This window comes from Macadamia integrifolia, chromosome 8 (assembly GCF_013358625.1).
Source record: "Macadamia integrifolia cultivar HAES 741 chromosome 8, SCU_Mint_v3, whole genome shotgun sequence".
Lineage (NCBI taxonomy): Eukaryota > Viridiplantae > Streptophyta > Magnoliopsida > Proteales > Proteaceae > Macadamia > Macadamia integrifolia.
This window is the reverse complement of record NC_056564.1, coordinates 11,425,362-11,536,785: the sequence shown is the minus strand read 5'-3', so window position 1 is coordinate 11,536,785 and position 111,424 is coordinate 11,425,362. Positions and strand designations below refer to the sequence as shown.

Sequence of the window (111,424 nt, the reverse complement as noted above, 5' to 3'; positions counted from 1 at the left end):
AAAAAAAAAAAAGGTTTTGGTGAAACCTACATTAAATTTGGCCATCAGTAGTACATAGGAATGAATCAGATAATAAAATAGTCATTTTGGGGATGGCAAAGAAAACCCAACTGTTGTTGATGAATAGGAAAGACATGGCCCTGGAATGGTCATTAATCAAACTTTATAGTAAAATTCAATCATTTATTTTTGTTGGTATTTTTCTGGTATCACATTGATTTTTAATGTATCATCAGACCAACATAATTTCTTGTGCTCAATTCTAGGTTAAGTACCATGAGACTTGTACATAAAATTTGGACCAAATCTACCAATATTGGGTCTAATCTTCTTGACATTCCATGATCAGACAGACCACCAAAGCAGCTCCTATACATCAAGAGTTTTTGTGGAGAGTAGTGTGGAATTGGAAAGAGCAATGTACTTAGGGGATACAATCCAAGGCTCACCTATTGGCCACACTACCTCCAAACTAGAAGTCAGTTTTTCTCTAAGATAGCTAATATATTATTAGGATGGAAAGTTGTTATAATATATATGATCTCTGGTCTATTTAAGATCTTTATTTGATTTTTTTTTATCACCCATCAAAAAATATGGGAGAGGTTTTTCCACCCAACAATTTATGGAGGGGAGAGGAAGGGATGGAGGAATCTCCTATCCTATACCAACTATGATGTGGCAATTGGTTTCATCTAGTACGAGGCCTATATGGTCAGACAGGAAAGAGAGTACTAGTATGAAACCTGCATGGTTAGCTATGAGAGGACGTAGGAAAACATCATCACGTGCACAATCAACTTGAGAATCTTTTTCCCTAACAATATTATCTTAAGGGTTATAAGATAGGATGATTATCATTACACCCAAAAAGGAAGGGGAAAAAAAAAGGTTGTCCCCCAAACACCTCATTTGTCATCCTTAAAATAACAAAGGGGAAAATGTTTTATGTGAATGAATATCCATGCTCAAACGCATAGGGGATGAAATGACCATTTAACCCTCAAGAAATGGAAAATGATATTTATGTGGATGCTTCTTGTGTGTTCCCATTGATCCTCGTGCAAATATATATAGGAACCGCATTCCCCCATGGAGAACACTTTTCCGTAACAAAGAAGGTATTAATTAGTGCAAAACTCAATGGTCACAATATGAGAGGACGTAAGAGAACATCCCACATTATAATTAACATGGGAATATTCTTCCCTAACAATATTATAATATTTTATGAAACTAAATAAATAAAAAAGAAAAAAAAACTAAATAATAAATAGCTGGAGGTTTATAAGATTGGTTGAATATCTTTTACACCAAACTAGGAAAGAAAAAGTTGTTGATAACTTATATAATTAAAGAACACTTACTAGAAAATAATAATAATAATAATAATAATAATTATTGAGGTACTGATTAAGAATAATTAGTGGACTTTATTTTCTGGAGTGAGTAATCATGTTCGATTACATCAGGTTTGTCACCCATCCAATTCGTATCATGGTTCGAGCATAGATAGCAAAGGTATGGGTAGCATGATTTGATAACTTGGTATCAAGAATGAGATCGAAAACGATCAATATTGATTCGGATCACCTTGGATTGGATAAAAATATTTTAATTTTATGTTTAAAGTTACTTTTTTTTTACCATTTTACCCTTTGTTCATATCGATCTATTGTTATGGTATTGACCAAGAATCGAGATTGACCTAGGCCAATCTCAATCCGATTTAGCCAATACCAATTGATCCGATCCGATTCCTCATACCATGATGGGTAGAGGTCAAATGCACAAATTTTTTTAGAAAAAAAAAGTCTGAAATGTAGCATGACTTAGTACAAAGGAGGACAAAATGATTGTCCCGCTATCTGTGTTGAAAGGCAAAAATTTCATCATTGTTTATGCTTCTGTGTGTGCTCCCATTGACCCCTATGCATTATCGTCCTTTTTGTGCCACATAGAAGGTAATAGCTCAATTTATAGAGATTAAACCTTAAAAGAAAATACAATACTTCATAAACTTCATTCTATCATTCAACATGCATGACTCACATTTTTCATATTCCCTTCAGGGTTTGGATACCTTATTCCATCTGATTGCCTTAATTTAACATCATTTGCATAAACAATATGTTAGAACATCATTTCTACCAAAAGGAAGAAAATTACACTTTCAATCCCACAAACACTTTTATCTTCAGAGTTTTTATAAGTTCTAAATTCTTTCTCCATTTCATCATTTCATATATTGAGTTTCTCATTCTCAAGCTCCCATTTGTTATGTGTTTATTAAAATTTAGAAGTATTAGCAAAAATTAAAATTTAAAAGTAAAATTAAATAAATAATATAGAAATAAATTAGTGGGTGATAATCTTGAAAATAAAATAAAAATAATTACATAATTAGTGAAGAAATTACGAGAGCGGTGCATCTTCACGTAAGTAAATATACGTGAATGCATAGTTATTAAATTCAGATTCGGGAATTATTCGGATTAATTATTTTCATTAATTTAATGATCCGGTCAAAAAATAAGTCAAAAAAACGGAGATAATAAAATTCGAGTTCGGATTCGGATTCGAGAATTATTCGTTTACAAAAATAAAAAACGGATAAAAAAATTCGGATGTTATTTTTAATATTTGCAATACTTGTTTCATGCTAGCTATCCATTATCATATGTACGTAACATACAAATGATATAAAAATTAAAATTTTAAATTGAAGCTAAAAATATTATATCTAATCAAAAAATATTATACCTAATCATCTCTTTTTTCTTTTTTTTTTTCTAAACTCATTTCCTATTACTCAAATAATTGAATCAGAGAAAGAGAAAGTGAGAGGAGGGATTGAGCACAAATTCAACTAGACCCACATCACCCACCAAACATGTTCACCTTAAAGACTAGAGAGAGTAACAATTATATGACTTAGTCAAACCAAACTGGGGTGAAATATTTTATTATTATTATTATTATTTTTTTATACAAGTGTGAGAGATTACCTCAAGAAAGATAAACTTTGTCAGTTTTTGTTAAGAAAAAAGGGAAAAGTAACATTAGGATAATAAATGCATAATTATCACACTGTTTTCTAAAGGCCTATTGACTTATTCAAGATAATTTTTTTTTTATATGGGATAAAATTCGGTTCGATCGAATTATTCGTGAATTTAAAAAAAAATCTATAAAATTCAAGAATTTTTCAGAATTTTTTATTTGATTCGGATTCAGACCAAATTATTCGTAAAATTAGATAAAATTCTGTTTCGGCCAAATTATTCGCATTTAATTCGGAGAATTTAATAACTAGGGTCCCTAAACGTCCTTGATCCATGGATATGCCATCTACTAAATGAGGAGAGAGAAAATAGATATTATTATCCACAGACTAGTGACATTCATGTATGTGGAGATCCACCGGACTTAGAAACTACCAAGCCTAGGAATTAATTGAAGAAGTAGACAATACAAAGCCACATGAAAATAAGCCTTATATTAAATGATCTCTAGGCTCTGGCTAGTACTGTTCTGGTCTTCTGGGCTCCCCATACATGCATGCTTGCAGGTGGTGGTCGTTGTATGTATGAATATTGTAGTTAATATTCCAAACTACCCAAGAATGAATCTGAACGACGATGTGGAGTGGCCTTTGAATGTACGAATGTTGTAGCTAACATTAATTAATTCGTAACTACTACCTTTCATGAAATTGAATGACAAGTAGGGATATAAACATAGGAGTATAGGACAGGACTGGATCTGGATTCTATACACATCTATGTCTCCATCTCTGAATACCACTGTTTAATATGTCAGAAAGAGAGAGAGATTTTTTTTTTTTTTTTAATAATGAGAAATGTTACTTTGCATGAATGTACTTGGAATCATTTTATCTGAAGAAAAGAGAAGGGAGGGAGGAAGACCAGGGACCCAAAAAATCCTAATAACACACACCACTATTATATATATATATATATATATAAATATCTTTTTGCTAAAGGTGAGCAAATGAATATATTAACTATAAAGAACGAGTGAATACATAAAAATATCTTTTAGGTCTCTGATTCACCTTCGGTATAGTCATCAACAAAAGAGAGACCCAAAGTTTAGGGAAAAAAACAACTATATAAAATGATGACGAGGCATGTGATGAGAGTTCCAATCGAGCTCAATGTTCATAATGGAGGAGCAATATCCCAAACAAAGGAAACTCGAGTGGCGGCTGCGTGCTTGGCCAACTTATCCACTACAGAATTTATCTCTCGACCAGAAATTTTTTATCCAAATAACCTTTATAGAACCATCACTTTTGTTGGAAGTACCATGAAATTTCTTGAGAATTGATGCAACACACCACTGTTTGTGAGTCACAATCAATCAAGAGCTCGTCAATTCCCTTCTTAGATGCTAAATCAATCCTATAGGAAAAGGTTACAAATTCAGCCTTGAAATTGGCACCAAATCCTTCATAGATAACAAAACATCCAAAATGATTTAAACCATTGCGAATGATACCACTTGCTCCAAAGCAACCAAGATTCCCCAAGGAACAACCATTTATGTTGAGCTTGCTATAAGCAGTTGGAGGCATTCTCCATATTAACTCCTTAATTCAACTGAGGGGGAGGATTTATAGTGATAACATTTAGGGGGCGTTTGGTTCGAATTATCCATCGGATCAGATTTCAGGGATTCAAGATTCTTGACCTAACTCATATGGATGAGTTTCTTTGGGATAATTTTCTTCTGGTTAAAAAACTGTTTGGTTACCCTGATTCTGTTACTTGATTATGAGTGGAAAATTGTTTGGTTACCCTGATTCTGTCAGTTGATTCTGAGTGAAAAATTGTTTTGTTACTCTGATTCTGTCCATTGATTCTGAGTGAAAAACTGCTTGGTTACCTGTGAGTCTTTGAACCCATGTTCTGTTAGCTAAAAAAAAAACAAAAGCAAAAAGTAAAATTTGTTCCACATATGTACTTTATTTTTTATTTTTTTATTTTTCTTTTTTATAATAATATGTAAAAAAACAAGAGTGGCATTCGTGAACTATCAAATCCAAAAGTGTAGTAATTATGTCAAACACCAACATCACAAAGCCGAATACAACATAAACCAAGACTCTCAAAGGAGTCAACACCAATAGATGTCACCTTGAACAGCCCCAGTAAATGAAAAGAGTCTCTTCTAGCATCTTTTGCCAAAGAAACAGTAAGAAAGAATCCCCCGGCTGTATATAGCAAGAATACATGGTCTAGTACTATAATATTTGTGTCATGTATATGGAAAGATGTGGCCATTTCAATCATAGGACATGAACTGAATTAGTCACATGTTAGAATCTATCTAAAACCTAATTAAATCAAATATCCTCTCTTATACTGGTCATAACCTAATTTCTCAAAATTATATTTTATCATTTAAAATTTTTTTGTTTCTGGTTAATAAAATTTAATATGTGAAAAGGGAAGGTGATTGTACCTACCCAAAAATGTTCAGCATCCACCTTCGGAACCATAAGGTGGTAGATCTAAATATATACAGTTCTAGAGATTTTTTGTAGACCCACCAATCACAATTCCGATGACCATAAATAATAATAGAATTACCCATATAATTGTGTATTAAATTTCCATAGTGACTTTTTGTTTGCAACTAATAAAAGATAACAAAAACATAAAAAAAAAAGAAAAAAAATACAATGTTTGATTTGTTGTTTTTAAAATAAACTAAATTTTGTTTCGTAAGAGTTCGACAAAAGATTTCCTTCACCCCTAAATAATTCCTTTCTAATAATGATGATATGCCTCTATAACTAAAATTAGGTTTATCATTAACTCCCATACATTATTATTTAAGATCATAAAAACCTTTCCTTTCCCGTCTAATCAAAATGTTTAGATGCCCACGGTGAAGTGATAAAAGAAACTCAGAACTAAAAGTTGCTTTTCTTCTCCTATGATTGAAGTTCTCAATTTTATTTTATTTATTTATTTTTTTAAGTGCGGCCTGTGGTGGGTTTTCAGACTTTGATTGATCCCATCAAATAATTTATGAGTGTTTCCCAGGGTACTAAACTTATGGAAAGGAAAAACACAAAACTAAACAAGGAAAAAATAAAGATGAGTATTGAAGGTTATTGCCTTATTGGTGACTTTCTCTGCTAGATTGGTAGGTAACCATATGGATGAGTTGCCATCCTCCAAACTAATAAATACTTTGAAAGAAATTAACTCCTATTATAGCTTAATTGGAGACTTTAATCGAAGTGGGTCTTGTGATAATGAATGCTCACCAGAAAATATCATATGATAATTAATAATCTCAAAAGGAACCAATTTGGTTCATAGATGGGGTGCATGACTTGATTCCATTTGGTAATTATTTTTATTATATGACACCTCTTTTGTCCTTATACACCCCCCCCCCCACCAAAAAAAAAAAAAGGTTAACTATGGTAAATACCAAGCAAGAATCTTTATAGATCACAAGGCACGCAAAGAGGCAATATTTCAATGAATTTGTTAGTTGAAATACCACAATAATGAAGTATAACGGTTTACTACATGTTACATGGTAGTAATAAACCATGTGATAACAGTATCAGCCAAGCTTCTTATTCATACAATTTCAGTTTAAATTGAGTAGAGGAAATAACTTATTACAAAAGATATGTCATTTTGTATACTGTATTCATCACTATTTGATGGCATTTTTATAATTTTATTAAAATTTTGAAAGAGAATTTGAGTAACTTTCCTTGTTTAGTTTTAGACTAAAGATCATTCTCTAGTACCTAGCTACTAGAAACCCATTTAGTGTCTCTTGCACTTAACTAGAATTTTACAATTAGTACCATTAGTTATTAGAGGGCATTGCAATACAAATGTCATTCATTCTATTATGATTCAATACTAATCATCCAACTAATGATAATATTTTATGTAAACTACAGGTCGCAGGCGGCTTCTAAGAAGGGGAGGTATGAGTATGAGAAGCTTGCCATGGCTCAACTAACCCCAGCTTGAAGTCAATACATTTTCCCTCTCTCTCTCTCTCTCTCTCTCTCTCTCTCTATATATATATATATATATATATATATTACAGACAAGTCATGGTTCCTATAGGTCACAGGTCTGGAAGAAGACCAATGCCTCCATATAGCCATGTTGGTGACATATATTGCAGCTAGCTCAAGACATGGACAAGACCTGATCAAGAAGTACTTCATCTCATTAATGTGGTCTTTTAATATTTCATAACTGCTACTAAAGATATTTCATATTTAGTTGGTCCATGCTTGTGTTGACTCTGATTGCATTTAGAGAGAGAGAGAGAGAGAGAGAGAGAGAGAGAGAGAGAGGTGTTTTGACTTGGAAGGTAGTGGAAATTGAGTTAAATCAAATAGAAGGTGACGCACCTTGAAGAATAGGCTGCGTTTGGTTGTGAGGGAAATATGAAATGAATTGAATTTACTTTTTGAGTCGTTTGGTTGCAACAGAAGTGGAGTGAAATTAATTTACCATAGTTGTTTGGTTGGATGTAAAATTGATGTAAAATAGATATAAAATTTTAAAAAACTAATAATCCAACCGAACTCCTCAAAAGAGACGGGGGGTACTTTTCAATTCAGAAGCCACCCAGCTCCTCAAAATTTATATTGGTTATATGAATCAAGTCATTGAAGGTATGTATCAAATCAAACAAAATGTCATCAGATACTATGTTTTATCACTAATCAAGATAAACCATTTCATTCTATATATCAAATGAATGCAGCATAAATAAATATTTAAAATAATAAAAAAGATGATCTCAAAGAAAACGGTAATAGATCACAATTGATAACGACTGAAGGGCCCATTCCAAAAGTCCTTTAGTCAAAGCAAACCCAACAGGTCAGTAATGCTCCATTTAGCTCAAATCCAAAGTCTGTTGGTCAAAACAAACCCAATTGAGTCATGAGAGAGAGAAAAATTGTTGAGAGTCATGAGCGGGGTGAGAATCGCGAGAGTGGGAAAGAGATCGTGAGAGTAGGGTTTTTTTTTTTTTTTTTCCTTCCTATTTTGGTGGGAAAATAAAAAAGGAAATTTTAATGATTAAATGAATTTTTTTCACATGTAAAATATATTTCCCTTGCAATCAAATATCTAAATTTATTTTTTCTGGGAAAAAAATTCCACTTTACATAAAAAATTTGCATTCCCCTTACAACCAAACAAAGCCTAAGGGAAACTGTTAGAACAAACATCAAAGAAAACACAAGAAAAACAAAAAAGATTTACACAAGACATAAAGATTTAATGATGTTCATACACCAATGTAGTGTGTTACGTCCTTGAATCAAGAAGAAAGTGATTCATTATATCGGAAGAAGTTTACAATTAATAGAGATATCTCAAGAACACCTAAAATTGGGGCAAGAACACTGTCGAGAAACCCTCAAATGAAAAATCTCAAATCTCACAATACTTACTCAACCAGATGATAGTATATATATATACTTCTCCGAGTCAAATCGATATATTAGGTCGTGGCCAAATTTTATTGACATAGGTCAATCTCTCAAATGGGTCAAGAATTGAGTCAAATATAAAAAAAACTCTATGATCCGGCCCCTTTTTTTTCCCTTTGTGGAGGGGGATGTCTCTGTGTGTGTGGTGGGGGGGGGAAACCATGAAGTCTACTGTCAATTATATTTTGTCTTTAAATTTATGTAACTTTATCTTCTCCAATTAATGAAAGTTCCTAGGTAGGCACCACTTAAACCGTAACCTTCAAATATACATTTTTGCATTATATGGATATATGGCTCATAACTAGCTAAGGGTGCAACCAGGTTGGGATGGGCAGGGTTTTTCAAAACCTCAGCCCAAGTCTGTCGTAGACTGAGGTCGAACTGGGATATCTTAGGCCATGCCCATATCTGCTGAGCCCAGAGAAGTCCAGTCCAGCCCGAAAAGCCCAAGGTCGGACCAGGTTGGCCTTGTCTGACCTTGGCTACCCTTACATATCGATTGCATCTTCCCATTGTAACTCACCTTCGAAAATAGAATTAGGCCCCTTTTCTCTATTTGGCCAACCCCCAGACACCCCAGCGCAAGAGAGAGCGAGAGAGAGAGAGCATAAGGGATTTGAAAAGGTTTTGGGTTACCCATAAGGTTTCAATGCGGGCTTAGTCCAATCCCACCTGAAGCTAGGGATGTAAATAGCTCGGATACGGATTGAATTTGAATTGGATGTGTTTGGATCCGGATATTTTCTAATTGGATTCTGATACCCCTAAATGAATATGGATGTGGACCGAATTTGGATTTTCAACTATCTCTTTACTCTCAGACTTATGTAATCTGGACATTCCTTCCCCTCCCCCAATAAATATAATTTGCTCTTAATCCATCTTTTTAAGTTGTTTTAACTCTTTTTTAATTCTCTAGAACATGTTTAAACTTCAAGAACCCTTAAAATCATTAATTGATGATTTAATCGGATCGAATAATTATTTTTTGGATAATTCGGATTTTATTTTAGATACCCTTTAACCGAATACGAATACCCCTAAATGAATATAAAATGCAAATTCGGATTCAGATTTTGAGTATCCATTTACATCCTTACTGAAGCTATGTTTTTCAGCCAAAAATTGTTTGAAATAGGCTAGCAATGGAACCTTTAAATTAATACCATTTCGATCACGAAGAACACCACCAATTACAGTTGGCTTTCATAAGTATAAAATAAAAAATCAAAGTTGGGCAGGAACCCAGGCAATGTTTGAACATGCTTTGATGAACCCAGTTTAAATTCAATGGCACTCATTTAAAAATAAAATAAAATAAAATAAAAAATCATATATATGGAGGGGCTGAGTGGTCAAATCTAGTCCGAATTGATAAAATTGATCAAAACCGATCAGAAAAACTAAGAACGATCCAACTGATTTTTATTGGGCTGGTTTTGGATTAAGGTACGATGGAATCGATTGAAAATCAAACCACATCGAACTGATCAATAATCAAATCAAAATTGAATTGAATGAATCCATTGATTTCAATATTAATAATCTTTCCATCCACTTAGGGATATCAACACACTAAAACCTGAAATCCGATCAAACCCAACACAAGATCGATCGAGACCGATTTATTCCTTACGTGGGTAAGTCGCAATAAGCACGGCAGGCCCAACTAGGCCCGATTGAAGACCCTAAGTGGAGGGGTGGAATAAGAGGATGAAGCTGCCACGTTAGCCGATAGGGTCATAAGTCATAATTCCGACAGAAGTTATATTCTTGTTTTCCCACGGAATTAATCCAAACAAGTGAACAACTATGATTTTTCTGGATTTTATCATTTTATTCCAAATTATCTAACCCTTATTATACTTTTCTCACTCTTTCTCTTCAAACGGACAAAGGGGGCTTGTAATTTATCCAAAAGAAAAAAGCAGAGCTTGTTGCTCGAATTCACTCCCGCGCTTTATATTAACTCACAGTGTTCTTTGAGGGAAAGGGAGAAAGGCAAGAAGCAGAAGAGAGAAAGAGGGACAGAATCTCAAGGATGCCTGTTGCTCGACCAGAGCCTTCTGATGCTCGTGTCATCTCTCATGTCGACATGGATTGCTTCTACGTTCAAGGTCATCCTCCTTCTCTGCCATCTTTCTATTTAAGTGTTTTCCCCCTCAAATCCTTTTTTTTTTTGGGGTTGTTTTGGGGTTGGGATAGCTTCTATTGTTGATTTGGGACGCATTTGAGACACATTTTTACTAACCCATTTGATTTTCTCTATTTGATATCATATAGTGGTGCTTGATTTCCCTTTTTGCCATCAATTCTTTGGATGGGTTTTTCGAAAACTTGATCCTTTTTAACAAAGAATGATGAGAAATCTTACGATGCATCCTATCTACTGTGAGGCTTTGATCTCCATTTGAGGATCAAAGCAAGAATTTTGGCTTCCTAACACATCTAAGAAGGGTTCCTCTATATTTGTTCGCATTCCTGGTTCAAGAATTATTATTTCTTAGACGATCAATATCGTGTCTAAAGCAAGAATTTTGGCATCCTAACACATCTTAGAAGGATTCCTCTATAGTTGTTCGCATTCCTGGTTCAAATTGTGCCGTATAGTAGACACTCTTCTTGTCATTCGATAATTTATTTATTTATTTAATTATTTTTTTTGGGTGGGGGGGGGTGTGGTGGGGTAGGTGGTTGGGGCGGGGTGGGCGATGGAATAAGTTCCTATTTCTCCTCGCTTCCTTGACACAAATTTACAGAAAAGGGAGCACAGATAATGATAAGAAAGCTAATTTTTTTACATTTTTTCAGTCAACTTGGATTGAATGATTTGGAGTAATTGATTACAATGTCATCTTAGTTTCAAATACTGGTGGCAAATTGGCAGTGTCGGACTCTACCCTGAAAATATAAAAACAATTGTTGTGATTCGTGCATTTAAACTTAAGATTTCGATTGGTTTTCTTTGTAGGCAGCATACAGCATTGTGGTTGTTAAATATAGGTTTCTCAATTTGAAACAGTTGATTTCACTTTCAATTATTTGCCTTTTCCTCTCTGCTGTGTTAGCTTACTTCTTTATGTAGAAGACTTGGTGCGTATAAGCATACCTGTTTACATTTTAAGCCCTTAACTCTGTTTCTGATTATCAGTGAGTAAGCACTAATAAACACTTAATGATTTATTTATGTGGTTCGATCAGTTTGGACTGTATCTCATCTTATATATCCATGAAAGATGGAACCAAGCATTCTTAAGTTTACCACCCCCCCCCCCTCCTTTTTTTTCTTGACCTACTTGAGGATCTACAATTGCCCTTAACTCAGAAGGGGAGGAAGCAAATTGAAGATGTGACAAGCTTATATGCCAGACTGGGGACTCTACCACTGCTTAGATGCATCCCAAAGATCTAGAGTGTGAGACCAGTCCTTAAAATGCATCTTGGATATCAAAACATGTTCATAAATGGGTTAATTTTTTTTTTTTTTTAGATCGTTTGTTATATGGTGATAATACTTTTTATTCTATAGACTGTAGATACAGAAAAATAACTCTTAGCCCCTTCTTATACTAAATCATGCCAAATGACTAAAATATCCTTAAATGCATATCGTGTCACAAATACCCTTCCATGAGCCTGTATCTTACCTCATCATACATCTATCTTTGAATGCAAATAAGAAAAATACACCTGAAAATTGTATTTGGGATTATTAGGAATATTTTACCCCCTTTGTTTTTCTTTTGGTGATGTGGGTTGAACTTTAGATTTGGTCATTTTAATCTTGATTTCAAGTGATGCTTGTATGCCTGACTTGACTTACTGTATTAGCAATAAGCATGCCTAATTTTAATTGTCTCTTCAGTGTTGTAGTGCATTTAAAATGATGAAAGGGTCAGGTCAATATCAGTCTTATAGAATGATATACTCATTTTTCATTATATTTTAAAACGTAAGGATCCTTTAACCATATTTGATGTTCCCCTCTCCACCCTCGCTGAATTGTATCTTTAGATTATTTAAAATTGAAGGATTTACAGTACTCCAATAGCAGCTAACTACGGGCATGGTTTTCCTGCTTTGCATATATCATTTCTAGCCAAAGTTAGGTAATTTGAACCCTCCTAAGTCTAATGAATTCGATGACCGGTAGAGAAGTCAACAGAACAAGAGTACTAGTCTGATCCATAATTTGAATTTTGTGTTATGGTTCGCACACTGGTGGCTTTAAACACTGAAGAAATTATTCCTAGTACTTTTAATCTGTTTTGTGCATTAGTTTCATACTCCATAAGATTCTTCACTTCTATTTCACGGGGCAAATGGAAATTTATTTAGAGAAGAATTGGAATGGGAGGAGATGTTGTTAGTTGAGGAAGATTTTTAGTAGAGTCTGACAGATTATCTGCCTTATAAAGAAAGTTATCATTTTTCTAGAAATTCTTTTCGTACATTTTCTGCTTCTCATGTGGTACTTGTTGTAACCTTTCAAGTACTTGGATTAAGGTGGCAGGTTTTGAGCCTTTTTTTTTTTTTGGCAGTTGAACAAAGGAAACAACCAGAATTAAGGGGCTTGCCAACTGCTGTGGTACAGTACAACTCCTGGCAAGGTGGGGGTCTCATTGCTGTCAGCTATGAAGCTCGCAAATATGGAGTGAAGCGGTTAGTTGGATTTTGTCAAAATTTTTGGGTACCCTGATTTTGTTTTTTAATAGTTGGAATCTTTAAGGGCTGGTATAGGATTGTTATATGTGTACATTATTTTCAGTTCAATGCGAGGAGATGAGGCCAAGAAAGTTTGCCCACAAATTCATTTGGTTCAGGTCCCAGTTGCACGTGGTAAAGCTGACTTGAACTTGTACCGCAATGCAGGTTCTGAGGTTTGTGAAGCCTAAGTTACATGCTTTTGTAGATTTAAACTTGTATTATTTGTCTGTTCATGTACAAAATGTTGTTTATGGTGCATAGTGATTTAAACTGCAGGTAGTATCCATTCTTTCTAGGAAGGGAAGGTGTGAACGTGCATCAATTGATGAAGTGTATCTTGACCTTACTGATGCAGCTGAAACAATGCTCTCAGAAAATCCTCCAGAAATGTTGGAAGCAGTAGATGATGAGGTTCTTAAATCACATGTTTTGGGCCTTGATGAGGTAAGAGACAATTATAAACTCTCTCTCAAACACACAAGTAAGATTTTAATTATCTTCATGAGAATTTACACTTGAAATCCTGGATTGTGTGCTACATATCTTGTGATATCCTCATTGTGCTTTCACAACAAGAAGATTTATGCAGTTGGTATGGTGTTCAGGATGAAGGAAAAGAAGTCGAAAATGTGAGAGAGTGGTTCTGTAGGAGCAGTGCTGAACATCGGGATAAGTTATTAGCTTGTGGAGCCATTATTGTGGCAGATCTTCGTATGCAAGTTTTCAAGGAAACCCAGTTTACATGTTCTGCAGGCATTGCTCACAACAAGGTACCAATGATGATTCAATTGCTGTTCATTTCCTCCCAGAGTGCTAATATTGTGGATTTGAAGAAGGGAAAAGAGGGCATTAACTTTATAACTGTGTTGAACTCATCAGCTTATGGATATTGTGATTTACAGATGCTGGCAAAACTAGCAAGTGGCATGAATAAACCGGCACAACAAACTGTCGTTCCCTTATCATCTGTGGAAGGATTGCTAGCTTCCCTGCCTATAAAGAAAATGTAGGATCTTACAATGTACCTCTTTTTTGTTTCCCTTTTCTTTGCTTAATGAGTCACACCAATGTCCTTTTTCCTCTTTAACTCAATGAAACTGCTCTCAATTTGTCCTTCCATAATGCATGTATGTTTCTTATGCTTCAAAGTGGAATGGATTTGCAGGAAACAACTTGGAGGAAAGCTTGGAAACTCCTTACAAAGTGACCTTGGTGTGAACACTGTTAGTGATCTATTGCAATTTCCAGAGGAAAAGCTACAAGAGCGATATGGCATAAATACAGGGTCTTGATATATTTCCTTCATTTCATTTTGATTACTTAAGTGGGTTGGTAGATGTGGGTTATCAGTTACAATTATTAGTTACAAATGGCAATGTAATCCTATTTAATCCACCGTAATGAAGTAGAAGACATGTATTTGAATTCCCTTAATTCTCTCTTTGAGAGTGAGGTTGGCATCCTCCCAATTAGCCACCGATCCCTATTATCTCTCTTATGAGAATGAGGATGGCATCCTCCTAATTAGACAAACCATTATTTTCCTATTTTCTCTCCCCTATCTCCACTCCTAATTTTTCTTTTTCCCTATTTTCTCTCTCATCTACCATGCTCATAACATCAAGACCTTCATGAGGATTCATATTTAAGTTCAAAAGATTAAAATTTATGATTTTTAATTACCAGTAAAACTAGTGACCCAAAAGCTCTTTCAGTGGAAGCATCCACAATATGTTTGCAGTTTTCTGAATCACATGTTTGATTGATACTTTTGATTTTCTTTTCAGGACTTGGTTATGGAATATTTCCAGAGGCATCAGTGGGGATGAAGTCGAGGGTCGTATTCTTCCCAAGAGTCATGGTTGTGGGAAGAATTTTCCTGGTCCACAGGCTTTGAGGAAAATTACTTCTGTAAGCATGCTCTTCCCTAATAGATGGGTAACTCTTATCACATTTTAATTATAAGTCTATCTAACTTTCTATTTCAGTATGCAAACAATAGGGAGATAACTCTTATGGGATAACTCTTAAAGTTGCAGAATGCCAAAATAGAAACAAACAAGAATAAAAAGGAAGGAGGGAAGGAGAAGAAGAAGGGATAGATAAGGGTCTCTCACAGTACCTGCCTCTCACAGCAAAGAAAACTTAGCTTTCTATTTTTATTCAAACTCATAAATCGTTGTCCGTAGGATTCAGCCTCTCTCCTTTTATTTACAATAATCCAATTACATCTTAGAATAGCAACAACAACAACAACTCTGCCTTATCCCAACTAAATGGGGTCGGCTTCTTTCAGCTGTAATAATACAATCTTCCTGAAATACTTCAAAATAAAATCCTGATAATAATGGAAACTAACTAGATTGCCTTCCAATTACATAACTGAATAAATCCTAATAGAAACAAAGCTAATTGAAATCTATATAATAGAAAGCTAATTTATAGCAGCTGTAAGAGTTCTCCACGCAACAGCAACTGGTCTTCAAACTTACCTCCATAAAGCTGTCCACGTGGCCCACGAGATCTGGGATTTATTCTAACCATAAAAGACCCTTAATTTTAAACTAAAATTATAAAAATATGCATCCAATAATATAAAATGACTAAGCACTAACCCCAATCTAACGTGGCCCGTTAAATTGGCATAGAACTGAATCTCTGTCAGCTGACCTTTGGGCTAGACTTTGTGCATCAGTGGCTTAGATTAGATTGAGTTTAAGAGTATTGGTTTTATGGAAGTTGATTTCCTACGGTATTATGTGGGGATTGTGGAAGGAAAGAAATAGACAGATCTTTGATGATAAATCTAGGAGTTATCCAAGAATCATTTCCATTATTGGCTCATATATCATGTGATGAGGAATGGCATCAAAGGGGCTTAAATCTTGGAGGACTTTCCAAGTGGTGATCATTGGGTGCAGTCGTGCAGATTATTCATGACCTTCCATCTGAATGATAAGTTGTTCTTTTGCATCATTGCTGTATAGTTTGTCTTTCTTTTCTGTTTTTTAATATCATTAGGGGACAGTCCACCATCTTCTTATTCATTGCAATTACTTTGTGGTGGTATTGCTAGGTACTTTATAACTCCTGTGCATGTTTATGATAATCCTTAATTGATCGATGCACTATTGCATTTTGTTCTAAAGGAAAGAATTTGGAAACTTTCCCTTAATCAACAATTCATTTATGGCAATAGTGAGCTTTTGCATAGGGTGGTTCAAAACATTTAGAGATTTTACCTTTTTGGGGTTCGAATTTTGGGAAATATAGTGCCTTGTTTATCTAGCATTAGGGAGAAGCAGAAAATTTTTTTGCGTGTAGCCTTGCCCAATGGCCTTTTGTACAGAGTACTTGGCTGTACGGTATGGTTTGCCGCTTTTGTCTATTCTTTTGTATAGCGTTAGGGAGAAGTAGAAAAAGTTCCTACTTTTCAATGTCGCAGCCCACAGAGAACTAATAAAATCCGCAGTTTGGACTTGGCATTCTGTCCTTGATGAAATTCGTTATCTGAAATTTTTGGTAGAATTGGTGACCAATGTGTTCGATTCTTGTATTTCATTTAGTTCATTTGAGAAATAATTTACTTTTCAATTTTTTCGAGAAGTTGACAAGTTAGTCATGTTGTTCATCCAACCACCTAGTCTACATGCTCTTCATTCAGGTTCAACGCTGGCTAAATGATCTTTGTGAAGAACTAAGCGAACGGCTTCAATCTGACTTGGTTCAAAACAAGCGGGTTGCACACACTCTTACCTTGCATGCTCGGGCATACAAGGTATCTATATTGGATACCTCTCTTTCATGAACTTCTGCCTTGCATTCTGTGTTCATGCTAACTATATATTAACCTGCAGTCCAATGACTCAGATTCTCAGAGGAAATTCCCTTCAAAGTCATGTCCTTTAAGGTATGGCACTGCAAAAATCCAAGAAGATGCCCTTAAGCTATTCAACTCTGCACTACGTGATTTTTTGGGTTCACACAGAAGTGAAACCCTTGGAAATCAAAACAATGGATGGGGTGTAACAGCTCTTTCTGTATCTGCGAGCAAGATATTAGCTGCACCACCTGTAAGGTTTAGCTACTTGCTTACCATTTTCTGTAATTTTTCTTCGATTCCACACTTTATCTGCTAATTCTTAACTGTCTGTCTATTGCCACATTAAAGTATTGCATCATATACTGAGGTGTTTGTTTGTAATGAATGTACTTATCCCGATTCCCAAGTAGATCTGAAAGTCAGAGTTCTAGGTCATACTTTCTGGTTGAATGTTAAAAAGTTGGTTAACTTATTCAGAAAAGTACATGCTCACATGACTTTGAGAGAATATATTTCTTCTCTGTTCCTTTTTTTATTGTCCATCTGCATAAAATATTTCCGATTTTTCTGTATTCAGTCACCTATATGAGACTGTTATGTATGTTTACTCTTCATGCTGATATATAAAATTAGTTTTCTTCTTATTAAGAAGAATAGAAAAATAAAAGTGCATTATCCAACAGTTTATATACATGTGGCATATTCTGGCACATGGGGACATCGCTGAAAATGACAAATAGAAGGAAAATGACAAATAGAAGTATTCTTGTTTGATAGGATTCTCCTAATTGACTAGCTCTTCAACAAGGTCTTGAGGGCTAAGAAACTACTAACCGTGTAGACACATGACACAGAAATTTCAAAGTTTCATACTCTTGAAGGATGGAACTCATGAACAATATATGAAATGTGATAGATGCGGAGTAGATGAACACCAGTATCAGAAGAAAGTAAAAATATAACTGTTTGGTTTTATGAAGTCAGCATCTGATGGTAGTACTCCCCCCCCCCCCCCCCCTTTCTCTTTTTATAATATTGATAATAGTGCAGAGGAAAAAATCTCCCCTTGGTATTTGTGGACTAGGGAAAAGCTTTAAAGTTGAACAATAAAGTCCTAGTGTATTAAGGTGATTGCCTATGAATTCCTTTTGGAGGAAATCCAAAATCAGAGAAATTCTGGAATTGGTCATAGAATGTTTTTGTGAAAAATGCATCAAGTGTAAGGTACTTATGGTTTATAGCAATTGGGGAACAGATAGCATTTATCAGATTCATCTTTATCAGCATCTGTACTTACTCTCCTTTTTTTTTTTTGGGGGGGGGGGGGGTGTGGGGTGGGGGTGGACATTTGTGGAAGTTTGGGAGAAAAGACAGATCCGTAAATTGGGAATAGGTGTTTAAGCCAAAAGATGGGGGCTCAATATTTCAAAAGTAAAGGAAAAGAAAAACAAGCTGTTACTTGAAATGGTTGTGGAGTTCCTGTTGCTGTTGGAATGATCAGCACACTGCATCCCATTTACCACATCTGATCAGGAAGCCATCATCTGGCTTAATAAGAAGAATCAGCCCTTTGGATAGTCTATCATATTGGTTTGTCAATAATATTAAAAAATTGGTCTGTATAATACACTATATGGTGTCAATAGCTTGAGGAAATATACATGTTTCTATTCACCTGATCTAAGATCTGGTAGTGAGTAGTAAGTGCTTTTCTTTTCCTAGAAGAAGTTTTTCCTAGTTTTATAAAAATATAAAAATGGTGAAAGCAACAAAATGCAATGCTGACTATAAATGTGGGGAAATGGAAAATACAAACTGATTTCCATATATTTTATCTCATAATATACTGCATAATATTGTCATTACCATTTATTATTTAAACTTAATGATTATATTGAGAATATGTATATGAAAAAGGTAAAAGAAAAAAAAATAAATAAATAAATACAGACAACGCATCCTAAGTTGTTTCCATATTATTATGTGAACTCATAATTTAAGACGCATCTACGTTATCATGTGCAATTTATCTTAAATTCTCATAGGGCTTAGATCATTACAAATTAATTTGTATAAAAATTTAAACATTGAATACTGTTGTTTAGATCAGCTTATATTATGTTAATATATATTTGTATGCATCTGAACATGAAATCTACCCATGTTCCCCCTCCTTCAATATGTTAGTGAACCATACATCTAAATTTTTGCCAATAAATGAACTTTATTTTTTGCAATATTAATGTATTTTTCACTTGTTTAAGAAAGAAGAAAATAGTTAATCAAAAAAATTGGAGAGGCGGGGCGAGTGGATTTTAACCAAAAAAATTTGTCCATAGCAGATTTTAATTTAAATTTTGAAGTTTGGGCCTTCTGTTCAAAGTCCATTTTTTCATCAAAATCCATCAAATATGGTGGACAAATGGCATATTAGAAGTTTCATCTCTGTCGATGAAAATGAGTGAACAGACCCATATCTCAGTCATATATTTTTCTGTTTTCAATCAATCTGGTAAAATAGTCAATTCTATGGATTTTGACTTTGCCTTCTAGGGAAGAAACACATTTGACTAAATTTCGACAATTTCAATTAAAGCTTGAAACAATTTTCATCTGGGCAGCTGGAGAATAAATATGTATACATATATTTACATGTCATGGAGCACTTCCTTCTTAATATGTCAGAGTTTTTTTTTTTTTTCCAATAACTTCAATATTTGAGAATGGGATTTGTTTATTTTGGTTAACCAGTGTCCAAGATTTTTTTTGTTTGTGTTTAGTGGTAATTAAAGATTTTGATTGTTTCCCTACTTTGTTTTGCATGGATCCATGTAGCCAACCCTATTACGTTGTTTTTGTTTTAGAATATTCTTTGCAAATGATTGTGGCAGGGAACAGGTTCAATATTGAGGTTCTTTCACAGTTGTGAACCATCTTCGTCTTCATCAAAGCAGAATTTCAGTGAGATCATCCAAGATTCTGCACCATTGTCCCCCTCAGGTATTCTTTAGTTATACTTACATAAAATCTCTATTAATTCACTGTGCTGCTTTCTTTTCTCCTTGCCCTCCTTTTTTTCTCCATCAATTTATGGTCCTTTCCTGAGTTGGATCAAGGTTTGGTTGTGTTCAGGAAGTTTAAGCAGTTCAGGACTGAATCAAGCAGAGCCACAGAAAAGGTCTACAGCGGAAGAAACCCAAATCAACTGTGGAACCTCTACTTTGAATCAAGATGAACAGAAAAGGGAAAGTTCTAACTATAAGGTTGTTTAAAAATGGCATGCTTTGTGATTAGTTATATCTCTGTCTGCTGTGACTTTAATTCATCATGCTTCCTTTATTATACACCATCCTTCATTCTTATCATGTCAATGTGTTCTTTTTGGCTTTTATTCTGCATTTATTTGGCTATTATTAGAAGTTTTATCATGTTAAGATATTTCTTCATTATGTAGTGCAACTTTGGCGGAGAATGCAACATCATTACTATTATTCAATTATATCACCTTGTCTATGAACAAAAAGTATGTGACCAAAACTAATCTAGCAAATAGCACCTTGTCTCTTTTGTTTCATAAATACTTGTAAACTAGGTTTCTGTTGTTGTTTGTCTATGCATTTTCTCCTTAGAGGTTTTTAGGTGCTATAATTCCCATCCAGATGATATGGGCATGCAAGCTCTATAAACTACTATCTACCATTAAACTATTTTCAATGCTAAACATCAATTTTGCTGCTTTGGTTGAAACACAAATCATTTCTTCATGAATTATTATGTGTAAGTCCAATCATAATGAAACCTCAGATGATGCTTGTAAAATAGATTTCTCTTAGTTTTTCTGCTAATTCTTGTGGTAGGGAAGATGTTCGATTTTAGGATTCTTGAAGGGATCCAAACCTTCTTGCTCTTCATCAAAACATGAGGGTGCTGAGATAGCCCAAGAAGCTCTTCCTGTTCCACCCTCAGGTAATATCGTTGTGGCATTTTTCTTCTTTCTACCCTTACAATTCTTCCTTCCTAGATTGGCTTCCTTTTTTAGTTGGATTAACAGTTGTAGTTTCATTCAGGAATTGATTATTGTACAGAGCACAATCCAGGTCTGCCATTAAAAAGATCTCCCGAGGAAGAAAACATTGTCAGCCAACCAAGTTCGGATCACAGTCAACAGAGAAGGGAGATGTGGACCTACAGAGTTGATGAGATTGATCCCTCAGTGATTGATGAGTTGCCCCCGGAAATCCAGGAAGAAGTCCGAGGCTGGCTTCGGCCTCTTAAGCGAGCTAATCCTGTTAAACGAGGTTCTAGCATCACTAATTACTACTTACCTTCCAGAAAGAAGTAAAAAAGATTTATTGTTCAGAATATCCTCACTCTGTCTCATGACTCTCATCGAAAGGGAAAAATTGTATCTTCCAAAAACAGAGAAACTTTGTTGATTCTTGTTAATGACCTGGATGGTTATCTATGTAGAAACTAGTGTAGGTTCTAGCAACTACAATTTCTTTGAAACAAAGTCTGTATTCTATAAATTGGTATCTATAACACAATAAGGAATTGCTTCATCGACACTTACAGCTTGGGAGAAGGAATGCTTGACTGTCAGTGTTGCTATAGGGGATTCATTCAGTTGTAATGTAAGTAGTTATGTGGTGAAACAATGTTCTGGAAGATGCTTTTTAAATGTTTATATTAATGAGAATACATTCATCATTAACTGCTACTGAACTTTTGTTAATTGCTGAAGTTGGAGAAGCTAAGAAACTTATAATGGGCACCATAAAGATTATTTTTAGTCTCAGTTTGGATCTTTACAGTCTGAACTCTGAACTTCCAAGAATTGCTCCAGTTTTATTTTTAATCAAATAATATGGATAAACATCCTGGGAATTCTGGGGTTTATCACTATGTGGAGATTTCAAGCTGTTGGCATGCCCAACCCTCTCCCTTTCTTTTTTTAACGAATCGATAAAATTAAAGTTTAAAACAGACATAAGTTGCAAAATTCCCTAGAAGAGGTTAAAAAGGATAAAAGAATGGAGTATTATTAAAAGAAGGCAAAAGGTTATGTGCATGGCCTGGTGTCACTTTGACCATTAGATACACATAAAGCGACCTTGTGTAATACCAGATTTTGCCTCCTATTGAATGAAGGGTATCTGTGTACATACACGACCGTGTATGAAAACAAGAACCCTTACAGGAAAGAAAAATGCCAAAGAGTAAAAAAGTTGTGGGTGGAGTGGAGAGAGAAGATGGTGAGAGGGTAAACCAGGTGTATAAATATTATCAATTTTATGGATTTTTTTTTTTTTTTTGAGTACAAATTTTATGGATATGATCAGTTATGAAACCAACAGAGATGCTCAAAATAGCTTAGTGATCTTTGTAAGTTCATGAGGTTGCCACTTCGTGAGCTATTGGTGGACATTTGAATGAGGAGTTACTCCCACAAATCTCACTGGTCAAATTTCAACCTGAACTGAAAATGTCATATGGGTCAAAAGCTTGTTCAATGTTATAGATACAATAATACCACTAAAACCCTACTATTACATAATGGCGGTATGTGGCAATTTCGGAATTTTTGTATAGCAATGGACTATGCTTTGATCCCTTTAACATATTTACATTTGGATGAAATTTGACCAATAAGATGAGCGCCAAACTCTCTGTGCTTGGGGCCATGTCCACTATTTCCTCTATATGGTTATTGATAAATATTAAAGAGTTCGCCGCATTAAAACTACTTTTAGTATGAATTCTCGAAATAGATTCTGGGTCTAGAATGCATTTTGAAACCTAATCTTCTCTATTTTCTTGCTCGATAATGCACTCTAGGCTTATAATTTATTCCGAAAATGTATACTAAACACAGCCTAACTTTATCCATAAAATATTACTCTTAGCTCCAAAAATATGTTGTAAAATATTCATTTCTGCTGTTTATTATTTCATAACTTTTCACAAGTAAGCAACCAAAAAAGAACCTCTTAATAAGTAATACAACTTCATCTAGGATCTGTGGATTATAAGAGTACTCCACAGTGGCAGGAATTGCAACAATTTATGATGGATATCCATCAATCTTGTTTGAAACAACAAATAGCTAAATTTCTTAACTCTTAAGGCTTCTTTTGGCTTGCAGGAAAACTCTAAAAAAGACTTCTAAAAAAAAAATAAAAAAGAAGAAGTAAAGCGGGTACAAGGCTTGCTCCAGCAAGAGGCATATTCAAACAGGAAATGATCCATATATAGTGAAAGTAGGATAGCCATTGAGGTAGAAGGGGAGCCCTCTTTGAGTAGAAAGCAAGCAAAACAAAAGAGCCAAAAAACCAACACTTTATAAATTTTCTCCCATATCAAGCAAGCATATATGCCAAACAAAAATAATACAAAAACCCCCCTAACTCTCTCCCCACACACTTCCTTACATCTTTCCCCATTTATGGTTCTTCCTTAACACATGTGGGTTTGTCAAAGTAAAAAAGGAGAGATGGTGTGGATTAAGACTCATCTGAGATGCCAAATTAAAATTAAGATAAAGCCCACTTCACAGCCGACCCTCTTTGTTCCCTTTTTCTTTCCAGGCCACCAAAGCTTCCCTATATGTATCTCACAACTCCACAAGTCTAAGTTTGTGCTCTTGAGATAAGCCACAATAGATCAGAAGGGCTTACAAGAAAGCAGCTGAGCTGAATTGGGTATCACAGCTTCCATTAGAATTGGTTTCCATTCTATGGATCGTAGAAGAGATTGTAAGAGGTTGTGCATTCTACTTCTCTATTTCTCTATTGCAGCTACCCTCTTCACTCACTGTGGTAAGCAATTCCCTTTTTTTTTTTCTTTCCCTTCTTCATCCTTTAGATTCAGTTCAGTACTGGCTCAATGTTCATTTGGGTTCTAATGGATATGGGGAAGAGGTGGTGGTACTTGTTCTTATTATATGTTCTCTTCTGGGGCAGATGCAAGGAGATCAAAGCAACTGTTCAAGTTTAAAGGTACAACACTTCCAAGAAGTTCAAGTATCAAAGCCATAAAGAAGCTAAGATTATCAAATCACTTAAATGTAGATCCATCTTTAGGTTCCACTAATGCCCAACCATATGGTGTGATTTCACCTTTCACTTTGCTACCTTTTGAGTCCTCAGGCCCAATTCCATTGCCTGAAAGTACAACTCCTAATTGTTTATATCCCCCTCCTACAAGCACTACTCCAACTCCTGAAATCTATGAGCAACCACCCCCACCTCCCACTTCGGACCTCACACCCATTTTACCCAACCCAAGCCCACCTCCAGGCCCACCTATTACTGTGCTTAACCCACCCGAATGTTACCCGACTCCGAATCCACCAGAATCTGGGCTTAGCCCGCCTGAAATAGTGGTACCAAGCCCACCCGAATATTACCCGACTCCAATTCCACCGGAATCTGGGCTTAACCCGCCAGGAATAGTTGTACCGAATCCACCCGAATATGAACCTAGCCCCCCGGGTCTTGTTCCTAGCCCACCTGAGTATGTCCCAAGCCCCACGGTGTTTCTACCGCCTGTCGTGTACCCTCTGCCGAATGTGCCACCCCCTTCTTATACGGCACCGGTGAAACATCTGTGGTGTGTTGCTAAGCCAACGGTTCCTGACCCGATCATTCAAGAATCCATGGATTATGCTTGTGGGTCTGGAGCTGATTGTGGTTCAATTCAAGCTGATGGATCTTGTTTCCAACCTGATACATTATATGCCCATGCTTCCTATGCTTTCAACAGTTACTGGCAAAGAACCAAAGCCGCAGGAGGCACTTGCGACTTTGGAGGGACAGCCATACTGGTCACTATGGATCCAAGTAAGTTAAATGGACCACTGCCATTTTAACCCACAAGGATAGAGACTTTCCTTTTCTGTTTCTGAAAACTATTTTAAATTTTAAAAGTTGAAGGACAAGAAGGACCCAAAACTATTTCTACAAATTAATATTAAAACTGTTTCTTATATGCATGTAGCTTAAACAGGCAAGAGCCATACCCTGCTCCCAAACACAAAACAAAGAACCTTAAGTAGCAAGTAAAGTCACTTTGGCATAATCTAGAAAAAGTTATTCTTTTGGGTTTTTCTTAAATCTTTGGGGTGATTATATATAAGATAATGGGGGTCCAAATTTTCTAATAGATCATTGGAACTATGAAAAGATTTGTGTTTATGCTTATGAAAGTACATTATATTATAATTAACTAACCTCTTTGTTTCTTTATATTATCAACAGGTTATGATGGGTGCCATTTCATTTACTCTTGACTATGAACCTCTGGAAGCTATTATTAGGTTACAGCTTCTTTTAAAGATCAAATAAGGCAGTGTAAAGGAAATATCACTATTTTTTTGTCTTTTTCAAATCTTCTATAGAGACTTTAAACTTGAATTTTGCAATCAGAGATGATATAAAAATTATTTGTCAGAGAGGGTCTCATAAGGATTCAAATTCCTAGGGTTTTGGCTTAGGGATTGTGATTCAAAATTTTATTTTTTTCTTTCACTTACCTCTGCCTCTCTTCCATCAGATGTATAAACTGCATTGCAGTATCTCAATGTAGTACATACTTACAAAGTAATAAATTCAGGTAGACTAATCCTCTCTCTCTCTCTCTAAATAATAGTGGTTCATGAACTGCCAAATGGCAACATATGAATGGTTAAGGAGGATCCTGTGATAGAGGACCACACATCAATCTTTTTTATAAGATTTAAGATTCAAATGAGTAAGAGAAGTGGTCCAAAATTTACTCCAAGTTTCACAAACTTAAAAATGAAATGTAATAGGAGGAAATTTAAAAAAAAGGTGATTCTCCTCATCACAAACTTTCGGTTTGACTCTCCTCCAATTGTTAGATGGGTCCATGTCCGCTATTCATGGACCCAACAATATGAATGTTAGATTTTTTTTCCTTTTAAAGGAAAAAAATTGTGCAATGGTAGAGTGCGGATTCCAACATGTATCATCTCACATGATAAGATGTGGGGCTGTGGAGTCTGTACGGATACTCTCTCTCTCTCTCTCTCTCTCTCTCTCTCTCTCTCTCTACCTTCTCTGTAATGAGTGTGGCAGTGTGATGAGGATTGAGTGCCCAAGAACATCTGGACACACACCTCGAGGTCATCTCGAACAGTCGATACACACCGCACTGCCGAATTCACTGAGAGGATATATTCACCAGAGAGGGGTTTCTCATTTTTCTTTGTATTTTAATCAACTGAGATATTTGAGAGGAAGTTTAGGCTTTAACACTCAAAAAGCAGAGAGAGAGAGAGTGAGGGGGGGGGGGGGGGTATGTGGACATGTAGTTAGTAGATAGAGTCGCTACAAATATAACAAGACAAAGAATCTAAGAAAGGCCAAGCATGGGGTCAGAGATCCTGGATGCCTGTCCCAGATTCTATTAAATAAAATGGAATGGTGATTAGGTCACCTATAGGGACCAAGCAATGTAATTCCATCAATCACATGATAGGAAAAATTATATAGGGGGCATTTATGACAATATACAGAATATGTATGCATTATTACAGGAAGTTCCTTAGATGGCGAGTTCAAATTGTCTGCAACAGTAGTGAGGTGCAGTGAGCATCCAAGGCTGGGAAGGTCTGGCTGTGCACCCCTGCCGTTGGATGCTTACTGCAGTTTACCATCTCACTGCAGGCGACTTTAACACTTAGATAGCCCAGACAGATGGTACAGTCAAACTTAGGCCCAAGCTGCTTCATGTACTGGGTTATGAACTTCATATATAAGGATTGAAGTGTCCAAAACAGTACAAGACCCCAGAAAAGAATCACCTGATGCAAGTTGGGCCTATCCAATACTTTAGTGGGTCAAAAACCTGAAAGCTAAGCCCAGCAGAGCAGCTATGTAAATGAGGTGAAGTTTTCAATAAGATCTTCTCTTGCCTTGATCAAATGACTCCAAGCATCTAAAGCCTAAGCTTTCAATGAATCAGATATAGCTAGGTATTATCAGGATTAGACTCTTCTCTTCATAGGTCTTCACAGGAAGAGAAGATAGGATCATGGAATGTAAATGGACCACGTCATGACCAGGCCAAGTTGCGCAACAGACAGTGCCGACTGCCGACTGCGGTGTTGGTGTCGATGTGTAGATGCATTGGACAAATGTGTCACTCAATATGTTGGAAGTTTTTAGTAACTAAGTTAGGAAGCAAAGGAATGGATCAGCGTCACAACCAGACATTCTACTGGTCATTATCAATCAAATTTTCTTAATTTGAATACAATCTATTGCAATTTGCGAATATTACACATTAAGACTGTGTTTGATATGAATTCTGGGAATAGATTCTAGTTCTTGAATGCATTCTAAACCCAATTCTTCTCTATTTTCTTGCTTCATAATGTGTTTTAGGTCCATAATCTATTTCGAGAATGCATACTTAAGCAAACGTAGCCTAACTTTACCCCATAAAATATTACCCTTTAAATCCAAAAATAAGTTAATAAGGAAATATTCATTTCTGCTATTTATCATTTCATAACTTTTCCCAAGGAAAACAAAAAATCTTAATAGGTAATACAACTTCATTTATGATCTGTGGATTCTGAGGTAAAGGTTTAACTAAGATTGATCAAATGACCTCAAGCATCCTTAGACTAAGCTTTCAATGAATCAGGTAAGGATAATACCAGGATAAGACTCTTGTCTTCATAGATCTCCACAGGAAGAGTAGATAGGATCATGGATTTTTAATGGACCAGTTTCTGACCAGACCAAGCTGTGCAACAACTTGTGCTGTGTTGATGTTGATGTGTAGATGCATTTGACAAATGTGTCACTCACTATGTTGAAGTTTTTTCAGTAACAAAGTTAAGCAGGAAAATAATGGAGCTGCATAAAACGAGACATTTTACTGGTCACTATCAATCAAACCTTCTTCATTTGGATCCAACCTACAGCAATTTGCAAACCCTAAAGCAAGGCTATTAGCCCTCCCTAGGTTTCCATCAGTATCTCATGTTATGCCTCTGATTAGATTTCTTCATTTCTTGGTGTGAAAATGACTCCTTTTGGTCTCCTCCCTATAAGAGGTTAATCCAAAGGCTAAAGTGAGTACTTTCCTCTGAGTGAAATGAGGACTAAACTTATTATTAGGGTTTTTTTCATGAAGATTGGCCATGGAATTGAAAAAAATATCTTGTTTGGACCTAACTTGTCGGCAAATGCTTAAAAGTGAAATAATTGATATCCCAATAAACACACTAGTTTTGTAAAGTTAAGAATAGAGGAATATCATATCACATGATTTTATCCATGTTTTATACCCTTCAAATATTTTTCTTGAGATAAGCTTGCTCCTGTTCAAAATCAACTGCAAGGGAAAACCTCATGACTGAAGACTGATTACTTCTTGTCTTTAAAGAGAATGTGGAAGAAAGAGTATATGATTAGTGTTTGCATTGACTTGCCTTGAAGTGTAAAATTCTAATCCAAAAACTTGAACTATTAAGTGGAGAGACCCAACTAGTATATGAGACACCCAAAGTCCCAAAGTCTCAAGCATAACCGATGTAAGATTATTCTCAATACTCCTCCTAACGTGTAGCCAGAATGAGCATGCATGTGGAAAGACATGCAAGGTACGTCTTTCCGCATGTATATTCATTCTGACTATACATGAGACGGAGTATTGGAAATAATCCTACATTGATTAAGTTTGGAGCCTTGATGTCTGCATATACTAATTGGGACTCTCCACCTTACAATTTGAACTTTTGGATTAGAATCTAACACGAGGCCTAGTCACTAATACTAATATAGTTTGTTGAAGTTGAATATTGCTGATAGAAGGTTAAGCAACAATAACAGTGAAGCCACTGGTCTTTTTCATATGAACCCAATTATTTTGAATCTTTATTTTGAGCCCTACGACATTGATTGGCTCTATTTCACCATTTTAATGGCACTAATCTAACCCATCTAATCTGAGATAAATCATATTGATAATAACCCTTTAACCATTTTTTTTATTCCTTCATTCTAGATTGAAGCCTTTAAGTCTTTGATTCCCACTCTTAAATCTATTCTAACAAGAAAAGTTCCACCACTGGGATTTTGGGTTATCACAAAATAAATATACCAAACTAGGAAACACACATACAAGGACATGCATATCTAACATTCAAAAGATCAGGACTGATGACTTTGCTACAATGACATGTTACTGTCAATGCAAATGAAAACCCTTGAGTTTGCATTGAAAGGAATAATCTTTTCAAAAAGTAATCTGGTACACCAGCTCACTAGGAAACCTATACTATGTCCCATCTCCATGCAAAGAGACAATCATGATATTAATGTATATATATTCAAACTTCTAAGTACAGTCAATACTTCCAAGATGATGAGATGATAACAATCACCAAATCTAACAATTGTTCAGTGCAATTGGTTAGCTGTGGTGTGCAAAAATCCCATACTCACTAGGACGTCTCAAGTTCAAGTCTCTAGGTTGTTACCTACTTCCCTCCTTACCTACAAAAAAAAAAATAAAACAATCACCAAATCTATAGTAATAAATAACAAAATCTCACTCAAAACCATTGGATTGAAATCAAACTATTACCTCTACTCCCATTATAGAAATCCAAAGGTGCAAAAACTGAGACCATATATGTACAAGAAGAACTTTTGTATACTAAATCATAGCTCTATATCCCCGCAAATCAAGAAAGAGGAGATTGGATCCAGTGAAGAATCACTTTTAGGGTTCGTCGTTTTGTATGGTAAATAGTTGATGATAGCTAGAGAGAGAGAGAGAGTCACATGTACCGAAGGGCATATTCATTCATGATTCATGGGCTCACTCACGGGTTCAATAGTAGTAGTCACTACAAGTTAAAGAAAATTTAAAGAAAAGCGCGTTTCTATATTTGTCTCAATCACTACTATGCATATATGTGACTCTTCAGAACATTTTACCAAAAAAAAAAAAAACTCTTCAGAACTGTTCTCTGGAGTGGCATAAGTCAAATGAGCCAAGGCAAACGTGTCCATTTTACTACAAGGATCCCTTCCCCTCTCCCCCTTGTCTTTCTCTCTCTATAAAAGACTATATGTGACAATGGTTTCAGCATTCATTGCAAGAGATAGAAGGAGGTAGCCAGAGACTTGGTTCTTTCTCTCCAGCACAATGTAAAGAAATTACTTCCCCTAGCTCATCTTGTTTTTCTGAATCTTTTCTCCTTTTATTTGGGCTCTTCATTATAATGGGTAAGTTTGTATTGGCTAATCTCTTGATCTTTCTCTTGAATTTGGGAGCTATACTCTCATCTCTTGCTTGTCCTTACTGCCAATTCCCACCTCATCCTAAACCTCATCCAAAGCCTCCTCCTAAGCCAAAACCACATTGCCCTCCACCATCTGTGCCCGGCAAGCCTCCCAAACCTCCGGTGAGTCCACCCCATGGGCCTAAGCCACCATCACCACATAAACCTCCAAAGCCACCACATAAGCCTCCTGTCAGCCCACCTTATGTGCCTCCTAAGCCACCATCTAAGCCACCCCCTGGTGTAAGTCCACCTTATGTTCCTCCTAAGCCACCATCTAAGCCACCCCCAGGAGTTAGTCCACCTTATGTTCCTCCAAAGCCACCATCACCACATAAACCTCCAAAGCCACCACATAAGCCTCCTGTCAGCCCACCTTATGTGCCTCCAAAGCCACCATCTAAGCCACCCCCAGGAGTTAGTCCACCCTATGTTCCTCCAAAGCCACCATCTAAGCCACCCCCTGGTGTAAGTCCACCCTATGTTCCTCCAAAGCCACCATCTAAGCCACCCCCTGGTGTAAGTCCACCTTATGTTCCTCCATATGTTCCTCCAAAGCCACCATCTAAGCCACCCCCAGGTGTTAGTCCACCTTATGTTCCTCCTAAACCACCATCTAAGCCACCCCCTGGTGTAAGTCCACCTTATGTTCCTCCATATGTTCCTCCAAAGCCGCCATCTAAGCCACCCCCAGGTGTTAGTCCACCTTATGTTCCTCCTAAACCACCATCTAAGCCACCCCCAGGTGTTAGTCCACCTTATGTTCCTCCTAAACCACCATCTAAGCCACCCCCAGGTGTAAGTCCACCTTATGTTCCTCCAAAGCCACCATCTAAACCACCCCCAGGTGTTAGTCCACCTTATGTTCCTCCTAAGCCACCAACTAAGCCACCCCCAAGTGTAAGTCCACCTTATGTGCCTCATCCACCTCCCTATGTAACTCCACCATCTCCACCTTACGTGCCTCAACCACCTCCCTATGTAACACCACCATCCCCACCAACAGTACCTCAGCCACCTCCCTATATACCACCACCATCCCCACCAACAGTACCTCCTCAACCACCTCCCTATGTACCATCGCCGTCTCCAACGGTGCCGCCGCCGGGAGGAACTCCATGCCCACCTCCACCACCACCAGCACAACAAACATGCCCCATTGATACACTCAAGCTAGGTGCATGCGTGGATGTATTGGGTGGTCTAATTCACATTGGGATTGGAAGCAGTGCTAAGGATGCTTGTTGTCCAGTGCTTCAAGGTCTTGTTGACCTAGATGCTGCTGTGTGTCTTTGTACCACAATCAAGCTCAAGCTTCTCAACATCAATCTCATCATCCCAATTGCTCTTGAGGTACTCATCGATTGTGGCAAGACCCCACCTCCAGGATTCAAGTGTTCTGCATGAGCATCACTCCAATTAATTTCAGGTGATCGGGAAACATAAAAATGGCTTCCATGGATTACTATCTTAGTGACCCATTTCACTTGTGGTTGTGTCACCGGCATTGGAAGCATTCACGTGCAAAGGAATTAGTGTGTTGAGTGTTCTTTTTGAAGAAAAGGAGGAAATAAAAATGGCAGAATAAAGTGAATTTATATGCTGGTTTTGTTTTCTGTATCCTGTGGTAAATCAAATCGGTATACCACAGGGATATTAGGGTTTGATAAAAGAAACTGTCGCAATGTAGTGTGATTGGTGATGGTGACTTCTAGTTTGGTTTTTTTATTTTATTTTATTTTTTGTTTGATCAATGCTCTATATATATCATGATTGATCTTTGTTAATTATAGCATGTGGTATGATTAGTCTTTGTTTGTTCCTATTTATTAAAAAAAATCTGGGTTGAGATGTTGATCAATTATTTAAGGTTTTGGATGTATCTTAATATATATTTAGATTATCTCTATTTAATGCTTTAAGATTATGAGCTAGATCCCAAATGATAGTACTTTATAAGAACTAGAATTTCAGCAATGGTTTTTTTCTACCCATGGTTTTGAATTTTCTAGACCAGCAGTCAGCATGCATGGGCTGGCAAACACCACCTCGGCAACTCAAACTCTGTTGTGGGCCCACAACTTGCTCACTTCCATGTAATGCCATGGTATTATCTTGAGATATAGAAAAGTCATTTCAAATCTAGTAGTTTTGTCTTTGTTTTTTACCTTATTTTGTAATTAATTTTTTCCCTAGTAAATATAAGAAATCATCTTATTTTTTAATAAAAAAAAGATTTTTTAAATAAAAATTGTTTGATCTTATGGTCTTTGCATGGTGTTTGCATTGACACAAGGATATGTAAAATTAACCCTTTATCTCTTGTGAAATAAAAAATTAAAAAGAAAAATCTCATTCATCTTGATGCTCGTTCATTCTCATTGCCCCCACCTTAATGGAAGCAATTCACAGGTTTTCAACCAAATTTTAATACTATTTTTGTTATTTAATACTCAAATTTCAATCAATTTCAACCGAAATTTATATTTGATCAATTTAAACACAAAACTTATTGGTTATTGGATTTTCATTGGAAGTTTGGATTGGCTTCCACTATTTAATCTTAATTCATGTTAGTAACTATCTATAAAAAAAAATAAAAAAATAAGTAAATAAATGTGGAATGTTCTCTAAGCAAGTGGCATACATAGAAGCGCACCTTATAATAAGGTATGATGAAACAATTTTGTGGCAATAATGTCATTTCATATGAATGAAAGAGATAGAGAGAGAAAGCTTGAAAGCATTAGCATACTAGGGGTGTCAATGATCTGGCTCTTCTCCAACGACTGCATCTTCCAACCACCTTCCAATCATCCATCTAAGGGTTGGGAGGGCTTGGTCGCGCATTCCAACACTGGCCAACACTTAGGGATACGTGTTTAAGCACTCCCAACCATTGGATGGTCATTGAAGGATCATTGGTTTTGGAGAGATCTTTTTCCGTGTCAAGATAATCGATTTGGTTGGATTGATAATGGATGAAACCATTGCCGATCTAAAAGGGAAGGTTCAATTTTGGTCGTTTTCAGTTTTGGTCTGATTTGGAATCAGTTTATTTTGTTTTTCAGTTACTGTATGTTTACCATGTGTGTATGTGTGTGGGGAAAAATGTTTTTTTAATGATTTTTGGGCATAGTCTTATATCAATTTAAATTGATCGTTAGATACGATGCAATTTTGGCCAGTTCCATAACACCTCAAAATCAAAAGGGACTCAATTAGGGTTGGGTTTTTCGACTAAGTTTGATCAATTTGACACTCCTAAACATATTCTCTCAGAGACCCTATTTTCAAAAATAAAATTCCGTCAACTTAAAAATTATGGCAAAAAACTTATTTAACTAAAATTGGGAAAATAAGCTGCATCATTATTTTTTGCATTTTTTTGGTATATATATATATATATATTCAAAAAATTTAAATTTGATTATTTCACATAAATGTTTAAAAAATTGTACAAGATAATAAGACCTATTAAAAAATGATACAATTAAAATTCATATCTTAGAAGAAAATATATATAGTGCACGAGAATCCTACCATTTCAGGATCTAAGAAACATCATAATATACACAGCCTTACCCACTTCATGAAGAGATCTCATTAAATCTATTTTAATCAATTTATAATAATAATAATAATAATAATAATAATAATAATTAAAATAATAAGAAATAATTAAAATAAAATTACAATATCTTTATTCACCACTTAGAATACAGCTAGATCCACATAAACTAAAATAACTATTAAGTTGTTAATACCATGACAAAAGGGGAACAAAGATGTGAGAGAGACGGGTCCACAAAAATAATTGTGGGTGAAAAGCTTTGCCAGTACCGGACACATTTTGTGTCCATGAACCTGAAAGATGACAAAAGATGGCTCGTACATTTACAATATGATGATGAAAATTTCATTTGACTAAGTTCATGTTCTTGGAAAAAAAGGGTAATAGAAAAAGCATCCCGAGGCTCTACCAGCAGAGCTGGTTGTCACCTTCTGGTATATGTTTCAAGACTACAAAATCATTTTCCCTATATATTGTTATATAGTATGAACCTTCTTGCTGACCTTTTATCAATCACATGGCTTAGGCTCAGAAGTTTGTCCCTTTGAGGAGAAATAGTTGCCAATGGATGCTTATAAGAAATGATATTGCCATCTCCTGACAGATGGTGGATGAATAGTTTAGGAATACAGATGTGAAGCACAATGGTTTCATCCAATTTTTCCTCAACCCAAGACAAGTGGTTAGAACAAGAAAAAATAAATTAAAAGAGGTGGGGAGAGGGATGTTGCAAGCTGGTATATGAGAAACCAGTGGTAAAAAATAACTTGCTGGGAGAGGCATTGTTAGATGATGTGTAGGGGGCAGAACATTTATAATCTCAGATGGTGTATTTTTCGGATCAAAATCCTCTATTTTTCTCATCCCTGTTTTTCTTTGTTTTGCTACCTGTAGAACGCGACACGTGGACAATAAGGAGACCAACGATCAAGATTGGGTGAGGATTATTACATCCGGTGTGTTGGTCTTAAAGTTGTCCACGTGTCGCATTTTGCAGGTAGCAAAACAAGGAAAAACAGGGATGAGAAAAACAGAGGATTATTTTCCGTATTTTTCCATTATGGATGTAATTTTTTTTATTTTTTTTTTCAATTTAGGCAGTTGGGTACTTGGGATAACCGTATAACAATAAAGCTGTTCCATTCAGACCAAGTGGTTGAGGTTTTAAATCGAAAAAAAAGATCTTTCTACAAAATGAGGATGAAAGTGTATATTATGATCTTTCTTAGATCCCAGTGACGAAAATCACTAGACACACTCTTTAGGATTTGAGTATGGAGTTCAAATCTTTTGCAGTGTATTGTGAATGATAGTGAAGATTCAATAACTAAGAAGACCCTAACATATATCCCAGCCGTTGAATCCTTAACGCTGCTCACTGTCTCCCCTCATAAGATTTTTTTAGCTTTGGGTACAAATGTGCAAAAGAATTTCTAAAGGAGTATCTATAGTTAGTGTATTTTATGAGAGAAATTTTCCCAAAGACGAGATAGGGGACACTACTGGGTCCATTGGCGAAAAATATTTTGACAAACTGGCTGGCATTTTGACAGTACAATGACGATCATGGTGGGGGTCTCCTCTGAGATTGATCTGTCGGTGGAGGACGTTGAAAGCCAAAATACATTAGTGGGGCTTAATGCTATTCTTCTTTTATTTTTGGTAAAAGGGCTCAATGCTATTCCGGAATTTACCAAAGGAGTAAAGACCACAATCTGCCGGTCGTGCACTCCTGTTCTTAGACTCAGTGGCAGCAAAATAATCATCTCAAACCCCATGTTAGATGCCTTTATACACGTTTCCATTGGTTCTCATGCTGACTTAGACACCTTGATGCACGCTTCCATTGGCTCTCATACTGACACGGCCTTAAGATCATAGTTTAAAATATCTCTGACACGATACGATACCCTTCTGATACATATTTTAAATTTAACTGATTGATACGATAACCGATACCAATACTTTAATCATTGATCTTAAACATATATTAACGTAATACCCTATAATTCATATCTTAAATTTAACCAACCGATACTTTAAACCTTGGCCAAGACTACGAAGCGTTCTCTCTCCCTTTACCAAAATACCCTATTAAGTTGACATATTATTAGTGTACTGTGGACTACAACTAGATGCACAATAACAAGTCCTAGAGCAAGGTTGTGTTGATGACTTTACTTTTGGGGTTGGAGAACTACTAATCCCCCAGTTACTTGGCATAGTTTCATTGTTTGAAGGGTCATTAATTCCACCCTCCCTACCCAAGTTTTCCTTCAGCAGAGGTCAATTATTATTTCCAATTCTTGTCTTTGCTAAAACACAAGAAGTTTCTTGTCCAATAAAACCATACCATTCCTATGCACATTGCAGATATCTGGAGTGATAATGATCCAACAGCTGAAATCATGCTCTATTGACTTCACAATGCACAACTTTCTACAACATTTCTCAATACTTGATGGAATGAAATTACAAAAGGCAGTATGCAATAATTTCTAAGAGAAGATGAATAAAAACATCTTCACTTCAACAAATACAATTTGGCATGCATGAACTCATTCTTCTCCTTTCAATCAATGTATTGTTCATATTGGGTTACAAACCCTTGTGCAGTTGATGACTACCTGAACTTCAATTAAAAATAATAAAGGCAAAGAAAGGGGGGAGGGGAAAATTATTACTACTAATACTACTACGCCTTCAGCAGTATGAATACCAATAGGTAAAGAAACAGTAATGTGAAAGGGGAAAAAAAAAATACTCCTCAGATTATCGAATAAGAGCATGATCATGCAACTCTCAGCAGGATATCAAATGGCCCACAAGACCTTCAAGCAATAGTTTGAACAGCTCTGTCAAAGCTCTCTTCAGCAGACACCATACGTTTGACAAGAATGTGGTCAGGATGTGAAAGTTTCAATTGGCTGCAGAAATAAATTATTGCAATTAGTTATAAATAACCCACTAACAGCAACATAAGTTTCATTTGCTCCCAACATACAAATCCATTTAGTAAATCATTTCAAAGCATCCCCTTTTAAGCTCCACCACCTATGGCAAGTAAGCTCACCATTCTTACGATTCTCCGTAGTACAGCACATATCCATGACCACTAATCTATGTTGTGTGGCTAGGCTCGCCCCCTAGTATAACCTTATAGTCCTTGCATAACCTATCAGACCTTCCAATTTGCAAGAAATATATTTGGCTACCACGATGCCTATTTTTAAAGGTAACCAAATGCTCCTCTATTTCCAAAGTAAGTATTTAAAATAGATAGTTCATATGCCACAGAAAAAACTAAAACTAAGATCCCCCTCTTGAATCTTCTCTCCAAAATCATATCCTCCACGTATACCTTCATAGCCTCTACAATCTTTCCCAACATGTCCATTCAGATCACCCTCTATTATAATATTTTCTCCATGAATAAAACCTTGCACTAATCGATCTATGTGTTCCCAAAGTTGTAACTTACTACTTTCATCCAATCCCACTTGAGGTGTGTAAGCGCCTGTTATATTGACAGCCTCTTTCTCCAACACAAGTTTAATGGATATAATCCTATCTCCAATCTTTTCACATCCACCACATCATTACTTTTATCCCCCTACCAAAGTTTAAAGTTGTCTAACTCCTTAGCTTTTTTACCCTTCCATCTAGTCTCTTGAATATAGGCTATGTTAATGTTTATTCTAATCATAACATCTATCAATTCCAGACTCTTACCCATTAAAGATCCAATGATCCAAGATGCTAATCTAATCCTACACATTTGGACTAGCTTCTTTACCCGCACTAGTCCACGGTGCGAGAACTCTTGCATACTTGTCACCACAACCTGGCACATCACTTACAGGGGATTCCCTAGCTAACATTTTCTACCTGATCCATTATCAATAAAATTAATTAGTACCATGCTGAGAAGGCAAGCATACATAAGATTAGAATTGTTTGTTATTGTTAGTGCTGTTTTGTCCTTTTCCAAAAAATCTTGTGAATTTACCTTGTTGAGAGAGATTCTCATTGAATTACCATGCCCAACACTAATAGTTTCAGGCAAGAGCTAGTTTAAAAGTTACTGAGTTGAGATGGAATATGTTGATAGCTTACCTCAGAAAACGAGATGATTGCTTGCCAAGGTGAAGACAGCATACATAAAGGTTGGCCAGAGTTTCAGCATCCTTTGCATCCTGGAAAAATATTAATCACTGATTAATTTTACATTTTTTATAAGTAAATTTGTCGTTTCTGTAGCTTCCACCAAAAAATAAATAAATAAATAATACCTTGTTTAGTGCTTCTAGCAACAGGGTTTCAGCTTCATCAAAGTGTCCCATGTGCATGCAACAGACAGCCTTGCCATTCAGGACCAACGTGGTCATTGGAAACTTCTCAGAGAAATCTTGGAAGATCAAGTATGCTTCTTGTATCTTTGAACCACCCTGGAATAAAAAATAAAAAAAACAAGACATAAAGGTCATAAACAGGAAACTTATCTCATTTTCAAATACACCAATGCTAAAACTTGCATTTACCACTGCCAAATTCAGCCATGCATTTGCTAGTTGGGTTAGAGTGTGGTCCTCATCAATTTGTTGCATAATCTTTAGCTGTTTCTCTGCATGATCCGCTCTATGCATCTTAAGAAATATTTGAACATTCAGCGCATGCCTGCAAAAGATGAAGAAGCTTGTCAGTATCACATAGACTGTTGCATTTCTTTCACTAAATGGAAGAGAAAAAGAATGCAACTGAATCCAATAAAGAAACCAAGGCCCCGCACATTTAGAGAACAATACTGGAGTACTGAGCTCCCCAACAGCTATATTTGGCCAACTACATGTATCCTGCTCCACTATTCCACCTTACTTAGTGTCATATCTTCTGTTAAATCACATACAATCACATCCTTCCCACACTTCACAACATGGATTAAAGATCAATAAGTTTCTGTCAGATCTACAAAATTATTTTGATTTCAACAAGGTCCAAAGAATCCAGTGATTTCAGTTAACCAACTCACACACAAAAGTTAAGTTCTCACTTCAAACTAAGTTATTTTCATCCTTCAACTAGTCCTCTTAACAACTTCAACTTTGCTAGCAGTGTCACAGGTCTCCACTACACATGGCTCAATTATCTAGTTGACCATCTGTCCTATCAGCTGTCTGCTAGTCATAAGTTCCCTCAAATGCATCTTTTCTGATTTTATCTTTTCTAATCTTGCTACTTATCCATTTCAACATCCACTTCACATTTTGAAATGACAAGGAAGAGAATTTGGGTTTCGATGCATCACATTATACTGTTGAAATGACAAGGGAACTAGGATTTCAATGCATCACATTAGGCAAGGGGAGATCTAGTTTTATAGAACAAACAAAGAACTTATGAGGTGTTAAGTTTGTCTCGAATTCTTGACCCGTTTTGAAGATTGACCCGCTCCGACATATTTTGGTGGCAGCCCAACCCTCTGCTTCCATCACAGATCTAGCATGGGGGTGCAGGGGCGTAGCCCCCGTGGTATGGTTCAATCTGATCGACCGCGACCGGATGGGTCATCTCGCGACTCGGAATAGGGGTTTTGAGCTAGGGTTTCAGGAGGAGTTTTCTCGCCTCTGCTTGGGTGTAATCTTTCTTCTGCATAGTGAAACATCTTCTTCTTCGCCCGAGGACGTAGCACACCACACTGGTGTGTGAAACTCGTTAAATCTCTGTTTCGTGCAGATCTTTTGTCTATTTATTTTCGTATTTCTTAGTGTTTGATCTAACAAACTGGTATTAGAATGTTAGGTTACTTCGATCCATGTCTTCAATGAAATACGATATTGATAGTTTCGACGGCAACATCAGTTTTAGACTATAGCAGGTTTGAATGATGGTTGTTCTTACACAGCAGGATTTGAAGAAAACCCTATTTGGGAAAACCAAGAAACCTACAACTATGACCGATGATGATTGGAACAAGTTAGATGATAAAGCCCTTTTAGCTATTCAGTTGTGTCTTTCGAATGATGTTTTACAAGAAGTTTTCTTAGAGAAAATAGTTGCAGAGTTATAGATTAAGTTAGAGAATCTCTACATCACCAAATCCCTCACCAATAGGTTGAGATTGAAACAACAACTGTGTACCGTTCATATAGGTGAAGGTACTTCTATCAAATCTCACATATCTGAGTTTAATTCTATTGTTACTAATTTAAAAAGGATAAATGTTAAAATAGACGATGAAGATTTGGCTCTATTATTGTTATATTCTCTGCCTCCATCTCATAAGCATTTTAGGGATACCATGATTTATGGTAGAGAGACAATATCTGTTGAGGATGTCAAAACGAATTTGCAAAAAAAACAGAAGATTGATGATGAGTTGACGTCTATAAATAAATCTGATGGTGTTGGTTTGGTAGCTAGAGGGAGAACAAATGAAAGGGGTTCAGACGGTGACAAAAAGAAGGCTAAATCAAAATCTAAGCACAAGAATTTAACCTGCAATTACGGTAAGAAAAATGGACATATTAAATTTGAATGCTACAAGCTTTAAAATAAACAGAAAGCTGGTGGTGGTGCCCAAAATCAACAAAAGAGAGATGATTCTGCAGAAGCTAGTATTGCTAAAGATGAGGGTGAGTCCGATATGCTTTTGGTGACTGATGATAAAATTAGATCACAGGATGAATGGATTCTTGACTCTGGTTATTCATACCACATGTGTCCCAATCGTGAATGATTCTCCACATATGAATCAGTTCAAGGTGGAATTGTGTTGATGGGAAATAATGTCTCTTGTAGGTCTATTGGAATAGGAGCGATCAGGATCAAGATGTAAGATGGTATTGTCAGAACTTTGTCTAATGTCAAGCATATCCTTGATTTGAAGAAGAATCTCATCAATTTAGGCACGCTTGATTCAAATGGGTGCAAATATACAACTAAAGGTGGAGTCATGAAAATTAGCAAGGGTGTTCTCTTGTTAATGAAAGGAATTAAGATTAGCAGTTTGTATGTATTGCAGGGTACTACAGTCACAGGGTCTGTTGCAGTAGCTTCATCATCTATGTGTGAATCAGATGTCACAAATTTATGGCACATGAGGTTAGGTCATATGAGCGAAAGAGGGATGGCATCATTAAGTTAAAGGGGTTTGTTGTGTGGTCAGAGTATAAGAAAAATGGAATTCTGTGAGCATTGTGTGTTTGGGAAGCGGAGGAGAGTCAGTTTCAGTACTGCTATTCACACGACCAAGAGAACTTAGGACTACATTCATTTAGACTTATGGGGACCCTCCAGGGTTGCTTTAAAGGGGGCTGATGCAAAGTACTTGCTTACTTTTATTAATGATTTCTCTAGGAAGGTTTGGATCTATTTCTTGAAGCACAGAAATAAAGTATTTATCACTTTAAAACAGTGGAAGAATTTACTTGAAAAGCAGACTAAGAAACAAATTAAGAGGTTGAGAACCGATAATGGCCTAGAGTTCTGTGCAGATGAAATTAATGAGTTCTACAAAAATGAAGGTATTGCAAGACACTATACAGTTCATAGTTGTCACGGCGTCAAATCGATCCAAGGCGGTGGAGGGGTGGCTAATCGATTTGGCGATGAATTGCCTGTTATGGCGTTGCCATGACGGTCAAATCGTCCATGTGTCATTTTTTATTTTTCCTATTTTCTAAAGTTATTTAGTATGCTACTTTTTTATTTCCCCTATTTTCTAAAGTTATTTAGCATGCTACAAGCCTATAATATATACCCTATAACATATAAAACCAACATTAAGCAACATCAGATATCAAAAATCAACATAACCCTATCAAAATCACCCTGCAATTTACAAAAAATCGACCGCCTAGTGAATCAGGCGTGACTTGGCGTCCATGGCGTTGCCATGGCGACACCTATCAGCCAATGGTGACTGCCATTTGTGAGTCACGTAAATCGTAGCACTGCCATGAACTTCTTTTTCAGCCAGGACGCCAAATCGCCGCCTTGGCGACACCATGACAACTATGATACAGTTGTTAAAACACCCCAACAGAATGGAATGGCAAAACGTATGAATGGAACCTTGTTAGAAAAGGCAAGATGTGTGTTATCAAATGCAGGATTAGGCGAGGAGTTATGGGCAGAAGCAGTTAACACAGCAACCTTGTTGGTGAATCGATCTCTTTGCACAGCTATTGAGTGCAAGACTCTGGACTAAAATTTGGTCGGGTAAGCCTACAGACTACTCTAATTTAAAAGTATTTGGATGTCCTGCTTATGCACATGCGAATGAATAGAAGTTGGAACATACGGCTAAGAAATGCATTTTTCTTAGCTATACATTTGGAGTGAAAGGATACAGGTTGTGGTGTCCTGATCCAAAGTCTCCAAAATTTCTTATTAGTAGAGATGTTACTTTTGATGAATCTGCTATGTTGCATACCAGGAAAGAAGCTCTTGTTTATTGTGATGAAGGTCAAGAAAAATCTAGAGAGAATGTGGAGTTTGAAATTGGTGGTTCATCTTCAAACAAAGCACAATCTACTTCAGTTCAGCTGCCTACTTTTACTGAAGGAGATGATGCTTAAAAGAATCAAGAAAAAGAATGGTACAACTTTGCCAAGGATAGACCAAGGAGGAATATTAGACAACCACAAAAGTATGGGCGTGCTGAATTTGTTGCTTATACATTGTCTGTTACAGACACAATTGAAAATCGTGAGCCTACAACATATTCTGAAGTTGTTACTTCAGTTGATTCTACAAAATGGTTGGTTGCTATGAATAAAGAGATAGAATCTCTTCATAAAAATTCAACTTGGGAGCTTGTCAAGCCGAGAACAGGAAAAAAAATTGTTGGTTGCAAATGAGTCTTCAAGAAGAAGGAATCTGCTTCAGTTGTTGAAGATGCTAGGTACAAGGCACGTTTGGTTGCAAAGGGCTACAGCCAGGTACAAGGAATTGATTTTAATGATGTTTTCTCACCTGTTGTTAAACATAGTTCTATTAGTATCCTACTTGCTCTAGTTGCTATGCATGATTTGAAGTTAGAGCAACTTGATGTGAAAACAGCATTCTTGCATGGTGAACTAGAAGAATAGATTTATATGCATCAACCTGAAGAGTTTGTTATTGAAGGTAAGGAGGACCATGTATGCTTGTTGGAGAAGTCCCTATATGGTTTGAAACAGTCTCCTAGACAATGGTATAAAAGGTTTGATTCGGTTATGGCTAGTTTTGGATACTGCAGGTGTCAATATGACTGTTGTGTTTATTTCAGAAAGCTCTCTAATGGGTCATTCATATATTTGCTGCTTTATCTTGATGATATGTTGATTGCCACAAAAGACAGGAAAGAGGTCAACAGATTGAAGGAACAATTAAGTTCTGAATTTGAGATGAAAGATTTGGGGGCAGCAAGGAAGATCCTTCGTATGGAGATCAAGAGGGATAGAAAAACAGTGAAGCTGTGGCTATCTCAACAGAAGTACACTGAGAAGGAATTGAATTGTTTTGGCTTGAAGATGCCAAACCTGTAAGTACTCCTCTTGCATCTCATTTTAGACTTTCAGCTGCTCTATCACCTCAGACAGATGAAGAGGTGGAGTACATGTCACGTGTTCCATACTCTAGTGCAGTTGGCTCCATTATGTATGCTATGGTTCGCACTCGTCCTGACATTTCACAAGCTGTTAGTGTGGTGAGAAAATATTTGTCATGTCTAGGTAAAGTTCATTAGGAAGCAATGAAGTAGATATTTAGGTACTTGAAAGGGATCTCTGGTGTTTGTTTGGAGTTTGGGAGGAATGATGATAGTTTATCTGGTTATGTTGATTTAGATTATGCAGGTGATCTTGACAAGAGGAGGTCACTCACAGGCTATGTATTTACTCTTGGAGGAAGTACAGTTAGTTGGAAAACTACTTTACAGGTTACAGTTGCACTATCTACTACCGAAGTAGAGTATATGGCAGTGACTGAGGCAATTAAAGAAGCTATTTGGCTTAGAAGTTTGTTGGAAGAACTCAGCATGGATTATGGGATGACTGTTGTCCATTGTGATAGCCAGAGTGTTATTCACTTGACTAAAGATCCGACGTATCATAAGAGGACGAAGCACATTGATGTTCGGTATCATTTCATCAAAATGATAATTGCTCAAGGTAATATTCAAGAGTTGAACATTGGTACTGAAGACAATCCAGCTGATATATTGACCAAGCCTTTGTGTGTTGGTAAGTTCGAGCATTGCTTGAACTTACTTGGTGTTTGTTGTGTTTGAGTTCAGCCCTTTGGAGGGCTATTGGAGAAGATGAAGATTTTAGCTATTTGTTTGTTTGTCAGAGGAGAATTCAAGCTAAGGTGGAGATTTGTTAAGTTTGTCTCGAATTCTTGACCCGTTTTGAAGATTGACCCACTCCGACATATTTTGGTGGCGACCAGAATGGGAAGTTTTCTGAGATCTATGATGGAAGCAGAGGGGTTAGGGCAACCCGATGGGTCGACCTGCGACTCGGAGTATATAATGTACTGTTGTCTTGTTGAGCAAGTCATTGTATTTTGAGGGGGTTTTCGAGCTAGAGTTTCAGGGCGAGTTTGCTCACCGCTGCTTGGGTGTAATCTCTCTTCTGCATGGTGAAACATCTTCTTCTACACCCGAGGATGTAGCACGCCACACTGGTCTGTGAAGCTCGTTAAATCTCTGTGTTGTGCGAATCTTGTCTATTTATTTTCGTATTTCTTGGTGTTTGATCTAACATGAGGAATATACAGTTTTGGCAACAATTGCTGCAAACGAATTAAAAAATCTTCACTTGCATTAACAATGGGTAAAACTAGGGTTTAGAGATGAATTTGGAAAAATCTAAGGTGGGGCACCAATGGGACCTGTTAACAGAAAGGATGGGGAATTGATTTACACCTAAGGAGAAGAAGGGTTTTTTTTTTTTTCAAGGTTTAAGGAATGGTGCTGCTTCGCAGCATATTAACAAACCCACTGGTCATCATCAAACAATTACGTCGTTAATTTAACTAGATAAGGGTTTCGATGTATCACACTACGCAAAGGGAAGACCTATTCAACGGTGAAAATTTGTCAAAATATTTTTGTTTCTTGAAACATATTTTCCTGAAAATAAAAATTTTGTAAGCTGAATTCGCTTTCATAGGCCCATATAATTTGTTAGCCACATAATGCTTTGTTTTCTCATGAAAATGCAAGGACATTAGTATGAATAACTTATTAAATGCCAATATTTTAATTATGTGCAGAATAACTAATGTAGGTGAAAGGACACAATACGCTAGACACTAACAAAATATGGTGTGAAACCAAACTACACTAAGGATCCTTAAAGTTCCATTGAAAAATTCTTCGTATTTTCCTTATTTCCCCTTCCCTCCATTTCCCAAAATTTAACAAATTTCAACCATTTCGATGAAATATTTTGATTTCCACAGGTGTCGAAATGACCTATACTGTTAAAATCTCAAAACTTGGATCTAGTTTTGCAGCAAAAAAGAAAGAACTTATGAGGAATATACAATTTTTTACAACAAGAACTGCAAGAGAATTGAAAATCCTCACTTGCATTAATAAGGGGTACAACTGGGGTTTAGAGATGAATTTAGCCAAACGTAACTCAGGATACCTATGGGACTCGATGATAGAAAAGATGGGTACCTGATTAAGACCTAAGAAAAAAAAGTTAATTTTTCAAGGTTAAGAAATGGTGCTGCTTTGCAGCATATTTTAGTGAAACTACTGGACATTATCAAACAATGTACTTTGTTAATTATAACTGAAAAAGGTTTGTCACAGGATCATGTTGATGGATGAAAGAGAAAGATTTCGCCAATTGTACAGACTATAACTGCATACAAAGAAGAAACAAGTATACCCACCTCCCAACGAACAAGACCAACGGTCCCCAAAAGATAAAGTATATAGGAAAACTAGATGACTTATGACCCATAAAGTGCTCCATAGTTTCTACCTTCTGCTTTTCCCCACGCAGTGGAGGACTCGGAACAAGTAAGTTAAAGCTTTTATAATGATTCTAGAGGGAGCAAAGATGGAACAATGTCTCACTCCAGGTTGCTACCTTATGCTTTTCCTTACTCCAAGGGATTCTCAGAGCCCAGACATAACCCCTCAAGTTCTCATATACTCGTAGCTAGCTATATTGGCCTTATAAACTATAATTAGGAATTAGCTCAGTCCTGGAATATTTTCTTTTCTGGACAAGAACTAACACTCATGGTTAAAGGTCCAATAATAATCAAGCAATGCTTTACCCAACAGTTTAACTACCACATGCATTCCATATAACATTTAAACTATCTTTCATAATAAGAAAGGTATCAAAAACAGGATATCTCAACTTACTCTATTTGTTTACACCATTTCTTCCCAGCAGGCATCTGTAATAGACTTTACCTTCTATGGAGATTTATTTATAGAATACATAAACAAACGTTACTAATGGTCAATCCAATTCAAAGGAGATATGAAATAACAATTTAATCTGCTAAGCCGCACACAAGAAGTTTAATCATTGTCAAATGAAGCTTCATGCCTTGTTCTACCATAATTCTCATAAAGTACCAATAACTAAAGAATAAGAGCCGCTAATGATGTTTATGCACAAAAATCAGCTAATGATGTTGTGCCTGAAAATTATCTAATTGTATCAGAAATTCTAAGATAAAAAGGCAATGTAAGACTAACAGTTCCATAGTTCCACCAGCGTTAGTAAGCTTAAGAGCCTCATTGTAATCCTGCTCATGCATGTAAATGATCCCTGCAATCAGCCGTAAAACAGGGTTGCTTCCAATGGCTGGATCCTGTAACCACTCTTGGAGACCCGAAATTGAAGATTCCTGCACAATTATACCAACATTCATCATTCATCTTAATATAACGTAACGTAATCTCAGTGCCCGAGTCACATATCACACAACATGAGACGCCAATCAAGATTGCAACCACAAGCTATCCAGATTCAAAACCCACAAAACCTTGAATAAAAAGGGAACAGAACATCACACAAAAGGAAAACTTCAACATTCATCAGTAAAGGAGCGCGGCAGATCTGTGAGTGTTCGATAAATTACTTATGGAGTTAAAATTCAGGTAGATCCAGTTATTATAGTTAGATCTTAAACATCAGAAGGATCAGGAGCAAGAAAAACCAACCTTATTTTCTGGACCAGAGAGATAAAGGGCAAGCAATTTGACAGCTTGAAGAGGTGTGGGAGCCGAAGAATCGATCTCGTTGACCACAAGCTGCAAACATGAATGAGAAAGAAAAATTAAGAAGAAGAAGAAAGGTGGAAAAATTAAAAAGAAAGAAAAATCGAAAGTCATTGTTGGTTAAATAGAATGAAGTGAGGTATTGAGAGAAGCAAAAACCTGATAGCTTCCTAGGGCAATGTAAGATCTATAAACAAGGCAATCTCTCTCGATCGCATCTTCTGTAGAGAGATTGGGAACGTCGCTATTATTAATGGCGGCCTGGTAAGCTCCCAAGTAGAAGTTGTTGCGAAGGCTGAACAGATGATCTGGAGACGCCATGGCTACTTCTCTGCTAAGCTTTGTCGTGCGTTAGATCTCTCTCGCTCTCCCTCTCCCTCTCTCTCTCTCTCACACGGAAACAAAGAAGGGAGTCGGGAATTGAAATTATTTTGGGAAAATTACCCGATTACCCACTTTTGGTTTCACTTTACTAAATTCCCCAACTTGTGTTTCAGTTAACAACAATCTCCAAAATCAAGTTGAGGGTTACAAAAATATCCAAAACAGTAATTCTCCCTTAATTATGTTTTTTTTTTTTTTTATCATTTGACCCCCAACTTCTTGCACCCTACTTTCTCCAATATCCGATCACCTTTCCTGCAATTCTCACCCTACCTTCTCCTATCACAGTGTTCACTCAAATCGAAGAACAGTATAGCGGGTGCTAACAAAATTTTTTTTGATCAAATCCACTGGTTTCCCAAGAAATTCCTCCCACGAACAATTTCGTTTGATCAAATCCATGATAAGTCAAGTCAACAAACCAAAAACCCTAACACCCTTTTTCTTTTTTGATAGGCTTCTGGTGGCTTGCAGGTGTCTCTCTTAAAAGAACCTTATGCTTACTACACTCTAATGGCGGAAAAGTAGTAGTAGCAGAAGCAACAACTTCCACATTTGTAACAAAGCAAGTACTCTAATATTTGCTTAATTGAGATTCTCTAACATTCAGCAAAGCTGAAAGTTGTATATGCGTGATTAGTTGAATATATATAAATTTCCCTTATACTCAATGTTTCTCATTGATCTATTAATGAGTGTAGTTCTGTGTACTCTGTTTTTCTCGTTCTGTTTCATGTGCTCTGCAGATCTCTTGCTCCACAACCCTTTCAAGTTTCACCCCAGCTTCTTCTCTTTCAATGGAAGAAAAAGAAAACCCTAACACCCACAAAAGCAGAAACCTCAAGAAAACCCATCTTGTTGGACTCGTCAATGATCACTAAGAGACAATGGGTCGTGCCGACACCTACCAAGCCGAACACACTTTGAGATGGAAGTGAGTTCTGCTTACTTTGGTGGACTTTCCCATCAATTTTTGGAAGCCCCTTAAATGGGGCCTCAGCTAATAAAAAAAAAAAAAAAAGTTGTTCACTCCGATCACCAAGTCCATAGTCACACCCAACACTGGCAACCATCACATGCCAGCAGCCATGATCATGAAGGAAGGGCAAGAAAGATGGTGACGTATGGCGAAGGCCAGGGGAGGGCGAGGGGTACAGGGAAGGTGATCGGACATTGGAGAAGGTAGGGTGCAAGAAGTCGGGGTAAAATGGTAAAAAAATAAACATAACTGACTTAGAATCACTGTTCTAGGTATTTTTGTAAACCCAAACTTGATTTTGAAAATTTTTGTTAACTGAAACACAAGTTGGGCAATTTAGTAAAGTGAAACCCAAAAGTGGGTAATCAGGTAATTTTCCCAATTATTTTCCACTGGCCGTACAGGAGACGGTGCGAGTCGTGCAACCATGGGATTATGTATCGGTCAAAAAGGATCGACCATAATGAGTCCGATCAAGCCGTTTAATCTTTTTTTGCTTTTTTTTTTTGGTTGAATTTACCTTTCCAAATATCAATTCGGAAAAAGAACCTTGTTCTACTGCTGCAAGAAATGCCCAAAGATAGGCCATGCAAAAATGTTGGTCCTAGCCCAGGACACTAAAGATAGTGGTGCATCTCCTCTCATTGGTTCCGTGCGCTAGTGTTTCCTGTGTCAACCTGACAGAGTTCTTTCGCCCAAGGATTTGGGGAAAAGAACCTTGTCTTATTGGCGTAGGAAATACCCAGAGACAGGCCGCGTAAAAAGATGACACTACACATTTACAAAACTCTATAGGATTCACAACCTCTATACGGTTTTAGTATATTCCCCAAAGTACTCTCTCGTGTGCATTTGAAGCTTTGAAGGCTAAGGGTATTACCACTACAGTGACATTGAAAATTTAAAATGATCAAGTTTTCATCCACTCATTGCGGAAGTGGAATTCTTAATCTTCTTAATAAAATTATAGCAAAACCAAACATTCTTTTATGTTTTATCTCAATTTTAAGATTTATGGCCTCATTTTACTGATATTTTATTAGGGTTCCTGACCGACCGACCCACCCAATTATCAACATACCATGCTCGTCTTATCTAAGCTCGTTTAGCTAAAAGAACATTCACGATGCAGTCTTAGAAATTGACGAGCCCACCTAAACTTGACTAAGACTAGCCCGGCACGACTACTTGACACTGCCAGAGGGGGGAATAAGGTGGGATGGATAGAGGTTCAAACACAAGACTTCTGCATCGTATGCCAGACCTATAGCTGGCAGCGCCCATTGGGCTACAAGCTCATTCCCAATTGAGGATTATTATGAGGTGTAAGTTTGGCCCGAAGAGCTGGAATCAAGGTGGGAGAAACAAAAGAAAAATATCCTCCATAACTATAATGAACAACATCAAAGTATCATGAAAACAGTAGTAGGTCTAGAAACAATATATATAGGATTTCTACATATAAGAGTGAAAGATATATAATTGAGTTTTAAGAATCAGTCAAGGAAATCGTAGTCTGAGAAATTAGCATCAAACTCAGAACCAGGATAATGTTCCTGTTTGAATCCATAGAAATCATCATCTCCAAAATCACCGTCAAAGTAATCTTGGTGACGATGTGGATAACAAACCTCATCATCATCATCAGACAAACCGAGACATCCCATCCTGTCAACTATGGATGCACGTACATATCCACCATTACCATAGACTCTGTGTTCATCTTCATCTTCATCCTCAGACTCATCAGAAGGAGTTGCATCCTCAACTCCATCATGATCCTCATCGTAACCATGGTCGTCGCTATTGCCAAACTCGTTGCTGTATGCCTGTATGAATACTCTTCTTCATATCCAGAGGAAGAATCATCATAAACTTCTTCTGGTTCGGCCATTTCAGATCAAGCTAGGATCCTGGATTAAGTAGAAGATTGGATTTATCTGTTAATACTTTGGTATATATAAACCTTTTCAGAAGATGAAAAGCATGCATGCATGTACTCTTTACGATGAACAAACCATGGGAATGGAAACGGTATACCTTATAATTTAAGGGCTAGCAGCTAGCTAGCTTCGGAATTATCACTTGAATTTAATTTCCAGTATAGAAATTAAATTCAAATAACACAAATCACAATGCTGACTTTCCGTTTAACAATCAAAGTAAATAAAGACACAAGACAGGATATAAAAACAATTAAAATATTAGATAAAGGAAGAAATTATTGGACTGTAGGACCTTTTCATGTTTCATGCTCATATTTTAATAACACTTGAAGCCAAATTCTTATCTGGTATTAAATTTCTATATTTCAGCTAATTAATATTAGTGGGGGTTAAAAACAGCTCAACTACACTTGGACTCCACTCAAAATAAAAACCAATTAAAAGAAGAGAGAGATTAAGTGGGGTCTAAGTGTAAATCAAACACCGTGTGAGAATCATTCTCGTACGAGGACTTGATCCGCACTTCTCAAGCCCACCTTGAGCTCGGATAAGGCTCGGGATAAAATATTTCAACCGGTAGGTTGGTCTCGGTTGGAATTTTTGATTGGTTCCAGATTAGGCTAAGGTTTTAAACTGAGTCTAGCTCAATGTAAAAACGCAATCCTAAAACGATGCAGAAGATAATAGAAAAACAAAAACAGATAATGCACAGTGGTTTATGAGGTTCGGAAAGATTGCCTACGTCCTTGGTGGGATGAGATCCTGCTTCACTATCAATGGAAAATAGGGTTACAGAGCTCGTCCTTGCACCTCTTAATATTTCTTGCATTACAGAGAAAGAAACTCTCACTTCAAATATATAGCGAAAAACCTTAATCCAACTAATCCCACGCCCAGCTAACTGGCTAGCAAGACCATCATCTTGCTTGTCAAAACGCCTACACCAATACTTCTGGGATTAAACTGTGAAGAAATACAGGACATCGTACACAAACACTTAGCCTAGCCCAAATACAATAAATATTATATTAATATATACAATAACATATAGAGAATTGTTTGTAGCTCCTGTATTGAAGCGTGCATGGACGAATGAGATGGTGTGCATAAGTATCAACCACATAAAAAACCACCTTACCCTTTTGTGGTTGATCATGTTCTCTCATATTAGTGCAAGAGCCATAAGGATGGACAGAATTCCTTTATTAGGTCAGAGATATAATAACAATATGGATAATTTACCAAAAAAAAAAGATACAATACAGATTGATGCAAAAATAGGACCCTTCCTCACCCAGTGAAAATGATTGAAAACTATACTTTACCAGTTGGCGTTCCGTATTTGTAAAAATCTCAAAGTGCAATAGTTGTCAGAGACTTTTTTTTTTTCCTTAGGGTATTGAAAGATAAAATGTTCCTTCTAGCCTTATTGGATTGCCAACTTCAACCATCTGCTTAGGTCGTTTAAAAATATTAAAACAGTTAACCATTTTGAGAATGTCCAACAAAAATAAGGAAAAAGTTCTTAAGACCATTCTTCTGTTTTTTCTGTTGGAACATGTTGATTAGTTCTTCTTAGTCGGTCTAAATGGTTCCTTCAACGATTCCTAATCTTCTTGCTTGAGTCAATCCTTTAAGTACTCCACAGGCCTCTAATTTTTGTGCGCACCCTACATAAGCAGAAGATAATGATGCATAAATACATTCGTCATTAATAAGGAAAATAACTTATTCTCATCCTACTTTTCAAGTTGCAAAATCAAAACTGCCATCACAGAATACAAGGCAAGCATCTCTAGGTGTAAGCCCTTGGTAAACTGGCCATTGAAAAGGTATTGCGGTATTGGGTAGGTTCTCATTTGGTTGGTCTGATTGGAATCAGTTGAAGATCATACATTCATTTGTGATATTTGCTAAGGTAGCTATTGGGTTAAATGGTTTACCCTGCTTGACACAAGCATTCCAAGCTCTCCACATGAAATAAAAAATTATGGCAATAGGGAAAAGAAAAAAAATATTGTTTGGACTTTGGAGAATTTAGACAAGGAAATTATGTTTTTAAGCATATAAATAATAGAAAATCCTTTTCAGGTGTTCCATTCTTAATCCTAATGACCCCATTGCCCAAATTCTTTTGGCATAGTAACAAGAGAGGAATAATAAGTAACATTCGGTTTCCCTTTCATTGAAACAAAAAGGGACATAGATCGTTAATTATCATAAACAGGTCTTTGCAAGTTGAAATAATTTTCATAAAAAAAAAATTTTAAATTTAGGATGGGCTTGGATTTCCTTAATAGTTTCCACAAGGATGAGTTGGACGAGCAAGTAGATGAGGTCCATTATGCTAAAAGAAAATTTACCATTTCTTTTAGGATTCGACTTCTCTTCTGAATGTTTATCGTTCATATTGATCTATAACTATTTAGATGAGTATCACGTGTTCTGACGATAATTCAATATTTTTAAGAAAAGATACAGAGAACAAGACATAATCATTAAATCACTATTTAGACACGTAGTGTTACTCTAAATAGCCATGGGCAAAACATGAGCGATGGACACTTAAAAAAGAGCCGAATCCATCCGTTCGGGGGTGAGCTGTCTTGAGGGTAGGGAGAGACCCAAGTTGGAAAAACAGAAGGCTAAGCATTGTCTTAAGCACTTACCCTAATAGGCGCCGAAAACATGCCACGTGGATACCACTTCCATGCTTTACTCTTTCTAACAGAACACGAGCTGGCCTCGAGTCCTTTTGTCCTTTTTTAACTATAGACATTTGACAGCTATGGACCACGACCACTCGGTTTGCTTAGTCAGAGGATCTGGGACCCACACAATCTGGCGTGGCAGTAATTTTGAGGTCCCACACAAGGAATCCACATGTACTTCTGGAGCCGTTTTTTCTTACAGCGAGACTGTCGTGTGTGGAAAATGAATAGCACGAGATACCCATACGCACCCAGCACATTTTCATAATCCCGAAATGCCCACGTCTCAATGACTGCACTATCCTCTCTCCAAGGTAACGTTAAAGGGTGTTTTCGTAAAAAGATACTACCATCGCCCACTATTCCCATTATATAGCTCGTCCTCTCGAAATTTCAAATATCTAACTCCCTCTGTTCTCTGTGAGTCTGTGACACAGAGAGCTTGAAATAGCAAGTGATGATGGCGTCTGAGAAACAAAAAGATGAATTTAAGAGTTTCCAGAAGCTCAATGAAGAGCCGTCGGAGGAGGATCGTTGTGCAGTGGAAGAAGTGGCACTGGTTGTACCGGAAACGGATGATCCCTCTCGTCCGGTGATGACATTCCGAGCTTGGTTTCTGGGTGTTACTTCCTGTGTCATCCTCATATTTCTGAATACGTTCTTCATTTACCGAACGCAGCCTCTGTCGATATCTCCTATTTTGGTACAAATCGCTGTCCTGCCAATCGGGAAATTCATGGCGTCGACATTGCCCAACAGAGAATTTCAGGTATTAGGGAAAAGATTCAATTTGAATCCAGGGCCCTTCAATATGAAGGAGCATGTGATCATTACTATTTTTGCTAGCTGTGGGGTGTCTTATGGAGGTGGAGATGCCTACTCCGTCGGTGTCATTACGATTATGAAGGCTTACTACAAACAGAACTTGAGTTTCATATGTGCGCTTCTACTTGTCTTGACCACACAGGTTGGTAATGGTTATCTTCTTGGGTTTTTTTTTTTTTTTTTTTTTTTGTTTGGGGGGGGGGGGGGTTGTATGTGTAACCCCTTTCTTTTCATTGATTGGTTTGGATTTTGGATTCAAAGATTGAAATAAGTAGGTTTGGAATCGTGCAGGTAAAACTGTTTCCTTCATCTCTCTTCACCTAATCAAAATCTTATCAGTTCAAAATGAGCAGAGGACATAATACTATAGAAAGAGAAGAAATCTCTCTCTTTCTCTCTCTCTCTCTCTCTCTCTCTCTCTCTCTCTCTCTCTCTCTCTCTCTCTCTCTTAATTGCGTATAAGTTTTATGCTTTGGGTTTTAGGAATGTTTCCTTCTTTGGCAAAAAAAATTTGTGGTATACAATATGCTATATTGTGATGTTTCTCTTCTTCTACTAAATCCTCTGCTTTGCATTCATTCTGGGTTCTTTGTCTTTTATTTTCACTGATATGAATTCAACAAAGTAAACCGGGAACACAAGTTTAAAGTTTTTCTTGTTATCATTTTCTTTCTTCTCTAACATTATTTTCTTCGTACTATTTTGCAGCTTTTGGGGTATGGATGGGCTGGGATGCTTAGGAGATATTTGATAGATCCTGTTGAAATGTGGTGGCCTTCAAACCTTGCTCAAGTTTCTTTATTCAGGTATTTCTTTTACTTTTTTCCCACCCCTTCTCGACTCTACTGTTGGTGCGTCAGAATTTCTAAACGTGAAAAGTTGATACAAGTCATACAGCAGAATAATACTTTTCGGATTCAAACTTGAATGCTTGTTTCAATATAAGTTGTTTGGGAATTCAAAAATTTCCTTGTTTCAAAATGGAGGGCTTAAAAGGAAAGGTTCTGTAAACAACTGATGGTGCACATCTCCCCTTCCAACTTTGTGAAGAAGATGTGGACAGTCTTGCTTGGAGGGTCTAATATTCTGTCTCAGGACATTAAAGCATAAATAGCTATCCAGATACAAACACTAGATGAAATTGTCCGCTTACTTTGTTACTGGTTTCCTTGGATGTTGCAGAGCACTCCATGAGAAGGATTCTCCATCAAATGGTCTTACAAGGATGCGATTTTTCCTTATTTTCATGTTGGCGAGCTTTGTTTACTATGCTCTTCCTGGTTATCTATTCCCAATCTTGACTTTCTTCTCATGGGTTTGTTGGGTATGGCCTCATAACATCACTGCTCAGCAAATTGGTTCAGGGTACCACGGACTTGGAGTAGGCGCCTTCACCTTGGATTGGGCTGGGATCTCAGCTTACCATGGCAGTCCACTGGTGGCACCTTGGCATGCTATAATCAATGTTGGGATTGGATTCATCATGTTTATCTACATAATTGTCCCTTTATGTTACTGGAAATTCAACACCTTTGATGCCCGGAAGTACCCGATATTTTCGAATCAGCTCTTTACTTCTACTGGGCACACTTACGATACCACCAAGATCTTAACTCCACAGTATGATCTCAATGTTGCTGCCTATGAGAGTTATGGGAAGCTTTATCTCAGTCCTTTATTTGCTTTTTCACTTGCATCAGGATTTGCAAGATTTACAGCAACACTAGTTCACGTAGCCCTCTTCCATGGCAGGTAGACTGCTTTCTAAATTCCAATGCTGAACTTCAAATACTCATGAAACTTCAGTAGTTCTAAATTTCACTGATTGGGGTCTAAAATGCAGGGACATCTTGTTACAGAGCAAATCTGCCATGAAGAATGTGAAATTGGACATTCACGCGAAATTGATGAAGAATTACAAAGACGTCCCACAGTGGTGGTTTCTCACTCTGCTAGTTGGCAGTGTTCTGCTATCTCTCTTAACGTCTTTTGTATGGAAAACAGAGGTGCAGCTTTCATGGTGGGGGATGCTTTTCGCTTTCGTTTTTGCATGGATTGTTACCCTGCCAATAGGAATCATTCAAGCAACTACAAACCAGGTACTACATCCAAATTTCTGAATTCTTGGCAAGTTTGAACATGATTGAGGGAAAATAACCCAAGAGTAAGCATAAGGAGGATGGAAAGATTGCAAATTCAAATTTGGCCTAACAAAATTTTTTTTTCCATTTCTACTGAACAGCAACCTGGATATGACATCATAGCTCAATTCATTTTTGGATATATTCTACCTGGAAAGCCCATAGCAAACATGGTATTCAAGTTTTATGGGAGAATCAGCACCATTCATGCACTGTCATTCTTAGCTGATCTGAAACTTGGGCACTACATGAAAATTCCACCTAGGAGTATGTTCACAGCTCAGGTCTGCAACTCCACCTTTACTAAAGATACTCCCAATAGAAAACTAAAACTTCAATGACAGTTAAAATCTTTGGCAGTTGGCAGGGACTATAATATCTGGTGTAGTCAATCTCGCAGTTGGATGGTGGATGCTGGAGAACATTGAGAATATTTGTGATGTTGAACAACTCCATCCAGACAGTCCATGGACATGCCCAAAATTCCGAGTCACTTTCGATGCTTCTGTCATTTGGGGCTTAATTGGACCAAGGCGGCTATTTGGTCCTGGAGGCATGTACAGGAACTTGGTTTGGTTATTCCCCATTGGAGCTGTATTGCCTGTACCTGTTTGGCTACTAAGCAAAATGTTCCCTGAAAAGAAATGGATTCCATTGATCAATGTACCTGTCATCTTATATGGTTTTGCTGGAATGCCACCAGCAACCCCCACCAATATAGCTTCCTGGCTTATTACTGGAGCCTTCTTTAACTACTTCATCTTCAGATACCGGAAAGGGTGGTGGCAGAAATACAACTATGTTTTATCGGCTGCATTAGATGCTGGGACAGCATTCATGGGTGTTCTCTTGTTCTTTGCTCTACAGAATAAGGGCCAGAATTTGAAGTGGTGGGGGACTGAGATCGACCACTGTCCATTGGCTACATGCCCTACCGAACCTGGAGTTGCAGTTAAAGGATGCCCTATTTTTCAGTAGCAAGAGGGTGCATCTATGAAACGTTTGGAAGCTGAGAAATGATACAGTTGCTTAAGAGTGGAAGAAAAGAGATGTCCAAGCTCATTATCAAACATTTTTTGAACAAGTACTTTGCTAGAACTAGTACATACCAAGTTGTGACCCAGGTTTATAGGTTGTAGAGAGACATGTCATACACTATAACTGCAACTAGGAAGTACCATTATTCTTATTGTTCTCTCCCCCAACATATACCAATAAGTAGAGTTAAAGGTTTTCAATTATCCAATTGGCATCAACAAATGGGATTCAATTTTGTTTCTTCTCTAACAATTCTTTCTGAGTAAGTTTAAGCAGGGAATGTATGAAACCTTTCTGGGGTTCAATGGAATCACATCCCTCTCATTATTGGGAATGTGAGATAGTTGACGTGTCCACAGAAGGAAAGCATTTGAAGTTTTGAACTGTACAATTCTGGGTTTTAATGTGAGACTCTCTTCTTGGTCACTGCATCAATTAGTAACATGATTTTCTGCACCTAGTAAATGTATGTCAGTAGGGAATATATGAACGTTTCAACAGTACACTCATAGTTGCCAAGGTGTCGCCCTAGGTGTCTATGCGCTTTAGTGGCCTTGCGTCTAGACTGCCTTCAACGTCTTGGATCACCTTGACAACAAACTATGGTTCAGTGGCATCCATCTGTGTTTCTCCCAGCCAATGTTGATCAACTGAACTCAGAAGTTACCTAAGAAACCTTAATCAACTGAACTGAGGATAAGAATTCAATCCTGCAATATTTCTTAGGAGGAGTTTTCTCAATCTTCATCCATGAGTGTTATTGAATGCCATCCTGAGGTGTGGTACTACTGAAACATGCTTACCTCTCTGACTAGCAGCATAGCTTCTCTTCTCCCCTTTTATCTCTTTAATTTGGTTTATGGTACACCTTTGGCCAGGTGAAAGGCTGGATCATAAGTAGTAAATTTGTGTATTAAACATGTTTATACAGAAATTTTGAAAAATATTTTCCAATTTATATATCCCTAGGCTGTATGTTTGCTGCATTTTCTGCTACTACTTTTGCTGCATTTTTTCATTTTTAGGGTATACTTGTTTTTTGTAGCTATGTATATACATATTAGAAATTACGTCCCCCCCTCCCTCCCCTGTATTTTGTCAAAATTGTATGTAGATCCAAGGATTTGAAGAGATTATGCCCCTCTCCTAGCTTTGAGAGTGTTAATAATTTTAAACCTCAAAAGACTATATTACCCTTCATTGAAAAAAAAAAAAAAAAAAAAACTTAATTACATAGGAACAAAAGCTCGGATCAAAATCTTCTATAGTGAGCAGTGAGTGGCAGTGAAGATCCAACGGCTAAGAGGGCCTTGACATACACCCCAGCTGTTGTGCATGAAAGCCCTGTGGCGAGCACTCCTCAACCTCTTGCAAATCTCGGCAATCTCAGGTGGAAAAGAAAGCCTTACATCTCCGGTGAGCTGAACTTTCTTTGCCCAAATTCAGGAACTCCAACGCTATTTTCCCACTCTCTACAGTTGTTGGGATCTGCGAATCCAAATCGTATCTTTTTCACTGCAAGTCCAAATACCATTCAAATATATACTCTGTAATATGAAGGTCAAGGTTGGTTTACCTCATTCTATTCAAAATATACTCTGTAATGCATCATACTGGTCAAAATTGGTGTATGTCATTCTTTTTTCTTCCTTTGTTTAGGGATTGGCCTGGGTAGGTTCTTGAGGAGGCTCCATCAATGATGAGGAAACATGTTCCATCATCCATTTCTTCAATATGTACATATAAATCTTTATAAAGACAAGTTCCTAAAAGAAATTGAAAGAAAACCAATAGAATCCACAACTAGTTAGACAAGTCCAAGTTCCCATTTCTTGAAGTAACATAAAAGTCATCCTTTCCCGTTCACTTGCAAGTTGGAACCCATCTGACAAGTCTTCTTACAACATATCATATGCTCACTGTCACTAGAAATAAAAAAAAGCTCTTCAATTTTTGTCTTCATGGTTAGGTTTAATCAGAATCTTTCCTTGGACTTCCGAAGGCTTAACATATATAGTCAATCATCAATAATTCAGAAAAGAATCTATACACAGTAAAATTTAATAATTGATTAAAAAACATCAATAGCTCAGAGAAGATTCTATATAAAGATACTTCAATAAGACTTCACTTCAATCAGTTGCTTGCTTCCAATATATACTGATCAAAAACTGAAATTTTTGAAGATCAAATAGATCAAAATACTCTCTCATGGGTTCAGAAAATGGATTGGGCAAGGATGATATACAACAAAGGAGCTATTGGAGATGGAGCAAACAAGATTTCTTTCCTGAACAATCCTTTCAAAACTGGCACACCTATAGATCAGCACTCTCACAAACATGTTTTCGATTCAAGGACCGACTCATCAGCTGATCTGATGATGCCAATGAGGTTGGGGAGCTTCGAAGACAAAGTGAGAATGACATGAAAAGGTGCCTCAACTGGTGGGATCTCACATGGTTTGGGTTTGGTTCTGTCATTGGTGCTGGTATTTTTGTTCTAACAGGTCAAGAAGCCCATAACCATGATGGCCCTGCCATAGTACTGTCCTATGTTGCTTCAGGTCTTTCAGCAATGCTTTCTGTCTTCTGCTATACAGAATTTGCTGTAGAAATTCCGGTAGCCGGGGGATCGTTTGCTTACCTGAAAGTGGAATTAGGAGATTTTGTTACTTTCATAACTGCAGGAAACATACTCTTGGAGAGCATTGTTGGTAGTGCAGCTGTAGCCAGGTCTTGGACTTCTTATTTTGCAACACTTTTGAACCGTTCCTCCAACTCTTTACGGATACAAACACTTCAGCTCGCAAATAATTTCAATCTCTTGGACCCAATTGCAGTAGCAGTACTGATGATCTCCGCAACACTTGCAATGATAAGCACTAGGAAGACATCATTCTTCAATTGGATTGCATCAGCAATAAACACAGTGGTGATACTTTTTGTGATAATTGCAGGATTTATTCATGCCAACACTTCCAATTGACACCTTTCTTTCCATATGGGGCAAAAGGAGTCTTCCAAGCAGCTGCAATCGTGTACTTTTCCTATGGTGGATTCGATAACATTGCCACCGTGGCCGAAGAAACCAAAAACCCTCCGAGAGATGTTCCATTGGGTCTACTTGGATCCATGTCAATAATCACAGTAATTTACTGCTTGATGGCCTTGTCATTGAGTATGATGCAGAAGTATACAAATATAGACCCAAATGCAGCATACCCTGTTGCATTTCAGAGTGTGGGTATGAAATGGGCAAAGTATTTGGTAGCTCTAGGTGCACTCAAGGGAATGACTACTGTTCTCCTGGTGGGGGCACTTGGCCAGGCTCGCTATACTACTCACATTGCAAAGGATCACATGATCCCACCATGGTTTGCTCTTGTCCACCCAAAAACAGGTACACCCATCAATGCTACTCTCTTGATCACCATTTTAAGTGCATGTGTTGCTATCTTCTCCGGTTTAGATGTACTGTCAAGCTTGTTATCCATCAGCACACTCTTTGTTTTTGCGATGATGGCAATTGCACTCCTAGTGAGGAGATACTATGTGAGAGAAGTTACTCCTCAAAAAGACCTTTTGAAGCTGGTGGCCTTTCTGTTGATCATTATAGCTTCCTCAATTGGTACTTCAGCTTATTGGGGTTTAAGGTCTAATGGATGGCTTGGCTACACCATAACCATTCCATTCTGGTTTTTTGGGACGTTGGGACTTTCATTGCTTTTGCCTCAGCAGTGGATGCCCAAAGTCTGGGGAGTTCCTCTTGTTCCTTGGCTTCCGTCCTTGTCGATAGCAACAAACCTGTTCCTGATAGGTTCTCTCGGCTCCCAGGCTTTTGTGAGGTTCGGAGTCTGCACAATTGTAATGCTGGTTTACTATGTGTTATGACTTGGCTCACCAAATGGCAAGCTCTGATCCAACAAAGGTGGTGGAAAATAACAACACAGGAAATGAGGGAGCTTAATGCCAGAAGAATCTTGGAATTTCAACTAGCATGTTGGATGATACAGACTAAAGTATAGCAAATGTACCAAACCAGAAATTCTCTTGTAGTTCTGATAATAGCTAGGATACACAATTTTTACAAAATAAACTTTCATGTTTGGAAAGATTCAAGATCTAAATAGGTCATACTCATCTAATATGGAGGTTGGTGATATAATTGAAATGAAATAAAGGTGAGCATGCACCACACAGATCTTTGATTTCATCTAGATTTATGGCTAGAGGCCAAGTGACAGCATTGAGGAAAACAAAGCTAGATTTATTAAATCCGACACATAATTGTGCAGGGGATGACAGTGTTCTAGTCCATGAAAAGAAGTGTTTTTTTTTTTTTTTTTCGAAAAATCATCTCTTTCTTTCATTTATGAGGTGCCTGAAAATTGTGGAACAAGCATATCTAGATATGGGTTGTGTTTATGAAGTCCCACAACCTTGCCATCTGTGTGAGCTGCATGGTGAAAGCTTTAATATCATCATAGAAACCAGAAAAATGGTTGGGGATACGTATTCATCCAAAGATGAAATGAGAAAAACAGGGTAATGGGTCTTCAAAATTCAGCTGTGCCTCACTAGTAACCAATGCTGACCAAATGGAACCATTTGATCATTAGGAGAGATTGGCAAGGATTCAAGGAAATGTTTCCACAGACTGCTCAATGTTGCAGTATTTTTTCATGAAAGAGCTGTATTTTAAGAGATAAAAGATTTTCATTCTTCTCTTCTTGGCCTCAAATATTTTATGCATCCCAGAGAGGCCTAATTTGATGTTGATTCCTTAGAAGGTTGCTAATATCCTTTGCTGCAGTTTAGATCTTTGTTTCAATACTCAAACATGGACATCTATTTGTTCACTTGCTTAGAAGCATGATTAGTTAGTTCTAAATGCATGTATGCCTTTTGGGGGGAATAAAGAGTAGGCAATTTCATGGGTATAGGTGGATCCAACCAGAGGATAAAGCAGTCAAGCCAAGATAGTAGCATCCACTAAATCACTACCCAATGAAATTTCCTACAAAATTTTGATCTTGACCACTCTCGTCTCCCAGGGTTGATCTCTTTATGATCAACCTTACTGTAGTCAGTCCTTAGGCCTTTTCATGCTTTCATCCTGTAGATATATCTTATCCCAAAGTGATAAATAGCTACATACTTAAGAATGCTTGGATGCTAATTCCCAACACTCAAATCTTTCCGCGAAGCTGGTATTACTCTCCTTCCTCCCTGTGCCTGCTGTTAACTATGATGTTGGCTATAGAACCTCAGTACATCCTGTATTATGGTTTCAAAAAATCTAATGTTTGTGATCTGAGCAGGAAAACCATGGCTATTCTCCATAGTCAGAGAAAGTCTCCAAAATTCACATTTCAGTTATGAAGACTTCTGAGTGATTTCAATGGAATTCCCCAATCCACATGTTCAACCACCCCGTTTAGTTAGGGTTTTATTTTGAACTCTTTAGTTCATGGGGTAGAAGAGATTGAAAGCAAATGATTTCTAAAATTAGTGAATGTGATAAAGACTTCAACCAGGGAACAGAAAAAGGCTTTAAACCCTAAGGCCAGCAAATTAAGTAAACTAGGTTATTGGGTCTATTTGCTTCCCCTCATATTGTTAGTTCTTGTTATTGCCATACATTGGTGAATTATATGTTTTCTTTCAACTTGAGAGGTTAATTCAGTATATTAACTAATGTTTCCCCATCACTTGTGGAATACATGATTTTCTACTACCCCTTGGTGTTTACCTCTTAAAAAAGTTAACCAGGATAATAGTGGAGGCATCATATGATCCACTCGGGTCGGCGATATTTGGTCAATATTCCTTGTTGACATGTCGACACATGGTTGGTTCTTAGACTGTTTCTTACATCTTCAATTTTTTTCCTGAACTAGAGCTCTTCATGGGAATGAGTTCTTCAATATCAGCAGAAAAATATGTTTTAAATATTCCCAATATTTAACAATATATTTCAGGCTTGTTTGGTTTTCCCTTTTCAGGCTATATATATATATATATATTTTTTTTTTTTTTTTTTTTTCTATGGTGGAGTTTTTGCAATAACCTTTTCTGTTTGTGGCAAAATTTGTACCGGAAACCAAGGGAAAAACTTCGGAAAAAATTTAAGCTATCTATTATCTAGTAATTGAGGGGGAAATTAATGGATAACCAGTGGAGAGGATTTTTCTGGAATTTTGATCCAATATGTTCATAGTGACCATTGAAAATGTAACATCCTCTAAACTTGTAAGTTTTGAGTATGTCTTTCTAAACTCTTGAATATTCCATCATAGCCGAATAAATTCAAAAAACATGACCGTTAACATCAAAACCAAAATGCCACATTTTCTTCACAAGTTTGAGGGATCCTCTGGCCTGAGTTTCTAGTTTCTAACATAGCCTCCATGAAAGTAGCCAACTATGTGTGTCCTTAAGAATCCCTTTTGTTTTTCTAATTGGATGATTATATGCCTATGCGGCCCCTTGGCCTCTTTTCTCAGGGTTGTGTCTAGGTATTCTCTACGCTAAATTGGCAAGGTTTCTCCCAATAATTAAAAAGAGGGTGTCAAAATCCTTATGAGTTTTCACGACTTTAGGGTACTCACATCAATTGTAAGATCATTACTTTCACGTGGAACCCCAACCCCAATGAAAATTCTGATCCAACTCTAAATCTAGGTCAGAATCGACTTAAAAATACCGTAGTCCTAGTTTCCATACAAAATCAGTCCAAAATGAATCTACCTCGACCAATTTATCACATTAGGGTTTTAGGTATTGGTATCCACTAATAATAATATTGATATAATACACATCGAGAATGAAAGGAATCCAAAGGCAATGAAGTGGGAATTGGTTTACTTGGCGATATCGTGTGGACTAAAGTGTCTCTTATGTAAATAAAAGATTGTTTGAGCTTAAATCCTCATGTTGATTTTTCGTTAAATTATTTAGAGGAAATTACATTCTCCTCCCCTTGGACTATGGCCTAATAGTAGTTTTCCTTCACGTACTTTCATCAATGCCAATCCCCTCCCTCAGAGTTTGAAGATTCTTTCAAACGTCCCATTAATGACTGGTGATGTTATGTCCAATTGTCCAAGGGAGGGGAATGTAACTTCCTCAATTATTTATTAAAAATATGGATTACATTACATGTTATGTATCATTAAATACTTTGATTGTACTTTAAACTTAGGGGTCCCCAACTTCTTGGGGCTCTAGCCATTATGCCATGTGTTAAGGGTTGTTCTTAAACCCAACATTAGTTACAATCTAATGTTGGCAAAAGGCACAACCATGCACCTAGACACAAAGATCGACAAAATAATACCCTCACCCCTATGAAATACAAAAAACCCTACCCCTATTGATGCCCATGTGTAATCCCCAATGCATAGGGACTGCCCTATCAGGGAATGTTCTTTTCCCCTTCATTTATGTATAAAATAATCATTAGAGAACACTTTTATAATGGTTAGATCGAATTTTGCCTCTCAAAATCTAGAGGATCATGGTTTTAAAAATTGGATCGAATCCATTAGGGTTGTTCAGACACCGCAACTGATACCATTCTGAATCAATTGAGACCAATCATGCGTTTTAAAACCTTGACAAGTATTCATGACGGACCTAATTTCTTTCCATCCAAGGCCAATGTTTTGAAGTTCAATCTTGGTCATAGCTAGTAAATCCGTGTATAAAATATACGTATCCTTATTGCATCCAAACGTTTCAATCAAAAGTCACACTTTACCATATCAATCTAAGGGCCCATTTGATAACGTTTCAAGAAAAGCATTTAGAAACGGCAGAAACGGAACAAAAAACATTTGATAAAACTGTTTCGTTTTACTTGTTTCTAGAAATAGAAATAGAAATTTCTACCTATTTATGGTTCAAGAACTTGTTTCGCCGTTTCTGGAAACGACTTGTGACCATTATTTCACTGGTTACTATCGACTTCTAGAAACATAACTTATCAAACACCTTCAATTCATTTTCTATTTCTAGAAACGGAAATTTATGTTTCTTCCGTTTCTTGAAACATAAACGGCAGAAACGTTGTCAAACGAGCCCTAAAAGATCAATTTTATATGGGTATTCTACAAGCACCAGTATTATAAGCAAATAATGTGTATATAATACATATTTATACATTTTGAAGAAAAAAAAAATTAAAAACATAAAACCAAATAAGTCAAATAGAAAACCCCAAACATTTTCTTCTTCGTTTCGTCTGAGACTGTAGGCTGAGAGTGGAAACCCTTGACCCTTGCTTCTCCGTCTTCCTTCCTAGCGGCCGGTGACGAAGGCGAACATCAAGTGAGATTTACTTGCTTCCTGTTCCCCTTTCCTCTTCCCACTTGTGGTGGAAAAGGTTGTTGCCACGGTGATTGCAGTAGCAGGTTATTGTTAGTCCATTTCAGGTAATATTTTCCAGAGAAATATCTCGTGTATGAGTCATCATTTCTGTTTAATTGTACTTATGAGAATATGAAGGTTACTTAGATTAGAATTGGTTATATTGGGTGTAGTTTCTAAAAAATAGATTACGTTGTTTTTCCGTTTTTTTGGAACAGAAATAAGGTAAAACCGGAATGATAAGTCCGGTTTAACTTCTTTCGATTTTTTAAATGATCCGAAAAACCAAATTCCTCACACTCAAAATCAATTCTGAGCAAAAGGCGCAGAATCAACAAGTGACTCACTTAAGTAGGAGGGGTAAAACCGAAATTTAAGCTCAAAACATAACAATCCTTTGAATTCAAGGGTGTTGTGAACCCTATTACACACTTTTCTCTTAGAACACGACCAGGGAAGAGAAGCAGAGGAAATGAGAGCAAGATCTCCCACTTCTTTCATCGTCTTTTATCTGCCGTTGGCGAGGTGATGCGATCGGTCCCTCTCTCTTTCTCTCCCTCTCTCTGCTAATTTTTCTTGTAGTTTTCAGCTTTACTGTTGTTCCAGCGAGAGAGAGGTCGAGGTCGAGGTCGAGGTCGAGGTTCCTCTGTGCACGAAGGTAAGTTGACTCTCTCTCTCGATTTTAGGCTTCGGTAGGATGCGATCTTGTTCGATTTTAGGGTATTTTAGGCATCGATTTTTATGTTTTTTATGCTTGAATGTTTGTTCGATTTAGGCAAGTATGGAATTAGGGTCTAAATCGGTAGCCTCTCTCCGTTTCCTGCTCTGAAAGACCTCAATGCAACCAGATGTTCTTTGTCCCACAGCCTCTCTGTTTCTCTCTCTCTGGTATCCTCATTCAAGAAAGGCTTCCCAGGGGTAGCTAAGATCCTATCAAAGAGGAGCAAAATACGCTGTTTCTGTCGATTGTAGGGTCTCTCACTTTCTGGTGCTCATAATTGTCGCTTGAGCTTCACCTCAGCGACAATGGCATCAATCGATTTATTCAGAGGTCGGTTTTATTCTTCTTCTCCTTCGTTTTCTCTGCATTGAAGCTACTGTTCATGAGTATCTTCTCCTTCGTTTTCTCTGCATTGAAGCTACTGTTCATGAGTACTCTGGAGAGAGTTTCATTAGCAAGAGCCATGCCTTCGTAATCTATGGATGCAGCGAGGGTCTTTATTCCTCTGTTTCTAATCAGACCAGGAGTGGCTTCAACCATTTCACTACATGGAGCTGCTTGAATTAACTCCATGTCAGTCACTGCTTGCACCATTTGGTGATGAAACTCCAGAAATTGATCAAAACAGTCAGCTGGAGCTTCTTGTTTTGCTTTTTTTGCCAAGTCTGAAAGCATCCTGTAGGGAAATATGAGTACCTCATTAATTATTAAATAATTCCCTAGTGGGGAAAAACAACCATGAGGTCTAAGGAATGTTGAATGACCTCAATACCTGAGAGGCAGAGGCATCTCTTAGTGCTTGAAGAGCATTCTTCTGGCTGTTTGGTTTGAGATTACATCTGTTTCTCTATGTTTAATGGATTATTTAATAATGGCAATACACTAAAGATCTCAAATTATAAAGTTACCTTCACACATGCTCTTCTTTTGATTCAATTCATGTTAATTTAGCATACCTAGAGCTAAATTTCTGTTCTTTTGATGATTCTTTTCTTATATTATTAAATTTTTTAATTGGCTTATTTATTGTGTTATCCAAAGAATTAGATAAAAACTTTGTATTGTATTATCTAAGGAATTGGCACTCATGGTGAAGATGGCATTTTATGTAAACATTGGTTTCTAACAGAAACGATTATGTTAAGTGCGAACCATACATGTTTCTGTTCCTTCCAGGTTACAAAATCCTTTTTTTTTTTTTTGGGTTACCATACAGCATTTAAGACATGTCATCTTAGAAAAACAGAAATGTGAAAAAGTGTGCCAGACCCAGAATCAAGTTTAAAAAACAGAATTGTTATAGTTCAGAGCCTTACTTGCTTTTGCTTAGTCTTTTAAGTTGGGGGGTTTGACTCTTTGAGACATCCACATTGGCAAGTGAAAAACCATAATCTCAATCTCAATCAGTATGCTTCTAATATGCAAAATGTGTCATATTAGTGTCCCATATAACACTTACCAAGAACTCTCATATGCAGTAGTCAGATCATCAACAAAAAAGGAAGCAACATGGGCAGCAGGTTGGGAAGACGGGTCATTCATTTTGCTAATCTCCCTATTAAGCTTCTCATGCCATCAACTTTCAGCAACATCAAAGAAATTGCACTCAAAACTATCCCTTCAGCTTCAAAGGTGATCTAATGTGCTATCAATGGTTTTCCGCTTATATTTGAACTCACTTTTAAAATATATTTATATATTATTGATGCTTCTCTTTTTTCCTCTATGGGTACAAAAAGATCGAAATTAAGAGAGTTCTTGAATCATTGTATGGCTTTGAAGTTGAGAAGGTCCAAACCCTAAACATGGAAGGGAAGAAGAAGAAGAGAGGTGGACTCCTGATTGCAAAACCAGATTACAAGAAAGCCTATGTAACCCTAAAGAATCCATTATCCATCTCTCCTGATCTCTTTCCGATGCGCATAATTGAGGAGGAGAGGCAAAGAATGAATAAGCAGTCAAAGTCAAGCATTGTTGAGGAAAAGGAAGTGAAATCTCATTGGCTTGATGGCATCGGCGACAACAGCAGATTTAAGCCTGAGAAGCAACCAAGCAAGCAGGGAAGACGTGGTGGTCGTGGTGCTTTTGGTGATACCAATACTGGGACTACTAAATTCCCTTGGAGTAGCATGCATTCATCCAAGTAATTTGTCTTCATAATTAAAGAAAGCTTCTTTTCTATATTTTCCTGTAGCTTTGATTGTGGAATTCTCAAGGTGTTGATTTGAGCGATCATTTTGTTCTTGGATTAAGTTGACGCAGGTGAGCGGACTTCATTTTAATCAGAAAATAATTGAATATCTTTATTCAGTGAGTAGTCTTTTAAACTTTTGTCTGTTCCTTTAAATGGGAAATTCACTAGGGAATCATCTCTCTTCCCTGTGAATCTTTAATTGGACAGCTGAAACTTTTATTGAGCAAAAGTTGATGATTTTCTACATTCCTGTTCTGTAGCAAGAAAACCTTTCGACCTTTGTATAGAAACTTGTTGATTGGTTCACTGCATTACAACACTTATAAGCAACATCAAGCATCTTCAATAGGCTCAAGATCCAAAGTCCAAACCATGATTCAGTGGTTTCCACCTGGGGAGATCATCGATACAAAATTTGAGTTCCTTTTCAGTAGAATTATGCGGGACTTTTCAACCTTGACCAGTCAAATCGTTGCCTGTGGAGTAGTTATCCATTGCCATCCTGTCTTGTTTTCAATTTTAACAGGAACTTCCTTCCTATTCCATTGTGTAGAAATTGCAATGTGAGACCAGGCTTATTAATAAGTTGTCATTATGACATTGTCCTCATTATTTTTTAGCATGGAATGTATGAATTTCCTTATGGGTTCTTGTGTAGCATGTTTTCTTGGTCCATGGTCGGTATGTGTCATGGTAAGTTTAAGCAGGGAATGTATGAAACCTTTCTGGGGTTTAATGGCATCACATCCCTCTCATTATTGGGGATGTGAGATATTTGATGTCCACAGAAGGAAAGCATATGAAGTTTTGAACTGTACAATTCTGGATTTTTAATGTGAGACTCTTTTCTTGGTCACTGCATCAGTTAATAACATGATTTTCTGCATCTAGTATATGTATATTATTCTGGTTTTCATGTGATACTTTGTTCTTGGTCCATGGGTCTATGATTTTCAGTAGGGAATATATGAACCTTACAATAGTTCACTCATAGTTGCCAAGGCATCACCTTGGTCTAGACCCCATCTAGTCCCTTAGTTTACCTTGACAACTATGGTTCAGCGGCATCCATCTCTGTTGTTTCGCAGTGTATAAGTGTGTTTAAACTAAAACTATACTGTTGACCTTGGTCGGCATGATCTCTTCAGTTAACAGTCCTCTTTATTTTATTTTATTTTTTTTTTTTGGGGGGGGGGGTGGTGGGGAGCAGTGAGTGGGAAGGGGCATTAAAATAAGGAAGATTAATGAAAATATATACATGAAAGTAGCCCTAAAGGCCTCAGTAAAGGAAGTAGTTTGTATTCTACGGGGTCTGGTACAGTCCTGTACTGTACATCATTGTTTAGGATTCTCAAAAGAGACGGTATGTAGAGAACAAAAGACAGTAAGATTTCTTTGCCATGCAATTTGAAGAGCATGTCAAATAGCCTGTAATTCATCTTTAGGTGTTGTAGGGTTGCCAATAAAGCAGGAAAATGTTTGAATTACAATGCCATCTGAATCTCTTATTAGGCCATGAATTGATGGCACAGGATTTGTGAGGTACCATTACCAAATCTGTGTTAAATCTTATAAAATATTGCTTAGGGGTTGTTTCTCTCAGCCAATATTGATGTTAGTAGAAGTTACCTAAGAAACCTTAAAACAACTGAACTCAGAGGATAAGAATTCATTCTTGCAATATTGCATAGGAGGAGTTTTCTCAATCTTCTTCATCCATGGGTGTTATTTTCAATTTTTATACCAAATTATATATGCCCTTATCTTGTACCGTATCTAAATTTGTTGAGAACAAATGCGCAACAGCACGGAAGAAATCGAGCAAACAAAGGAATTTAATGTTTGTTTGACAGTCTACATCCACTAGAAAGAATCAGAGATTCTCTTCCAAGCCAGAAAAACTCTCCACCCACTCCTTACCTCACAAAGTGATCTTCCATGCTTGTGTTCCAGGCTTTTCACAGAGAACATATAGGAAACCCTAAAAATTATAAACTTCGTACATAAATGGATCCATAACCTGATCAAAACATATACAAACCTAATGGTAATTATATATACCACTACAAAATATAAGATATAAAACCCAACAATCAAAGCCTATAGATTTTACAATGAAGCATGTCAACACCACCACCAACTGCTCTTGAAGAGTGACATAGCAATACCCATCACCCAAGCAAAAACTTCATATCATCAACGCATTGATGCTTTATGCTTATATCATGAGTAACATGACTCATGTATTCCAAAAATGCTGACTGTTGTTTCTTCTCAATGAGAAAAACTTAGTCAGCAGTTCTTGGCTATTTATAATTTTTCTTATTCCCTTTCCTTTGTTATCTCTTAACATTTTCTGTGTTAAAAAAATGGGGAATCGGCCGAGCTCATACTAATTTCTATCGATTCGAATCGATCCATGCATTCAAAAGGAGTTTCTAGGTTTCAAACCAACTCCGATTGAATCGGTATCCGAATGGACTGTGTCCAATACAATTGCCTATCCTATTTGAACCTTCTTGCATATATAAAAGAACAAAAAATCTCAAGAAATATCAACCAATTTGAGCTTCAACTAAGCTTCCATGTAGTGGATATATACTAGTGCCATAAAATAGTTTTTAAGGCGGTAAGGTGACGGAGGCGTTTGAGAGTCTTTCAGAGCGCCTTAGCGATAAAACGGGCATAAAGTGTCGCCTTATCGATTAAAGCGTTCATGTGTAATTTTTTATAAAACCAATCTATTTGACTCAAATCCTAGTTGAATCCTATTACTCATATGTTAAATATATATTAAAGGTTCATATTCATACCAATGTAAGATATTCATCAAGAAAACAAATCAGTAAAGTGAATAAACTATGTTCATCTTCATCAATCATCAATCATCAATCATCAATCATCAATATTCAATCATCAATCGTCAATCGTCAATCATCAATCATCAATCATCAATCATCAATCATTAATCATCAATCATCATAACATATTAACATATAATATAAATGTATAATTATAAAACAAAATTATAAATATAAAGAAAAGAAGACATAAAAAAATACAAGTATTTATTATGCTTACCTCTATGATGCCAAAATGAGTGCCTAAGCCCTAAGGTCATCCACTATATTTCTATTCCTGTCAAAGAAGAATGAAGCTCACCGCTACCGGAGCAAAATGGTTTCCTGGATCAATGGTTCTTCCTTGTTCCTTGATTCCTTCTCAAAGTCATTTTTTAAAACCCTTGACAAAATCCAACCCTATTTGTGAATCGGGTTTTTGTTTTGTTTGTTTTGGTTATATTTGGTGGAGTAAAGTTAATCCCATACATCTCAAGTGTTATCAAAACCATACACCTACCAATAAAAAATCTATATTTGGAATCTTCATCAAGTAATTTTAAAATGTGTTTAAAAAAAAAAAACCCATAAGGCGCCACTTCACATAAGGCGGAGCACTGCCTTACCATTTCTAGACCGCATCAGCGCCTAGGTGCTGCTAAGGCGTTGCCTTACCAGCGCCTAGGAAACTATGCCATAAATAAGCTATTTTTCCCAGGAGGCAAAGGAGTCTTAAGGCATTTTGCATACTGGTTCAGTTTTTCTTCCAAATGAGTATTAAGGCATTTTGCATACTAGCATCTTGCAAAGTCTCCTATTTTTTTCTTGATGATTAGTTTAATCAGAATCTTTCCTTGTGGACTTCAATCATAGTAAAATTCAACAATTGATAAAAAAAATATCAATAGGTCAGAGAAGATTCTATATAAAGTAACATTGAAATTTTAGGACTTCACTTCAATCAGTAGTTGCTTGCTTCCACTATATGCTGAGCCAAAAACTGAATTGAAGATCAGATAGATCAAAACACTCTCTCATGGGTTCAGCTAATGGATTGGGCAATGATGATATCCAGCCAAGGAGCTATTGCAGGTGGAGCAAGCAAGATTTCTTTCCTGAACAATCCTTTGAAAACTGGCACAACTATAAATCAGCACTTTCACAAACATGTTTTCGGTTCAAGGACTGACTCACCACCCGATCTGATGATGCCAACGAGATCGGGGCGCTCTGGAAACAAAACGAGAATGACATGAAAAGGTGCCTCAACTGGTGGGATATCACATGGTTTGGGTTTGGTGCTGTTGTTGGTGCTGGTATCTTTGTACTAACAGGCCAAGAAGCACATGATCATGCTGGCCCTGCCATAGTACCGTCCTATATTGCTTCAGGTTTTTCAGCAATGCTCTCTGTCTTCTGCTCTACAGAATTTGCTATAGAAATTCCGGTAGCCGGGGGATCGTTTGCTTACCTGAGAGTGGAATTAGGTGATTTTGTTGCTTTCATAGCTGCAGGAAACATGCTCTTGGAGAGCATTCTTAGTACTGCAGCTGTAGCCAGGCCTTGGACTTCTTATTTTGCAACACTTTTGAACCTTTCCCCCAATTCTTTAAGGATACAAGCACCTTATCTAGCAAATAATTTCAACCTCTTGGACCCAATTGCAGTAGCAGTACTGATTATCGCTGCAACGCTTGCAATGATAAGCACTAAGAAGACATCATACTTCAATTGGATTGCATCAGCAATAAACACTGTGTTGATACTGTTTCTGATAATTGCAGGATTCATTCATGCCAAGACTTCCAACATGACACCCTTCTTTCCTTACGGGGCACAAGGAGTCTTCCAAGAAGCTGCAATCGTGTATTTCACCTATGGTGGATTCAATTACGTTGCCAACATGGCCGAAGAAACCAAAAACCCATCGAGAGATATTCCATTGGGTCTGCTTGGATCCATGTCAATAATCACAGTAATTTACCGCTTGATGGCCCTGTCACTACCTATGATGCAGAATTATACAAATATAGACACAAATGCAGCCTTCTCTGTTGCAGGTCAGAGTGTAGGTATGAAATGGGCGAAGTATTTTGTAGCTCTAGGTGCACTTAAGGGAATGACTACTGTTCTCTTGGTGGGGTCACTTGGCCATGCACGCTATGCTGATCACCACTTTAAGTTCCTGTATTGCTTTCTTCTCCAGCTTAAGTGTCCTGTCAACCTTATTATCCATCAGCACACTTTGTTTTTGCGATGATGGAAATCGCACTTCTAGTGAGGAGATACTATGTGAGAGGAGTTACTCCTCAAAAAAACCTCTTGAAGCTGGTGGCCTTTTTGTTGATCATTATTGCTTCCTCAATGGGTACTTCAGCTTATTGGGGTTAAGGCCTAATGGATGGCTTGGCTACACATAACCGTTCCATTCTGGTTTTTTGGGACGTTGGGGCTTTCATTGCTTTTGCCTCAGCAGCGGACGCCCAAAGTCTGGGGAGTTCCTCTTGTTCCTTGGCTTCCATCCTTGTCGATAGCAACAAACCTGTTCCTGATGGGTTCTCTTGGATCCCAGGCTTTTGTGAGGTTCGGGATCTGCACAATCGTAATGCTGGTTTACTATGTGTTTGTTGGTGTCCATGCAACTTATGACTTGGCTCATCAAATGGAAAGCTCTGATCCAGCAAAGGTTGTGGGAAATAACAAAACGGGACATGAGGGAGCTTAATGCCAGAAGAATCTTGGAATTTCATCCACCCACCTTCCTTCAGTGTGCCATACTGAAATGATTTCAACTAGCATGTTGGATGATACAGATTAAAGTATAAAATATGTACCAAATCAGAAATTCTCTTGTAGTTCTGATAATAGCTAGGATAAGCAATTTTTACAAAATGAACTTTCATATTTGGAAGGATACAAGATCTAAAGAGGTCATACTCATCTAAAATAAAGAAGGTGATATATTTGAAATGAAATAAAGGTGAGCATGTACCACACAGATCTTTGAGTTGATTTAGATGATCCAATTCCTGGATTCTATTCCATGGCTAGAGGCCAAGTGACAGCATTGAGGAAAACAAAGCTAGATTTATTAAATCCAACATGTAATTGTGCAGGGAATGACAGTGTTCTAGTCCATGAAAAAGTTAAAAAAAAAAAAAAAAAAAAAAAAAAAAGAAAAGAAAAGAAAAACCATCTCTGTCATATGCGAGGTGCCTGAAAATTGTGGAACAAGCATGTCTTGACATGGGTTGTCATTACGAAGTCCCATAACCTTGCCTTCTTTGCGAGTTGCATGGTGAAAGCTTTATATCATCATAGGAACCAGAAAAATGGTTGGGTATACATATTCATCCAAAAATGAAATGAAAAAAGCAGGGTAATGGCTCTTCAAAATTCAGCTGTGCCTCACTATTAACCAATGCTGACCAAATGGAACCAATCGATCATTATGAGAGATTGGCAAGAATTCAAGGAAATGTTTCCACAAACTGGGCTCATTGTTGCAGTGTTTTTCATCAAAGAGCCAAAATTTTTTAATTTTTCTCTTCTTTGCCTCTAATATTCCTTAGAAGATTACTCTGTAGTTTTGATTTTTGACTCAATACTCAATATAGACATCAAATTTGTTCATATAATGCTTCTAAGCAAGTGAACAAATTAGAAGCATGATATTAACCAAAGAATAAAGCAGCCAAGATAGTAGTATCCACTAGATCACTACCCCAGAGAACCAAGGAATTTCTGACAAAATTTTGAACTCGACCAATCGTCTCCCAGGATCTCTTTATGATCAATCTTACTGTAGCCAGTCCTTCAGCATTTTTATGCTCTCATCCAGTAAATATATCTCATCCCAACCAGATAAATAGATACATACTTAGAATGGTTGGATTCCAACTGACAAAATTCAAATCGTTCCTTGAAGCTGGAAGAACTCTCCTTCCTCCCTGTGCCTGCTGATAACTATGATGTTGGCTATAGAAGGTTCCATTTAATCTAATGTTTGTAAATTTAGCAGGTAAGCCATGCCTATCCTCCAGGGTCTGACAAAATCTTCAAAATTCACATTTCAGTTGTGACAACTTTTGAGTGACTTCAATGGAATCCCCCAATCTACATATTCAATCACCCCATTTAGTTAGGGTTTTATTTTGAACTCTTCGATTCATGGATAGAAGAGATTGAAAGCAAATGATTTCTAAAATTAGTGAATGTATATTAACAAATCTGGGGAGAAAGACTACAACCAGGGAACAGGATAAAGACGGTCAATTATGTGTTTCAAATGCCATTTTCATCAATTCATGCTAGAGATCAATTGGGCTCTATTCCATTCTAACTACTTCACCACTTGCCTTCTGGTCATTCACTGAATTTCATCAAAAGGAATGTGTCAACAGACATCATAACAAATTCAGTTAAGTAGTTCCTGTGATCTCCAAGATATACTTCAATAGAGTATCCCAGGATGAACATTTCATCATGCAGTGTTTAGTTAATAGATTGATTTCCTTTCCAAGACTTTAGGACCTAGAAATTCTGCCCTAGTGAAGATAGTTTGCTGTATAACAGAAATGTGGTAGAAAATTAGAAGAAATAGTATATTGACTTCAATTTCTCTATCCTAAGGAAGTAATAATAACACCACCTTACACATTTTTCCCCAAGAAGTCAAGGTTTTTATTTCTATGAAGTCTTCAACATTATTTTTCAACTGATTGTACATAGGGGATATCAACAAAATATTATGACCAATGAAGACCTTTAAACTATCAATACTTTGTGTGTAAAGGTTTCAAGCTGCTGCATCTGCTGCTGAGGGAACCTTCTTAAGGACAGAAACAGGATCTCCAACCTTAATAACCTTTGGTTTCCCTCGAGTTAGTGATTCCTTGCAGACCAAATGCTGTCCAAAGTAAACCTGTTAAAAAAAAGTCACCACCAAAGAATGTAAATTATGTTTCTCCCCTGTGTCAATGATACTGACATACACATCAGATCAACTTTCTCACCATTCCCTGCTGTTTATCGTTTGGACGTAGAACTTTGCCTGAGCGGAACTTCATGAGCATTTCAGTTGGTTCAGTGCCTGGAATCCCATTTTCTTGATTGATTGACGGTAACTGCGGACGATGAGAATATGTGGATTATAATTTTCAAATAAGTAAAATAGGGAAACTAACCAAATATTCCTAGGGTGCAAAAGGATCATGCAGGTTGATGGACCTTTGGGCCAGCTCATTAGGGTGCAATACCAGGTTTAATCATTAGGGCCAAGGAGCTGGGGCTGTTCTTAGGCTTAAACTTAAGGCCAGCATATTAAGTAAACTAGGTATCTTTTGAATATCAGACTTCTAATGAAATGGACATTAAGAGCCTCCCTTGTCAAACTGAGTTGGCTATGTAAGCAATGCGGTATGCAACATATTGATTGATGATCAAATAAAACAATTTCAGAGAATTGGTTCATAGGCTGGGTATGGAATGGAAGATGAGCTGAGGCCTTCATCCTAAATAATTTGGTGACCAATGCCCAGGCCAAAATTCAGATAAATAGGCTAGGCATGTGTAGCACCAGTTATGCCTACTTGGCCCAGAACCAGCTCAAGCCTGTTATGAAGGTTGCACAGACTTCGGGCAGGCTTGAACCCAACCCAGTTATAGTAATGTTACACTGGTCTCAAAGGACAGATCAGGGAGAACTGCATTTCACAAAATAAAGAGGATTAGAAAAAAAAAAGTAAAGCCTTTACCTTGCAACGACTGCATAACTTGACGCCATAAAATGTTAAATCGTTTATTTTGATTTCTGTCCACAAGTCTTCAGCATATGGTTCACAGTTCACACCCATCGACAAGGATGCTAAGAAATTCAAATGATGCAATTCTTGAGATTTGAGAAACATTCTGACATTATCTATGAAATGTATTACTGATCAAAAGACATAAGAAATCTATTTACTTACTTGGGTCTGAAGCGGTTAACTGGTATGAGCTCTTTGAGAAGTTCACTTAATTTATTCAAAGATCCCTGCAAAACAAAAAGTTAAACAAGACAAGTTTGAGACTATGGAAAACTACCACTACTCTTGCATTTCTCTAGTTAGCTTGACAAACCTGAGAAAGCAACATGAAAGGAAACTGGTCAGAAAACATGGTTTTGTATCCACGAGCATACTCCGGATCGACAGCCCTTGTTTCTGGTCCTACAAGGTAACAAACACATAAATGAACTGATGGTATACAATTCAATTAACAACCACCAGAATATCAAAATGAAACATGAAAAATTAGGTTTCTCCTAATATGACAAAATTCAACTCAACTAAGCCTTATCCCAACTAAATGGAGTCAGCTACACAGGTCCTGTTTCTCTTAGTGCATAAACAAATTAATCTGGAATTGAGATATATTTCTCATAATGAATTTTTTCTAATCATCAATTTAAGGGGGGAGTAGAGAGAGAGAGAGAGAGAGAGAGAGAGAGAAGAGAAAAAAAAAAAAAAGGACATATAAAATGTTTTTTAAAATTTATCAAAACAGTGTTTATTTAAGTTAATTAAATACTTCAAGTACTCGCAGAAGGAGATCTAACACATACTCAAGACCTACCTTTAATAAAACGCACTAAACGACTGGGTTTCCCAATATAATTTGAAAACCATTCTGATGCCTCAGCTCCCTCATCTAACGCACGGCCAGACCACTCCCAAACGGAGACACCATCAATAACTTTGCCATTTTCTTTTATAGAAACCTTTAGCTCATTCATTCCAGGGGCCCTTAATACTGCAGGAGAAAGAAGAAAAAAAATCCGATAAAACACTTCAGTACAATTTATCAAACCAATAAAATAGAAACCAACACTTCTCATCTTATTCATTACAAAATTGCAGCTGCTTTTAAAGTTTCAGCCAATGAAGTTGTCCACATAGCAAACTGAGACCTAAAATTTTGTAAAAATATCAAATAGTTACACGATTGAGAGAATACTGTCATGCTACTTTGTGGAGAGATTCACAACCAATTTACCAAATGTTCTCTAGTGAGTAGTGACCCATCTAGATATAGCAAAGATAGCTTAACCTTGTAATATTAACTGTCCAAAAATGCTTCCCACATTTTCATACTTTTATTAGCCATCTATATTTTGCTAGAGCTAATGAATTTTATATTTTTCCTCAATCAACTTTTACTTATAATGAGAAACCAAATACTCCATCTCATATAATTGAAATAACTAATAATTTGTTTCCACCATCAGCAAAGCCAACAAGAAGATGAGGGATCAATGGAGAGGCAGACACATAATTTAATGAGGTTTCACCACATCCACAGAAGGAACATGCAATTGACAAATAGAACTCTTTCACATGATACAAATTTTAGAACAAATCTCTAGAAATTCAATCGAATCTTCAGACTTAACCAATAACTCCTACCTATTGATACATATTTCTATTTAAATCTGGTATCAAAACAATTATGGATGCAACGACATATTCTAGTGTGTATAAATGAAAATTGCAACTTGCTACATACCGACACCAGAATCCTTTAGACATTGAGAGACTACAGAATATATGAATTCCACATTCCATCAGGGGAAAAAAAAAAAATTCCAGGCAATACCTAAATATGATGTGTCTGTGGGTTCCCAGCCTTCAGTAAATGCTTCATTTGGCAACTGCACCTCTACTAGTGCTAGCTTTGGGTCAATTCTTTGGGTATATGCCCTGCCTTTGGAGTTTATAACCAGCCATTGCCGATCCCAACGGAAACCTGCAAATACAATAACAATGGAACCAAGTTACATGCTCAAATTCAACCTTCAATATTTGGCTTACATGTATACCGAAGGAGTGGATGGATGAAGTAGTCGAATGTAATTTACGTAATTTTTCATAACTCATCTTAAAATGAGTTCGGGTGATGAAGCTTGTGTTGAAGCATATTTATCCCTCACAAAATACTGATCCTTTCATGGCCAGTTTCTTACCTGGGATTTAAAATTTAAAAAGCTAGCAATAGCATGGAAAAAATTCAATACATTGTGAGACAAGGAGCTGACACAGGCCCTGGAACAGAGATTAAGCTAACTTATGAAGCAACAAACTGGAATTTTTCTGAGCCTGTGGAGGAGTAGAATGGAAAATAAGTTAAGAAAAATAATGGTTCACATTAGAAACAGACACCATGGTTTACAAGAGTACAAGATCTGAAGCAAAGAAAATTAAATCCCCACATTACCTATGGTTTTACGACGCAACGTTTTCAGAGCTCTTATATGTGCACAATTGTTGAGTTGGGAAAAAGTGAGGGAATAGTTTTAGACATGCTTAGACATGGCTCTCCATCTTGTACATAAAGATATTCAGGAAAATAGGAAAGAACAGAGAGATGGAGACACTCTTTTATGACACGAGCCTCAAAAATTTCATGCTAGGGTTCCTTTCAACTTCCAAGCAATGTTCTTCACATATATGCCAACTGGAAAAAATAATCCATATCTCAATTTCTAGAATTTGAGAGGGTTCTTTATGTCAATACTCTATCCTTGGGCTCAATACTTCATATTCATGTTTCAAACAACACTAGTGCTTGCGTCCACAAATCATAGACAATAAAGCGCTCCATGTCTTTCTGATCTCATAGAAGTTTCCCTCTTGCAGAACTCAAGATGATAGACAAGAATCATTTGACATGGAACTAAATTCAATGGCAAAAGTAAATTTTAGACATGGAAGCATCAGCATAGATAACAAGGTTTGGAAAGGCGCCAAAATCAGGGACAATAACTCCTTCAAGCTCAATTAATTAGGATATTATGTACAGCAATTTCAACACCAGAGAATGCTAAGAGTTGACCAATTACGTGCTTTTTATCCAAGAAAAGGATCGTAAACCCAACTAAGATTGATGTAAATTTATAGGAATGAAAAATTGCAGTAAAATTATTCAAAATTAAAGTCAGGTAGGGCTTTCAGCCAAAAGCCAACAAAGAATAAGGAATTGAACAAAATTCAAGAAATTAGTGAGGTAGAGAGAGGAAGTGGGTAGCTGTGATTTTACCAGTAGAAGTGATCGGTGCTTCAGAAACAGAGATTCCTCGACACGATTTTACAGGGTAGATAAAGATTGATGATACTTCAGCTGCTACGTCAGCTTTACTAGCACCAAAGACAGACTCAAACACAGATGAAATCCTCTCCATCCTTTCTCTCTTACTTTCCAAAGCCCAACCGCAAAGCTAGCCTCTTCGTTCTCTGCCTCTCTTTGTGAGTTGAAATTAATCCAGACTAACAGGCGTGATGCATGCCTAGAAAAAAATCTATAAGGTAAATGATTATTCAGAAAGATACCTTATCGAATCATGCATGAGACAACCATCAGTGTCTCTGAGAGAGACCTAAGAAGAAACCCATTTGATTGCAGCCAACTTCTGGGGATTGAGTCCATTGACAGGGGAGACATCTACAGCTAACGATTATGAAGATTTTGATCCTTTAAACTTTTGGGTGGTTCATTCTAGTTATCATTTGCTAAGCAATTTCGTTTGGGGAGAAGAATCACCTTTTATAACAGAACTGAAACCTCATAAAATATGTCCCAAGTTCCAACACCTCTAAGATCTCATCTTAGAGTTTTTGGTTTCCGCCATCTGAAATTTTATAGCACTTTAGATCAAAATTTGAGCCATTTACTTCACTCATTTGAGCGTGTGGGTTCCTCTCTATTCTCATCACCTGGAGCCTCCCATGTCTCACTAGGTAGGTCTTGAAGCATTATGAAGAAGAGAGACTTCATCCTACCAAAAGAAAAAACATGAAGTGGAGGCACCTCCGGCACCGTTTGATGACGTTTGTTGTTGTTGTTTCAGTGTTAAGAAACAATAGAGACGGTTTTTCATGTTTTTAAAAATAAAAATGGATTTTTTTATGCTTGATAAATTTGTTTCTTGAACCATTTTTTGTAGACATAATATTACTAAAAAATCTAATAATATCATCGGATACCCAAAAGGGAGAGAGGGTTCGATTACTTCTTTTTAGGTTTAAATAGTCGAGAGATTTATCGGGTACAATAGCTTTTTTTTCCTCTTAAATTCGTTTCTAGAAACGACAAAGATTTTTTTCGTCAAAATTGTTTCTAGAATTGTAAATAAACATAAATTTTGATTTATGTTTCTAGAACGAATGAAGCGAAACAACTTTATCAAACACTTTTTAAGTTGTTTCTCCATTTCTAAGAACAAGAAAACGAAAAAAATGCAAAAAGTGAACATTGTCAAACAGTGCTTGAATGTTTTTGTGTTGCTTAGGTATCATATTTTCTGTGCCCATGTATAGGATGGGTATATTGTTGTCCTGCCAAGTTCTTGGAGTCAAATCAGCCCATGTATCCTTTTAACTTTCTTGAGAGAAGAACTCTCAAGAACTTAAGCTCCAGACATTATGCCATAGGATAAAATTGCAAGGCTAGGGCCTTCGAATTCTATTGAGAAGTTGGGAGTTATAGAGGTATACACTTATATTGCTTAAGTTCAGTCCCGATGCCTTCATATACTTAAAGAATTACCTTTGAGAGGTTTCGATCAAAAATATCAGCAAATTCTTACGTAGTAACGATCCACTACATCTCTTTTTCTAGTAAAAAAAAAATGCCTTAAAGGTTTTGGGTTGGCCATCCAACATGGTATTAAAATCCATGTCCGTTTGTTGTCCTTTTAAATTGTATCTACGCGTGGAGTCAAGTACGTCGAAACTACTCCAACATTGTATCGTTTGAATTTACGTATAATACAGGGCCCGATACAGCCACCAGTACCTATACCCATAACCTCGCTTAGGCTACAAAGACAGGATGGAGACATGCTTTTTCTGCTCTGATGAACCATTTGATCTAATCTCTCAGTTGATTGGGTCCACTGGGAAGGAATCATGTTACTAAGCACCCAGCACAGACCCAAACAGATTATATTGGTCAGAAATGTACAATATCTTCATGGATTCAGGGTAACCCAACAATTGATTAGTGTTTTGAGACTGAAATATAGAGTAGAAGACAAACATTATGTATGTTTCAAAATGATCACTTTTTCCCACTTTGGGGAAAGCAACATGGATATCAAAGTAATGTCTCTAATAACATCTCCAGTGAAAACTCAAAACTCATGATCATCAGGACAAGAATCCAGACATAATGGCAAAAAATGAATTCCTGATACTGAATCAATTTAGCCACAAAGGTTATAACATGGGAAAGTTTAAAAAGATGGCCAATCCTTCAATTTCCATTTTCATTCTGTGACACTAGATGAATATTTCAACTATTTGTAGCAGCAAACAGTCAGTACGACTCTTTCTCACGTTTCCCTATGTTCCTGTGGTACCAATCATGGAGAGCTGGAGGCCTTTGGTGTGACTTTAAGCTACCTACATCACCATTCCTCCATCAATGGTGAGAACCTGCAACAATACATCATATGAGCTTCTAGGCTGGCAAAAAAAGCAATACAAGACAAAATGAAATAAACTAGCACCACCTGTCCAGTAATGTAACTTGCTGCGGGGTTAAGGGCTAGAAACTCCACCAGTCCAGCCACTTCTTCAGGTTGACCGTATCTCCCTGAAGAAATAAAACAAACAATCAGATGCATTTTAATTTATGGTCAATGGCTATCTGAAAGGAGATGCCACTTTAAGGGGCAATTTCGCTGTAAATTAAAAAGGTCAGCATTTATCCAAGGACAACTTAAGCAACTCCTACCCAAGGGGATGGTTTCCAAGATCATCTTCTCAATGTTTTCTCCAAGATTGGCAGTCATGTCCGATGCAATGAAACCTGGTGCAATAGCATTCACCTGTGGACAATCGCATGACCAATACTTAGTTCCATATAATGGTACTTAATGCAGAAGGAAATGTAAGGCATCTGGAAATACACACATTGACATTTCTGCTTGCGTATTCCTTTGCGACACTCTTGGTAAAGCCAATGACCCCTGCTTTTGCAGCACTGTAATTGGCTTGTCCAGCATTTCCAACCAGACCAACAACAGAAGCTATATTTATTATTCTCCCCTGCAGAATCAGTAGTACGAGGACAGAACCGAAAAAAAAAAAAAAAAAAAAAAAAAAAAAAAGAGCAATCAAGACTCAAAAGAATTCCCAGACAGAAATTGGAACTGTTTGCTTGCTGTATTTAAACAATATTTGGGACCTAGTTATGAAAGTTCTCCAATTCCATCTCCCAACAGAACTATTCTGAATAATCCTTAAATTCAGATGCTAGTTAGTCCCGTCATTCTTTCATTTACCATATTTAGTAGGCAAAGTTTCGATTTTTACCAGACATGCTACTGCCCAGTGACATCTAACAATATCTATTAACAATTGACATAGACAACCAACAGAATGAAAGAAGATAACAGGAATGATGCCAGGAATGATGCCAGAAATGACTCGCCTAAATTCAGAAAAATGGCTAACAACACCCTATCATTTCCACACTGTAATTAAGCAAGAGTGAAACACAGGCAGCAAATTTATATTTTCAGTTTTCACTTTTCTTTTCTTTTCTTTTTTTTTTGGGGGGGGGGGGGTGGGATAGTTTCGATAGCTGTCATCAATGATAAGTCCAAGGTGATAATAGTTTAGTTTATTTAGTGTGTAGAAATGCAAGGTCAACAAAACAATTTGTCAGTACTAGGGAATACAAAATAGGCAGTGCTGAATAATAAATATGGAAGCACCGTAAGAAGAGCGGCCCCCAAACAAAGACACCGCAACAGACCCAGTCATATAGAAAAGGATGTGTTTTTCAAATGTTTCAATGGAAACTTGAGAGAGAGGAAGAGACATGGGGCCTTTTTGTGCAATTCATGAGGGTTGCCACTCCATACAGCTGGTGCAGTGCCCTGTCACATGTTTCTGGGCGCTAAGGTCCAATCATTAAATTGTACAAGGTGCTTTGGCAAACTCTCTAAGGTTTCTTTCCTCTCATTTAAGTGCGTGGTGACTAACTGATGGGATACAACAAAACATAAAGCCCAACATGCCAACTGATTTTCATTCTAGAAGTAGCACACCAGTAGATTTGCTAAACTAGATGAAATCGATCAATCGATCAAAATAGTTATGAGTCAAACAGATATATGGGAAAAAAATAGAATAAACCCATAAACATACAGCAGTACAACCAAGAAGTCACCTTTTTCTTTTTCATCATAATTTTAGCTGCTGCCTGCAAAAGCAGATAGATTCAGTTATAGATAACAGAAATCCAGCACCCAAGCATAAAAATAGTCATTTCTTTGAAATATACATACCTGAGTGCAGAGAAATACACCAGTAAGATTCAAATCAATAACCTCTTGCCACTGGGATTTCTTCATTCTCATTAGCAAACCATCCCGAGTGATTCCTGACACCATTTTGGAATAATCAGGGTAAAGAGGAAGGACAGAAAACAAAACGCAAAGGAGAACTCATAATAACCTGCATTGTTTATCAATACATCCACTGTTCCCCATGCATCAACTGCCTGTAGACGTGAAAAACACCCAACATAATAACAGAATCAGAGTCCCTTAAAAATTCAAATGAATCAACCAGTAATTCAATGAGCATGGGAACAACATACAGTTTTAATCATTGAATCCACATCAGTTTCTTTTGACATGTCTCCCCCAAATGTAAGAGCTTGACCACCGGATGCCTCAATCTTCAAGAAAAAAGAGTATAACAGGTCATTATCTCATTTAAGGGACACATAAAAGACAGTTCTAATGCACAAGAACATGCCATATAATAATACGAGACAAGCTTATACATAGCAGCAGCAGCCCAAAAAGTTGAGATCAAGACATTTTTGGCTCAAGACATATAGGTCCAAGTTACTGTAATATCTATTCAGCAAACAGGTGACCCCAAAAGTGTGATGATCAATTATTTCTCATCCTCTGAACAGTCCAACCGACTATGAAAACCTAAATATGATAAGATTAAACCTTTGACCACACTGAATGGGGCATGAACCGATGGTTCGAAGATCATTTGACAAGAAGAAATTCTAGAGCTTTTGACTCTCCAGGTTCAGGTAAGAATGGCATCTCAGGTCTTTCATGTCTTCTGTCTGTCTCTTGGAATTCTTGTCTGGTCCTCGCGTCAACCTCCTCAAATCTCATCTCTTCCTTGTTGGGGTCTCAAATGGTACTAAAGCTCACCTCTTTGAGCTGACCAGTTTCTCCATCAGCTCCCTTATGGTCAAATATCATGGTCTCCCACTCATTTCTGCTAGATTGACTGCTCACCACTGTACTCCCATGCTTGATCTAATGAAGAAAAGGCTTCAGCTTTGGAAAGGAAAGCTCCTCTCCTATGGAGTTCACCTTGAGCTCGTCAAAACTCCGCTCCAATCCTGCTATCTTTACTGGTCAGGTCTCTTTGTGCTCCCCCAGTCTACCATCAAAGTTGTTGAATCTATCCTCTGCACCTTTCTTTGGAAGGGGGTAGACTCCACTAAATTCCTCCCTCCCATCCACTGGTCTTCTGTCTGCCTTCCCAAATCTGAAGGTGGGTTGGGGTTGCCCCCCTTAACTTTTTTGATCTTGCTGCCCTTTGGGTTTGGTGTAGTTCTCCTCTCCCCCCACCCCCCCCCCCCATTATTTCCTTTTTCTCCTTTGGTAATGAACTTTTTATTCACACACACACACACACACACACACAAAAAAAAAAAAAAAAAAAAAGGCATCTCACAAGTGTTTAACTATAAATGAGGGAATGAGGGTTGAATGATAGCTTTGTGGCATTGATGCGTACGAGGACTGAAATCTCTTGTTCTTGTAGGAACCACATATAAATTGATCTCAATTATCAAACTGAATGCTATTACAAGGCTGATTGTCTCCCCAGATCAAGGCACATCGTTATAGGAAGACAAATTAGATGGCATTTTCAACGAAAATGAATAATTAAGACTGCAGGAAATATTAAGGCATCCTTGAAGTTGGTTACAAATTCAATGAGAAGAGAACCTATGATAATTTTGAGACAAATTTTTAGGGCTACACAATGAGGATCTTTCCTAATTCCTTTTTTATTTCCTCCCTTGCTGCCTTTTGGCCTTAATAAGGAAATTTTGTTATTAAAGCCCAGGATGGTAGAATGCAAGATATAAAGGAAGACGTTCAACGAGGGAAACTGACCAGTGATGTCCCTTCCACATTGGGGCCTCTTATTATGGGTGTAGCCGTGTAGGGTGCAAGGTGCAAAGCTTAACAACTACTCAATTCAGCCTTCCCTGAAGCCAATCAGTCAAGGGCCTATGAAGGTAAGTGTTGAGAGTTTGGAAGCTAACTGACCACTCAGAAAACAGGGTGACTCTCGAAGGGGATTAAGATTAATCTCCACCTTGTAAGGTATCTCTACATATTATCACTCTTCATTCTCCATTCCTGCTTCTGTAGCATTAAATTGGAGGAACTGCAGCTTTACTTATTTAAGAATGGCACAAGTGATGCTCACCAGTATTACCTTCAGGCTTCATATTAGAAGAAATTATGCCAAGTCCAAATCAGGTGGCATTGGTATGAAAAACCTCTCCAATTTGTCAAGGAATATCTAAGCCTATAAGACACCTGGCTTTTGGAGATTCAGAAGGAAATCAAGATCCTTTCGGGCAGTTATTTGCAGGAAAGTATGGTTGTGTTAAGGATAGGGACTAGGGGTACTCGAAAAATCTGAATTACCTACAATCAAGCATTCCTACAAGAGCTTGCAACTAAAAATAGAAACAACATGATGATGAACTGTTTTGGGAAGAGGCTTGCTGGGTCTTCAAGGTCCAAGCAATGACTTTCTGGAGCTGTACAGAATCAGCATTGATAAGAAAGCGAAAGTAAATGCTATAATTGTTATAATGGGTCTATGCTTAAATCTCAATCTAAGTCTAAACAGAAGGCTCTTCTATGCTTTCATAGTCATCTTGGGGGAGAACTTTAAGATTGGAAAACCCCCTCCTTTTCCAACTCAATAAAGACAGTTAATAGCAAGCATATTTCTGGCAACAGAAGATTGGATAAGCTGGAACCTTATTTCCAAAGTCAATTTTTTTTATTATTTTTTTTTTTTGTGGGGTGGGGGGAGTGGAGAGAGGGGATGTAATTAACCCAAAGGAAAGTTCACCACAAAGCCCTTCTTCAAGCAGTTGGAAGATTTTCAGATGCTGTTTTCCCACTACCCACATAGAAAGCAAATTTTTTTCTGGCAGCCACATGCTAGAGTGAAAATATTGACAGATGAAGGCTTTCGGCTCACAGAAATAATCATTAACAGCAATGACCCAATCAGTTCACCAAATTGTTTTCCTTCTCATGATCTATCAGGTTTCATTTCTCTTGGTGTGGACAGTGGTTCCCATGCTCTTACAAAGGCAATCATTGGGTGCAGAAGATGCATATTCAATCTGAAGGAAAATTCTTTTGGAGAACTGTGTCGATGGTTCGTAGAAGTACATAGAAAAAGAGCGTAGTAAGTGTCAACAATCAGCTTCCAAGGAGAACCTTGGACGATTTATTTTTTGGGATGTGGGTATTTTTGGCCTTCAGTGCCAGGACTTTCAGTGATCAAAGTTTGTTGAGTTTATAACCAATTGGATGCCATTATGGATGAACTAAGGATATTTTTCCGGGTTTGGTTGGTTATACATTTTGTATAGCTAAACTGAGTGGCCATCATTTTGATGGGCTGCTCTGTGAATCATCGCAAAGCTCCACCCCTCCCTCATTTTATTACAAAATATACATTCTCCTTAGTTCTTATAATAATAAAAATAAAAAGATGTACCTCTTTGGAAACTTCTTCAGCCTCCTTTGAGGACCTTGCATAATTCACCAGGACCTGAAAGTAGCATGAGAAAGTTGCAATCATGAACGGTTCAGCAAAGTAACCAGAACCAGAAAATAAACCACCAGCCAATGGTTCAAATGAAAAGTGAGCATGCGTATAGAAGTCTGAGTAAGTATAGACAGCACATAAGCTTTATTTCTCAGAACCGAAAACGGAAGATACACCTGATTTCTCTGAACCACAAAAAAGTACATACTTTCTCATCTCACACATACTTGACCACACAAACCTATCACTTGATAACTCAGACCACAGTTGTGAAGGCATTGCCTGTCCAGGCGCCTTGACACACTGTTGATGTCGCGTTGATTTTTTTCCCTCCCAACGCCTAGGATCACCTAGATGCCATGACAACTATGGTTCAGATATCCTTACTTCTGTTGGCATTTTCATAAAGCCATGTATTCTCATGGGTAACCAAAGATGTACTTTACAACTTCCAACCGGAAGGAAAACAAGTATACAACTCGAACACATCCCTAATTGCTTCAAAATTTGTCGAAGTAGCAAGAACACCAGAAATGATGTATTATCAAGGGGTTAATGATTCAAGGGAAGGTATATGATGACAAAAGACTGGTTCACCCACTCAGACCAACAGTTGCAGTTACAAGAATTGCCTTCCCCATTAGTTTCTCTAATGTTTATCCTACACTGCAGTGAGATCATCTGTGGCCAACTATCTAGGAAAGATGCTTTCAGCTTACAGTGGAAGTGTTTCTAATTAACATTAGTTAATAACACACTAAGATTACAGGAAAACTAGTTTCTGGTTCACGCTCTTCATACACCACAAATAGAAATGATAGTGCAGATATATTTTTGTCAGTTGAATGGCAGAACATGATTTACATTGCTGACCCAAATAGTCGGGACAATGTCACATTTTGTTGATTGTTATAGTTCCATCATTAGCTCTAAAATGGCACTGAGTGGATTAAATGCACAAACCTTACAACCAGCCTTCCCAAGGGTCAATGCAATTGCTTTACCGATTCCTCTCGAAGCACCAGTGACAACAACAACAGGAGTTTCCACGCTCTGAGCCTGTTCAACCGTTGCTTGTTCAAAAGTCACAACCTGAGATCTTATACCTGCATGGCCCCATCACAATCAATGAAACTATGAGTTATGTGCTCCCCCCCCCCCCCCCCCCCCCGCACGACAATGTTGCAGCAGGAAACTTAAAATAAAGAGAAGTAACTGATGCAGATAAATCACATAATGTGCTTATTTTATTAGAAATAAGCTTTAGGTTGGGTTATATATGTTATGGGCCTTTAATCCAATGGACATTGTATCATACCAATGTAATGGGCCCAAAATATTGGTAGAATTCAGGAATACTGGAATTACTTTATTAGCTTAGTTTGAGGTATTTTATTTTAATAAGTTATTGGTATTTCTTTGTTTCTTCAGGATGGATAAAGTCTAGTATGAATAGAACCCCTATTCCTATATTAGATAGAGTTTTAATCATGTACGACACTTCTCTGATCTTAGCACAAAAACAGAAAAAATCATTTCTGCTGTTTCTAGACACAAACAGAAGAAACAAATTAAACAGGCCCTAATTCTAGTCTTAGTGGAAGATATTTTCCTTTGTTTACTCTATTTTTCTTTCCCATTGTAAGTATACTTCAATTTTATTTAAACCATGTAAGGCCATAGACACCCCTTCCCCCACAATCCCACATGATTTTGTCATTTAAGCAAACTGTTAATATAATCATGACGAGTGAGATGGAACGAAAGAAAGGAAATTTTAAAAAATTGAAGCAGCTACAGCTAACCCAGGAAAAAGGGCCCTCAACAAAGAACAAAAGCAGTACCCCAAGAAGCAGAGGAGCTCTTTGATCTGCACTGCAAGGCAAGGCTAGGTTGGCGCTGCACCAACGGTGAGGCGATGGAAGGCCATTGCGGGAACTGCACAGTCCTCTGATCAGTTCGACCACCGGAAAGGGCAGATTTGGCTGCAACTCTGACAGAGCTGAAGGAGATAGAAGCAGATCCAACAGCAGTAGCCATGAAAGCTCTAGCTAATCTCTGAACAAGAAGGCTGGCCAACAAAGAAGAAAAAAGAAATAATAAAGTTCACCAAAATGTGAGTGGAGACCACTAATACTACAAGGGCAAATCGGAGTTAGTATTGCGTCACTTTTAACTATGAAGAAGTATTGATACAGTGAGAATAACAATGAGAACTAAAGCTATGTCCTTCAGTTACCCAGTCCATGCTCTTGACGTTCTAATCAATGGACACACTACATTTCTACGTTAGAAATTCGTAATCCAATTCCAGTTTTTTCCTTTTAAAACAAAATTTTGAGACTCTTGGTCCTGCCATCCATGGCCACCACACATAGATGCATCAAAAATTCTGTATACAACTCTATTTTCCGTTTCAAAACTAAATTTTTTGTGTGTGGCATGCAATCAAGGATTGAATCCTGGATCTGAATCCAGTATTCATACCCTGAATAACAATCCATAGAACAGAAATATACATTTACAGCATTTTACAGAATTGAAACCATGAGTCGAGAAAATTTTAATATAGATCACCAGAAATCCAAAGCACGACTCTGAAAACAAAATCAAACCATATGGGTATCTCTTAATTTTGCCGAATCTCACCACCGTGGAACAGAAATGGCCGCTATCAATCGTTGGCTCGTCAACGCCCAACAAAATACAGGAGAAAGCTTCAGTCGAACAGTTGTTTGTCTATTCACTCCAGTCTTGGGAAAGAGAACCAGAGAACTAAGAAGCTCCCTTAATAGGAAAACAGGAATATATAGAAAGACTTAACTGTACATACTACATAGTTAATAGTTTTCGATGAAACCGAGGCTGTTAATGGGGCCTTTGAGCTCTCCGCTCCTCCTGTCGAAGCTCTGGGCTGAATCGGCTTGGGTAAGGAAATGGTTGATACCAAAACCAAACCACTAAGTAATTTTGGTTTTCGATCAATTTCAGTGTATAATTTCGATATCTTTCAGTTTTTTAATATCGAATTAATACCGATTTATTTATATCGGTTTGTTTTGAAGGACTTGAGCTATAATGAAATCTAACATTCATAAGCTATAGTAAGAAAATATTTGAAAAAAACATTTTAAATCATCTTTTCCAAATCAATTAAGTAGAAATAATGAAATTGCTTTGATGCATTCATGTTGTAATCGGAACAAAGAGGAATAAATTCTAAAAGACGGAAGATAAGTAAAACCGACGGATAAATAAAATTTGTGGCGAAATCAATATTATAAATCAAATCATTTTTATCATTGTAAAGAAAATATAATATTCGAATAAGTGGATAATTAATCAGGAAGAAAATAACTAATATTGGAATTACAAAATGAACCCTACTATCGATCATTCATTTAACTCACTAATTAGTTTTGTAAGGTGAAAAATGAGATTTATGGAAACATTGTTACAAATCAATTTCCCTATTCATAACCTGATACTCTTTAATTTGTAATAATTCCGCTTACATTCAGAAATATCACACTAATATTGAAATTAATGGATAATCGAGTCAGCTAGGTTAAATTCCATTTAGTGCAATCTGATTTTCAGCGATCCCATTATACCCCAGTCCAGCACTCCAATAAGAATTGATTCAATTCGATTGGGCTTTTTTGATTGGTTTTACCGATTCAGGCTAAGTTATAACACCCCTACCCCAAAGCCAAGAATATATCGCTTTATCGGTCACTAGTGATGCTGATATCGATATTGATATATGTCCATATCAATCTGGTATCAGTTCATATCGTTCAGGATTGGGCAGAATTAAGAGAAAAAAAATAATAATTCAACAACACTTAACGGTATCAGTATCAATCTTCGGCAATACTGATGTGTATTTGGCTGATAAAATACTGATACCTTGATCCATGCCTAAACCATTGTTTAAAAACCCGAATTTAGGATCAGAATCGGCCGAGATTTAAATCAGTCTTGGCTGATTCCGATCCAAGTTGCAGGTTCAATGAGGGAATTTTGGTAATAAAGCAATGTTTAAAACCTGAAATCAGGATCCGGATCAGTCCCAAAAGATTACTGGCCCGAATCAGTAGAATTCATCTTAAAAACGCATTAATTTTCGTACAGATTCGACCCAAGCCAAATCAGCCAGAATCAAGGTTGATCTCGATCAATTCCGATCTAATCAGCCGAGCCAATCCGATTTTTAAATCCCTACTCCAAAGTCTTCTCTTGTGTTAAATTTGAGAACTTATAGAATTAGCCAAGTTGTAAGAATATATCAATGAAAGAAATTGCATGACTACCACAAGAAGTAGCCTGGAGGCTAGTAGTTCCAATGGCATGGAATGAATGCTCAGTTCCTTAGGCTGGAGGCTTGTGGACCTTGGGCTTGGAAGAGGTTCATAATCACACAAGGAAATTCTATCCTTTCAACGATAGTCTGAAGCAGACTGTAGAAGTAAGAAAACCAAAACAATATTAGCTCATGGTTTTGTAATGGTGCGTCAAGTCGGCACTTATTATAATTAGTCATAACCCATCAATCTTTATGCATAAATCTTCACGCTCGTCTTTAATTGAATTCTCCTTGTAGCTGACCCCGTTAAATAGGGATAAGATTTTGAATGTTATTATTGTTGCTAGATATAAAAATGTTTTTTAGGTTCAAAGTTCTCTAATCTTGTTGACCATCTAACCACAGAGGGAAAGATTCGAAGTGATTCCCATATCACTTAATGCGAAATGGAAGCATGCTTTGTCCTTGTGCAGATTTCAATATACCCCTCACATAACAATGGGGACCACACTAGCATTCTCTCTCCTATTCTGACCACATGAATCGCATGTGGATGATATCATTCTCCCAACCACCATTGGTGTAGCATGCATATTCTTTCTTACTAGCATTGGAGAAATCATCCCCCATCACTCATATTAAGAGGGTCATGCTTACCATAATCACCCAAGTAATTTGGTGTGGCTTATGTGATGAGGGGTTTAGTATTTCATGATTATCTAACCTGCACGCAATTATAATGTCAAGTTTCAGCACAAACAAGTGAACTAAGCTGAAAAATAAAGCTTTTAAAAATTCAAGAATGTGAAAAGGGCGCATGGACTCGCACAAGAGGATACATGATTAGTTTTAAAACTCGGATATGACACATGACTACTCTAAAACATTTCGTATATATTCAATAGCTAGAATTGTCACATCACCCATTCCACAAAGCATGACTAAATGTGCAAACAAGTAATCATGATTTGCACAAACCAGGAATCTTCCAAAAAAGAGAGACATAACAAGTTTCAAGTTTGTGGCAAAGGGCATCTTTTCAGGCCACCAGGAGAGGCTTACCTACTCAGTTCAAAGCTTCTGCTGTACAGGTTGAACGAGCTAGACTTTGTGAACAAGTAGACCCATCTGCACATGTCAAGTATCATCCCAATCAGAATTAGCCAAAGGACAAATATATCAAGAGAATTAGCCAAAGGGCAACATACAGATTTAAAATCAAGGACCACCAAGTCATGGACTCTAGATAACTCACTTGGATTTTGCATCTGAAACTTGACGTGGGAAGTTCAGAACATGTCTTATCCATCCGATGGTTGGAGCCTTGGAGGTGCCTTCACTCGTATTATAGTTTCATTCCACTTACGTATCCATAATTCCATAATTTCTTTCAATACGAAATTAATCATTTTGGGAACAATCAGTAACAGCCATCAAAATAGAATTTACAGAAAAGGGTTTTACTTTTCAAATTATGCTGGGACCTTGTGGCTACATTACTTCAATGGTTCCCAGTGGCGAAAACACTGCACAAGACAACCGTTGCATATTTGATTCTTCCCTCTGTTTACAGACCCAATGGGTATCATCTGTACAAAAGGCGTAAACCCAATCAAATTCTGAATTAAAATAAAAAGAGAGAGAAACCTCCTTGTAAGTAGTTATCGTACACCCTGCTCCTTTGACCTTCTAAATCAGCTACAGAAAAAAAAAGAGCGGGGGAGGGGGAAGGGGAAGAAACAGTCCACCGTCCAGCAACCTCATGGTCCTCAACACCGATATAGTCATCCATTACCATGCAATTCTCCTCATTCTCCACAATGAAGAAACTTCTGCAAAAACATTGCGGAAGCCCAAGGGGCAACTTGCAGCAGAGTGTTAATCCATAGGAAGATGATACCATCCACTCAAAGGCTCATTGGCCCAATCAACGTGGTTTCATCTGACACACTTCAGTGAAGCAAGCAGCCCAAAGCCAGTGTCATCTATGAGATGCCATTGCACAAAAAAGGAATGTTGGTTTGCCCTAATTCCTTTGGGTACTCATTCTGAGATGAAAAAACAGTTATGTCGCACCAGAATTTGCTGTTACACCACTGCCATCCCTCATCCCTTGAAGGCACAATTGAAGTATTCTTTGTGCGCTATCTGCAACTCCTCTCAACCTTCCTTGAGTAGAATCTCCTGCAGAATTTCCACTCATCTCCACTGTTCGAGCCACCTTCTGTTTGCACCTCTCCCAGTCTTCCCTTTGCAACCAGCAAGCACGGCCTCCATGGCTCCCCTCCATTCCCTGAAAAGATACATGGGGATTCTCCCCAAATGAAAATCTCAATCTCACAGAAACACAATAAGGCAACCAAGCAGCCCCACCAGCAGCATTTATGTGGGGTATGTGAGCAGAATCAAGAACCACTGTGAGCCCAAAATCAACAGAATTATGAAGTCGGTCATAATGTATGTTGCTTTTTGCTACTGAAGAAATCTCATTGTTCTCGTCTATGGATGATCCAGAATGATTCTCAAGACACAATTCAATGCGAGGCTTCTGTGCAGGGGCAACATCTCCACCCTGAGCCTGTGCTAATCCTTTTTTCCAAGCAATCAGTTTCAAGAATTCCCGGAGAATTGAAATGGGTAAAGTTAAAAGGGTGATGAAGGATGCAACTCGAGATGCATCATAGGGTTCTGAAGCAACACGGCGACTGAAGTAATCACATATCTCAGATATTTCAGTGGGGGCTAGTTCCTCTTGAGCATTGGCTTGGCTTTGCTGCTGCTGTTGTTGATGATGAAAACGTTTCACACTCAAGACTTGCAGAAGAAGTTGTACTCTGTGGACACTTACTGCAAATACATACCCCCTGCAGAAATATTATGTCAGATCCTGGGATAGGAGAAGGTAAGGGAAACCCATGTCAATGAACAAATGCTTCAAATTTTGAGACCTTTCATGTGTTTGTCCAGTTGTAATTGCGTAGATCATGATTGAGACTACACTGATGTGCAATTGTGCATATAGTGTTTCAAGTATCAAGTAGAAAATCATCAAGGTAAGCATAGCCCAACAGCAAAAGGGTGTAATCACAGCACAAAATTACATGATTAAGGAATGAAACATTCTACTCATGGAATAACCCATTTTAATTTTCCAATTTCAGAAGATAAAATAAATTAAAAAATAATAATAATAATCATTCTAACCAGTGACTTAAAACCCCATATTCTTTCTACTCAAAAGTCTGTGAATCACAATTTGGGTGGTACTTTGGTTATCATGGAGAGCATGAACTCATATATAGGATGATGATCTAATATCAAAGGAACCAATTTAATACTATTCAAAAGGGGATAACGGCCATTTGAAAAGAAGACTTTTTATTTGTTTGATTGGAATTTGAGAGTGAGACTTTGAAATTTCCGAGGCTCTTCCGATAAAGCTCCTCAGTATAAAAAACAGGCCATAGTGCCTACTCTAGTTAATTATATTGAAGCACATAATTGGTTGAAGATCACAAGGTGGCTTTAGTAAGAACAGTCTTTTTGGAATGTAAGAGGAATGGCTTTCCAAGACATTGAGTGAGTTACTTCAAGTGCCCGCCATCATGATCGATGTAATAAACCTCCACTATTAACACATCAAATTTAAGGGCAATCACATCAGAAAACTTATAAACACCACTAAATTTTGAACTCAAATTTTTCAGTAGCATGAGCCTTATGCACTGGGTATGCCCTTTTTCATCGTCTCTTTGTTACTGTTATTATGCCAAATCCTTTTCCAGAAGAAGCACCACAGAAACTTTGTTACATATGGATTGGGCATTTGGTCCAAGGGGTTTTCATTGTAATGGGTCACATTGATGGGCTTAAACTAAGAGTAGGAGCTAGGATTACAGGATTGGTCAAGGAGGATTAGTTTAGTCCAAATTTGTGGGGTTATTTGAGTCATTTTTTGCTAAAAGTTACCTAAGTCCTGTCCTAAAATCATTAGGCATTTGAGTCCAGATTACATTCTAAATTTTGCCTTTCTAGAGTCCTAGTTTGAGGAGGAGTATGAAATACTTTCCAAGTAGCAGTTTGAGTTCCAAATCAATATAGGAGTTTTTGAGGGGTCAGTTATATATATATGGCTTTTCCTTCATGTCACTATGCCTAGTGAAACAATTCACTTCACAATGGCATTTGTACCCCCACTTTTCACTTAAGTTATTCAATATGTGAAGAATTTCACAACCTGACAACACTTTACCAAATCTCTACCTCAGATTCCGTTTCCCTCGCCCTCCCTCTACGGCTCTGGTATCCCCTCCCTCTCCCTCTCCTGCTCTGGAATCTCCCTCGCCCCTGAACTGGAATCCTGCAACTTTGGCAAAAATAATGAAGGAACTAGCACCACACTGTCCTGTGCAGCTACCTTCGGGTGTTGAAAAATCATTGACTCCCAAAGCCGAGCTACTATTGGTATAGTTTTCAATCCCAACCATGGTGCATGTAAGCTTAGAAAAGCTGGACAAAGCCGATGGTTAGGCGGACGCCCCATTGTTCGTCTTGTTGCAATGAATCCAGTGGATCATCCTCATGGATAGGGATGTAAATAGATAGTCGAAAATCTGTACTCAATTCGTGTTCGTATTTGTTTAGGAGGATTTGTATTCGGAAAACCACAATCAGTCTGAAAACTAAGCAGATACGAATATGATAATCCTAGTTTATGACCGATTATTATCCAATTCGTTTAGCTATCTAACGATAACAGAATATCCGTATATGTTTCTCCAAATCCGTTTCTTTGATTATATATATATATATATATGTATATAAAAAGAGCAACCCAGTGCACGAAGCTCCCGCTACTGCAGGGTCTGGGAGGGGCAAGTGTACGCACTACGCAACCTTACCCCCTGCTTCGCAGAAGAGGCTGTTTTCAAGTTTTGAACTTGTGACCAACATGTTGCAATAGTGCAACTTAACCATTGTGCCACAGGCTCGCCCACTGTTTCTCTGATTATAATATTAAGTAAATATTAAATGTTATTATATTAATAATAGTGTAAAAATATGTGATACTGATACGTGTTTTTTTTTTTTTTAATGAATGATATATACCAATCTAAAGGCTAAATTTAGGGATTTATTTTGGACCATAAGTTGAAAAGAAGAAAGAAAAAAGGCGCATTCGACTAAACCCTCAAATCAACCCTAATTTCTTCCCACAGCGTCATTGCATCGTCGCGCCACATCATCCCCCCAATGTGAAGATCCCGCAACTTTTGGAAATCTTTAGATCTCCAAGCACAATTGTATTTCGTATTTATATTCCAACAGAACATCAAGGATCGTCATTACAGGCACATAGTTTTACTTTGGTATTTCTTATGCTCATCTTCATTCTTCACCATTTTAAAAAAGTTGTTAAAGGGAGAAAATGAAATCAATATTCAACTCCCGGAAATCCCAATTTCATTCATCTTCACCCATAGGCCATCGCCCTTTTCTTATCTAGATTTAGGCTTTTAAAACCTAATCCCATTTCGACATTTTGTGCTTCCTTTGTGCCGGCAACAGTGCAATGATGAGACCTCTACGTAAACGAGCGTCATGTGCAAAGGGATTGAGTCAAACCTCTTTGTCTTCTCCATCTTCAATGGTACATGTGATCGCAATGATGATTCTGCAAATTCCCTCCCTTCCTCCCTCCAAGCCATTCCCAAACTGGCCCCCCAAATTTTGAGAGCACCAAATCATCCCAGTCGACTCTGCTTCCGGTCTATAAACCTTGCTTCTTCTTTTTTTCGGTAATGTATAAGCTCTACTTTTGGCACTTGGGATCTCTATCTACATTCTCCCAAAAAAACATATGTATCTATGATTATAGACCATAGTTAATATATATACATATAGTTCAACAAATACACTTTTTACGTATAAGACCACTTATACCCCGCCCCCCAAAAAAAAACCCGATTTAAGGCCGCTTTTTAAACAAGTATAATACATCATAACATTGATTTTTAATTATGTAATAGGTAATTGGTAGGTTAGTAAATAATTAGATTTTTGATTAATTATTTCATTTGATTGGTTAATTGTTCTATTAATTGACTAATTTTCTTCATTAAAAAAAAAAAAAGATTAGCCTCCATTATTAAATACATTGGATTATTAATGGGGGTTTTTTTGGGGAAATCTATGGGCAAGCTCATTTTTTATCTGGCAAAATAGTTTATTTACTTCATTAGTTAAGCTCAGGTTAGAGAATAGAGGCTCAAGAGTTAGAGGTAGGGTTTTGCGTCCTCTACTCCTCTCTATCATCCGTATCTCTTCAACGACTTGCACACTCTCACCCTCCGCCGCTGCTGCTGCTCAACCTCCCATGACCACATGAACGGATGAACCCCTCTCGGTAAACTAAGTGCAATCTCCCGTTCTCTTTTCTCATTAGATCTCCTAGTTAATAAATTTGACCTTTGGTTCTAATTCACAGGAGGAAATTGTTGAGGAACTGAAGCAGACTAAGAATTCTACTCCTCTCTATCATCTCTCAGTTAACCCTAACTCTGCAACCACTTGCATACTCTCATTCACCACCGCCGCTGCTTTTGTTCAACCTCCCATGGCCACATGAGCCCTTCTCAGTAAGCTAAGCGCAATCTCCCTTCACTTCTCTCTTTAGGTTTCCTGGTTTACAAATTTGTTTTTTGGTTCTAATTTACGGGAGGAAATTGTCAAGGAACTGAAGCAGATTGAGGCAAACCCTTCAATTTAGAATGTGATTCACAGTTTCAAAGTGCTTCCCGAAGAAGACAGCTGAGCTATGTAATAGTTTTGTTGTTCTCCTGGTTTTGAGGTTAGTAGATGGTATTAACTTATAAATCTTTCTTCCCTTTCCCTGCTTGTTATCATGCCTGAAATTATTTCTTTTTGTGGGTTTGCCTGACATTGTTTCTTTTCCCCTGTTTACACAATTGTATGAGATCATTTTGTACAACATTCGTTGTTGGTAATATCAGAATCCAGATTGGGGTTGGTGTGGTTTTGGTTTTATTTATCATGTATACTGTACTATATGGACTCGCTGATTGTTAACTCCTCCGTTTCTCTATGGGGATCTGAAGAAAATAATTTCACATTGAACCGCAAAATGTTTAAAAGTGAACTATGTGGATCCATTTAGGGTTAGATTACAGGTAGATTCTAGGAAATGGTTCCTAGCTACCTGAAACTTATTTGGATACAACCTTTGTTGATGTTTAAAAGTGAACTGATTTTTTTTTTTTTACAGGTAGTTTTGGATGAAGCACTTCCTTAATCCTCTGTACGAGTTCGATACTTCTTGTAGGTATCGAACTTGGAGAGCTTATTTATAACTGATTATATGATATTTTGAGCTACACAAGCATAAAGACCAGGGTCTGGCTTTCAGCTGCACCTTAGAAAAATATTCTTAAGGTTGGATCCGTTATACTTCATTCTTTTACTGATAACAATGTAGATTTTTTTTTCTTTATGCTGTGTGGAACCGCTTATCTAGTCCTGATCCATGATTATTGAACACTTTGGTATTTAATAAGTTCTGGATATTTTGTTAGCCCTTCAATTCATGCATATCCTTTTGGTAATCTTCATTGAACATAGTATCAAATGTCAGTCCAAATTTTCCTTCAAATTGGCATGTTCACATTGCTTTCTCAAACTTTTACATCTCATACTGTGTGGCTTTTTGCCTTCTATTTCATTTTCCATATGACTGCAAGGCCGATAACAACTTACATAATGGCAGGTGTTGACATTTTTTGCCCCCCACCCCCCAAAAAAAAAAAATTGGGAGAAGAAAATGAAATTCTGAGATAAATACAAAATAGTGGTGTATAATCCCCATTGAAACCATGAGATCAGAAAAGGACCCAACTGGGTTCTTTACAAATGGAATTGCAAGAGATTCAATCCTTCCTAGTTTTTGGGGTTGTGGGGGTTGAGATTAAATCCTTTACCAAATAATCATTGATAATGGTAACCAATCAACCTTACTACATCCCAATGTCTAGGTTGGCTCTGTTTTGGTGTATGATTTATGTAAAATGCCCTATCCCACCTCAGCTTTAGTTAGGATAAGGCTGAGTTGTGTTGTTGTTGTTGTTTCCAGAACTGTGTTGTTGGTGTACGATTAATGTAAAATGCCCTATCCCAATTGTTGTTGTTGTTGAAGGCTGAGTTTACCAAGTGAAGCTTGCTGGTCATTTTTCTTTTCTTTCATGGATCTTGGATATTCCCCCATTGGCAAGTTAGAAGTGTCTCCATCATTTTTCCTACTAGTTTGCTGGATTAAGTGAAAGTTGACAGTTTGATTCATTTGTTTTACCTGAAGTCTTAATGCAAAAAAAAGTGAAAAGGCATTGGCAGGGATTTGGAGCAACCATGATTGAGCTATTAAAATACAACTTGATTCTTACTGTTTCACTTTTGCACAGCCATTTGACATTTGAGTGCTTTGATTGCAGGTGTTGATTTGGAAATGGGCTTATGTTGCAATTGTCATTGGAGTTGTCATCCTCTTTAGGGTCCAAAAGAAGACTAGTTGAGTTCAGTTGGTCAGGATTTGTGTAGTTGTTGGAGGACCAAGTGTTTTTTTAAGACAAATCTACTCCCTATGTCTGATGTCTTCTCAACATTTGAACCAAAAACAGATTTGGATTAGGCTCTTAAAACTGGTTTTTCTTGTGATTCCATACTAAATTGCTTGAACTGATCATTGTATTTGTTGTGAGTGAGCATGTGTGATGGCTTTCATTTAAGTGCACACACTGGCGAGCAAATAAGTCTTTATAATCGGATAACCGGATATTCGGTATCAGTTTGTTAAACAAATCGGATCGGATAAACGGATCGAATTCGAATAGTGGATTATTAAACGGATTCGAACTCGGATAGTACCCTATTCGAGCCGAATTCGATCTGTTTACATCCCTACTCATTGAGGAGTGAAGCGAGCCAAGCTAGCATATTATGTTTTTCAGCAGCAAGCGGCGCTTAGTCTCTTAGCGAGTCATGTGCCTTTGTCGGCTTAGAAACAATTCCCTCAACAAGCACTGGTTAAAGGGCTAAGCTCAATTCCCGAGAGAAACAAGCGCTATAGAAAGGATAGATTTGAAGCCACATTTAGAATGGTAGAATAGGTAACAATATACGTTTATGACGTTGAGAAGCTTGAAGCCCAATATTCAGCTTCTGTTGGATTATCCGCTTCTTGAAAAGCAAGCATGCTCAGTCAAGTTCGCTCGCAACCCCATCGCCACATATCTCAACCCTGTGATTCCTCCCCCTGCAAACATACCTCGCTTAAATATAGACACCAATCATGCCTGAATCCCCTGAACCAAAATCCTAGTCCTGCTTGACCCACTACGACCTTCCACCTCTACCACCCATGCAACACACCCACAACCCATCGTCACAAACCATGAGCAATGTTCCTTCTTCTGAAGCATAAATTCCCCTACAACTCCGCCCCTACTTCTTCTTTGCAAATCTTTAGTCGATGGTGCCATAGGAGGGATATGGAGTCGAACAATGCCTTATCGAGGTTTCCATCCGGCATAAAATCATAGACCAGCAAAATCTATGTCGTGAGCCTCCATCGCCAGAGAGAGAGGTTTCTCCAGATCTGCATATCCACCCATCCAGTAACCCACCTTCTTCTTCTGAGTTGGTGACATGGTGTATTTGTGGGCAACTTAAAACAATATGCTTGATGTAGCTAGAGAGAGGCATTATGTCTTTAATGGAGATTTCAGGGCATGGACTTTAATGGGTTTGGCTCACTTGCAGAGAATGTGGACTCTCCGGAGAGAAGAAAATATTATTCACACCCCCACCATTGCTCCAGTTTCTAGGAATACCTTTGTACAGAGTCCCAAACACTCCATGATCTATAATTCTATCTGTATTAAAGGAACTCATTGCCAATTGCAGCTCTTTGTAGCTGACCTTTTTTTGGGTTTTGACGATATACAATGCTAGAGAGACCTTTTTTTTTTTGGAGGTTTGACCCTTTTCAAGAAAACCTAGATGAGAGCACTGGCGAAAATGGTGAGAATAAAATCTCCGGCAGTTGCCACCCCTACAACCGCCCCAGGACGTTGCTTACAAAGCTGGTTATGGCAGGATTTACTGGTCTTTTCTGGTTTCAAAGAGTTTGAAACTGAGGCAAAAGGCACAAGAGATGGAGGTGGGAGATTAGCCATTGGGACAAAAGGTATAGGCATTAGAAGTGGAAGGGACAACCCAAACCCAGTAATCCTGTGAGAAGAAAAAGCGCTAAATGAAGTAAAGCTCCACCATTCGACATTATGGATCTTTGTACTCCCTAAGTGGAACCAGAGAAGCCCACCAACTTGACATCATTGACGAAGCCAGCCAAATTGCGATGGAAGGGCAAAAGTGGAATCAGTTGGGCGGAGATTAGAGTAATAGATGAATCTATCAAAACAGATGAGCGGAGCAATCATAATCGAACCAGGAATTCACAAGATCTCGGCTCATAAGATCGTTGCACCCACCCGAGCACAAACCATTCCATTTAGATCCAAACTCACCTACCTGGTTGTTGTTAATGTCCTTGAGCCCCATGTCTACCAACGTGTCGAATTCAACTGCAACCTTGCCCAGGCTCAGAAACCCACCGGTCTCATTGACACGCAAGGGGCGAAGGAGGAGGGAAGGAGGGAGACGCAGAGTTTCCCCCACAAGAGTCCATTAAAGTTGAATTAACAACTTCTATCCCTCCACCTCAATTCATGCAAAAGATTTAAGAGGGTAGTTAAAAAATATAATGAAGTGTACTAATTCACTCTTCATAGACACATAGAAGGACCCTATATATGGGAAAAAGAACGCTACCCACTTGCATGTCTGTACATCCCGACATATGAAGATGTGAAAGACAGTGCTGCCCCCCACCCCATGTGCTGAAGATGCTCCTGCACGCCCTCGCACCAGTGCAGTGACTATGCAAGTAGATAACAATCTCTTGCCCTGTATATATATAGGGAAAATGTTGTTGTAACCAAGGTTGGTTACCATAAGATTGTAACATTACTTTTGTTTGCCCTTTAAGCATGACGTACTTTTTTTTCTTTTCAATAAGGGTAAATCATTTCATTTCACATAAAAACTGCATTAAATGATGTATTAAATAACTTTCAACCTTTTTAAAAGCCCTTTTACCCCTGCGTTAAATAACTTTTGCAAATAAGACAAGGAGCAACTTCAACTTCACCACCTAGGGTGACAAGTAGTTCCCATTATTATATTATATATATAGGGTTAGTGACTTAGTGTTTCCTGTGGGGGAGAGCGATTACTGCGCATGCATGAGGGCCAATGGAAGTGCATGAGGAAGTATTCATAGAAGAATCGTTGTCCCTTTCATTGGGGGGCAGGCTGGTCATTTCGCCCCCCCCCATGTGTATGGGTGCAAGGACCACATTCTCCCACAAAAAACACTTTCCCATATATATATATATATATATATAAGGAAATGGTTGGAAACACCGCTAATAACCGTAAGCTAGCACCCATTGTGTGTATCTCTCTTCCCCCTTTTGAAATGACTTCCCTACCCCTCCTATATGATGCCCCATCTCGCGCCTCCATTGGTGCCGACGGCTAGCTTACCGCACATGGCCGGTGTGCCTATCCCTCTTCGACACACACATATATATATGTGAATACTTTAGGGATAAAAAAGGGACACCACACACATGCGAAACTAATGGGGGTGACAGGAAACAATACAAGAGGGGTAGGGGAGTCATCTCAAAGGGGGGAAGAGAGAGATAGACATAGGGCACTAGATTGTGGTATACGGGCGGTTGCCCAGCCTTTTCCCTATATATCATACTATTATATAGAAGTATGAATTCTCTTTATTAAAAAAAAAATCACTTGACAAAAATACCCTCCACCTTCACAAAACTCTACCTCTCTCACTTCTCTCTCCTTCCATGTCACCCTTCCTTTCCCCTCCTCTACTCTCTTAAACTATCCCCTCCACTCTTCCCCCCTGACATGTCCTCTTTATACATCTTTCTCTATTAAGAAAATCTCGTAATATTTTGTTAATCAAATTATCCCTTTCCCTTAAATCTCTCATGTTAACAAATAAAACTCCCCCCTTCTCTCTCTCCTACAATCATACACTTTGCTATCTCTATTAAGAAAATCTCCTAAGATTTTGTTAACCAAATTGTCCCTTCCCCTTAAATCTCTCACATCAGCAGCTAAAATTGACCCCTCCGTCTTCAATCTCCATGTCTCCTTTTCTCTCACAACTTCCCTGCACTTCTTTCTTAGATAGAATCCCTTCATCTCTCTTATAGATGTATCATGTCAATCTATGCTTAGGATTCCCCCCCCCCCACCCTAAGAATTTTTTTTCACATTTCTGTTTTAGTGTTTATTGGTTGTCTTAGAAGATTTGGAGGAGACCCGCACAGGGGCTATTCTACAAGATTGAAATGAAGATTTTTGTGGGCCCCATGTGATTTATGTGGCAAAGAGATTATTGAGAAGATTGCTGGAAATTATTAGATATACTACTATAGTTTCTATTTTTCGTAATTGGTCTTGGTTGTTGATAGTGAATAGCTACTTAGTGATGCAAATCTGAAGAACTACATCCGCAGGAAGAAATCCAACAAGAGTCGCTAGCATGTGGCCTGAACCTGTTGATGTTTTTAATTTTCATACTTAGTTTTATTTCATGTTTTTAAGTCTTAGTTTAGTCCAATTGAACCATAGCCCATGTTGGTCTAATATCGGTTCAATTTAAGTGGTTAGAAGTTACTTTCACTTTTACTTTTTACTTTTCTAAAAGGGGGGAATCAATTCACTTTTGTAAGTGATCATGGGTAAGGACTTTTCCACCTTTGGTAGTTGGTGGGTGAAGACTTTCTCATTCCAACTTTAAGAGGTGAGGATTTTTCCACCTTTGGTAGTTAGTAGGTGAAGACTTTTCCAATTTAGTAGTTGGAAGGTGAAGCCTTTCCTACCCCATTTTTAATAGGTGAAGACTTTCTAGTCTTGTTAGGTAAAAGTTGGGTATGTAATGTTTTGTTGAGTTAGTCTTATAAATAGGGATCAATCATAAGCATTCAAGGACAACTCAGAATTTGAAAACAAAGATTGTTTATGCAACTCTCTTCTTGTGTTAGATCAAGAATCTCTTGTGTTTGATCAAGAAATCTCGTGTGGATCAAGGTATGTTGGTGTTTGATCCAGTCGGTCCACCTTGCGGTGTAAAGCCCGGGTGTTATTTTATTATCTATTGTTCTATCATTTTCATCTTTCAACATTTTTCAACAAGATCTTATTCTCCAAATCTGGAGTTCCTTATTCTCTGAGAAAAGATCCTACCTTGGTACGATTTTGAGCTTCCTCAATTGATGCAGATAAGTCATTTTATGAGTTTATGTTAGTGGAAATAAGCCTTAGGTTGGGTAATGTATGTGTTGGGCCTTTGATTCCATGGGTTTTCTCCATATTTGGCCACTTTAATGGGCCTAAAATAAGGGTAGAAAGTAGGAAAACGAGATTTAATTCATTAATTTAGTTAGAGTCCTGTTTTAAGTCTATTTTCTTTGTTATTTCAGTTTTCAAGTCAGTTTAGGTGTCCCAATTAGTTAAAGATTGGGTTAAGCCTTTATTTTTTAGTGTTTGAGTCCGTTTTGAATCTTCTATATAAGTTTGTAAGGGGCTAGAACATTGAACACGAATTTAATTAAACGAAAGTTTATTTTTGCTGTCTGCAAAACTATTCACTAAGAAAGGATGATCATCAGTTGAAAAAGCTGAGGGTGAGAGACCTAGGCTGAGATAGCCATTCCCTACCCCATTCTTCCCTTCATTCTCTTACTTCTGTTTTTTTCATACTATTTGTCCTTGAATCTGATTTTTTATTGAATTTACTGAAGATCATACCTGGGATTGGTGATTCAATCTTACATTAATTAGTATCAGAGCCTAACCTAACTTAGGATGGGGCCAAGTTATTTTCGTGGGGAATTCCTTGAATGGGTGTATGAATTGGATATGTACTTTGACAACTACAACTTGACAGAGACTCAAAGACTTCAATATGCATGTTTCTAGATGAATGATTGTGCTCGAATACAGTGGAAAGTCCGTGAAAGGTAACTTCGAGTTCAAGGACGTGAGCCTAGGACTTGGGAAGAGATGCAATACGAGTTGGCGGGTATGTACCTAACTAAACATGAACGAAGAATGTACTTCCCTCCACCAGAGTCCCCTCTGAAGCCCTCTACAGATTTTCAAAAGCCATCCACAGGCAACAAGAGCATGAAAGAAGCGATAGATTGTATAGCGGCTGTTGTGTAACAATACAAGGAAGTGCATCCAAAGGAGACACCTCCAATCAAAACATCTGAACCTGAAGTGAGGTTAGTGTGGAAGAAATTCTTGTCATTCCTATTGTTGAGGAAGAGTTAGTCATTGATGTTCCCCCCCTCAAAGAGACTTATGTGGAAAAATTCAAAAGCAACAAGGTTGCCACAATGGATAATGAGGTTGAGACTGAGGAACTTGACACTACAACAACTATGATGATTGTGGAGAGCCAAGATGAAGATCCTAAGGGGTTCAAGATTGAGGTTGTGTTTGAACCATCAACGGAACTGATTGAGAACCACCGGGTAAATGAACCAAAAGAGCTTTATGTTGCATTGGAGTTTGAAGAGGTCGAAGGTTCATATGTAGATGACCCTATGGATGCATCCGACGAAGTCGAGGTTGCACATATGGAGTTCATCATCCTATTGAAGTATCTAGAAGATCGTGCCCCTCACATTCTAAACTACATTCATGTCTTCAAAGAATTGCCTGAGTTTTACTATGGACTGTAGCTTAAACTTCATCATGCCAAGGTGGTCGTTCTCATGTTCAAAACTCGAGGTTGAGTTTTTTTTAAGTGGTCGAGAATTGATGCAGATAAGTCACTTAATGAACTTATTTTATTGGAAATAAGCCTCAGGTTGGGTTATGTATGCGTTGGCCCTTTGATTCCATGGGTTTTCTTCATAATGGGCCACTTTAATGGACCTAAAATATGGGTAAAAGTAGGAAAACGAGATTTAATTCATTAGTTTAGTTAGAGTCCTGTTCAGGATCTATTTTCTTTGTTATTTCAGTTTTCTAGTCAGTTTAGGATTCCCACTTAGTTAAGGATGGGGTTAGGCATTTCCTTTTTAGTGTTCGAGTCAGTTTTGAGTCTTCTATATACGTTTGTAAGGGACTACAACATTGAACACGAATTTGATTGAATGAAAGTTTATTTTTGTTGTCTGCAAAATTATTCCTTGAGAAAGGATGATCATCAGCAAAGATAGCTGAGGGTGAGAGACCCTGGCTGAGAGAGCCAATCCCCTACCTCATTCTTCCCTTCATTCTCTTATTTCTGTTTTGTTCATACTATTTGTCCTCGAATCTGATTTTTATTGAATTTACTAAAGATCCTACCTGGGATTACATAATCAATTACAGTATTACATCACTTAGTAATTACTATTTTTGTTTCTTCCCTCTTTGTGTTCTAGCAACTAGATCTTCTTTCTCGAAAGTTGTTTTTTTTTTCTTCTTTTTTTTTCATTTAATTGGGGGGTATTTTTTATGAGGAGAAAAGACTGCTGGAATGATTTATTAGATATACTACTATAGTTTCTATTTTTTGTAATGGGTTATAGTTGTTAGTAGTTAATATTTTTTGTTTCTCCCCTTTTTGTGATTCAACTAAATCTTCCTTCTAGAAAGCTGTTCCCCCCCCCCTCCCCCAAAGTTGCTATTATGTGAACTACTTAACAGTCAAGACTTGCTATTTTTGCAACAATTGATGGAGAACCCTTAGGGAAGGGAGGGGAAATCAGAGTAGAGAGGGGGAAAAGGAGAATCACACTCAACACATTCATTCAATAATCAAATCGCTCTCTAAATCTTCAATCGATTACAACTAATATATAGGAAAATAGGAACATGAAATTAGAAACTTAACTGGAATGGAAACTAGCCTAACTAGGAAACAACTATAAAAAGGAAACCAAAGCAAGGAAGTAAATCCTACTCCTACGTTCAAATCTGAAAAATAAAAGCATGAAATAAAATACTAAGTAAACTACTAATTTCATTTTCAACCCTTGTTGGACCAAAACCCTGGGCTGGACCGGTTCTTCTTGGCTCTTGGCTTCCAAAGTCGGTCATGCTAGTCCAACCAAGAAAGGGCAGCCGTATCTGCATCAACTCTCCTCCTCTGAAAAGAACTCGACTCCGTCGAGTTAGGGAAAGGACCGAGGAGACCGTCTGAAGGAATACGCTGAATGAGGAATGATCCCATCATCTTCTTGAGCTTAATTTCAGGGAGATCTTTGGCAGGATGAAACTTCATAGTCTTGTTGGCATGTTTGAAGGCATAGGTATTGGCATAGCCACAATGCTGTACTTTCTTATCAAACAACCAAGGTCGACCAAGAAGGATATGGCACACCTTCAGAGGGAGGACATCACATTGGACTGTATCCTTAAATCCACCAATAGAATATGTGACCAAGCACTTATCTGTGATTTTGATATTAGTGTTGTTCACCCACGCAACCTTGTAAGGATTAGGATGTGGTTCTGTATTCAATCTCAGCTTACGAACATCGTTCAGAGACAACATTAGTGCAACTGCCTCCATCAATGACCAAGGTAAGCAACTGATCATTACACTTCACACGAGTCTGAAAAATACTACTGCGGCGCCAATCTTCATTTTCAGTGGCCTTCTGAGTGGTCAACACATGACGAATGACATAAAAAGGATGTTGGTCATCGTCACTGAGAGTGTCATTGACTTCACCTGTTGCACGCTCTTCTCTTAAATCAACTGTGTCAGAACCAAGTTGCTCTTCGGGAATATATGGTATAGGAGAATCCTTATCAATAAAAGCAACCAAACGGCTGGGACATTGGGCACTGATATGTCCAAATCCATGGCATGAGTAGCACCGAACTGTAAATTTTGAAGAATCAGAAGGTTTATCTGAACCACGCCGAGGGGGTGAATATGGGCGAGTAGGCCGTGAAGATGACATTTCAGAAACATGTCGAGGTGGAGAATACGGCCGACTAGGTCGTGAAGAAGCCATAGATGTAGCACTTGCCTGTGGCTTGCTAGATGACCTCTCTTGGGTAGGAGACTGTTGCCAAACGGAACTAGTACCTCGAGAAAAAGTATCTGCAAAATTTCTCCGGTTGTATGGGCGTTTCAGACTTTCCTCAACTTGATATGCTACTTGTACGGCGTCTTCCATGGTAGGTAGTCGACTAGATGCAAGGGCAGCACTAAGTTGAGGGTGCAAACCATTGCGAAATTGGGCCACTAAGACTTCTTCATCCCACTCAAAGTCAGAACGAGTGGCCAAATAATAAAATCTAGCAACATACTCCTCAACGGTCAAATTCTCTTGTTTCAACTGTGCAAATCTGAGATGCATGCGTTGCTTGTAATCAGAAGGCAAGAATCGCCGATTCATGACTTCATACATTTCAGCCCAAGTATTGACCAAACCAATGCCTCGGGTTCGGTTCTGTTGTTGTTGCTTGATCCACCAGACTCGAGCCGTGCCTTTTAGTTTGGCCTCTGCAAATAGGATCTTTCGAGCCTCAGTCAACCCGTACCATCTGAAGAATGTATCTAAACTGTGAATCCAATCAAGGTACAATTCTGGATTATTGTCTCCATAAAAATCAAGGACATCCAGTTTTGCTGCTCTTTCTGCTTCATCATCATGTCTACCAGTCCCATATGGTGGTGGAGGTGGTGGTGGTGGTGTATGATGTGGTGGTGGTGGTGGTGTTACTGGCAGATCCTGTGGAGTGGTGTTGGAAGAATCCCCAGACTAAATGGGACTCTTTCCTTTATCTGTTGCCACCAAACGATCAATAGAAACTTGCATAGATTCCACCACTGTCTTTAGGGACGTGACCATGTTAGTGAGAGCATCAAATTTTGTATCAATTTCTCCTTTATAGGAATTCAGCTGTTGAACAACTTCACTATTGGCTACCATGGTGATGAGTAACAAAATAGCACTCAAAGAATAATGGTAGAATAGTAAATAACTGGAAGCTTAAAGGGCAGGGACAGAATAGTAAATATATTTTTTTTTTTGGAAGTTCAAATTAAACCACAAAAAGGTATGTCAGTCACGTGTGGGATAGGGGTTTGATTTGGAAATAAAAATATATGGGACAAAGGGGGAATAAAGGAGAAAGGGAGGGGTATTTCTGGCAAGTCAAAAGAATTTAAATGAAAAGAAGGAAGAAATAATACTGTGGGTTGGGGTTTCACCGACAAAAGAGAGGAGGGGATCTCCTTCTTGGAGACGGAACCAGAGGAGAAAACGGGAGCCCAAATCGAACCAGGTATGTTCCTCTCTCTCTTTCTTCTTCTTTGTTTTCTTCTTTCTTCTTCTAGCTTCTATCTCTTTCTCTTCTCGACTTTTCTTTCTTCTCGGTTCTTTTTTTCTTTTTTCTTTGCTGTCGGACACAGAGAGGAGGCGGCGGCTGCTGTCGGAAGGAAAAAAATGAAAGAGGAGGCGGCAGCTGTTGTCGGAAGGGAAAAAAAATGAAAGAGGAGGCGGAGGGCAGGGGTTCTGGGAATTTTTTTTTTTGGCTGCTGCCGGAAGGAACAGAGAAGGCGGAGGGCAGGGGGTTTTGGGATTTTTTTTTTGGCTGCTATCGCTCTCTCTGTTGCTTCTCCGACTTCGACCTCGACTTCTCTTTTTTTTTTTTTTTCCTTTTTTTTCTG

General features: G+C 37.6%; 9 protein-coding genes and 2 pseudogenes across 22 annotated transcripts in view; 7 read left to right on the top strand and 4 right to left on the bottom strand.

Annotated features, from left to right (window-relative positions):
- Positions 1-10,368: 10,368 nt before the first annotated feature.
- LOC122087216 (DNA polymerase eta) lies at positions 10,369-21,777 on the top strand. 7 transcript variants are annotated; one of them, XM_042656273.1, is made up of 15 exons: positions 10,373-10,644; positions 13,069-13,189; positions 13,296-13,407; positions 13,511-13,678; positions 13,840-14,004; positions 14,137-14,240; positions 14,400-14,519; positions 15,022-15,145; positions 16,899-17,012; positions 17,092-17,144; positions 17,223-17,307; positions 19,949-20,057; positions 20,190-20,320; positions 20,915-21,023; positions 21,125-21,777. In XM_042656273.1, the coding sequence occupies exons 1-15, from the start codon at positions 10,569-10,571 to the stop codon at positions 21,397-21,399; spliced, it is 1,866 nt and encodes a 621-aa protein (XP_042512207.1). In that variant the 5' UTR covers positions 10,373-10,568; the 3' UTR covers positions 21,400-21,777. The 7 variants fall into 7 exon arrangements, 5 of the variants coding, with proteins under 5 accessions (XP_042512209.1, XP_042512206.1, XP_042512208.1 ...); XR_006142706.1 differs by having other exon boundaries at positions 10,369-10,644; positions 17,092-17,307; positions 20,512-21,023; positions 21,125-21,164; XR_006142707.1 differs by having other exon boundaries at positions 10,369-10,644; positions 17,092-17,307; positions 20,512-21,023; positions 21,143-21,163.
- Positions 21,778-23,658: 1,881 nt separating this feature from the next.
- LOC122087510 (leucine-rich repeat extensin-like protein 2) lies at positions 23,659-25,679 on the top strand. Its single transcript, XM_042656664.1, has 3 exons — positions 23,659-23,875; positions 24,020-24,898; positions 25,316-25,679. The coding sequence occupies exons 1-3, from the start codon at positions 23,794-23,796 to the stop codon at positions 25,345-25,347; spliced, it is 993 nt and encodes a 330-aa protein (XP_042512598.1). The 5' UTR covers positions 23,659-23,793; the 3' UTR covers positions 25,348-25,679.
- Positions 25,680-30,166: 4,487 nt separating this feature from the next.
- LOC122086524 (36.4 kDa proline-rich protein-like) lies at positions 30,167-32,171 on the top strand. Its single transcript, XM_042655405.1, has one exon. It carries the CDS (start codon positions 30,325-30,327, stop codon positions 31,789-31,791), a length of 1,467 nt encoding a protein of 488 aa, XP_042511339.1. The 5' UTR covers positions 30,167-30,324; the 3' UTR covers positions 31,792-32,171.
- Positions 32,172-36,394: 4,223 nt separating this feature from the next.
- Positions 36,395-47,632, bottom strand: LOC122087545 (coatomer subunit epsilon-1-like). Its single transcript, XM_042656708.1, has 7 exons — positions 47,364-47,632; positions 47,148-47,237; positions 46,680-46,831; positions 38,500-38,635; positions 38,251-38,406; positions 38,075-38,154; positions 36,395-36,885 (listed from the first exon to the last, which is right to left on the bottom strand). Exons 1-7 carry the CDS (start codon positions 47,523-47,525, stop codon positions 36,792-36,794), a joined length of 870 nt encoding a protein of 289 aa, XP_042512642.1. The 5' UTR covers positions 47,526-47,632; the 3' UTR covers positions 36,395-36,791.
- Positions 47,633-53,629: 5,997 nt separating this feature from the next.
- LOC122087591 (oligopeptide transporter 3-like) lies at positions 53,630-57,431 on the top strand. The gene is made up of 6 exons (XM_042656778.1): positions 53,630-54,191; positions 54,758-54,855; positions 55,232-55,801; positions 55,893-56,148; positions 56,292-56,474; positions 56,551-57,431. The coding sequence occupies exons 1-6, from the start codon at positions 53,682-53,684 to the stop codon at positions 57,166-57,168; spliced, it is 2,235 nt and encodes a 744-aa protein (XP_042512712.1). The 5' UTR covers positions 53,630-53,681; the 3' UTR covers positions 57,169-57,431.
- Positions 57,432-57,576: 145 nt separating this feature from the next.
- Positions 57,577-61,342, top strand: LOC122087592 (cationic amino acid transporter 5-like). Its single transcript, XM_042656779.1, is given in 2 exon segments — positions 57,577-60,211; positions 60,214-61,342. Coding segments are annotated over 2 exon segments (1,464 nt in total). The 5' UTR covers positions 57,577-59,655; the 3' UTR covers positions 61,122-61,342.
- Positions 61,343-65,998: 4,656 nt separating this feature from the next.
- Positions 65,999-68,636, top strand: LOC122085816. Of its 3 annotated transcripts, none has more exons than XM_042654407.1 (3): positions 65,999-66,258; positions 67,803-67,953; positions 68,061-68,636. In XM_042654407.1, the coding sequence occupies exons 2-3, from the start codon at positions 67,831-67,833 to the stop codon at positions 68,466-68,468; spliced, it is 531 nt and encodes a 176-aa protein (XP_042510341.1). In that variant the 5' UTR covers positions 65,999-66,258; positions 67,803-67,830; the 3' UTR covers positions 68,469-68,636. The 3 variants fall into 3 exon arrangements, with proteins under 3 accessions (XP_042510341.1, XP_042510339.1, XP_042510340.1); XM_042654405.1 differs by having other exon boundaries at positions 66,000-66,258; positions 67,800-67,953; XM_042654406.1 differs by lacking the exon at positions 65,999-66,258 and adding an exon at positions 67,549-67,694 and having other exon boundaries at positions 67,800-67,953.
- A 3,505-nt stretch (positions 68,637-72,141) lies between these two features.
- LOC122087556 lies at positions 72,142-74,247 on the top strand (annotated as a pseudogene).
- A 1,688-nt stretch (positions 74,248-75,935) lies between these two features.
- Positions 75,936-81,196, bottom strand: LOC122086228 (annotated as a pseudogene).
- Positions 81,197-82,411: 1,215 nt separating this feature from the next.
- Positions 82,412-91,109, bottom strand: LOC122087444 (3-oxoacyl-[acyl-carrier-protein] reductase 4-like). Of its 2 annotated transcripts, none has more exons than XM_042656587.1 (12): positions 91,090-91,109; positions 90,101-90,327; positions 89,220-89,362; positions 88,206-88,259; positions 85,003-85,083; positions 84,858-84,903; positions 84,689-84,783; positions 84,571-84,603; positions 83,307-83,441; positions 83,128-83,221; positions 82,904-82,986; positions 82,412-82,826 (listed from the first exon to the last, which is right to left on the bottom strand). In XM_042656587.1, the coding sequence occupies exons 1-12, from the start codon at positions 91,092-91,094 to the stop codon at positions 82,794-82,796; spliced, it is 1,029 nt and encodes a 342-aa protein (XP_042512521.1). In that variant the 5' UTR covers positions 91,095-91,109; the 3' UTR covers positions 82,412-82,793. The 2 variants fall into 2 exon arrangements, with proteins under 2 accessions (XP_042512521.1, XP_042512522.1); XM_042656588.1 differs by lacking the exon at positions 91,090-91,109 and adding an exon at positions 90,906-91,072.
- Positions 91,110-93,352: 2,243 nt separating this feature from the next.
- Positions 93,353-111,424, bottom strand: part of LOC122087166 (mediator of RNA polymerase II transcription subunit 14-like) — an 80,937-nt gene continuing 62,865 nt past the window's right edge. For 4 of the 5 annotated variants that reach the window (XM_042656191.1, XM_042656190.1, XM_042656192.1 and 1 more), the window contains 2 exons: positions 93,821-95,429; positions 93,353-93,693 (listed from right to left, as the gene is read on the bottom strand). In XM_042656191.1, coding sequence (XP_042512125.1) covers positions 94,631-95,429 — 799 coding nt within the window. In that variant the 3' untranslated portion in view covers positions 93,353-93,693; positions 93,821-94,630. The remainder of the gene's footprint in view (positions 93,694-93,820; positions 95,430-111,424) is intronic. The other variant, XM_042656193.1, reaches the window with a different exon arrangement.

Bases quoted from the DNA above. Each gene is read 5' to 3' on its own strand.
- LOC122087444 (XM_042656587.1), bottom strand. The intron at 88,260-89,219 runs GTTTGTGCATTT...TGCTACTTTCAG, and splicing joins TTGGGAAGGCTGGTTGTAAG to GTCCTGGTGAATTATGCAAG. The intron at 83,222-83,306 runs GTGTGTATTTCC...GATTGTCCACAG, and splicing joins ACGCAAGCAGAAATGTCAAT to GTGAATGCTATTGCACCAGG.
- LOC122087510 (XM_042656664.1), top strand. From the start codon at position 23,794: ATGGATCGTAGAAGAGATTGTAAGAGGTTGTGCATTCTACTTCTCTAT. The intron at 23,876-24,019 runs GTAAGCAATTCC...CTTCTGGGGCAG, and splicing joins TACCCTCTTCACTCACTGTG to ATGCAAGGAGATCAAAGCAA. The intron at 24,899-25,315 runs GTAAGTTAAATG...TATTATCAACAG, and splicing joins ACTGGTCACTATGGATCCAA to GTTATGATGGGTGCCATTTC.
- LOC122087216 (XM_042656271.1), top strand. From the start codon at position 10,569: ATGCCTGTTGCTCGACCAGAGCCTTCTGATGCTCGTGTCATCTCTCAT. The intron at 10,645-13,068 runs GTCATCCTCCTT...TTTTTTTGGCAG, and splicing joins GGATTGCTTCTACGTTCAAG to TTGAACAAAGGAAACAACCA. The intron at 17,013-17,091 runs GTATCTATATTG...ATTAACCTGCAG, and splicing joins TGCATGCTCGGGCATACAAG to TCCAATGACTCAGATTCTCA.
- LOC122086524 (XM_042655405.1), top strand. From the start codon at position 30,325: ATGGGTAAGTTTGTATTGGCTAATCTCTTGATCTTTCTCTTGAATTTG.
- LOC122087545 (XM_042656708.1), bottom strand. From the start codon at position 47,525: ATGGCGTCTCCAGATCATCTGTTCAGCCTTCGCAACAACTTCTACTTG. The intron at 38,155-38,250 runs GTATTATTTATT...ATATTTTTCCAG, and splicing joins TGCTAGAAGCACTAAACAAG to GATGCAAAGGATGCTGAAAC. The intron at 36,886-38,074 runs GTAAGCTATCAA...TTATTTCTGCAG, and splicing joins CAATCATCTCGTTTTCTGAG to CCAATTGAAACTTTCACATC.
- LOC122087591 (XM_042656778.1), top strand. From the start codon at position 53,682: ATGATGGCGTCTGAGAAACAAAAAGATGAATTTAAGAGTTTCCAGAAG. The intron at 54,192-54,757 runs GTTGGTAATGGT...ACTATTTTGCAG, and splicing joins TACTTGTCTTGACCACACAG to CTTTTGGGGTATGGATGGGC. The intron at 56,149-56,291 runs GTACTACATCCA...TCTACTGAACAG, and splicing joins TTCAAGCAACTACAAACCAG to CAACCTGGATATGACATCAT.
- LOC122085816 (XM_042654407.1), top strand. From the start codon at position 67,831: ATGGGCAGCAGGTTGGGAAGACGGGTCATTCATTTTGCTAATCTCCCT. The intron at 67,954-68,060 runs GTGATCTAATGT...GGGTACAAAAAG, and splicing joins CTATCCCTTCAGCTTCAAAG to ATCGAAATTAAGAGAGTTCT.